At 36.0% G+C, this 144,179-nt stretch overlaps 1 protein-coding gene across 1 annotated transcript; it reads left to right on the top strand.

Annotated features, from left to right (window-relative positions):
• The first annotated feature begins 50,161 nt into the window (after positions 1–50,161).
• On the top strand, positions 50,162–136,680 carry SESTD1 (SEC14 and spectrin domain containing 1). Its single transcript, XM_063111103.1, has 17 exons — positions 50,162–50,216; positions 52,867–52,975; positions 71,739–71,829; positions 75,787–75,900; positions 98,026–98,139; positions 98,928–99,025; positions 101,270–101,325; positions 103,741–103,952; positions 116,411–116,533; positions 123,913–124,107; positions 124,626–124,740; positions 126,328–126,487; positions 129,718–129,799; positions 130,485–130,607; positions 131,337–131,528; positions 133,566–133,687; positions 136,267–136,680. The coding sequence occupies exons 1-17, from the start codon at positions 50,162–50,164 to the stop codon at positions 136,394–136,396; spliced, it is 2,091 nt and encodes a 696-aa protein (XP_062967173.1). The 3' UTR covers positions 136,397–136,680.
• Positions 136,681–144,179: the final 7,499 nt, after the last annotated feature.

The raw sequence follows: 144,179 nt of genomic DNA, 5'->3' as shown, positions 1-144,179 counted from the left end.
ATATATGTACAGCCAGTGCTACCTGTGGCTCTGCTCTTTGTAGTTTAACACAGACCAACTACAGATTTGTTGTTGGACAGAATGAACACAAGTCCAAGGGGAACTGATTTGAGAGGAGGGGCAATAAGAAAAATACTGACTTTTGGAGGTCTCTGTTTCTCGTCTTTGAAGTCTCCAGAAATGCAGCTCTTCCTTCAATGCTCTGAACTACCTCAATATTGTTCCAGAAAATCCATCATTGCTCCATCCCAATCCAGTTCAAATTGGCTTTGGCACTTTCAACCAAAGCGTTCTGCCTCAGGAACACCCATTTGAGCATATATTGTATTAACATTTAAGGGTACTTATTGGAAGAAAATTTACTGAAGAGAAGTATTGGCATAGCCAGCTTATTGTATTCTATTAGGTAATATATGATATATTGCCAAAAGCATTTAAAACAATTTGCCTGAACAATTTGCTTTTCACTTGGCCTCCTTTGTTAATCCCTATTACAAAGCTTATATTAAATAAAAGTGACAGTAAATTGGTCAGTGAAATTAGGAGCTTTTTCCCAGTCTGAAATTTTATTTCATTTTCTGTTATGCACAACATTTTTAAAGCACTTTTGGAGCTTAAGAGATAAACTTGTATTATTCCTAAATTTTGTACCACATCTATTTACACACATACAGATGATATCACAAATATTCAAATAACTACTTCTGCTTATATCAACTAGTAGTAAAGAGACATAGATTCTAATCTTTGATATTTTAACTAACTCTACAGTTGGGTACACTGCTACTTCTCTGGATCTGAAGAAAAAGAGGATGTTGGAATGGATAGGGTGTCTTCCAGCTTTAAAATTCTGCTTCCACATCTAGAAAAAGAAGTCAGTTTTGTCAGAAAATGGTTTTGCTGATTTTACGGAAAATTTAACCCTGCTTTTTACTATTTCCTTTGGCCTGTTTACCAAAAACATTTTAAAATGTAAAAGTATGATTAGGGGGAGAAAAACCCACCTGACACAAGTGAATGCAATCCACCTTGGCCTTGGAAAAAGCTCTATTGTCTGAAGGACTCCAATTACACTGGCTGAACTAACAGGAGGCCAGAGAAAAACACAAAAACCAAAAAAGTTAAAAATGTTATTTATATAATTTCAGAATCATGAAAGTATATTTTTAAAAAATACTTGGTCTTTTTAACTGCCTCAGTGAAAGAGAGAAATTTTGAGCTGGGAATTAAAATGTCAAATGTAAATACTGATAAATTGGGTTCTCAGGTAATTTCTTTAAAAAATTATTGAATATTTTTCTTAAAAATTCAATAAGGTATTAAACGTATTAGTGTATTTATTATAATAAATGATACATACCCTGTGTTAGTGCGTTTGTGTTCCTTAAAACAAAACACTTGGAACTGAGTAGTTTATAAAGAAAAGGAAGTTTATTGCTTACAGTTTCTGAGTCTGGGAAGTCCAAAGTCCATCTGGTGACAGTGACAGTGACCCAGGGGACTCACATTGCAAGAGAGTGGAAGCAGACAGAGCAGAGAGAGAACAAAAGAGACTCTCATGTGCTCTTCTTCTAAAGTCCTCAGAACTACGCCGCCGACCACCATTTTTAATCCATTCACTACTGGATGGTCCTACAATCCAATCACCTCTTCAAGACTTCACCTTTCAATTACCATAACAGGATTTCCCACCCTCTTAACAGTCACAGTGGAGACTAAGTTTCCAATGCATAAAACTTGGGGGACATAATTCAAGTTTAAGGGAGTTTTAGGGGGACATAATTCAATCCACCATATATCCTTATATTTTAAAATATAATACTTTGACAATTTTCAAATATTGATTTTGAAATGTTAAAGAAATAGCCCCAAATTTACATTTCTGTTTTTACCCTAAAGGCAAGAGTTAATGAGATAAAGAACACCAGCTTCAGTGCCATCTCATTGCTTTGTGACTTTGCTATGTTAGCAATTTTATTGCAAGATATAGAAACTAACTATGTTACCTCACAGAATAGGGTGTCAGAGTTTGTTTTTTGTTCATTGGTTTCTAAAGAATACTTATGGAAATTAGAAAAACTGGAATCCCAGCCATGATATCAAGCTTCCTGTGAACAACAGAAAAGTCGAACAACCAAGTCTCCTAGGAAGAAAGGAACACGGGTTGACTTGGGTTTCTTGGAACACAGAATTTGAAGAGTGTTAAAGGCATCAGTGGGAGTTTGTAGGCCTTTTCTTTAGAGCAGGGTTCTCATCTTAGCGGTACATCCCAAATACAAATCTGCAAAGGGTCTGGTCTAATACACCTGGGGAAGTGCCTGGATCACTTTGTTTTTACGAGGCGCCCAGCTAGACTTTGAATGCCCTGCTCTATGTGTTGCCTGTTTTTGCTGTTTCCTTGGTGACTCCTCCCTGATGACCCCTCCCACCACCATGGAATGGGCATCCTCAGCTTCTACACTGTGCAGCTTTTCTTTCCCACAGGCTCACTTCAGGCCTTAGCTAAAATGTCACTTCCTCAGTGAGGCCTTACCAGGACTGGCCAGTTAGCTCAGTTGATTAGAGCACAGTGCTATAACACCAAGGTCAAGGGTTTGGGTCTTTGTACTGGTCAGCTGTCAAAAAAAAAATAACCCCAAAAAGCCTCAGTGAGGCCTTCCCTATTCATGTTACACAAAATGTATGCTGCATTATTTTTATCCAACACTTACCACTTGCTAATATGCTATTTTATTTACTTATTGTGTTTATTGCCTGTAACATACACCAGAATGCAATGTTCTGGAGGCAGAACTGAAGCACCTAAAACAGTGGAGGTGCTTAATAAATACTTGTTCTTTTTTAATGTGACTGGTAAGGGGATCGCAACCCTTGGCTTGGTGTCGCCTGCACCGTGCTCAGCCAGTGAGCACACCGGGATCCAAACCCGTGGCGGGAGCGCCACTGCGCTCCCAACGCCGCACTCTCCCGAGTGAGCCACAGGGCCGGCCCTTAATAAATACTTGTTGAATGAGAAGTGAATGAAAGTGTGAATGGATGTTTTCTGCATCCACTACTGCTCAGTGGTGACCAGTCACTGCACCTTCCCCTGCCCTGCCACCAGCAGGTCACCTGTGCCTCCTTTTGGATTCAGCTTCCGCAGTTGATTACCTGACTGAACTTTTTTTTCCCTGGTCACTTTTTGAATGGGTAATGGGTATGACTTGGCTGTTTATAGGTCAGTGCTCACCCAGGGACAATCAACAGTGATTCATGGATTACACAGATAGCACAGAAAGTACTGCCTGGGACTACCCTTTCAGCATGAGCTGTAGATTGGACAGTTTCTCCAAGTATTGGTGCAGGGTGAATGTTCAGTAAAATGGCAGTCACAATACCAGTTTGTCTTACCTCAGCAAATTCTTCAGAGGTTCACACGATCAATGTATGGAATATACTCATAAAAGGTGTTTTCAATATAAACATATTAAAGAAATAAAACAAGATAAGTGTGAGAAATTACATAACTTTAGATGACATTTAAATATAGCTTTAACAAAAGCTTAAGAGAAGTTGTAGGGGAGAAATTCAGAGCTTAGAAACTTGTTGTTAAAGTGACTTTTAGATTCTTTTTCCCAGCCCTTGAATGTCTTTTAGATGTTATTATCATTTCACATTGATTTCCAGTTGGCAGGGTCTCCTGGTACATAACTTCCAAAGTGATATTTAAGAGGACTAAATGCAAAGATCTGCACTCCATTTCTAAACACAAATTGCAAAATACAGATTGGAGGAGATATAGTTTTATAGCTATATATATGTTAAAGACTTAAAAAGGATTGGGGGATTTTTTTTTGTTTTTAGTTGACAATAACATATTTATGAACAGTATGGGATGACAGAAAAATAATATGATATCAAGCGAAATTTTGAAATACCTTCGCTAGAATGCAGAAAATTGTATTCCTCTACTCCTCTCTTTATTCTTGAAGTATTGGATTCGGTTCTAGTTACCACATTTTAAGAGGCACTAGAGTATGTTAGATGAGAGCTTATGTGGGAATGAATGGAGCATGAATAAGGGGTGGGTGTGAGAAGGCACTTACCAGGGACTTTAAAAAAGTTCATGGAAAATACATATTATGAAAAAACTATACATGGATTGCAATTTTTTTTTTTTTTGCACCCAAATAAACTTGTACTAACTTGTTGTAACACATCTGAACATAATCTAGTTTGAGGCACTAAGGGTAGGATGTCAGTGTGAAAAAAGCCCCTGTCAGAGCAACATGAATTCCACTGAAACTGAAGCAAGAACAAACAGATTTATGGTGAAGCTTGGGTGGAAAAATGGTGAAAGCATTAATGCTTTACAGTAAGTTTACGGGGACAATGCTCTCCCCAAATCAGCAGTTTACAAATGGATAACTCACTTTAAGAAGGGATGAGACAATACTGAAGATGAAGCTCACAGGGGCAGACCATCCACTTTAATTGCCGAGGAATAAAGTAATCGTGTTCAAGCCGTAATTGAAGAGGACTGACAATTAATGCAGAAACAATAGCCAACACCATAGACGTTTCAATTGGTTCACATTCCACAATTCTGACTGAAAAATTACAACTGAGCCAATTTTCCACACCATGGGTGCTAAAACTATTACACCCAGATTGGCTCCAGACAAGAGCAGAGATTTCAATGGAAATTTTTTACCAGTGAGATCAAGATCCTGAAACATGTTTTTGAAAAACTGTAACAGAAGATGAAACTTGCCTTTACAAATGTGATCCTGAAGACAAAGCACAATCAAAGCAATGGCTACCAAGAGACAGAAGTGGTCCAGTCAAAGCAAATGGCAAACAGTTTTTTAGGATACTCCCGGCATTTTGCTTGTTGACTTTCTGGAGGACCAAAGAATGATAACATCTGCTTATTATTATTATCATGAGAGTGTTTTGAGAAAGTTAGCCAAAGCATTAGCAGAAAAACACCTAGGAAAGCTTTACTGTGGAGTCTTTCTCCATCACAATGATCCTAGTAATTCTCATCAAACAAGGGCAATTTTACAAGAGTTGCAGTGCGAGATTATTAGACATCCACCTTATGTACTGATTTGGCTCCTTCTGATTTCTTTTTTTTCCCTAATCTTTAAAAGGCTCCCATTTTTCTTTAGCCAATAGTGTAAAAAACACTGCACTGACATAGTTAAATTTCCAGGACTCTCACTTCTTTAGCAAAGGACTACATGACTGGTGGCATTGATTACAAAAGTGTCTTGAATTTGATGGAGGTTATGTTGAGAAATAAAGTTCATATTTTTTGTTTTTCTTTTCATTCCATTTTTGCACAACCTTTTTGGAGTCCCCTTGTACTATGACTGTTGACTTCAAATATTTACAAGACTACGTATGGAAGAAGAATCAGCCGTTCTGTACTCAACAAATGTTACTACTAGATTCAAATGTTACTACTAGATAAACATTTACAATAATGATTTAAGGTGCTATTATTATTATTTTCCACTTTTAGAGTTGAACAAACTCATACTTGGAGTGGTTTTGTGCTTGTCCAAGGTCACACAGCTTGGAAGTTATAAAAGTAGAATTTAATCATGCCACTTTAAAGTTTAAATCCAGTGGTGTTTCTACCAATACCATAGCTACCTACGAAATTTATAGGGAGACACATTTCAGTTGAACATATAGACTATCAGGACTGCTCAAGGATGAATACTGTTGTGAGGTAGTGAGTGGTTTCCTATCACTCAGAGTTCAAGCATATGCTGGACAGCTACTTTGCAAGGATGTGGTACTCACCTCATTCTATATGTATGACTAGGGTATGTAAATATGGGGAAGCGGCCATTATCACAGAGCCCCAGTTGTGGATTAATCTTGGACCATTCACTGGAAAGATCATCAAAGCAAAACAAATACTCTACATGCAACCTTTCCTCACTGCAACCTTCCCCTCCAGCTGCCTTCCTTTATGTATATAAAGGATATTCTTACCTTAGTAACAAAATACTAAAAACAAGTGCTAATAATAGAGCTGAAGGAACTCCAGCAGTGAGGCCTAGTGAATATGAGTGATTGAGCTGAGTTCATGTAGTAGTTATTGGAAAATACAACACCCAAACTCCATTCTCTGAATTTATGATCTAATGGTTTTTCTGTTATGGTAGTTAGTCCTCTTCTAATAACTGGGTAATACAATGTGCTACTAAAGGGTATGGAGATAGGAAAGGGCAGGAATGTTTTGTGAATTACTATAATGGATTGTTTGATACATGCTTGTTTTATTAGGATAAGCAAAGAATGTGAGTGGTAGTTGGAGAGGGTTTAAAATGATAAACAGAATGCCACATAGTAGAGAAAGGAACAATACTGTGGAAGGTTAAGAAAGGCAAGTGCTGTGGATTTCATTGCATTTCCTTCTTGCTGAGTACATGCTCAACACCTATTTGTTGGAATGGATAATGATTTCAACACTTCAACAAACATTAAAGAGAACCTTCTTTGTGCTGAACAGTGTGCTATGTTCTAGGGAGCTGAAATGAACTAGACAAAAATCCCTGTCCTTTTAAGGAACACACAGTCTAGAAAGAAAAGACCACCAAGTAAATCCGTGGGGAAAAAGAGAGTGCTAAGAATTCTCACAGAGAATAGATAAAAGTTTCTATGAAAGCAGAGAGGAAAGAGTGCTTAATTCATTGTGCATGGGGTGAAGATGTGGGTGTGGTGAAAGGAAGGGAAGTCAGGGAAGATTCCGAAGAGGAAGTGATGAGTTATCTTCATTATCTTGAAGGATAGTAGCAGTTCACCTGGTTTAATGAGCGATAAATTTCAGATCGAGGAAACTACAAAGGCACAGACACAGAGCCTGTTGAATCCTGGTGTGATATGTGCATAAGGCAGGAGTTGGAGCTGGAGCTGAAGAGATCAAGGGATCAGATTATGAATCTGTAATGAGCTTGAATGTGATTCTACCAGGTGGAGAGCCTCAGAAGGAATTTAAGGAGAGAAGTGCTGTGCTCTTCTGCTCTTTTTGGAGCATTTTCTGGCAGTTATATAAAACTGAAGCAGAAGTGCATTAGAAAGACGACCTGAAGAGCGGCAAAGAGGTTGAAGTAGTGGAGACAGGTTATGGGTCACAGAAGTCATGCATAGGATTTTAGATCAGAGAACTTTAGCAGAGAGAACTTTGGCTGTCTGGTTATTGGAATGGCAAGACTTTATCAATGGAATAGGAAATACTCAACTTAGTGGCAGCGTGAGTAATAAGGAAGGCCTGGGATTGGAACCACATGGCTGCTGCGATCTCGTGTGGATTAGCTGATGACTCTTTTGAACTGAATTCAGGAAATGACATAAAAGTGATTTGCGCAGTAAAATGAAAAGAAGAAGGACTCCGAAGTCAGTACATTTAGAGGAAAATGACTAGGGTTGGTAAAGATGGGGAAGTAGCCATTATTATCACAGAGCCCCATTTGTGGATTAATTTTGGACTGTCCAATGGAAAGATCCTCAAAGCAAATGTCCTGAATGCACCCTTTCCTCACCGCAACCTTCCCCTCCGGCTGCCTTCAACCCACAGCCACACCACAGACTCCCCTCCTGGCGATGGGTACCTGGAAGCACAGGAATCCTCAACAAACAGGATGAGAACGTTAGAATTTTGATCTTGGAGAACCTAGTTCAGGATGAGGCCAGAGGAAACAACTTGCCAAGGTGTCAAGCAGCGGCCCTGCCTTACGCCCAGACCTCCCGACTCCAGGTCCCGGGCTCCTCCCACCGCCTCACGCTGCCCACCGGCCCGGGAGCGGGGAGCTTCGCGAGGGGCGGGGACGGCAGGGTCGACCGAGGGCGTCGTTGTCCCCTTCCTCGCCCAGCCCTCACCGCCTCCTGGGACTTTCCACTCCGCCTCCTTCCCGCGTAGGGCAGGGTCGCTGTGCCGCCGCCACCTGGGCGCGCGCGGGGTCGCGAGGACGCGGGTCGGACCGCGGGTGCCAGGAGGTCGCCGGGCCACCCGCACCACCGCCCCCCGCCTGACGCACGGCGGGGCCGGGACGCGATTCGCCGCGAGTGACTGGAGCCTCCGCCGCCCGTCCCGCTCCGCCCCCATTCCGCCTTCCTCCCGCCTCGCCCTCCGCCTCCGCCTGCGCCTCGCTCGCGTCCCCGTGTCCTCCCGACGCCCCGGAGCCGCCGGCCTCCAGCGCCAGCGCCAGCCAGGTGAGTGTGGCCGCCGCGCGGCCCGGGCGGGAGGAGCGCATAGGCCCCGCGGCCGGCGAGCGCGGGCCGGTGCAGGCGGAGGCTGCGGGCCGGGCTTTCTTCCCCGGCGCGGGCCGTGGGCTGCGGGGCCTCGGGCTGCGGGGCCGCGCGGTGAGGGAGGAAGGGCGTCCCCTCACCGCAGCCGCCCCGCCACCCGCGCCACCCCCGCCCCCGCCGTCCCCGCAGACAAAGCGCCAGAGGTGGGAGCTCCGGGGGCCGCCCCTGCCTCCGCGCCGCCTGCCGGGTGCGGCCGCGGCCCGCAGAGTCCGGGCCGCACGCTTCTCCCCTCCTGAGCGCCCTTGTTCATTTCTGGGTGAAAGGGACCCAAATCGTGCAACAGGTTTGGGCGTTAATGCTTGTTTTCCGGCGGGTCTCGTACTCCCAGCGTGCAGGGGACCAGATGTGGCGCCCTGCTTCGGAGGGAGTCCCATGTTCATCGCCCGCGGCCGGCTCCTTTGTGTGACCGGTGACCAGCCCTGCCCGGTGTTTAGGGGATACGGACTAGAGACCCCCGGGATGCGCCTAGGCTTCGGGACGCCTTCCTGAAGGCGGGGGGCTCGGCTTTCCTCGGGCCTGCAGCAGGTTAACATCTCTCCAGCCTTTGATGGGGTCACAAAGGGGACCGAGCGAGCGGGTTGGCCAGCGGCCGTGGTTCTGTATTTATTTTTTATGTTTTAGGTAGACTCACATTAGAAAAGAGCCGCAGTCTGACCAGCGCTTGAGGGTACGGGTGGGATTTCGCCCTAAGATGCACGGTTTAGACTTGGTGCTGCTGTGACAGCCCCGTGGTTCTTTTGGTGCGCTGACATCTTTCTGACATACACAGACATCACCGAGAAGTTGGGAGCGCTGTGGAGGGAGTAACTAGGGAGAAATAGAGAGCATTGCCTTGACAGGTCATCATTTTCTTCATGTTTTGTCAGGGACAAGCAGAGCCACCATGCACCCCAGCGTAGCTTGGCAAGCCCTCAAATTAAAATTGCCCCTCAGAATACCCCCATGTTGAAAAATCTTAATCCATATGGCTTTTTTTGGCTTGGTAAATTTTATTTTCTCTGTGTGAGAAATTTCCCCCCCACAAGGAAGAATACAAAATAAAGAACAATTTACCTTTATTTACTTACCTTTGGCCGTGCCAGATACCTAGCTGGTTTCATTGGTGTACTATTTCAGTATAACAATACTAAATAGAAGGAAGATATCTTCCTTTTGCTTTGAGCAATAAAATACTTCTTTGTTCTAGAACCAGGAAGCCTTTATACATAATACTTTTCGTAGACAAAAGTTGATGACTGTCTTTACCCCATGACCAAAATACATGAAAAAATTCCCAAAGGACCTAGAAAGTGTTACACAACTGTATAGATTGTTTTTATATCTCAAATTCCAGGAAATCATGTTGTTGAGTATTTATTCAAACATTCTAGACTAAATGTAACCTTAGAAATTGGGCCTACTCTGTTTCCCAACATTAGAAAAATGAATTGATTGCATCAAAGAGTTTACCAAGCATTTTAACCCCTGTGAGTAATAATTGGAAGGCATAATTGATGGAAGAGATTAGGACTAGTGATGGACAGAAATCTGACAGCAGAGTGCAGAACATAGAACATGGTAAATAGAAGTTGCAGGGTTGCATCTACTTGGGTTAGTTGATTGATGGGCATTTAATGACATTTTAGACAGGTAATCTTACAACTAAATGTCCACTAATTAAAAAAACAAACAAACAGAAAATATTACATTTTGACCTTTTTTAAAAAAAGGTGTTTTTAAAGAAATGTCCACTTCCAAAATGTAGAAGTTTCTCTGGCATTGTAATTTTACTTTACTAAAAATACTATTTATCTGTGTAACAACTAACTTAAAGAGCTTTTATACATGTCACAAGCAGCAGGAGCAACCTCTGAAGAAAAGCAGGATATTTACTAATAAACATCAGTAGAACTTAAATTTCTATAATAGTTTTCATTGAGATAAGATTCCAATGCCATAGAATTCACCCTTTTGAAATGTACAATTCAGTGGTTTTAGTATATTCACAAGATTGTGCAAATATCACCACGAATTCAACAACATTTTTATCACCCCCAAGAGAAACTCCATACTCAGTAGCTGTCACTGCCTTTCTTCCCTCCCCCATAGTTGGCAACCACTAATCTGCTTTCTGTCTTGATAGATTTGCCTATTCTGGACATTTCATATAAATGGAATCATAAAATATATTGCCCTTTGTGTCTTTCAGTTAGCATGATGTTTTCAGGGTTTATTCATTATTATATCATGTATCAGTACTTCATTCCTCTTTGTGGCAGAATAATATTTTCTTGTATGGATGTGCCACATTTTGTTGATGCAATCATCAGTTGCTAGGCATTTGTGTTGATTCTGCTTTTTGGCTATTATGAATAACACTGCTGTGGACATTCATTTACAAGTTTTTGTGTGGACATATGTTTTCAGTTCTCTTGAGTATAACCTAGGTGTGGAAATGCTGGGTCATGTGGTAACTGTTTAACTTTTGAGGAACTGCTAAACTGTTTTTCATAGCTGCTGCACCATTTACATTTCCATTTTCTCCACATCCTTGCTGATACTTGTTCATGTTTGTCTTTTTGATGACAGACATCCTATGGCTTGTGAAGTGGTATCACCTGGGTTATTATTTGCATTTCCTCTTTTCATGTTCTTATTGGCCTTTTGTATATCTTCTTTGGAGAAATGTGTATTTAATTTTTAATAGTTTCAAAGTTTATGTATTACACATGTATTTTCTCATTTAATCTTTTAAATAATCCTGTAAGGTAGGTTTTTCCCTGTTTCACTGCTAGGAAACTAAGGTGAAAAGAGGTTCAGTAATTGGCTTGTTTTTTAATCTTACAGTTAGTAGGAGGCAGGGTCTGTATGTAAACTCAGGCTTTCTGATTTTATTTCCTGCATTCTTTCCACTTGATGAGGCATACAAAAGTTAAATTGTAAATTTGCTTAGCTAATAGGTGACGAAGTAGGGGGAAAAGAAATAAAAAATGAGACTAAACAACAACAAACAAGCAGGTGCCATGACCACACTGCCTTGAATTCACCAGATTTTGTTATGCTTTTTCAAATAAGTTCTTTGTTTTTTCCTATCCTAATAAGGTAGGTATGATTTCTAGTGGGGATACAGAATCAGAGTGATTAAGCCCTACCTAGTAACAGCTTCTTAGTGGCATTGCTGATCCCAGAACCCACTGTTCACCCAGATGCTTGTATTTTCTGTCCCTCTCCAACTTCCATGTGCTCTCTTTTCCCATTAGTTTATTCCCTGTGATGGTGAAAGAATTGAACAGTTTTACATTTTATATACACGTTAAGATTTTTGTGGGTTAAACCGAACTTAACTTTTATTTTTGAAGAAGGCACTTTGCCAGTTTCACTTGAAAGTACAGTATTACTAAGGTAACTTACTTTAGTTTTTATGTACTATTCTGTATGAGACATAGCATATATGCAGAATTCTCAATTCCTTAGTGTCTAGGTAGGGACCATATGTTATTTATTTATCTTTGCAGGTCCATTGTCCAGCATAGGGCCTGACACATAGCAAGTACTCTAACATTTGTTGAATGAATGAATACAAATGTATTTTTTTAATTAAAAAACAAAAAATTATCTGCTACTCCTTTTTAGAATAAAAGCAGTACAAATTTCAGAAAAAGAAAACATTTCTTATTTCTGACATGACCTGAAAAACAATAAATAATAAAAATTAGAATTTGCCTTAAAACTCAACACTATGTCTTCTGGAAGGAAGTAACTGTTGTAATAGGCTCTGACTACCTAGTGACTGGTACATGTTTGTTTTCCAAGTCCTTAGCTCAGTGTCCACACATAGGAGTTGTATCCTGAGTGTTTGTTAAACAAACGAATGACCAATGAATGAATAAAAGAATTAGTTTTGGCTGTAACAAATAGAGGAGATACAGGAAATGAATATTTAGGCCCTGCTTTTCATTTATTTATTTTAATTATCAAACATGATACATGTTAATTATAAAAATTCAAATGATACATGGTTATGTAAAGTAAAAGTTGAAAATCCTCCTGTGTTTCTTGTCTCCTTCCCTGTCTTCACCTCTAAGACCATTTATATCTCAGATAACCACTGTTAACAGTTTGAGGTTTATATTTCCAAACCTACATCTTTGTATTTATGTGTGTGTGTTTATGTACAAATATACATTTGCATATTCTACCATACATACATAGGTGTATATTCACAATGGTTTTTCTTTTACAAATGGGATCATATTACATATATTCCTTTCTTTTTTACTTAAATATATTAAGACAGATTTTAGCATCTGTATTCACAAAGGAAAAACATAATGTTTATGTTTCTTTTTAAATTTGTTATCCTTGCCTGGTTTTGGTGTCGAGATTAAGCCAGCCTCCAAGGATGAATGGGAAAGTTTCACCTTTTTCTATGCTCTGGAACAGTTTAAAATGTCCCGTAAACGTTAATTGGATATCACCTGACAGCTGTTGGGTAGGGAAGAGATGAGATGACCTTTCTAACTTTCCTGTTTTCATTGTTCTATGAAGTTTCGGCACTTGTTTTCTATTACATTTTATTCGTAAGTCGAAGGTAAATGATTAAATGAATCAGTGTGTGCAGGAGTGTATGGGCTTTTCTCTTAGACCCAGGGTAAAGTGCTAGACTTCTGTGTACTAGTTGTATAACCTTGGGGCAGGTTACATACCCTCTTCAAAGTTCCATTTTTCATCTGTAAAATGGCAATAATTCCTACAGGAGTTTTGAAACTATTAAAAGAAATGTGAACTAATATATGAAAAAGCTCAGTAGTTGTATCTAATAAAAATGAGAAAAATTATAATAATAAACTGTAATGTGCTATACAAACGTAAATTTGTTTCTGTAATTATTATAATTTATGTTTTAGCCTAATAGGAATAGATTTCAGGAGACAGGATGGTAGAGCCTAGGGATGGTTTCCACTAATAAACTTGAGAAGGTCTATAAAAAATTTCCGGGCTAAGGGCCGGCCTGTGGCTCACTTGGGAGAGTGGGAGAGTGTGGTGCTGATAACACCAAGGTCGCGGGTTCGGATCTCTATATAGGGATGGCCGGTTAGCTCACTTGGGAGAACGTGGTGCTGACAACACCAAGTCAAGGGTTAAAATCCCCTTACCAGTCATCTTTAAGGAAAAAAAATTTTTTTTTCCAGGCTGTTTAGAATTTAATTTTGGTAGACAATTATTTCTAAATATCTGTACTCTTTTGAGGCAGGATAGTAGGGGCAGATACTGCAGTAAACAGACCTGGATTAATCTTGCATTATCATGTGTTAGCCTTGTGATTTAAAACAAGTTAATTTCTCTCAGGAACATGGGATAACAGCACCTACTTTATAGGGTAGTTATGAGGAAAGAGATCAGTATAGTGCCTGGCATGTAATGGGTGTTCAAATAGTGAATTTTTTTTTCTTTGCATGTAATGAGTGACCAACAGAGACAAACATGAGATGTTGTTGGACTCATTTTAAAGCTGCTTGGTGTAGTGAAAAGAACATTAGGCCCTAAGTCAGTTTTAGTTTGTGCTACACTTATTAGCCATTAGCCTTGGATGAGTCACCTAACTGCTTGGATCCTGTTTAAAAAAAGAGCAAGAGAACTAACACTATTTTATATGCATTTACTAGGCATTTTACAAACCTTATCTCATTTAATCTTTTCAATAATCCTATCAGCTAGAGAAGATTGTCAGTAATTGGATTTTCCAAGGTTCACTTGATGGAACAACCTCTCCCAAACCCCTCCAGCTCTGGCCATGTTCTTTCACTCATTACAACTGTCCCCTCCTGGGGATGATAGGGCATGCCCTTACTCTGTACAGTGAATACCAAATGAGTAGCATACTGTAAACTGAAATACTAAGTGTATAAATAAACTAAACCAGTGTAGGATGAGACTACTTATTTATTAATGATTTCCATTAATGAAGTAAAAATAGAGGATTAAATGTGTCTTAATGCCTATGCTTAAGATTAGTAATTGAAGTTTTTTAATACTCTGTGTTGCTTGTACTCACTTTACCTAAATAATTTATTTCTTGGTCCTCATTGCATTTCCACTTTGACCAGGTAAAGGAGAGGGGATAGATAGTGGTCATAAAGGGAAATATAAGCTTGTTTGATAGTGGGAGGTGTGTGTGTGTGTGTGAGAGAGAGAGAGAGAGAGATCTGGGAAGTACAGTTCTCTGACAGTTTGGCATTTGCAGAAACTGCAGATTCTTGGAAAGATGTAGAGAAAATCTGCATTATAATTCATTGTCTTCTAGTGGACTTGCAGAGTCATTTAGAAAATGTACCTGCCTTTGTCAGCTGGTTGTGTAAAGAGCTATTGATTATATTCCTAAAAGATAGTGATATTGTCTTTCCTTTAATAGGAGTTGCCAGAGCTTTTGCTTGTTAGCTTCATTTTATTTGATCAGTTTCAGTGATATTGATTTGCTATTTTTGCAAGCTTTGTGATAGGGATATGCAAAACAAAAAGTGCCGTTGGGACATCAAAATTAAATTGCGATTCAGTAACAATATGGAAGGCTTTTAGAATTCTATCCATTGAGGCTTCAGTTAGTATATTTATTTAGTAAGGGTGGGAATTTGTATGTTTATGTTACAGATTTTTTTTTTACCAGAATAGGCTTGAATTGCACTCTAAATTCTCACTGACATCGAATACTTCTTTTCTGCAGAATACAAAGCACCTTGGAGCTATACGTAAGAATTAGAAGACATGGTTCTTGTCTTTGAAGAGTTTATAACGTAGTTAGGGAGGCAATAAAGTAGGAAACCAAGTAACAGGACTGAGGGCTATTAAAGCTTGTGCCTGCTCTTTGAAAAATCAATTTTGCTGAATAGGGCTTTGATATGGTACCATAAGGCTCTCCTAAGGGACCCTATCAGAAACAACCGAGCCCTTTGAAGATTGGTGATCATTCTATAGGGTTCTCTTTGCTTTACAAAAATTACTGTTTGGATCTAAGTACCATGAATAGTTCCCTTTCTGAGTATTTTTCTGTTCATCTTCTGGACTATGGACTTGGTTTTCCTTTTTGTGATGGTTACTAGAAAGCCAGAGCTATGTTTGTGGCCTACTCTAGAGCAGGCAACTAGGTTTTATGCTGTACAATTTTCAGCCTTTTTCTTGGCATAATTTTTGGCTCTTTTCTTTATACTCTGCATTTATCTTTATTAATTTTTTATAGTTCATTCATTCTTATAAGTGTCTTTAATCCTTTTCAGAACAAAATGGGGTATATATAAGTAAATATATGTGAAATCCATAGAAAAACGTATCAATCAAACAGATTAATATTGTAGGGATTAGATATAGCAAATAGGTTTTATTTCGTGGGCCAGCTTGGATTGATAATGGTGATTACCTGGAGCACTGCATGGAACAGGAGTTGGAGTTAACATCTGGATTTAGTGGGAAAGGGTACTATGATTATTGAGCAATGTTTATTGTCATAGGTAGAAGTAGGGAGGCATGAGTGCCTGTATTTGCTGTCCCTGATATAGATAAAATATACAAGATGCTAAATAACATAATAGGCAGGTGGCATAGGTTTAGAGATAGGTTTTGCATGGAGAGATGTGGATTTGAGGAATAAGTGGTGACTTGTTGGGACTGGCAGTCAGATTGGTTCAGCTAGAATAGAATATCTGTAGTGCATTGAGTAGAAAAGAGGTTGGTGGAAAAATTGAGGAAGGGGTTGTAGGAAGCCTTAATGGATAGATGGAGGAGATTAGATTATTTTTTAATTTCCTAAAATGTTTTCTAATTAATCCCTTACATTATTTCCACAATCTTTGTCTTAGTTCAGGTCCTTCTCATACTTTTTATTTAAAAAGTTAGTTATTTTTTGAATAGGTAATGCATTCATATGTTTCAAAATTTAAAAGGTACAGAGGATACATTAAAAGGTCTTCCTTTTTCATACCAGCCAGCCTCCAGAAAAAAAAAGACCAAAAACAATTCTGTTCCTTAACTGCTGAGTTCTCTTCTCTGCAGTCAACCAGTGTCATCAGATTCTTATGTTTTCTTCCAGAAATATTTTATATATACATGTGTGCTTTCCCATCCTTTTTACACAAATAATGCTTCAATACCTATGCACATAATGTTTTTGTCCATACCATATCCACTATTCTGCACCTTTTTTTGTTTGTTTGTTTACTTCTTAGAGGGTTCCCCCCCCGCACATTAATACATAAAGAGCTTTCTTCTTCTTCTAATTTTTTTTTTTATTATTAAATTTGTTTTGGAATAACTTTAGGATTACAGAGAAGTTGCAAAAATAAAAAATACCTCACCCAGTTTCAGTTTCCCTTCCCCTAACGTGACTTACTGTGGTACATTGTCAAAACTAAGAAAACAACATTGGTATGTTACTGTTAACTAAACTCCAGGCTTTATTCGGATATTACCAGTTTTTCCATTAATATCCTTTTTATGTTCCAGGATTCCATCCAGAATACCAGATTGCATTTAGCTGTCCTGTCTCCTTAGACTCCTCTGATCTCTTCTGATAGTTTCTCAGTCTTGTTTTTTTATGACCTTGACAGTTTTGAGGAGTACTGGTCAGATATTTTATAGAGTCTCTCTCAATCTGAGTTTGTCTGAAGTTTTCCTGATGATTTTAATGGGGTTTTGGAGGTTTGAAAGCAACACCACAAAATTGACTTGTCCTTATCATCATATCACATGAGGGAGTGCCTGGTAATTTATATGACATCGCTGATGATGTTAACTGTGATCACTTGATTAAGGTTGTGTTTGCTAGACTTCTTCACTGTATAGTTATTATTTTTTCCTTTCCATTCTCTATTTTTGGAAGTAAGTCACTAACTTCAGTCCACTCAAAGTGGGAGGGGAAATTAGAGTTTCCTTTAAAAAATATTAATATTCCTTTAGATAGATGTACCATATATTTTGTGTAGCTATCCCCCTATTGATATATATTTAGGTGGTTTAGTATATTGTTGTAGTTAAGAGAACAGGCTTTGGAGCTGGACTATCTGGGTTCAAATGCTGGCTCCATACTAACAATGTGACCTTGGGTTACTTTTACTTGACCTCTTAGTTTCTCCATCAGTGCGGACAATGAGGATGTTAATAGCACCAACCTCAGAAGATTACTGGGAAGATTAAATGAGAAAATGTGTAATGTGCTTAAAATGGCACTATACTAACTGCTAGATAAGTATTTGCTATTATTACATTTTTATTATTGAATTTTTTGTCTTTATAATAATACTGCAATCAATAACTTTATATGTTATTTCATACACAATGGTGGAGGTGAGTGGGTATATTTATAAGATAAATTCTTAGAAATGGGATTTCTAGATCAAAGGTACTTGCGTTTGTGATTTTGACAGATATTGCCAAATTTCCTTCCATAGAGGTTGTACCATTTTGCACATCTACCAGAAATATATGAAAAGATCTGTGTTCCTGTATCCAAGGAGTTACTAAATTATTTGATCGTTGCCAATCTATAGGTGCATTTCTTTGATTATAAATTAATTTGAGCATCTTTTCATTGAGCCATTTAAGAGTTTATATTTTGATGCTGCTTGTTGTGAACCCAGTTGTGTTTCTTAGGCTGGGAAGTGATAAAAAAAACATTACTGTGGAAAAATTATTATAGTAACTAGGTAAGGAATAGTTTGGACCTAGAAAAGACTAGAAGTTCTGTAGTTGCAGGAAGGATATCATGAGAAGCGGGATACCAAATTGCTGACCTCTTCTCTAGTGTGACAGCATGGTGTCTTGGAAATGTTTTTTAAAAAGTTTTAAGAGGAATCACTGTTCTACATTTGCAGCCAACAATGAATGAAGCTGCAGGGGTGGGGGTTGGAAGGAAAGGCTGCAGTTCATCAAAGTAAAGCTCAAAATTAGTCTGACATCTTTTATGATATGAATGTTTATTATTTTGCATAGTAATTAGGCATGAAGTAAAAGCAGTTTGCATATATAATTGTAATTAACTTTGATATCCAATTTCAGAAGTTTTTCTTTCTCATTATGTTCTCCAGGATGTCTAATCATTGCCAGTCAGTAGTTTTTTTCTATCATGTCCTGTTTAATGGTGGTCATTAAACTACCTTCCCCATAAACCACTTTCCCTGTCCCACCACTCTATACTATAAAGAACTAAAGTGCTGAATTTTACTTTTTATCAGTTGTATGTGGGTGGTAGTGGTGGTAGTCCTTTGCTTTTTTTCTTGAGTTTGGGTTTCATGTTTTTGGGAGTCTGTGAGGTCACCCCAGCCAGCCATGTGTTATATGCCTACCTTCTCCCCAGACATTTGTAGTTCATTTACCCCTCATGGGATGGAGGCTACAAGAACTCTGGGGCATGAGAACAGAATATTGGGGGACTGGGGGAGGGGAGTACAAAAATGGTCACCATGCTGAAAGAAGGAAAAGGATGTCAAACAGGAGAATGAAGTAGACACTATGAAAATGGAATCTGGATCCTTGGAATTTGAGAATCTTGGGTTCCAAATAAGTAAGGTTAAAAGAGTGATGAGAGCAAAGGAGATCTCAAGTAACCTATTAACTTTTCAGACTGAGTTCTCTTAGGCATGGTATCAGTACTAAAGCAATTTCAGCATTATAAACTCAGCAAAATAAAGACAAACAAATAAAGCCCCTACTCCCTTAATTAAACCAAGTCAAACCAAAAGGGAAAAATTTCTGCCAGGTACCTTAACATATAAAATAAGTTTGTTAAAAGACAGTTCAGTCCTTGTTTAAGTCTTTTTCTGTTGTGATAGGGGAAGCTGAAAGACAGTGATCTCCTGGGCAGGAGGTATGAAGGGTGCCATAGAGATCTTAAAAGACAAGAAAAAGGGGGAGCTTAAAGGCAGCTCAGAAGACAAACATGGATTTTTGTCAATTTCTTAGATCTTTGATCATCTCTACAGACAAATAAAAGCTGTATTCCAAGTATTTCCTCTGTATAGGACAGGCAGCTAACCAGACATACATCTTGACTTGTGGTGAGGTGGAAGATACTACTACTTTGTAATTTGGGATTTGTATCCCACTTACTTCCAAAATACCTAAGAACTCCAAGATTAGAAACAGGGTGATGGATGCTTTGAGGCATCTGAGTTAAGCAGACAATAATACTTGGACTACACTTTAATTCGGTCTTAAACATACAATTTCTGTTAAAATGCTAGTTGAGTTAAACTGCTTTTATACCTTGTGAGAATATTCAAGCCTATCAGTTACTCATAACTTAGTGTGAATCGTTTAAGCAGATAATTATTGCTTTTCTCCTTAATACTTTGCTGACATCAGATACTGTGGAAATAAGAATGTTGATAGAGATAATTTTATAATTTATATCTGGTCTTAATCAGATGTCAGACCAGCCTGCTATAACAGAGTACCCTATTCTAGGAAGCTTATAAACAACAAAAATTTATTTCTCACAGTTCTGGAGGTTGGAAGTCCAAGATTAAGACACTGGCAGATTTGGTGTCTAGTGAGGGCCAGCTTTGCTGCTTCATAGATGACTGTCTTCTTGCTGTGACCTCACATGGCAGAGGGGGTGAGAGAGCTCTCCGGGATCTCTTTTATAAGGATACTAATCTCATTCATGAGGTCTCTGCCCTCACAACTTAATCACCTACCAAAGGCCTAATACCCTCAAATTATAGGTTAGGATTTTTATCATGTGAATTTTGGGGGAACACAAACATTCAGTCTGTAACACATCTCTTGTGCAGGATCATGCTGGATCCACTGCACTTGTTGCTTTGGTGACATTTGAGCATTGAGCACAGCCTGGTGAAAGGAAGCACTGGTGTTGGAGCCAGGATACATCTGGCTTAGTATAGAACCTGGCCATCATTTCATATATGTTAACTTATATCTCTCCCTACTTGTCCTTTGATGGCATGGGTGGGTGTAGGAATGCAGTGTTTTGTGTGGTGTTTGGCTAGAACAGTGCTATTTTTGTCTAAAAATTTTGTCTTGCTAGACTGCCCTTTCCTACTCTTTTGGCTAAAGGCTTTTGTTGGGGCCTTTTTTTGGTCTTCTCCTGTTGATGTTTTCAGGTTGCCAGCTTTTCAGCTGCACGTCTGATATATAATGAGGCAAAAAGAAAACCCAGGGAATTCACTGTGGAGTTGTTTGTTCCTCAGGTCCTGAGGTCCCCTGCCAGTCTGCCTTCCTCTCTCCACTTTTTACAGATTTCTTATTTTGTTTCATGTATAATGTCTAGGGCTTTTAGTTGTACTTGGGGAGAGGAATAGGAAAATTACATCTACTCCATTTTCCTGGAAGTGCAATACTGAGTCACTCCTTTTTAAAAAACCTCCAATGACTCTTCATTGCCTGTAGACTAATACCTAAGTTTCTTAGTCTGTCATTCAGAGAACTTCTTAATCTATGCACAGCCTTCACTTTTCTTTCCATTTCCAACTACTACTCTTTGTCTCCATTATACTGTCATACTGAACTTTCTCCTACTGTCTGTAAACCATGGCCTTGATCAATTTGTTCTTCTGCCTACAATGACTCAATCCTTCATCTCAAGGCTGTATATATCCCATCACCTTGTAACTTGCAAATGGTTAGGTGTTTGACTGAATCATGAATTGTTTTGGAGGAGTTGAAGCTGGAATTATTGTAAAATGTCAAAATAATAAGTTCTGCACTATAATAGTTTCATATTCCTTTTAAAGGAAGGTAATCGTAATTTTGATTGTTAAAATATCTGTATCACCAGCAAATGATTATGGAGGACCTACTCTTTATTGAGTATTGGACTTAACATTGGAATACTAGATAATTAAAAATTTTGCATTTAGTTGAATGACATTTGATAGAGTTGGGATGTGTTGTACCCCCAAAACTCATTTGGAAATTTGATCCACAGTGTTGCAGTGGTGGAAGCTGAGTCACAGGGGCAGATCCCACATGAATGGATTAATACTCTAGTGAGTGAGTTCTCACTCTGTTAGTTCCCGCAAGAGCTGGTTACTTAAAAGACCCTGGCACCTCCTCTCTCTCTCCCCTCTCTCTCTCACTCTCTCACCTCTCTTTATCTCGCTTCCTCTTGCCATGTGATCTGCTTGTACCCACTGGCTGCCTGCTGCTTTCCACCATGAGTAGAAGCAGCCTGAGGCCCGTGCCAGATGCAGCTGTCCCAGAATTGTAAGCCAAATAAACCTCTGTTCTTTATAAATTACCTAGTTTCAGGTATTCTGTTATAGCAACACAAAACAGACTAATACAACATTTCTTTAAGAATAAATTGTTATTAGTGCTAAATGATACCTTAATATTTTAGCCTGTGTTAATAATTATAAAGAGCTGACCAATGCTTTTGAATCCTAGCTGCACACTATGGTCAGCTGGGGAGCTTTGAAATAATTTCTGTGCCCCTGTCCAAATCTAAAGATTCTAATTCTGTTTGTTTGGAGTGGGGCCCTAGCATTTATATTTTTTAAAAGCTCTACAAGTGATTCTAATAGTAGCTGGATTAAAATCTAAGGGAACACCAATGGTTTCAGTCACTTTTAAAGTTCTGTCCTGGAATGCCTCCAGCTGTGCAGCTTTGAACTTTGCACTTCAAAGTTTTTACCTTAGCAGATTTTTAAAAACCCTATTATGCATCCTGCAAATGACTCACCCATGTAATTGTAGTATAAAGCATTATATGAAATATGACCTGGTTTGCAAAGGGAAGACAACATTTTGTGAAAATAATTAGATTTCGGGCCGAGCCCGTGGCACACTCGGTAGAGTGCCGCGCTGGGAGCGCAGCGACGCTCTGATCCTATATAGGAATGACCGGTGCACTCACTGGCTGAGTGCCGGTCACGAAAAAACGACAAAAAAAAAAAAAGAAAAGAAAATAATTAGATTTCTTTAGACAACTTAAAATGACAAAATGCAAGACTATTCTTTTGAAGGTTTGTTTTCTCTATTATTTTTTTCAAAAGGTGGCTGTAGGAACAGTGTGGAGAATATAGCATTCTATACAGTCCATTTAAACTAGAATTTTTTGTTGAATAGTCTTAATCTGACAGTATTTTTTCTGTCAAACACTAAGATACATAGTAAAAATGTGGGTATTTCAACTAGTTGTAAATAAGGAATTTACTGCTAGAGCAGAGCAATCAGAGATTAGTAGTAATTAGTAAGTGTGTTGCACTCTTGAATATCATGATAAAATTGGTGTAGACATTGGCATGTAGGTAGATAGTAGTTTAACTTAAGAGTCTGACAGGACTTTTAGTTTCTAATAATAGCAGTTAGGGACAAAGAAAAAAGGGCAAGTCAGAGGAAGAAAATAAAAAGGATAAAGGAGGTTAGTTAATAGAGAACATAGAGAAAAAATAGGGTCAAATATAAGGATTCAATTAACTTTTGTGACAATAAAGCCTTTCCTCTGAGGAAGAAGAAATTAGGTGCTCTAGTTCATTATTTTAAGGACACTTATTTGGTTTGGTTCATTATATATGACCTCTATAAGCAAAATACAGAAGGAATTATAAAATGACACTAACTTTTTCCCTACAACTAGTTATTTATTAAGTAATAAATTTCCACTTTCTTAAAGAAACTGGCATGACTGAGGAGACTACTTCAAAGGATCTGATGTTTTACATTAACTTAATCTTCAAGAATGATAGCAAGGAAGTTATTGGGTTATTGTCAAATTACTTGTCAAATTTTTCATTTTTCCAAATGTAGTGTGCTGTGAGTATAGTGTTTTACTTAATATATATTTTTCTGGAATCTAAGGATTTTGAAGGAATTTAATTGATGATAATAGGAAATCTAAGGGAAGATCTTGATAAGGCATCAGTTTTCATTATGCCAACGGTTTTGTGGGGCTTAATGAGTGGTATGCTTGTACTTAATGCTTGCAGAATCATATCAAAATTTGTATGCCTTGGTTGGATCTCTATCTTTTTGGCAGGAGATAATGATATCAACTCCCATGGACTTTTGTCTCTGGGGAGCAGGGACAGGGAAAGTCTCTGTCCTCTCAAACATTAGGGGAGATTTTGAAGTTACCCTTTATGCTACTGAAAGTAGGCCTCTTGTGATATTTGGCACACATGTCTAATTACCAGTGTTTATTCTGGAAAATAAATCACTTCTCTTATTCCAAAAAAAAAAAGAAATTCTTTTTTTTAATTAAAAAATTAATTTTTTTAATTAAAAAATTAATTTTTTTTATTAAAAAATTAGCCCTTAAAATATATCTCCAAACTAACTTAGCCATTTGTCCTATATTCCTATGTCCATTGACACTGTACTTGGGACTTCTGGGAAGGGGCAGACACACAATAATAAATAGTAATAATAATAATGATAAAGAATAAATAAAATTGGCTCAGTTCCTCACCTCCTGGAGCATATACTTTTAATAGATGCTTCATTTTATGCTTGGAAATGGAGACTGTGATAGAAACATGTAAGAAGGGCCAGGTAAGTGAAGATCAAATCATACCAGGTCCCCAAAAAAGCCTAAGGCAAAGTGATCATCAGAAAGCCATCAGAAAAACCAGGAGTGTGAGGGTATCAAAGACAACAACAACAGTGCTAATTTCTGTAGTTATGATTTTGCATATTTTTATGTCATGGCAATTTTTTAGTAGAAGCTTTCTCATGAATTATTATGTCAGTAATTTAAGGATCTCTGTTTTAGGATTAGAAAGTAATTTTATTTATCCCTGTAATGTATGTATAGTATTGGAAAGGAGGGCAAGAGTAACTATTTGTAATATTTTCTTTGAAACTTCCTGATAGATTGTATAATCGAGTTAGTTTTAGATCAGTAAAATAAGATTAATAACTGATAAGATTTTTTTTAGAATTGAGTTTAAATCAGAAATTACTGCTTTTAAAGCACTTTGACAAAAAAGATGATCCTAGTACTTAAATATGATAAAGCAAAACTACTTTGGGATTTGTATTATTTTATTTACATAAATTTATTTGGCCCCAATTTATGATTTTAAAAGCTTGTGAACAACAAAGTGTTCTTTATCGTTAAACTATAGAAAATAAAAATTAAAAATCATCAGATTATTGGTTTTTCAAAAATTAGTACAAAAAATTAAGTCTAGGACTTGTTCTAACATGTTAAATAACGAGCAAGAACATGTGTCATCCCCCTTGTGAAAATGTTTATTAGATTTAAAATTATTTTTTCATTTTCTTGGCTTTTACTTGTCAACATATAGATTAAGACTTTCTTAACATTTTCTACCCTTTTCTAAGGGATTATATAGTGTGTATGTGTACATATGATTATTCATGGTAATAAACACTATTTGAGGACCTGTTGAATAACCTAAGTAATTCAACAAATAAAAAGGACATGATCCCTTCTGTTAGTGAGCTCATGTTAGAGGGGAGATAGGTAACAGTGAGTGGTGAGTGTAATGGAGAAATGGAAGGTAAAACAGCAGCACTAAGAAGGGAGAATGGTTACTTGTCCTCACATTGAGTGTTGTGTCAGCGAAGGTTTCACAGAGAACGTGAAGCTAAGATAAGGTTTAAAGTATGGGCGGGGGTGGGGGCAGCCCCATGGCTCACTCAGTAGAGTGCTGTGCTGGTAGCGCCGAGGCGCCGAGGCACTCACTGGCTGAGTGTGGTGCAGACAACACAATGCCAAGGGTTGTGATCCCCTTACTGGTCATAAAAAGCATGAGGGGGAATTTTTTTGTTTTTTGTTTTTCGGTTTTTTTGCAGCTGGCTGGTAGGGGGATCCGATCCCATGACTTTGGTGTTATGAGGCTGTGCTCTAACCAACCGGGCTAACTGGCGAGCCCCATGACGGGGAATTTCTTGGTCAGATAAAAGGATTGTAGATAAGAGTATTTCAGCAAAGATGACAGCATAGGCTAGGTAGGGCATGAACCCTGAAACAGCACTGCAAGTTCTGAGAGCTGCATTTGGTTTCTTTCTCGTGAGGAGGAGGTGAGGGAGAGAGAGGCAAGGTAGGGGCATGATCTGGAAAAGACTGAAGTCTTGTGAAAGAGCTGGCCATGGAGAGTCATTTGAGATTTTCAAGTAGAGTAGTGAGGTGGCTAATCTTGCACGTGTATGAAGGATGAATTGAATGGGGGAGGGTCTGGACTCAAGAATTCTTTCAGAGGTTATGCAGTAATTGAGGCAGTAGTGCTGTTGCAAAGGAGAGGGTAGAGCCAGTGGGGTATACCCTCTACATAGCCATCTGTGTGTAGAGGGTATAGAGGAAGGATAACTGGAGGGTTTCTCTTAGATTTTTGCCTCTGGTTTTTATAATAGGTGTCTGTGGGTGTGCACATGTGTTGGGGAATAATGTAGAAAATCTTATCAAACACTACTGTAATTTAAATTTGTTCATTTTGAAATAATTTCAGATTTACAGAAAATTAACAAAAATAATTCAAAGAATTTCTATAAAACCTTCATCCCACCTTCCCCTCATGTCAACTTTTTACCACATTAGCTTTTCATAAAGCAATAATAAATATTATTTCTTTTCTGAACCATTTGAGAGCAATTTGCAGATGTTATGTCCTTTACTCCTAAATACTTTGGTGTATGTTCCCCCCTAAAAGAACATTTCATTATATATACAGTACAATGATCAAAATAAGGAAATTAGCATTGATGTAATACTATATTTTTTATACTTTATTCAAATTTTGCTAAATTTCCTTTTGAGTAAAAGAGAAACTTTTTTTTAGTGTTTTTAAATCTAGAACACTTACTTGGTCTACCTTTGTGTTTCATGATAATGACATTTTTGAAGAATACAGGTCAGTTATTTTTTAGAAATATTCTACCACTTGGGTTTGTCTGATGTTTCCTCATGATTAGATTCTGATTATGCATTTTTGGCTGAAATACAACAGAAGTGGTGTCCTAAGTGTATCATATCAGGAGGCCCATGCTGTTGTTTTACACTGTTATCACTTGGTCATGGGGGTGTCAGCCAGGTTTCCCTACTGTAAAATTATTATTTTTCCCTTTGTAACCACTGTGTATCTTGTGGGGAGATAGTTTCTCATAAAAATTTTACCCACTAGTTTTAACATACAGTAATGATTCTTACATGAATCATTCTATGTCCTTTTGACGTGTGCCCATTAAGTCTTTAAGCATTTCCTTGTTTTGACAACAGATATTCCAGAGTCATCTTGTACTTTACGTATCTTGCCTTGGAATCTGCTATTGTTTTTCAAGGAACCCTAATTCTTTTTAGTGGGAACGGTTTTTAGAAATCAAGATCTGAGCACTTGTGCTCATTGCTACTGAGATATCATTGCTCTTAGGCCCTTACATTAGTTAGCATTTTTCAGAGATTTATTATAAGGAATTTGCTTACATGATTATGGAGGCTAACAAGTCTAATCTGTGGGGTGGGCCAGCAGGCTGTAGACCAAGGGAGAGCCAGTTTTCTAGTTTGAAGGCAAGCAGAGAGGAAGAACCAATGTTATAGATGAAGTCTGAAGGCAGCCTGATGGAGGAATGTCTCCTACCGGGGATTGGTCCTTTTGTTCTATTCATTCCTTCACCTGATTGGATGAGGCCCACCCACATTATGGAGGGCAATCTGATTTACTCTCCTGATTAAAATGTAAATGTAATCCAGAAATATCCTCACAGAAACAGAATAATGTTTAACTGAATATCTGGGCACTCTGTGGCCTAGTCAAGGTGACACATAAAAATAACCGTCAGAGCCCTCTTAGTGGGCAGAGCCAGGGTGTACACATGCATGCACACACACATCCCTGTATCTGTCTTTGTGTATTAAAAACTATGGGTACATATTAATTTTTCCTATTCCACCCATCATTACAGGCTTCTTTCTAGCCTTCCTCTTCCCTTTCCATGTTTGTAACTCCCTTCTTTGATAGTGAGAAGCCAGGCTCCTGTTATTCAGAATCCACTATTTATTTGCTCAATCCTAGAATACACAAAGTAATTCAGAATGACTAATCCTTAACACTAAAAAAAACCCATTTATTAGAATTTCGTGTTTACAGTTCTCTTCTGTTTGCAGCCTGAGAATATGTGGTGAAAATACTGTGTTTAAAAGTTATTTGGGTTAGTTCTCCCCTCCCCTCTTTAGTGTAGTTTTGTTAGTCTTTGTTTCTGTTTGATTTCCATTTAGAGGTTTTTCCCCCTTTCATCCTGGTTGATCCCCTTATTTTTCTACTAGTATGTGAAACATTAACGTGCCTCCAAAAGTCAGAACTATGCTGAAAGCTGTACAGTGGGCTATTTCTCCTGCAGCCCCTCCTGTCCACCTATTATTCTTCCTGACTCCCTAAGCAGTTACTCCAGTTAGTTTCTCATTTATCTAATTTTTTTGCTTCTCTGTGCACAAAATGAACAGATTAATGTATATCTTCTTTCCCACACAAAACATAGCACATTACAGATATTCTTTTTTACTTTGCTTTTTCCACTTAATATATACTGGATATCCATATTATTTTATAATGATATGAAAAGATTTGTATTCATTTTTAGAGCTACATAGCACTTCATTGTGTGGATGCACTGATACTCTACTCAATTATTTTCCTATCTGTGGACTTCAGGTTATTTCTAATTATGAATGATAATAATCTTGTGAATAATCTTGTGTCATATGTATTTTCATATTGCGGAAAGTGTATCTTTCCCCTTGTCAATTCTTATTTTGATATTTGTCCTTTCTCCTTTTGTTTTTTTCTGAATTAAACTTGTATTGTTTTAAATTCAGGATTTTGATTTATGAATTACATATAATGATTTTTTAAAATTCTCTATCTCACTGATTTCTTTTATCTTTATTATTTTTCAGCCTTCTGTTTGCCCTTGGTTTACTTTATTATTTTGAATTAGGAATTTACTTTCACTGTTGATATAGATGTTCAAGGCTACAGATTTTCCTCCATTCAGTGCATTAAATGTATCATTTTCATGTCATTATTTTTTAGAAAATCTGTAATTTTGATTTGTACTTTTCTGTTTCATTCAGGAGTTGTTTAATGGTAGAAAGTTTTAGGATTTTGAGGTAGGATGTCCTTTTTGTTTTTGATTTTGTTAGTAATATCTAGTTTTATTAGAATTGTGATCAGAGTGTTTTTATTATTTCTATTTCATGAAATATACTGTTGCATTTTAATGCCTTAATGTGTGATTACTCTTTTTGTTCAATATGTATGTCCACTTGAGAAGGAGGTATAGTTTATATTATCAGGTTATAAAGTTTGATATATATCTACAAGATCTACCTTATTTATGTTGTGCGAGTTTTTTATATTCTCAGTTAAGTTCATGTGTCTGTGTTCATATTATATATAAAGTTGTGTTTGTCTTTTTGCATCCTTTGTAGTTTTTGCTTTTTAAAGGTAGGCGCTGTGTTATTTGGTGATACACAGCTGTTATTTCTTCATTGTGAATTGTGGCTTTTAACATTAAACAGTGTTTTTCTTTGCTGTATTTGATGCTTTTTGACTTGAATTCTTTAGTATTGGCATCATACTCTTGCTTTATTATTTCTATTTGTTTTGTATACTTTTGTCTGTTCCTTACTTTTTAGCCTTTTGATTTACATTGCTTTTAGGTTATTTCTTGCATACAGCATTTAGTTAGGTCTTTTTTTAATGAGCCAAATGAAAAATTTTCTTTTAATAACTTATGTTTCATTTCAACTCAATCATATGTTTGTTATGAATACTATGTATATTGTTATATTTTTCTTTATTTCTTTGTGATGTGCTTTCTTTGTTCTTTCATTTTTAAAATTTCTTTGGCTACTTAGACTTTGTTGTTTTTTGTTATTGCTGTAGGAGCTGCTTGTGTATTTATGCCTTTTTAAAAGGCCCTCAGTTCCCTGTTTTCTTATTTAACTTTCTACTATCTGTTATGTTAGTTTTTAGTGTTGTCCTTTGATTTTAGTGCTGTTTCAACAATCAGCAAGTTTATTCTACATTTTTTTTCTTTTTTCCCCATTTATTTTCAGTTGCATTATATCTATTTTGTCCGTCATCCTTTACTGCAACTTCATTTTGCTCTTAGATCCGTTATTAAATCTTCACCATCAGTCTTTTTGCTGAAGTTTCCCAGTCGTAGTTCAATTGTTAGTGGGTTTCTTAAGAAGAGTTCATGGGCACAACTTCCCCTGAGTGCTTGCATATTTAAAATGGTTTTTCTATAAGCTTAATATTGGTAGTACAGATTGGCTGGAAGTAAATAATTGATTCACACTTTCTTTCCTTATTTACAGTATGGCCTTGCTTTGTATGTTTGTTTGAGAGATCTGATGTCAGCATTATAAGTTATTTGATCTTTATGCTTGGAATTCCTGGGGGTCCTCCCTTCCCAGTGTTTTTAAAATCTAATAGTTTTACTGGGATGTACCCTAGAGTTGATTGTAGCAGGTCAATTTTCCTTGCTACCTTGTGGGTTCTTTTAATATGTAGAATCAGGCCTTTTGTTTCTGAAGTTTTCTTGGATTACAGTTTTAAATGTTAGTTCTATTCCAATGTTTTACATTTCTTCTTCAGGGACTCCAGTTGCCCATAATTATATCTTTTGCCTATCTGCCACTTCAAGAACTTTTTCTCTAACTATTTTTACTTTATTATCCCATTTTCATTTTCTTAGTTCTTTTCCTATTTTCTTCTATGCCTTCTATTAAGTTTTTATTTGAACCTATTCCTAAGCAGAACTTTAATTTACAATTCTGATATGATTTTATCTTTTTCTTCTATTTCTTAGTAAGTTCAGTCACCTCTTCTCTCATTTCTTTTTGCTTTCATTCATTCTGTTTTTAGGTTTAAATGTCTGGTCCAAAGTGTTTTTCATGTTCCCAAATGCTTATCGTTTAAAGAGATATAATTCAGTTTGGAATATTTATTAAAGTGTAATTGTTCTGGTTTCATTTTTCAATAGTAGTTTTATATACAGATGAAGATTGTTTGTGACTCTGTGTCTGTGAAGAGGGTTGTTGTTTTAGGGGGTCTTGTGAGATTACTAATTCAAGAATGCCTACCTCTTTCAGTGTAGCAAAGTCTGGTTTGTTTGTTGGATGGTTTTTCCGCCCTTTTTGGGGGAGAGAATGTGTATCTCTGAAATACATACACACACAAATATATATGTGTCTGTATATATATATTTGAGTAGATATATGTTCTTACAAAATCCTAAATTTCCTTAATGTATGTGTATACACACACATATATATGTTGTTCTTACAGAATTTTAAATTTCCTTTTTAGCTTCTTTTTCCATCACTATCTAATTTCCAAAGAATATACTTCCTTTTCTTTTTACTCTGTTCTGCCTTCATGTAAGTCAGGGTTCTCCAGAGAAACAGGACCAATAGAAAGGAGAGTTACATATCTATGTCTATATCTATGTGTCTATCTCTAGAATGAGATTTATTATAAGCAATTGGCTCACATGATTCTGGAGGCTGAGAAGTCCCATAATCTGCTATCTGTAAGCTGGAGACCCAGGATAGCCTGTGGTGTAAGTTCTAGTCAGAGACTGTAGGCCTGAGAACAAGAAGCAATGTTGGTGTTAAGTTTCAGTCTAAGGACAGGAGAAGACCTATGTTTCAGCTCAGGCTACGAAGAGAATTCAATCTTTCTCTCCCTTTTTTCTGTTTGGGCACTCAACAAGTCGGGGGAAGCTCACCCACACTGGGGAGGTAATCTGATTTACTTATTTCAGCAATTCAAATGCTAATCTTTTCCAGGAACAGCAAGTAATAGACACACCAGAAATAATGTGTAACCAGGTATCTGGGCATCCCGTGGCCCAGTCAAATTGACACGTGAAATTTGCCGTCATACCTATGAAGCATTCATTGCCTTTTCAAGACTGCCTCCTTGAGGCATGTACACTTTTAAGTCCCTTCCTTGTAGTTTTCTCTCAGTTACCAGTGCTCGTACTCAGGATTTTCTACTTACGGTGGCTTCCTCTTTCTGTGGGTGATTTTAGTTCAATTTCAGGCCTTCTGCTCCCCTCTTCTTTCTTCTGTGCAAGTTTTCTTCCCTTAGAGCTACCTGTGCTCTCTGTAATGGGTTAGAGGAAGAGCTTGAGAAATATCACCACTGGAACGGGGTTTTTAGTTTTTACTTTAGGTAATTTGAAGATAGTAGTTTGTTTCATAGTTGTGTTGAAGGTGTGGGATTAGTATGGTTTTATTTGTTCCTGTTAGTCTGTTTAGTTTTTGAAGGATATATTGGGGGATTTGGATTTACATGGCCACCAATATCTTGATTAACCCATGAGTTATGAAACTTCATTTCAGTTGGTGTTTTTCCCCTTACTGAGACCAAAGTAGGCAACTTAGTCCATGATACTTCAGTGTATACTACCAGTGGACTGAGTTAGCATTCAGGGTGAAGCCTGTGTGCTTTCCTGATGTAGAATGAGTACGTAGGACTGCAGTTGTTTCCTTCTTTCAGTAAGGACTGCCCTGAATATCATACCTCTTACCTCCATTTTACATTTTGGAGGGTTATATGTCCTTTTTAACAAAGATATCCATGTGTGTAATGGGAGTTACAACATCTTTCTTTCCTGCTGTTGTATTTACAGACCCTAAAACAACTTCTCCCAACTCCCATTATACACATGGATATCTTTGTTAAAAAGGACATATAACCCTCCAAAATGTAAAATGGAGGTTAGAGGTATGATATTCAGGCCAGCGATAGGGTTGAAGCACTTCCTCATCTATGACACACACACATGTACTCACACACAGTGTGTTTGATGTCTGTCATGTCACAGAGGCTACCTGGTAACACAGGAAATGGCACTATACTTCTATAAATAGATTGCTGCCTCACTGGTTGATAGATGGTAGATTCCTGGTAGGGGAGACATCAGAAGGAGGTGGTTCAGAAAGGATGATTGTCATAGTTCTAGTCCCTTTCATTTTAAGCATTGAAGCCTATATTAGTGAGTTTAAGCTAAGAAGGGGATTTAGTGGAAGAACTCTAGCATATGACTTACACTGAATGGCATCCAGGTCCTCTTAAGACACTAAAACCAGGGAGAGAGGTAAAGCAGCTTGCATAAGGTCACATAACTAGTCAGGGGCAGAGTTAGGATTTCATCAAGGTTAGTCTGGCTCTGGTCTTAATCATGACACCCTGCTGCCTCTGCTCATTTTCAAGAGAACAGAAAGTAACATTAAGTACTCCACAGGCAGTGCAGAGGTCGTTAGAAATAGGAAGTGCTGGGCCATGGGCAGAATGTAGTGGATTGAATTATGCCCCCCCCCAAACTCATTGAAGCTTGAATTGTGTCCCCTGAGTTTTATGTATTAGAAACTTAGACCCTACTGTGACTGTTAAGAGGGTGTAGAACCCTAATATGGTAATTGAAAGGTGGAGCCTTGAAGAGGTGATTGGATTGTAGGACTGTGCAGTAGTGAATGGATTAAAAATGGTGGTCAGGGGCATGGTTCTGAGGGCTTTAAAAGAAGAGGAGAGTCTGTCCTGCTCTCTCTGCTTCCACCGTCTTGCAATGTGAGACCCCTGGGTCACTATCACCACTACCAGATGGACTTTGGACTTCCCAGCTTCAGAAACTGTAAGCAATAAATTTCGTTTTCTTTATAAGTTACCCAGTCTCAGATATTGTCACAACAGCAGAATATGGACTGAAACAGCCTCCTACCTAAGATTTATCCTAGAAGCAGTGACTACGTTAAGAAAGCCCTTTTAACTTTAAATCACTTTTTGTAAACTAAACAATTGCCACAATTTCTCATTTTAAAAAACTGGATTTTGTATGCTGTGTATTCTTACAAAAAATAGTGTTTGTTCTAATAGCTGTTGCTGTAGTCTCACTAATAGAGTTATAGTAGTAGTTGTTAGCAAAAATAAGTATTATTGCCTCAATTATTAGAAATACTTGCTAGCGAAACTTTTATTTTTGACTATCCAAAGGAGTCACAAAGTTTCCTCTGTAGTTTTTTTGTGGATTCTACAGATCAGATAATCTGCCAAGTGAGAGGTGGTGGCAATGTCAGGAGCCATCTAAATATTGCAAGAAAATATTAGGAGCTGAAAAGTATTTATAGATATTAAAGTGGGAAAGTGAGGTGGAGGAGGAGATGATGGTGAATATTATAAGAGTTGTGTAATTCCATAAAATGAAAAACTGTGCGTGTTAAATAATGACTTTTTCCAAATGTTGAAATACAGAAAATGAAAACTCACTTAGGCTATAAAGGTACTAAAGTCAAACAAGCCATTCCAAGAGCCAAAATTTATAGTTGGCTCAGCATAAAGAAGGCTTTATAAAGTGCCTCTCTCCATTCATGATCCTAATGGGCCGGGTCCCAAGATATTTCATTAAATGTCCCTGAACTATGTAATTTAATATGCTGTTCAAAGTAAATGGTCTATTCATAGTGCCTTGACAAGTTTAAAATTATCTAAGCTTGTTTTTCCCATACTTTTTCTCCTGCTTCTTAATTATTCTGCTAAGTGACACCTAAATAAGAAAGCTGGCAGGATCATAAAAAGAGAGTTTATTCAACAAATATTTTGTGCATCAGCCACATGCCAGGTATTGTCCTAGGCAAACGAATAGTCTCATTCAAATGACTGACATATTCAAATGACTGAGCCAACCCCTACTTTAGATTTAATAAATAACTTTTTGGGGGGTTTTATTGACTATATAGGTAAAATAGTTTGTTATTAAATTTGGAATGTATTCAAGGTTTAATAGGTATTACACTCAAAATCTTTGGAGTCTGTTTCTTTTGTGGATCAAACAATAGAGCATTTATTGATTCTTCACCTAGGAAATCTGCCTGCTCTTTTGACTAGCCACTACTCCTCATGTATCACAGTGAATGCATATTGTGGACATACATTTTTGCTTTTCTCAGTAATCTGATCACTTAACAAAAAGCATAAGATGGTGTTAGTGAAAGAGTGAGAGGGAGACTGCTGAGAAAATGACTACAGCCACAATATGAGAAAAGGCCAAATAAAAGTCTCTAGTGCAAACAAAGTGGCAGAAGCTGGGCTCTGCCTGCCTACCCACTGCTCTTTATCTTCTGGCTGTTAAATTGAGCAGAATTGGTCTCCTCCCTTCTCAGCGGGCTTAAATGGGGTCCAAATACTCAGATCTTTCTCCACAAAGAGCTTTAGAATATGATGCTGAATATGAGAATATTTTAAGAGTACATGTAATCCGTTTTCTGTCTTCTCTTGAGATTTTTTGTTTGTTTGTTTTTTGTTTTTGTGACCGGTAAGGGGATCATAACCCTTGGTTTGGTGTCGCCAGCACAGCGCTCAGCCAGTGAGCGCACCAGCCATCCCTATATAGGATCCGAACCTGCGGTCTCGGCGCTCCCAGCACCACTGCGCTCCCAGCGCCGCACTCTCCTGAGTGAGCCATGGGTTCGGCCCTTCTCTTGAGATTTTGAAATAAAGAAAATATTTCTAAATGAAAAAAAATTAAGGATTGTAGCTTTCTCTTATACAGTATTGATATGTTTAAAGATTTAGTCATCTCAAATTTTATCATGGACATTTTAAAACATACAAAAACATAGGGAAGGGTAAAAGGAACCCCTGTTTACCCATCATCCACTTTCCACAATTATCAAGTGGTCAATCCTATCCCATGTGTATCCTCCCCTTCCTATTACTGAAGCAAATCCCAGTGGTATGGTCTAAATATCCCCCAAAATTTATGTTTTGAAACTTAATCCCCATTGTGGTGGTATTAAGATGTGTGGTCTCTGGGAGGCATTTAAGTCATGAGGGTTCTGCCCTCATGAATGGGTTTAGCACCCTTATAAAAGGGCTGGAGGCTAAAGGGAGTGCTCTCTTGCTGTTCCACTCTTCTGCCATGTGAGAACATCTAGACAGCACCATTTATGAGGAATAGGCCTTTACCAGACACCAAACCTGCTGGTGCCTTGTTCTTGGACTTACCAGCCTCCAGAACTGTGAGAAATATTTTTTTATTATTTATGAATTACCTAGTCCCAAGTATTTTGTTATAGCAGCATGAATGGATTAAGACACCCAGCCATATTTCACTAAATTATATATAACACTAAAAGATAAAGGACTGTTTTTTAAAAACATAACCTTAATATTATCATGCATTAAAAAATGAACAATTCTATTTGAGGTATGTTAAAGATTTTTATTATTCATGTTACAATAATTACTAAATTAATTACCAAGAGTGTGAAAAGTAATATAACTTAGGGCCTAAGAGTAGGGCATTTGTAGGAGATACATGGAAAAAAGCAAAGTATTTTTCCTTCTGTTACACAGTCAACACAGAACATTTCACCTCTTGTCACCAAAATGTGCAGATATTTTTCCCCACCAGCAACTAGTCGATTCTCCAGTAGACACCAACTGGTCATCTTGCAATTTAACTCAATTCTGATACTATCTACCTGGAGATAGCATCAGATCCCACAGATTAGGCGTCAGTCCCACATGACTGCCCCCCACTTCACATTCCAATTGCAAACTGTAAGTTGTGACCTGTGCTTCTGACCACCCGGTTATAAGTTGAGGTTCCTACCACTCCCTCCTAGGTTTGATTAATTTGCTAGGATGTCTCAGAAATCAGGGAAATAATTATATTTCCCCATTTATTACAAAGAATATTACAAAGAATATAGATGAACAACCAGACGGAGGAGATACACAGGGCAAGGGGTACAGAGCTTCTATGATGTGTACAGGTGTGCCAGTGCCACCCACCCAGGAACCTCTATGAGCTTAGCAATCTAGAAGTTCTCCAGCCCATTCCTTTGGGGTTTTTATGGAGGCTTCATTAAGTAAGCATGATTGATTACATCATTGGCCATTGGTGATCAACTCAACCTTCAAGCCCTCTTCCTTATCTGGAGAGGGGGGACCCAAGGATTGGGGGAAGAGGGACTGCAAGTTCCAACCCCCTAATCACATGGTTGATTCCTCTGGCAATCAGCCCTCATCCTGAGGCTGTCTAGGGGCCATCAGTCATCTCATCAGCCTACAAAGACACTCAGAGACCAAATATGTATTTCTTCTTATATCACAATATCACAGCCTTAGACAGCCTTAGGTTTAAATGCCAATTTTGCTACTTATGGGCTGATTGACCTTGGGCAAGTTAACCTCTTTCATTTCACTAAGCCACAGTTTCCCCAGCTGTTTAATGGTGACAATAATAATTCTAACTTCATATGTTTGTTGTGAGTTATAGATAAAACAATCCACAGAAAGTGATTAGGAGAGTGCTTTATACAAGAAAAAGTACTCAATAATGTTAGCATTATTATTGTTATTATTTTTATTTGGAGGTGTGAGGAAATACACATAATTAATTGGAAATCCCACCATTTAGTGTAGGCAGTGTTTCAAAGTCTTTTGTGTTCAGTGATGCTCTTAGCCTTTGATTTTTTAGGGAATACTGGACAATCTTGGTATTGTTTTAATTCAAAGGCACATTTTGTATTTTTTTCAAAAGCAAACTTGATTTGTTTTAAAGCATGTAATATTGAAAGGAATAAACATTTAACTCTTAGTCAAATCTTGGCTGTCTTTAGTGTGCTGGCGTGAAGACTTTGAGATATCCTAAGAGATAAGACTTTTATTTATAATTCTCCCTTGAGGTTAAAAATAAAAAGCAAATCTAAGTTCTTTTTGTAGTACCAGTTTAGAGTAATAAAGAGTTTGTGTAATCTATGAAAATAAAAATGGTAACAACACTGTTGCTTAACACTTCTTTCCTCCCTTCATTTAATCCGTTTAATCTTTTTTTCCTCATTGTTTTACTCATCCAGAATGTACAGTGTTGAAAGAAACTTGTCTTTGCAGCTGAAATTTTTTCATAGCAGTGTGTTCTAATTATAGTGGAAGTCAGGGGAATAAATTGCTAAGCATGTGCAATTCATTTTACACATTTTCTGGAACACATTGCTTATATATTTTTAGTTTTTAATATTTTTTATTTTAAATATATTTATTAATATTATTATTATTATTTATATTCCAAGATGTTGCAGAGCAGTTGGGGGGGGGAAGGGGAAGGGGGAAAAAATAGGGTGGGAGGAGTAGGAAGGAGGGGGGGATTGGTCGAGGCCAGTGGCAACCCCCTCATTCCGGCAGGGGCGCCTGGGGCACTTTTTGCGGCAGCTGGGTGGTCATCACTGGGCTGTTTGTGGATGTGGTGGTGGGTAGGGGGTGTGCCTGAGGCACTTGTCCTCCCACTGTCCTGACTCAGGAGCCTGGGGTGCTTCCAGCCTGGTGATCCTCACTGGGCTGGGTGTGGACTTCAGGGGGGTGTGGCTGAGGCCCATGGCCCTCACCCCTACCTTGCTTGGGAGCCCAGGGGGCTTCCAGTCCTTCTAGGTTTTTTAGGTGTTCTTTGGTGGTGTTAGACATTTACTAGTTAATGTCAGATTTTGTCTCTGATCTGTTGGTATTTTGTCTTTTCTTTCAGTTCTGTGTTGGATTATTTGCTGTTCCTACCACTTAAATTCTGCACTGGAACTAATTTGTTGTCTTTTGCTTACTTCTAAAATGGGGGAATTTCTTGTGGGAACCAGCACTTGAGCCCTGTGGTTGAGTTAAATTGCTGCTTTGCTACTGATTCTCTGGGGAAGGCTTTTTGTGCAGCTCAGGTTTTAATTGCCGACGTTGTAAGCTCTTCCAGGTCTTGTAAGGTCCAGTACACCTGGGTTTTGTGGAAACTCTAGTCTGGGCCTGAGTCTTTTCAGCAAACTGAACCCCCAGCAGTTCTATATTCCTGACAAGTCTATACTGAGTGGTCCTGTGCTGATTGGGGGTCAGATCAGCTGTCCATGCTGTGCCCCAATGTTCCCCCAGTGTGCATTTCTCCCCCACTGCCCATGCTTCAAACACTTTCCCATGGGACAAGCCATGTGCCGGTCCCTTGTGATGAGTTACCAGCCTCTGAGTGGCTCCTTTTTTCAGTTGTTGTGGCCCCTCACTCCTGTGCAGGTCCACGGGAATGCTGTTAGTGGTCTTGCTGGCCTGAGGTCACCAAGGCCCTCTTCTCACTTGCCTCCTCCAAGCAACGTCATTTGAAAGGCACAGCTGCGGCTTTTGCCAGCTCCTGCTCCGTGCGCTCAGCAGCTCCAGCCTGGAAGCAGCCAGGGCTCAAAATGATCAGAGCAGTCCTTTCTTTCTCTCATCACGGCTTCTCCTGAGTTCATGCACTCTGTAGATCTCTTCTCCTCTTCCCCTGAGCTGTAGCAGCCCCAACTTGGTAGTCATTGCTTTTTTTCCAGTGATTTTCAAATATGAGTGAAGGCTATATCAGAACTACAGTAGTTAATTCTAGGTGTCTACTTGATTTGTTTAAGGAATACCCTATTTTTTAATATTTAAAATGTGCATCATTTTCATCCAGATTTTCCTGATTTAAGAAAGGGGTTATTCTGTTGTTTGTTTTTAAAATTATTTTTTGACAGCTTTATTGAAGTAAAATTTATATACCTTAAAATTCACCCATTTTGATTTTACAATTCAGTGATTTTTAGTTGATTTCAGAGTTGAGCAGCCATTACCACAAAGTTGAGCATTTCCATCACCCCAAAGAGAAACTTTGTGCCCATTACCAATCACTCCCCATACCCACCCCACCCCAGGCAACCAATAATCTACTTTCTGTCTCTTTTTGGATTTGTCTGTTCTGAATATTTTATATAAATGGAATCATACAGTATACGATTGTTAGTGTCATTTCTTTCACTTAGCATAATGTTTAACGTTTATCCATGTTATGCCATGTTTTAATATTTCATTTTTATTGCCTAATAGTATTCTATTATATGATTTTACCATATTTTGTTTAGTCATATAGAATTGATGGACATTTGGATTGTTTCTGTTTCTTGGCTGTTATGAATAATGATGCTGTGAACATTCATGTACAAGTTTTTGTGGGATATGTTATCTACTTTTTAAAATTAACATGTACCAAATAATGGTTCTCTGCTATTGTTCCTGTGTTTTTTAATTTTGATTTTATTAAATGACAATTAATATAGTGGAGAGAAGCACTGGACAGGGTTTTAGGAGCCTGGGTTTCACATTGTTACCACTTGTTATGCAGTCTTGGAATAGATGATATCTATGGCTCCAAGTCTATGATTAATAAATCTGTTAATTTCTGTTTGACCTTGAGCAAATTACTTCTCTGTGCCTCAGTTTTCTCATCAGAAAAAAAGGATGTTAATAGAATCATATATAGATAATAATAGAATCATGTGAAGGTGAAATAATATTCCTGAACCTAGGAAAGTGTCAGGATATATTGAGTTATTTGTAATAAGGTTGGGACTGTTTTATTCTGTTGGACTAGGAAGGCCTTAGTGGAAATGCTTTGATTGTGGTCTCAGTGGAGAGTCAGTGGTAATAAACTAGTAAATTAGTAAAGCAGTAATTAACAGAGGAAGGAAAACTTAGCTACTAGTAATAGATGCCATTGATTGAGTACTTACTGTCCTGGAATTATGCTAAACAATATATGTAAGAATTAGCCCACTTAATCCTCAATCCTATGAGTTAGATTCAGTGATTATTTCCATAAACAAAATGAAAGGAATTGCCAAAACCACCTAGCTAATAAGTGACTGGCTGGGAGTCACAGCCTGGCTCCAAGCTATGATTTCTACCACTGCACTAAACTGTATTTCAGGGAACAGCTCTTTGGAACAGAATCCCATGGTACAGAGATCTTCAGTGGGGGATCTCTTTGCTTGGGAAAGATAGCTAACATTGCTAACAATCCTTATGAAGGGTAAAAGAAGTGGTCATTCTCATAAGTACTTTATTTTTTTCCATATGTGTCTTATGCTAATTTGTTCCACATGATAGTGAAATGACATTTCAGTTATTGAATCAGTTAAAGCATTTGCAGTATGTTCAGTATTGTTTTGGTAATTTTACCGTAAAAGAATACATTACAATATACATTTTTTTTTTTAAGTGGGACTTTTAGTATGATGGAAAGTAACTCTTTCACATGTTCCACTGGCAGCTTTCTGCCTTGGTAACACTATAATAGTTTTTACTTTTTGAACAATTTTCTTTTAAGTTAACTTAAAGGGCTGTTTTTTTACCTTTTTAAAAAACTATTTTTACCATTTTTTCTAATGTGCTGGTACACACCACATATTTACATTATGCAAACAAAAAAACTTAGTGCCAAAATCTCAAATCATGTTATGGGTATATTATTTCATTTGAGCATAAGTACTCTTTTGTGTATTTGTGGTATCAAACATATATAAACAATTGGACACTAAAAATTAATTTGTATGCCAATTATTTGGAATTGGGCACCCTGTATTATTACATCTGAACCTCTGTTCAAATGTATTAGAATCTTATATGTGTGGAATATTGGATTTAGTCTGAGCTCAGCTCAACAGAAGGCATGTATGTCTTTGTGAGGATAGAGGAAGAATACTTCTTTCTAGGAGGAAAGTCAGAAGAGAAGAAGTTTGGTAATGACCCAAAGAAATTCTGAGTAGATGAAAAGGACAGGAGACTCCTCCAACAGGTGAAGAGGGGTTGGAATCTAGAAATTAGACAATGGAATTTGTAAAGTTATTGTGGCTGGACCCGCTTCCTCCTCTTGTGATGGAGAGAGACCTACTCAACCAGGTGAACTCAGTGGACACATGCAGGCCTTGGAAAAGGAAGTGGTCCAGGCTTCTGGAGCTCAACACAAGGCTCAGATGCAGAAGCCGATGCAGGTAGAGAGCTCATCTTGGGGAGCTCTGGCAGCAGGTAGTAAGGTTCTAGCCTTGGGGTACGCTATAGCTAGGGATGCCAGGAATATCTTTATCTGCCTGGAATTCCTCAAGTATGATTTGCTTCTCTAAAACAATGTTCCTTTTTCCTTTTGCTGCCCCAATTTTGGTGAAGAAGTAGCCAGACTTCCAGAGGATTTAGCAATAAATTAACACAGACAAGAAGTGTCAAAGATTTTTTTAAAAAAATACACAGTTAAGGAATTTTTGAATGTGGACTTACAAAAATAGAGATTTGCAGCTGCTAAGGGTTTGGTTGAATTGATAGAGGGGTGGAGAAGCGCTTAAGGATGGACTTCCCTCTGCTCCTGACTTTGTAGATATCAGTTTCTGTGGTTCCTGTGGAGAAGGGGCAGGGCAAGGAGGGTGGTCTCAGGGTAGTTGCTTTTATTGTAGTTTTTGAAAAGGGTTTTTAAGTGGTGGGCTGTCGTTACCATTAACAGTATGCTTTTGAATTTTGAAGTTTAACTACAATGTAGGACTTTTAATGTCCCACTGGATTCTTTTTTTTTTTTTTTGACTGGTAAGGGGATCGTAACCCTTGGCTCGGTGTCGTCCTCACCACGCTCAGCCAGTGAGCGCACCGGCCATCCCTATCAGGATCTGAACCCACGGCCTCGGTGCTACCAGCGCTGCACTCTCCTCAGTGAGCCACGGGGCCAGCCCCCACTGGATTCTTTAATGTAGAATTCTTGTCTCTCAAGGTAGATTATTGATATTTTCATAGAAAATTCAAAATCTCGAAGTCTCTTTCTTTTCCTTTCTTCCTCTCTCCTTCCCTTACTGAATGAATAAACTAGGTCCGGATCCATGTGGTAAAAACGGTATTATAATATAATTCACACACACACACACACACACACACACACACACACACAAAAAAAAAAAAAAACCGGGGGCGGGGAGAGAAGATATAACAACCACAATTACTTGAAGTTGATACGACAAGCAAACAGAAAGGACATTGTTGGGGGGGAGGGAGGGAGGTTTTGGTGATGGGGTAACAATAATCAACCACAATGTATATCGACAAAATAAAATAAATAAATAAATAAATAAATAAATAAATAAATAAATAAATAAATAAAAACGGTATTATACAGCGATACCTTAGCTTTCACATTTATTTAGAGGAGTTACACTTTTGGATAGATCTGTATTGTGGTGAAAGTTAGCCATTGTTTTATCATTTTCATTTTAAATATATCCAAAGGATTTTTTTTATAGTTTAGAACTGTCAATATTGTTGTAAAACCAGATAAATAATCATACACTGCACCTATAATAAAAATTACACAAATTTTCTACTGTTGATTTGCTTCACTGATGCGTTACCTTGAAGTTGAGTAATGTTTGTTTATTTTTGCATAATTTTATGTATGAGTATGTGGAGTGATGTACCCAGCCAACTAGGTAGTACTGAGTACCTGTATGTGTGCTCCTTTGTGAATATGTTTTAATCTCTAAGATTACTTTTACTTTGTAACAACAGTTGAAGGCATTTCTAATCCAACTTAAGGATCACTATAGCTATAGTATTTTTTCTGGAAATTCAAGGTTAGGAGCTTGCGTTTGGATTTTGTCCATTGCCATAATGTGTCTACATGATGTAGACTTATCAGAGATAGTTTAGATATCCTTAGTCTATCCTAATGGGTTTTTACTAGTTTTTAAAAAATGCTCTTCAAAGAACCAAACTGAATTTTCCAAATAAATTGTTTGAGTTATACTTACTTAGAGAGGAGTTTCAGTGCCCCCACTCATATCATCATTTACAATCTCTTATAAAGCGATTTGCCCAGTCTTGGTTAAAAGGCCTGCAATTCTCTTTTCTGTGGCTCATCACATCCTCTGCTGCCCTCTAATGGCTGCTCATCGATGGCGCCCACTGAAGTCCATCTTAACCACCATCAGGAGTCTGCCTTTGTTCAGCACCCAGCAACTTAGGTAGCTGCTGGATGTGCAGGAGGCTATCCCAGTAGAAAAACAGCTGGGGAGGAGCTGCTGTGGAGGAAAAGCATGCACATGTGAATCCTATGATTGCCCGTCAAGGTGTTAGCATTCAGGTAGTTGTGGTAAACTTTACTTTTTGCTTCATATGTTTGTTCATTTTATTGTTCATTTACCTATCCATTAATTCATCAGATATTTTTGAATGCCAGATATGTCCAGCACCTCGCCTTGCTTCAATCTAGTAAGTTCTTAATATAGATTTATTGAATGAGTGAATAAATATAAAGATTAACAAAACTTGGTCTCTGCTTTTGGAGAGTCAAGATACCAAGTTAACTACTTGGTTGCACTTATTTTCCTCTTTTAACTCTCTATGATCTGCGGAAAGATGATCAAACTAGAAGATGGGTACATATGTCAGTAGAAACCTAGCCTTCCTATATTTCTAGTTCTCAGAATTCCTGATCCCTAACTGTAGGGCTGTGTTTTAGGTGGGGTTTATTTTACACCCAGGAGGGATACTAATTTATTTTCTTGCTTCTTGCTTTTGTTCGATGATAACATGAAGTCATGGTTGCATTTTCCTTTATATTTACCAGTTCCCAAGACGTTGTGGCTTTCTGCCTCTTTATATTTAATAAACTGTGACTTAAAATAGGTTCTGTTTTAGATGACCATATGTGAAATATGACAGCAATGTGTGTATTTCCTTTTGTTTTTCTTTGTTAAGCGTGTTTTGAATTCCTTAATTCTTCAATTTCTTAGCCTGCTTTACTTGGCAAGTTCTTTTTAAAAAATGCATTTTCCTTACCACTTATCGGTATTTCATATCAGGTAACTGTCCATAATTGGCTTCATTCCTTGTTTGAGAGTGTGATCCACTTAGGTATATTTAGGTTGAGTAAGCCTTTTCTTGTAAAAATAATTATCTGTATCTATCCCACTGGAGAAGAACATGAATTGGTACCTTTGTATTACTCAACATTTTATTGGGGAGATGGTGGTGATTGATTGCAAGCTTTTTCCTTTATTTTGTGTGTTTTGTACATTATCTATTCTAACTATGTGATATTACAAAAATACATATTTGGTCTTCATCCCTGTCTCCTGACATATAATTCCTAAAATGCTTAGACTCTCCAAAGTGATGAGTCTCTTCATATGCTAATATTGGCTGGCAGCCCTTAGGTAGCTTCTGGATGGGGGCTGGTCACAGGAAAGACTAAGGCAGGACTTTCAGTCCCACCCACCCCCTACCTCCAGGGAGGGAAGAGGGGTTGAAAGTTAAATTGACCATCAGTGGCCAGTGATTTAATCAATCATGCCTATGTAATGAAGCCTCCATAAAAACCCCAGAGGCCTCAGATTGGAGAGCTTCCTGATAGCTGAACACGTGGAGGTTCCTGGAGGGTTGTGTACCCCTCCCCCCGTACCTCGCCCTGTGCATCTATTTGTCTGTATCCTTTGTACTACCCTTTACAATAAACTGGTAAATGTAAGTATGTCTTTCCCTGAGTTCTGTGAGCTGCTCAAGCAAACTAATAGAACCCAAGGTGGGGGTTGTGGGAACTCTGATTTATATCTGGTTGGTCAGAAGTTCCAGCACCCTGGACTTACAGCTGGCATCTGAAGTGGGGGGCATTCTTGGGGACTGAGCCCTCGATCTGTGCAATCTGATGCTGTCTCCAGGTAGATAGTTTGAAGTTGAATGGAGGACACCCAGTTGGTGTCAGCTAGAGATTGCTGGCTTGGTTGCCAGTAGGGAGAAATCCCCACACATTTGGTCACAGACATCAGTCTTCTGTGTTGATGACTGTTGCTGAATAAGAGACTGTAGAAAAAACAATTTGTGTTTTGTTTTACCCTTACAACTATTGTACAAGATATTAAAATAACTACAGAGAGGCAAATTTATTTATGTTTTGTTTTTTATGTGCTGAAGACTTGAAAATCTAAAACAAATAACTTGGAAAAACCAAATTTAATTTGAACTAGTGGTACAGTAATCATTATTTTTCATTACCCATCTCTTTTGTGGTAACTATGAGAGAGATGGATGGAAAGGAGACTCAGAAGGGAGGAAGACATAGAATAAACATTGTTTTTGTCTCCTGACTGCTTCACATTTTATGCATCAGTTCATTTGATCTTGGCTCACACACCCACAAACCTATATTTTTCATTAAACTCCTTTTTTAAAAAGAAATCACTTTCAAGATGTTCTTAAAAACAACAACATAGAAGGCGTTGGATTAAAAAAGACAAGTTAGTATTTTACCACACTGAGGTGGTTGTGTAAAGGAAAGGCTGGAGAAAGCACTTGTCTCTGAGGAGACAGTGATAAAATGGGAGATTGTTTCTGGATATCATAGTTTGCCGAAGTAAATTTGACCGAGAGACCAAAACCCTTTCCCTTTTTCCCTTTAAGTAGGCACAGAACACAGTAGTGAAAAATTAAAATTTGGCGCTTGTTGGTATAAAATCAATAACCTTACTAGCAAAGCTTCGATAACGTACATTTTACTCCGATGGATACCTGCAGCTGTCTTTTCTTATGCCTTGTAGGATATCAGGGATTCCAGATGTTATCTCTTGGGTGCTGTTTAATTGAGTTTTACTGTGGCAAGGGTTACAACTGCAGTGTATTGATGGGCATTTTCATTCAAAATAAATGGCAACAGATTTTTTAAAATGAAGCCTGAAATGATCAGAGACACAGTCTACTAAACTCTGAATTGTAGTTTTGCTTTCTGTACCTTTCAGATTTCTCTATTGACTAAAAGAGAAGCCTACTCTAGCTAACTTAGCCAGAAAAGGGATTTATTGGAAGGTTGTTGTATAGTATACAGAATTGATGAGGGTAGAGAAATCAGCTTTAAAAGCAGGAAGGAACTAAAAGCAGTTAAGATTTTGTCTGTGCTTATACCCTAGGAAAAGTCTGGTTAGGAAGCCAGCTCTGTTTCTATGACTAAGTTGTCACTGTATCTGCATTATTTTCACAAGGTTCAAATTCCTTTGTGGGAGCATCCTGTTGATAGCCTAAATCAGCAGTTCTCTTGTTTCTAGCTTTCAGAGGCTCTATGAGATCAAAACTATTTTTTTCCTAATAACTTAGGTATTATTTGTCCTTTTCACTGTGTTGACATTTACATTGATGGTGTGAAAGCATTGGTGGGCGAAAGTGCTAGTGCCTTAGCATGAATCACAGCAGTGACATATCTATATCTATATATAGATATACGTAGCTCTTCTACTGACAGTACTTATGACCCCAGTGTATAGGTTTTTTCCTCAAACCAACCAATTCTCCAACCCTCCAGACGCCAACTGTTTGTCCTACAATTCAGTTCTATTTGGGCAGTAAGTATTTGGAGTGAGTGAAAACTCAAGGTTTAAGGGCTCAATCCCACAGGACTGCCCTCACTTAAGTTGCTAGTTACAAGTATTGGGTCCCCAGGTTATCCATACTTCTGTCTAATTTGGCTACAAGTAAGAGGTTCTCACAACCCCTCGTCCCCTCTGCCAGGTCTGATAATTCCTTAGAACGGATCACAGACCTCAGGATAACAGTTTACTTATGATTCCTTGTTTATTATAAAGGATAAAACATAGTAACAGCCAAATAGAAGAGATGCATATGGCAAGGTATTGGTAGGCGGGGGGCGCATGGATCTTCATGCCCTATCCAGGCATGCCACACTCCCAGCACCTCCATGTATCACCCACCTGGAACTTTCTGAGAGCCGTCTTGTTTAGGGTTTTTATGGCAGTCTTATTACATAGGCATGGTTGATTAAACCATTGGTCACGGTGATTGACTCACTCTCCAGCCCCTCTCCTCTTCCCAGACTTTGGAGGAGTGGGGCTGAAAGTTCCAAGCTTCTAATCAAAGTTTGGTCTTTCTGGCAACCAGCCTCACTCATCCGGAGGTTATATAGAGGCTCCACCCTAAGCCACCTTGTTAGCATAAACTCAGGTGTGATTGGAAGAGACTCATTATGAATAACAAAAGACAGTCCTATTACTCTGGAAATTCCAAGGATGTTATAGGCTCTGTACCAGGAACCAGGGACAAAGACCAAATGTATATTTCTTAGTATGCCACAAGTGTATTGTAGATATTTTACTTTATAAAAATAAAATAAAACTTAATCTTGTTTAGTTGGTCAGGTGTCACTGGATATTTTCAGAGCAATTTTATTGGTAAGTTGATAGTGTGATGTGAAAGCATCATTGCTGGAACCAGATTGCTTGGGTATGAATCCTAACTTTCCCACTTACTAGCTGTGTGATGTTGAGGCACCATTTAATTTCTCTGAGCCCCAGTTAACTCTTCTGTAAGATGGGGATACTACTACTACTTACCTCACAGAAATGTTGTGAAGATTAAATAAGTTAATACATGTTTAGAACAGTGTGTGGTTTGTAGTAAACACTTAGTAAATTAATTATCATAATCATTGTCATCATCATCATCAAACTTTCTAATCAGGTCTCTGACAAGCTACTCAAAGGAGAAGGGATCCGTGCTCGCTTCGGCAGCACATATACAAAGGAGAAGGGATCCAAGATGTGGATCCAAGATGTGAATCCAAGCTGTCTCAGTTCTTGTATAGCTGGATAACAACTCATCAGGTCATAATGTTGATCTGGGAACATGAAGTACTACTGGTTTAGGTTAAAGATGTAAAATGTGAGCTTTTTCCTCCTGCTTCCTACTACTTGTCTGTTTGGTGGGCTAATGCAGAGCAAACATGAATGCACAAATTACAAATATTCAAGGACTAAAACATGAATAGATCATTTAGTTTGATAGCTTGTTTTCTTTGTAGATAAGTGCAAATAGTAATGGTATCTTTAAATTGTATACACAAAGGCTATAAAATAAAATAGTGGTTTAGTTAGCCATTTTCTGACCAATGTTAAGACTACAACTTTTTTCCCCTTAATATCTAGGATTTTTTTTTTTTAAGACTACTTTTGCAGGGTGGGGCTGTGATTTGAGTTTTTAGGTTCAACTGGTAGCACAGTGCCTGAAATGGGATAGGTTCATAACAGGTGCTTGTTGTATAAGTAATATACCTTCATATAAAGAGTCATATTTTTCTGTTCTGCTGGAAAATTGTTTTCAAGCGAGTAGTACACTTTCACTAAATATGATAAAATTTCACAGTTCACTCCAAGGAACTATGTTGTGATGGTGGGTGGACGTGTGATGGCACAGGGGAAGAAGCAATAAAATGTGATGAAGACTACTCTCTCAGACACGAAACTAACTATAGGAGGGTAATATCATCGAAACTTTGATTTTCTTGTTTTGTTTTAAAGGTCCTGCTCCCCTCAAAATCCTGTTTTGGTAGTATACTGGGCTGGCCAAGACTCTAAATGCCTGCCATAACAAAGCCCCCATTTTAGGGAAATTTTTTTGCCTTTGGCCCTTGCTGTAAGGGTAATTGTTACACTTCTCACTGTGTAACGGAGACACAAAGAAGATTACTCAAAGCAACATGATGCAATGAGAAGCCCAAAGGGACTGCACCTCAGCAACTCCTCTGTTAGAAGGAAAAACTGGGTACAGCAGCAATTCAAAGTTACCTTCTCTTTTTATTGTAAAGACAAGGAAGTTTCATGAGAAAAATCATTTGAGTCAGTCATTTCAGAAGGACACAAAGACATGGGCAACGTGACAAAAGTTATCTACAGCCAAGTATAGCTTAAACAATAGAAACTAGTAACATCATTTAAATTAAACAATGTGACATTCCAAAGTACAATTTGTGGAAAGCTAAGTTGGTCAAACTGTGATCATTATCTAATCCAAAATATAACCTCTCCTTAAATAATTTAAGCAAAAGTTAAATTCTTATGATTAAATCTAAGTGTAACTGTCTCTAAAGTTTTCACCAAACAGCTTGCCCCCTTAGCCAGTGTTTTTTCACATTTTTCCTTACAGCAATTCTTTCAATGTCTTTTAACAACAATCAGTATGTTAAATAATCAAAGTACATAATCCCATCCCTAAACAGTGATTAGGGTTGATATGGGCAGTTGCCCGCTAGCTGTAGGCTTTTGCCTCCTAGCTGAGGACTTTTGTCCCATACATGTTTCCTAAAAACCCTATCCAAAAATCAGCCAAGAATCAACATATACTTGATTAGAATTGATTAGATCAGCTTTTGCCCCCGTAGCTGTGGGCTCTTGCCCCCTAGCTGAGGACTTTTGTCCCATAAGTTTTTTAGCTAAAGAGCCCTGTCTAAAAATCAAATGAGAATCAAGATTTTTAACCCTCTGCAGGTCTTCCCTTTCTGTATTTAGCCATAACCACTGGCTGTGGTTGAGCAGATCCTTGAAAACTGAAACAAGAACAGTGAATTGTGACCTGGTACAAAAAGATGAACTGGCTTAATCAGATTTTTCCCTGGAGAATTTAGAACTGTGAAATGTGGCCAAATGGAGACAGTTGACAGTGGCAGCAAAAATTGAAACAGTGTATTAGGAAATACCTTGAGGTAAACATGGTACTAATATGTTACCATGTGTTCTGGGGTACAAAAATATGAGAAATTAGAGAAAGCTATTTAATAGTAGAATGAAAAGAATCAGATATTTGAAATGAAGCTGTGTTATTAATGAGGAAAGCAATAGAAGATTGACTGAGTAATTGATTCCTTTATTCAACAAATCATTTATTGAGTTGCTGCTATGTACAGGCAGTGTTCAAGCCCAAGGGTATTGCTCTGAAAAACGCTTATGCCAGTGATTCTCAACGAGATGTGATTTTGCCTACCAGAAGACATTTGGCAACGTCTAAAGACATTTTGGTTGTCACAACTGGAAAGGGGAGGTGCTGTTGTTATTTAGTAGGTAGAGCCCAGGAATGCTGCTAACTATTCTTCAGTGCACAGGATAACACCCTACAAAAAAGAATTATGTGACTCAAAATGTCAGTAGTTCTGATGCTGAGAAACCCTGAGAAAAATCATCATAAGTACATATTTCGTAGAATAATTGTAACCTTGTGGTTGACATTTAACTTTCTGTGTTTTCAGAAGTGAGGAAGTTTACTGGAGTAACATGGAGGCCTCAGTAATATTACCCATTCTGAAGAAAAAACTAGCTTTCCTTTCAGGTATGTGTTCTCCTTAAAATCAGAATTAGAAGTGTTTGTATATCAACTTATTTAAACTAATTTTCTTTGATTAGTTTGACAGAAATACATTTTATTTTTCCATGAAGGTTTTGTTTAAAAGGTGTTTTTGAGATGTTTTTAATCAGAATGGATAGCCGTGTGAACTAACGCTGTCACTGCTGGTTCTTGGCAGGCAATTTCCGATTTCCAATTTCCAATTTTTACTCTGTTCTGTAATTTGATTAAAATGACCTCTACAAGGTAGTTGTCATGATGTCTCACTTCTTATATAAAAATGTAATAATTAATAATTGACTAACTGGCAGCTAAAAGCTCCAGAAATATAGAGTAATTGGTTATCCTATCGCCTAGTTTTTGTTTTCCATCTTCCTATGAGAAAGTTTCAATACACTGGAGGAATTATGGAATATCAGTTGTATTGTTTTCACTTTTTACTCTTTGAAATTAAGTTTACCTTCAGTTGTTAACCCAAAGTCTACATCAGCTAAGAGGAGTTGAGGAGAAGCAGTGAGATATCTTACTGGTGAGAAAGCACTGGATGTCATGATTTTTTTTGGAATTTGGGTCATTGAGTAAATCTGTACATACTTTGGAATAGATCCTGTGGCCCTGCCAATTTAGGGTTATTTGGACTGTATTGTCTTGCTTTTTCTTTTTATTCCCTTTGTGTCTTGTTATAATTGTCTTGGTAGTACTAATGTCCTTTTTTTCGAAGTGTATTTTGTCTCTCTGTAAATTGGAATGTTTTCCTAGAATGGATTATAAAGAACAAAATAAGAAATTGATTTCCACTCATGTTGTTTCCTTATTTAATATGTATTTTCTTTTTTTAAAAACTTCTTCCCTTTTTGGTTGACACATGTTTTCTGATATGAATGGTAGTGTAAACATTCTTATTCATAGATTTCTGTATTTTGTACAAGTTCAGCAGTATAAATTCTTATAAACAGAAGTGTTAAGAGAATGTGCATTTAAATTTTGTGTAAGGTTTTGTCAGATTGCCCTCCAAGAAGATTGTTTCAACAGTGTATGAAAATACCTGTTTTCCCACACCGTTGCCAAATAGTGGATGTTATTATTGTCTCTTTATTAGTAACATTTTGCATCCTGTGACACTTGTCTCTGTGCAACATTTAACTCTGTTGACAAGTCATATCTATCTTGAAAGTCTTTTTCCTCTTGGCTTCTGCCCCTCTTGTGCTTTTACATGTGATTATTTTACTGTCCCTTTGTGAAAGCTGAGGATATGGAGTTAAATGTAGTTCTGAATGTTAAACTCGTCCACTAAAGACAGTTCTACAGTGGGTCAGAGTGCCACAGTCCAGGTGGGAACTGTTTTGGAGGTTTGGTTTAATGCATAGATAAAGCTTAGTGATTTAAGGAGCAATTGGAAGATCTCTTAGCCCACCCTCCTTAACTTCCTTTCTTAAGGATTGATTATGTAAGCCAGTAATTTTCAAACTTTTTTAATAATAGAGAAAATCTTTTCAAATCAACAAAATCATTCAGTGGATACAGTTTGAAAACCACTTACTTGTGTCATCCATTTAAAAAAAGAACAAAAACTAAAACCTATATTCTAAATAAAAAACTCAATTTGAAGTTATTAAGTTGAACCATCTGAAATTGCCATGTGTTGATGTTAAAAAAAGTGATTGAATATTAGCAATTTGTATGGTTAACCTAACGAAGGAGAGAAGATCATTTATGATTTGCATGTCATGAATTGCATTCATGTCATTGATAGGAGTCTTTTTAAGCTTCTAAAATTGCAATAAGTGTCAGTTGGGTCAGAAGATGGGCTTCAGTGTGAAAGTCAAGCATATGGGGAATTTTCAAAGAAGTTATATGTGTATCAAGTGTTTAAAAGGTACATTTTAATGCATATGGCAAGCTGAAGGGAACTTGAACGTACATGAAATGTGTGTTCTACTACTTGACTTTCAGGCTTCAATATCCAGGTCCCATGCACTCTTCCCAGCTGGGCAGGACTTTCTCTTTATTGCCTTGTGAACAATATATGCCTGTTGGACCTTTGTGAATTAACTCAGGTCATTCCGCGTTACAGAGTTCTCTTTTGACTTGGTTTACAAGTTCTACCCATTTTTCTTAAGTCTTAACTTTTCAATGAAACTTTTCACATTTATTGCAACTCTTATTTTCTGAATCCCTTTTTATGATATTTTATAGTATATTTTATACAATACAACTTAGAAAATAAACTGTCATGTTTCTTCCTACTGTTTTTTATGACTTAAAACTTTTTTTCCTAGATCGATTAGAAATTTATTTTACTTACAAATGCTTATTGTACTAGGCACACAATAGGTGTTTGATGAATTGATTACGTTAAGAAACAGACTAAAATGGAAGAAAATTAAATGGTAATTTCTATGTTTGCGTGAAGATTTCATGGGTGAATTTTTTTCCTTTAATTTTTTCTAAAGTTTTAAAAATTTTGCTATACCACTATAAATAAACATTTACAATCTATGAATAGCTATTAGGTATATTTTAATTATGTCTTAAGGTTGTAAGTGTTTTGGTGACATAGGATTCAACTATATATTATTCATACGATGCCTTAACAGCCGTTATGTGTTAAATTGATTTTTTTTTCCTTTAATAGGAGGAAAGGACAGACGAAGTGGCCTCATTCTGACTATTCCATTATGCCTCGAACAGACAAATATGGATGAGCTGAGTGTTACCTTAGACTACCTACTCAGCATTCCAAGGTGACTTTAAAGGTGTCTTTTCTTAAATCTCAATATATTTTCATTCACTTACTAATGATTCCTGCTATCATTGAAGTATACTTTGCAATCTAAGCTGCTTTTATTAACAGTGAAATTATAATTAAAAATACTAGAATCAACTTATGACACCACAGCAAAAAAAATATTTTGTGCTCTTGATGCACTTAATGATACTGTCAACTTTTTAGGAACACAATGATTAAGCATCTGTATGGAAATTTTAAAAAATTAGAGAAGTTAGTTCAGTAGAAAGCATCTTTTATTTAGGTAGCTGATTCACTATGTTGGTATAAATACTTTTATATATATTGAGTAAGGGCTATTAGGAGTTTAAATATATTCTTAGTTTTATTTTATTTTATTTTTTTATTTTTAAAAGATGACCAGTAAGGGGATCTTAACCCTTGGCTTGGTGTTGTCAGCACCATGCTCTCCCAAGTGAGCTAACCGGCCATCCCTATATAGGATCCGAACCTGTGGCCTTGGTGTTATCAGCATCGCACTCTTCCAAGTGAGCCACAGGCCAGCCCTTATATTCTTAGTTTTAAAAATGCAAAACGTTTTATCTATATTTTAATCCAAAGGCCCTAGAATTTTTAGTTTTTATATTTCTTGAGTGAAGACAAAACTTAAACCTTCATATTTGCTTGAGAGTCTACCCATCATTTCAACAACAAAAACAGAAAAGACTCCTCCCCAACTTTCTCTCCCATAATTGATATTATTTGGAGACTGAAGCGTGACTGCATGTTAGAATCACCTGGAGATGTTTTTCAAAATTCTGTTGTCTGGGGATTCATTTCCAGAGATTCTAATTCAATTGTTTTGGGGATGGGTATTCAGCAGATTTTTTTTTTTTAATCCTTTAAGCTTCCCATGTAATTTTAACGTGCAGCCAGGTTTGCAAACCATTGCAAGAAAGCATACGAATGAGGGCAGGTGTGTGTGTGTGTGTGTGTGTGTGTGTGTGTGTGTGTGTGTGTGTGTGTGTGTGTGTGTGTGTGTGTGTGTGTGTGTGTAAAATGTAGAGGTGGAAAAAAATCATATAATGCTCTTAAACTCTAGACAGTGGATTTTAAGCATTTTAGTCAGAGTAAGCAATTCTTTGTATCCTTTTCCTATATTTGCATTTTATTTAACATAATAGCTTATTTCATTTTAAACCACCTTGCAGAGCATGGGGTTAAAACTATATTGCAGAACAACTGATTTTGATCACACGTACTTCAATATTAGTTTGTAATTTAATGATTCCGTTGCTGATTATTTTTTTAATATTGGGGAAATAGAGGTCTTCAGGTGAAAATTTTAACTTTTTTCCCTTTCTGGAGAGGAAAATTATCAGACCCCACTGTCAATATGTTAGTATTTAATAACCTTGCTAATCATCTGAGCTACTGATCGCTAATTTATGTTATTTGCCGTTAGATAACAAACTGCTTTTAGATCATAGAGACGACCCAGACTCACAGCTTACAAATTATGAAAAAAGTATTCATAGATGGATTGGTGTGTCCCAGCTTCAGCAGACAGAATGGATAGAGCAATTCATATTTTCCTCAGATTTTGTTCTCTCTGAGCCCTCACAGATTGGATGGTGCCTGCCTATATTAAGGGTGGATCTTTCCCATCCAGTCCACTCAGGTTTACATGCTAATCTGTTCTGGAAACACCCTTATAGACTCACTCAAAAGTAATTCTTTACCAGGTTTCTAGATATTCCTTAATTTAGTCAAGTTGACACCTAAAATTAACAAACACAATCAAAAGTAGACCATGTCTTCTGGAACTCAGCCTCTGCACATGTTCCAATGTTTTAGATGCAATCCTAAAGCTGATTTTTCTCCTTCAGAATGTCTTCCATTCAGAACTGCTTTTAAAATATAATTTCCTCAATTATTTGAAAAACAAAAAAATAAAGGTTTGCCTTTAACAAATTCAGTATTTTCATAAATATGTGCTATAAATGCATAAAAGAAAGCTGTACCCTCTCATGCTTCTTTAAAAGGGTCAATATTTAAAGTGAAATCCTGGACAATTGCTTGAGCTTCCAAAGATAGAAAATTGACCTCACACATGTCAATGTGAAAGCAACTGAATTTCAAATATTTTGAAAATAAAGTTGGTTGATCTTGTAAAAAAAAACTTGTAATTTTCTCCCTAACATTTATTATTAAAAATTTTATATATACAAAAATGTTGAAAGGATCATACAGTAAGTACCCATGCCTACCACTTAGAAGGTCTATAAGTAACATTGTACTTTGTTTTAACACATATATAAGGATCTTAAAAAAATTCATGGAAAGATTCATATTATCTTTTAATTCTGTTTTTCCATGAACTTTTTGAAGTTACCCTCATATATTCATTTTCCACCTCTCTTTCTGTCCCAGAACTGTTTTTAAGTTTACCCTATGAGATCAGGATCAGCATCTGTCTAGAAAGGTTTTTTCATTTCTTGTATATATTAGTCCATTTCTGGGTGATTTATTAGAAAACAAAATTTATTGCTTCCAGTTTCAGAGGCTGGGAAGTTCACAGTGCAGAGAACACATCTGGTGAAGGTCTTGGTGGTGGCAACAGTGACCCAGGGGTCTCACATGGCAGAAAATGACAGAGCAGGGAGAGACTAACCTGTCATGTGCTCTTCTTTTAAAGCCTTCAGAACCACTCCCCTGACAAACATTTTTAATCCATTCACTAGGCATGGTCCTCAGAATCTAATCACCTCTTCAAGGCCCCACCTTTCAATCACCACAATAGGATTTCCCACCCTCAATAGTTACAGTGGGAATTAAGCTTCCAATATATGGACTTTGGGGGACACAATTCAGTCACTCCACAGCATAGTATGTCTGTGGTTTTTTGTGACTTGCTGTATTTCCCAATCCCCTGCTGTTAATGTTTAACTTCTCCCAATTGTGAGCACCTGCAGATTGCTCTAGCAGTGTGGCTAGCTGATGTGGCCTCTCTCTTGCCTATAGTTGTCCAAAAGTGGTTTCTTTTTTGCAATGAACAACTTATCATTTTGAATAATAGTTTTTTTTAAGTTATGCAAAAATAAAAAGAAACTATTCTGTTTCTTACCTATATTTTATGCCTGTTTTTATTGACCCAGGGGAAAGATATGATATACATACTTATTTTATTTTTATTTTTTTATTTTTATTTTTTTTTATTTATTTTATTTTATTTATTTTTTTTTTAATTTTATTTTGTCGATATACATTGTAGCTGATTATTGCTTCCCATCACCAAAACCTCCCTCCCTTCTCCCTCCCCCCCTCCCCCCCGACAATGTCCTTTCTGTTTGCTTGTTGTATCAACCTCAAATAATTGTGGTTGTTATATCTTCTTCCCCCCCCCGGTTTGTGTGTGTGTGTGTATGTGTGTGTGTGAATTTATATATTAATTTTTAGCTCCCTCCAATAAGTGAGAACATGTGGTATTTCTCTTTCTGTGCCTGACTTGTTTCACTTAATATAATTCTCTCAAGGTCCATCCATGTTGTTGCAAATGGCAGTATTTCATTCGTTTTTATAGCTGAGTAGTATTCCATTGTGTAGATGTACCACATTTTCCGTATCCACTCATCTGATGATGGGCATTTGGGCTGGTTCCAACTCTTGGCTATTGTAAAGAGTGCTGCGATGAACATTGGGGAACAGGTATACCTTCGACTTGATGATTTCCATTCCTCTGGGTATATTCCCAACAGTGGGATGGCTGGGTCGTATGGTAGATCTATTTGCAATTGTTTAAGGAACCTCCATACCATTCTCCATAGAGGCTGAACCATTTTGCAGTCCCACCAACAATGTATGAGAGTTCCTTTTTCTCCGCAGCCTCGCCAGCATTTATCGTTCAGAGTCTTTTGGATTTTAGCCATCCTAACTGGGGTTAGATGGTATCTCAATGTGGTTTTGATTTGCATTTCCCGGATGCTGAGTGATGTTGAGCATTTTTTCATATGTCTGTTGGCCATTTGGATATCTTCCTTAGAGAAATGCCTACTTAGCTCTTTTGCCCATTTTTTAATTGGGTTGCTTGTTTTCTTCTTGTAAAGTTGTTTGAGTTCCTTATATATTCTGGATATTAATCCTTTGTCAGATGTATATTTTGCAAATATTTTCTCCCACTCTGTTGGTTGTCTTTTAACTCTTTTAATTGTTTCTTTTGCTGTGCAGAAGCTTTTTAGTTTGATATAATCCCATTTGTTTATTTTTCCTTTGGTTGCCCGTGCTTTTGGGGTCGTATTCATGAAGTCTGTGCCCAGTCCTATTTCCTGAAGTGTTTCTCCTATGTTTTCTTTAAGAAGTTTTATTGTCTCAGGGTGTATATTTAAATCCTTAATCCATTTTGAGTTGATTTTAGTATACGGTGAGATGTATGGATCTAGTTTCATTCTCCTGCATATCGATATCCAGTTATCCCAGCACCACTTGCTGAAGAGGCAGTCCCTTCGCCACTGAATAGGCTTGGTGCCTTTGTCAAAGATCAGATGGCAGTAAGTGTGTGGGTTGATTTCTGGATTCTCTATTCTATTCCATTGGTCAGTGTGTCTGTTTTTATGCCAGTACCATGCTGTTTTGGTTATTATAGCTTTGTAGTATAGCTTAAAGTCAGGTAGTGTTATGCCTCCAGCTTTATTTTTTTTGCTGAGCATTGCTTTGGCTATTCGTGGTCTTTTATTGTTCCATATAAATGTCTGAATAGTTTTTTCCATTTCTGAGAAAAATGTCTTTGGAATTTTGATGGGGATTGCATTGAATTTGTATATCACTTTGGGTAGTATGGACATTTTCACTATGTTGATTCTTCCAATCCAAGAGCATGGAATATCTTTCCATCTTCTTGTATCCTCTCTAATTTCTCTCAGCAGTGGTTTGTAGTTCTCATTATAGAGATTTTTCACCTCCTTGGTTAACTCAATTCCTAAGTATTTTATTTTTTTGGTGGCTATTGTAAATGGGCAGGCTTTCTTGATTTCTCCTTCTGCATGTTCACTATTGGAGAAAAGAAATGCTACTGATTTTTGTGTGTTGATTTTGTATCCTGCTACTGTGCTGAAATCATTTATCAATTCCAACAGTTTTTTTGTAGAGGTTTTAGGCTGTCCGATATATAGGATCATGTCATCTGCAAACAGGGACAGTTTGACTTCATCTTTTCCAATCTGGATGCCCTTTATTTCCTTCTCTTCTCTGATTGCTCTGGCTAGTACTTCCAACACTATGTTGAATAGAAGTGGTGAGAGTGGGCATCCTTGTCTAGTGCCTGTTCTTAAAGGAAAAGCTTTCAGCTTTTCCCTATTCAGGATGATATTGGCAGTGGGTTTGGCATATATGGCTTTAATTATGTTGAGATACTTTCCCTCTATACCTAACTTATAGAGGGTCTTTGTCATGAATGAGTGCTGAACTTTATCAAATGCTTTTTCAGCATCTATAGAGATGATCATATGGTCCTTGTGTTTGAGTTTATTAATATGGTGTATCACATTTATTGATTTGCGTATGTTGAACCAACCTTGCATCCCTGGGATGAATCCCACTTGATCGTGATGAATAATTTTTCGTATGTGTTGCTGTATTCTGTTTGCTAGTATTTTAGTGAGGATTTTTGCATCTATATTCATCAAGGATATCGGCCTGTAGTTTTCTTTTTTGGTTATATCTTTACCTGGTTTTGGTATCAGGATGATGTTTGCTTCATAGAATGAGTTTGGGAGATTTGCGTCCGTTTCAATCTTTTGGAATAGTTTGTAAAGAATCGGTGTCAATTCCTCTTTGAATGTTTGGTAAAATTCTGCTGTGAATCCATCTGGTCCTGGGCTTTTCTTTGTTGGGAGCCTTCTGATAACAGCTTCAATCTCCTTTATTGTTATTGGTCTGTTCAAATTTTCTACGTCTTCACGGTTCAGTTTTGGGAGCTTGTGTGTGTCCAGAAATTTATCCATTTCCTCCAGATTTTCAAATTTGTTGGCGTATAGTTGTTTATAGTAGTCTCGAATGATTCCTTGTATTTCAGATGAATCAGTTGTAATATCGCCTTTTTCATTTCTAATTTTTGTTATTTGAGTCTTCTCTCTTCTTTTTTTTGTTAGCCATGCTAATGGTTTGTCAATTTTATTTATCTTTTCAAAAAACCAACTTTTTGATTCGTTGATCTTTTGAATTGTTTTTTGGTTTTCAATTTCATTCAGTTCTGCTCTGATCTTAATGATTTCTTTCCGTCTGCTAACTTTAGGATTGGATTGTTCTTGTTTTTCTAGTTCTTTAAGGTGAAGTGTTAGGTTGTTCACTTGCCATCTTTCCATTCTTCTGAAGTGAGCATTTAATGCAATAAATTTTCCCCTCAATACTGCTTTTGCAGTATCCCACAGGTTTTGGTATGATGTATCATTGTTTTCATTAGTTTCAATAAACTTTTTGATTTCCTGCTTGATTTCTTCTCGGACCCATATGTCATTAAGTAGAATGCTGTTTAATTTCCATGTGTTTGTATAATTTCCAGAGTTTTGTTTGTTATTAATTTCTAGTTTTAATCCATTGTGGTCTGAGAAGATACATGGGATAATTCCAATTTTTTTGAATTTATTGAGACTTGATTTGTGACCTAATATGTGATCTATCCTGGAGAATGATCCATGTGCTGATGAGAAGAATGAATATTCTGAGGTTGTTGGGTGGAATGTTCTGTAGATATCTGCCAATTCCAATTGGTCTAGAGTCTTGTTTAGATCTTGTGTTTCTCTACTGATTCTTTGCCTAGATGATCTGTCTAATATTGACAGTGGAGTGTTCAGGTCCCCTGCTATTATGGTATTAGTGTCTATTACCTTCTTTAGGTCTAATAGAGTTTGTTTTATAAATCTGGCTGCTCCAACATTGGGTGCGTACATATTTATGATTGTTATGTCTTCTTGATGGATCAGTCCTTTTATCATTAAGTAGTGTCCCTCATTGTCTCTTTTTATGGTTTTTAGTTTAAAGTCTATTTTGTCAGATATAAGAATAGCCACTCCAGCTCGTTTTTCTTTTCTGTTTGCATGGTAAATCTTTTTCCATCCTTTCACTCTTAGTCTGTGTGAATCTTTATGGGTGAGGTGGGTCTCTTGTAGGCAGCATATAGTTGGGTCCTGCTTTTTGATCCAGTCAGCCAGTCTGTGTCTTTTAATTGGGGAATTTAAGCCTTTAACATTAAGAGTTGTTATTGAAAGGTGTTGATTTATTCCTAGCATTTTATTGGTTGTTTGGTTGTCTTAGGTGTCTTTTGTTCCTTGCTTTCTGATTTACTGTTTGGTTTCTTTGTTTGTTGGTTCCTTAGGTTGTAGATAGTGTTTTTGTTAGCTTGTTTTCTCTTCATGAATGCCATTTTTATTGTACTAGCGGGTTTAGATTTTTCTTAGGTTTTTATGGCAGTGGTAGTTATTTTTCAGGAACCAAACCCAGTACTCCCTTGAGGATTTCTTGTAAGGGTGGTCTTGTGGTAGTGAACTCCCGCAGTTTTTGTTTGTCTGAGAAATATACTATTTGCCCCTCATTTCGGAAGGATAGCCTTGCAGGGTAGAGTATTCTTGGCTGGCAATCTTTGTCTTTTAGTATTTTGAAAATATCATCCCATTCCTTTCTAGCTTTTAGGGTTTGTGATGAAAAGTCTGATGTTAACCTGATTGGGGCTCCCTTATAGGTGATTTGACGCTTCTCTCTTGCAGCTTTTAAGATTCTCTCTTTGTCTCTGAGTTTTGCCAATTTGACTATGACATGTCTTGGAGAAGGCCTTTTTGGGTTGAATACATTTGGAGATCGTTGAGCTTCCTGGATCTGAAGATCTGTGATTTTTCCTATACCTGGGAAGTTTTCTGCCACTATTTTGTTGAATATGTTTTCAATGGAATCTCCATTTTCCTCCCCTTCTGGAATACCCATGACTCGGATATTTGAGCGCTTGAGGTTGTCTGATATCTCTCTCAGATTTTCTTCCATGTCCTTGATTCTTTTTTCTTTCTTTTTGTCTGCTTGTGTTATTTCAAACAGCCCATCTTCAAGTTCAGAGGTTCTCTCTTCAACTTCGACAAGCCTGCTGGTTAAACTCTCCGTTGTGTTTTTTATTTCGCTGAATAACTTCTTCAGTTCAGCAAGTTCTGCTACATTTTTTTTCAGGACATTGATTTCCTTGTATATTTCCTCTTTCAGATCCTGTATACTTTTCCTCATTTCATCATGATGTCTAGCTGAGTTTTCTTGTATCTCATTCAGTTTCCTTAGAATTATCACTCGAAATTCCTTGTCAGTTATTTCAAGGGCTTCTTGTTCTATAGGATCTAGAGTATGAGATTTATTAACTTTTGGTGGTGTACTTTCTTGATTTTTTGTATTTCTGGTGTCTTTTTTTTGGTGTTTATTCATTGTGGCAGGGGGTTTCACAGTCCACCGGTTTGAGACTAATGACTAACTAGGATGTTGCTGTGGTTGCCAATTTGGTATGGCTCCCGCCGTGACTGCTCAGTTGGCCTCTAGTGTCTTGTGTGTGTGGTTGCCTCGGGTCTTGGGCTTCTCCGGGGATCCACCTTTCTGGTCAGCTTGTACTCTGCTGGGCTGGTGGATCACGCACCACAGGGTGTGTGATCTCTGTTGAGCTTTCACTTTCTGTACAGGACTTCTCCCCGTTCCGTGTGCTCTGGCCCAGGCTGTTAGATCGTGCAGTGGCGACCCCACCGGATGTGTGGTTTCTGTCAAGTCTCCGCCTCCCTGGCCGCACGTCTCCCCCCTCTGTGCACACTGTGCTGGGCTGGGGTGTGTCTTCTGCACCCCTCGTCTATCAGCTGGGCCTTCAAGACCCTGCTCAGCACCGCCTCGCCCAGGAAGTCTACCAGGTTTCTGCTAGGCACAGACGACCGGTCTCTCTGGGTGCCTTTGTAGCACTGTGTAGATCTTTCTTGGGTCTTGTTCACCTTTGTATCCCCCCAGTATAAACCGAGTCTAGTGCCCGCCTGCAGCCTGCTCTCCGGCAGGTTCTAGCGGACCTGGGAACTCTCCTACCACACTATTCCCAACCAGAAATTCATTAGGCTTTTTTCCAAACTGGTGGTCGCAGAGATGGTATCTGCCTCCCAGTAACAGGAAGTTTACCGGCCGGAGTCCAGGGTGTGGTGGAGTGACAGTCGGCCCGCCCGTATTTCCTAGCCCTCCCAACACTGGTCGGGACGCCCCACACCCCCAGCCCTGCCAGAGAACCGCGGAGGGAGTGGGAGAGGAGGCCGGCCGCAGGGTCCGGAAAGCCCCGCGCCAGGCCAAGCAAATGGGCTCAGTGATGGCCGATCAGGGCGGAGCTGCCCGCACCTGGGAAAATGGAGGCAGCACTGGGGCAGTGAGTGGCCTGGTGGTGCAGGCGGGAGCCGGGTGGGCAGGGATCACTCACAGAGCTGTGCCAGGGATCACTCACAGTGCTGTGCCAGGTCGGGCGCTCGCTCTGTCTCTGGTTTGTTGCCTTCCGTGTTCTCGGCGCTGCCGCCTCGGGCTGTTCAGTCGCGGCGCCGCTCGGGCGCTCCCAGGAATCTTCTTTAATGCCGGCCTGAAACCTCGAATCCTGAATAGGGCAGCTGGCCGCCTTCAGTGCGGCCCCAGCCTCCGGGATCCTGGCTGCATCCACAGCAGCCCTGGCGCCGTGTTCCCTGTTTCAAGACTCGCTTTTGCAGCTAAGAATCAGTTCTTTTCCTGCTCCACACTTCAAAGCTGTTGCCTGTAAATGAGGCAGCCTCTCCTGCCGGGGGCAAAGTGGCGTTGAGCCCCCACGACCGGCCAGCAGCAGCAGTCCTCCCTTAAGAGATGGCCAGAGGAAGGTCCACAAGTTTCTCGGCTGCCTGAGGCCCAGTGGCCGCCTTTTCCACCTCAGCTACTCCGCGCCAGCCGCCGCAGCCGCCGCCATCTTGAAAACCGGTACTCTACATACTTATTTTAAATGGGTAACCCAGCACAGTTGAGAATTGGGGAGTTTCTTGACACAGGTTGTATTAGTCAGTTTCTGTTGCTTATAACAAAATACCCGAAACTGGGTAATTTATAAAGAAATAGAATTTATTTCTTACAGTTCAGAGTCTGGGAATTGCACAGTCCAGGGAACATGTGGTGAGGGCTTTGTTGGTGGGTGATGGCTCTGTAGCGACACAGGGTATCACATGGCAAAATGGCTGTGTGTGTGTGTGAGAGAGAGAGAGAGAGAGAGAGTAAGAGTGCTCTAAGCTTTTGAGTTGCTCCCCTTATAAAGGCATCAGAACCATGCCCATTGCTCTGTGAATGGATCAATCTGTTCACAGGATTACAGTCCTCACAATCAAATCACTTCTTAAAGGCCCCACCTTTCAATTACCATAATAGGATTTCCCACCCTCCTAACACTGTCACAGTGGGGTTTAAGTTTCTAATACATGAAACTTTGGGGGACACATTCAACCCATATCCCAGGTTGACTCTAAATTTGTTTTTGTTTCATACTCTGAGTAAAAGGACCATGAAGAAAGGAGGCAGTCAGGTTAACTGTAGCCTGACCTGGATACTGAGTTTATGTTCAGGTAACTCCTTATATCTGGTTCTGTGTGGAGTCCAAGACCAGCCATTATGGCCCCACTTTTTATAAAGATTCAGTCATGGGTTTTAATAAAGAATAATAAAGACTAACAAATTTGGGCCAACTTGAATATGAAATTTTAGGAGAGATACATAAATTTTTTCTTTTATTTCCCTGTTATTGCTGTACATTTTAGACATAAACAACAAGATCATAAATTAAGAATTTATGATTCAGAAAGTGGAATAAAATTCACTAAGTATAAAAGGTTCATTAAGATTCACTTATGAAGGTAAAGACAAGAATATAAATTAGTCTACAAATTTTTTCATTAAAAAAGTAACTACTTAGTAACTATTTAACAAAATCTCACAAGTGGGTATTTATCTTCTATCATTTTATTACATGTTTCAAAATTTTAAATCAGAAGCATGTCCATATTTAATGTACAATGAGATTTGTTTTAATGTTATTACATGAAGTATGATTATAAGGTATTAAGACCTACTTTTTAAAAGCAAAAGTGGTGAAATGTGTACACCATTGTTTCTCACCTTTTTGTTTATTATCACCCTAATCGCTTTTGCTTGGTGTCATGTAGTTTACATTTGAATCAGTCTCTTATTAGGTTGTGAGGCACTCGAGTTCAGAGCCATGTCTTATTTATCTCTGTATCCACAATGCCAATAAAAATGAGATTTTAAGTGTTCAGCACATGCATATTGAAGGAACAAACCAGACTTAGCAACAAAGTCATAGAAATGACCTAGACTCTATTGTGAAAGGAAACATGATAGCCATGTAGATCTGTAATTTTTTAAAATGGTAAAATGATCATTTGAATCCCATACAGATAGTTTTATAAGTACCAGTACTGTATAGGGCCTATATTCTGTGTGTTCAGGACTTTTAAATATCTGTGGACATCTTTGTTCAAAGGAACAAAGCCACAGAAGCCAAAACAGATAGAAGCAGCCCACAGCTGGGTCACTGCAGAGCCCGGTCCTCCAGTTATAAGGAGCCTCCTTGGAGTTTAGAGGACTATGCAGAACAATGAGAAGATCATCTGAATATGAATATAACACCTTTAATCGATCATTTTGTCTTGGAGACTTCAGAAGTCAGTATAGTCAGTGAGAGTATAACTGGGATGGATGGCTTCACTCTATTTTTGTTTTTTTAAGGGACAAGCTTCCCAGAAAATTTGAACCAATGCCTTCCTTTCTCCTGCTCAATAAATGTACTTATGGCAAATGGAGATATAATTGCTTTGACCTTAGTGTTACTTCAAAGCAATGTAGTTAAGTGCTCTGAACATAGTTTAAGATGTTGATGAGTGACTTTTTTAATATTCATTTTATTCATCCCACAAATATGTATGGAAAATCTATAATGTGCCATTTGAAAATGTGACAGCTGAGCTAGTGTTTCCTGTCTTTTACATTTTAAAAAAAAAAAATTTCTGTCATCTCTGTCCCCTTTTCATATACTTAAGTTCATGCATAGGGATGGCCAGGTTGTCAAGCAGTAGCCAAGCTAGTTTCTCTGTCCCCATTCTCTGTTTTGCACACAAGTACATGATTAATTTCCCCAAAACAACAGTTTCATCATCCTTTTCAGTTTCCTTTGACCTCCTCTGCTTCTTTCTACACAATGAATTCAGTTCAGTAGCCATCTGTTTTGCTGATACCAAGTACAGACCCTGGACGTCATGTGCTGTGAAGACAAGAAAGGTTAGGCCTTTGCTTTCAAGGACATTCTTTCAGCCTTCTTAGCTGTTATGCCAAGACCTTCTGTGATTTGAGTCATCTTTTTCAGTTAGTGTATTTGAGCACTTGTCATATCAGACACTTAGTTTTAAGTACTTATATTAACTCAGTCTTCAAAATAACTTGATAAGACAGATATTGTTATCCCCATTTCATGGATGAAAAAGTCAAGGCAGAGAAGTTAAGAAACTTTCCCCAAATTAAATGGTACCTTTGCTCATATTTTTCCTGCTCTGTATCTGTCCTTTACAAATAAGCTTCATTAGCTCCTTTATTTAGGCACTTCCCAGATTCCTCCAAACTTACAGCACTTGCTGTTTCTGACTCATGAGGTGTTTAATCATGATGTGCTTAATGATAATTCTTGAATTTTTACATTTATTATTTAAGTCTTCTTTAAATATTTCAAAGATTTATTTTGTTTTCCTAATAACATTAAATAAAATAATGTCTGTGAATAAAAAGTAAACACTAGTTAAAATACTTTTCTTCTTACCTTTCCACCTTCCAAAAAGATCCTCAGCTCCTTGAGGGGAGAAACTGTTTTATAATTTGTATTTTTTACAGCCCTATGTAGTACTTCGTACTTTGTCAGTGATCAATAGTTAATGGATATGAGTTTCTGCCCTTTATTTTATTTTACTGCGTTAGTTCTTCAGATCTCTGCATACTCACATATGAGTTTATTGGACGTGGTTACTGACCATTCTCGGAGCATCTCACATTTTTTTGGAATATCAAATAAAGAGGCACAAGTTGTCAGCTCAGTAGAAGTTGTTTTGATGGGTAAGAAGTTTGTCTGGGCTGGTCTTACCTTCCTTTTAGAACTTTAAATTCTAGATGAACCTTAGAATTTACTTATGGATGATGATTAGGAAACAGATATGAAAAGAATGTCCCATATTTAAGGAAATAATAGATGACATTATGTCATTTAATTCTCAACAGCCCTATGAGATTAATACTATCATCCCCATGCCGATCTTTCATATGAAGGAACTGAGACATAGAAAGGGTGGGCAGTTTAAGTATCTTGACCAAGAGCCTGTGGCAAACTAGGGCTAGAGAGGGGATCAGAACCTGGTGGTCTGGCTTCAATCCTGTGCTTCTAAACATCGTGCTGTAGACTCCTCTGTTACAATCATGGTACCACGTCTATTGGTAACTTCTAGTAAATTCATGTAAAACCTAGATCTATCACAACTGACAACTGACATATGAAAATCACTCTGGTGATAAAACAAATCTTAAATATTTTTTGTTTGTTTTAACGTTTGTTTGTTAGTTTGTTTGTTTTAACGTTTTTAACAGTATATGAGGGTACTTCAAAAATTTTATGGAAAGATTCATATTACCTTTTAATTCTTTTTTTCCATGAACTTTTTGAAATACCCTTGTATTCAGCATATACTTAAAAACATGGTATTTTCTAGTTCAAAGGGAACTGATTGATCTTCCAGTTATAGAATCATGGAATGTCCAGGTTGGAAAGTACCTTAACAACCATCTAGTCAAACCACCCTACCAATTCTTAAATCCTCTTTCTTTGTAGAAATGCTGCAAAATTCTTGCGCAGATTTTTCTTGATTAGAAATTTAACATCTGTTGAAGCTGTCTTTTCATTTCTCTCGTTTTGTTTTTTAAATTTTTTTAATTCAAGCTTTGATTTTAAGTCAGTCTTTTCTAATTGTAGAAAAACTTGTTTATGATATAAAAGAAACATCAGAAGGAAGAGGTTTAATGACTTGCTAAAAATCACAGACATTAAGGTCATAAATCTTCAGTCACTCAGTAAATAAGTGAGAGCCTACAATGAGGTCCTCATTGTTCTAGATGCTGAGCAAATGGGTGAACAAAACAGATCCAGTACCTGCCCTTATGAACCTTACATACTAATGGTCAGACAAATATTCCAAATAAGTACACAGTATGTGGGATATTCACAAGTACTATGAAAACAAAGCATGAAGAGTCAGGAGATTGATGGAGTGGGAAGGGGATGTATGGTGATATTTTACAAAATGATAAGGTAACATTTTACCAGAGATGATTGGAGTGAGGGGCAGGCCCTGTAGATAATCTGGTGAAAGAGTATTGAAGACAGGGGCACAGCAGTAGGTGCAAAGGCCCTGAGGCAGGAGCAGGTTTAGCAGGTGAGAACAGCAGGGAGGCTAGTGTGACTGGAGCAGTTTGAGTGAGGAGCAGAATGCTGGCAGAGTGGTCAGATCACAGAGGACCATGTAGGCCATGATAAAGACTTCAATTTTGAATGGGAAGGAAAAGCCATTGTTGTGTTTGCATCATCTAACATTTTTAAAGGCTCTATGTATTTAAAGCACTGTGGTAGAAGCTGCCAAGATTTTAATAAGATAATATTCTCACATTTTGGGAACATGCTATCTCATGAAGATGAATTGTAAATAAGTAATTATAAATAAAAGCCCAAGTGAAATTAGTGCTGTTATGTAAGTGTAAGCAGAACTCTATGAGTGGAAGAGAAAGTGCCCTTAGTTGTAATCAAAGAAATTAGTGAAGAGCTACAGGATACTGACCCTAGGAAATCTGTGACAATCCCTTTCTAGGTCAAAAGTGAATGAGCTTGTTAAGGAGCCTTGCCTATTTCACATTATCTCAGCCAGGGCACCCTTGAAAGGCTCTAATGGAGTAGGAACAAGGAGGCAGGGCCTTAGATATTTTTTTGTTACTGTTCTTAGAATATAATTCAGTTGTGTCACTTAACGACAGGGATACATTCTGAGAAATGCATAAGGTGATTTCATCCTGTGAACGTCATAGAGTGCACTTACACAAGCCTGAATGGCATAGCCTATTACACCTAGGTTATAAACCTGTACAGCTACAGCATGTTACTATACTGAATGCTGTTTGTAACACAATCGTAAATATTTGTTTATCTAAACGTATCTAAACATAGAAAAGATACAGTAAAAAATATGGTATAAAAGATAAAAAATGGTACTCCTATATAGGGCACTTACCATGGGGACCTTGCAGGACTGGAAGTTGCTCTGAGTGAGTCAGTGAGTGAGTGGTGAGTAATGTGAAGGTCTAGGACATGACTGTACACTACTGTAGACTTTATAAACACTGTACACTTAGGCTATACTAAATTTATAAAAAAAAATTGCACTAGGACATCACTAGGCAATAGGAAATATATTTATATCAGCTCCATTATAATTTTATGGGACCACCGTAGTATATGTGGTTCATCATTGACTGAAACGTCATTATGTGGCACATGACTTTATAAACATGTTAACAGCAGTATAAGAATTTATTAATAATAGCAGTTAAGGTCCTCCAACATGCCCTTTATAAAGGCATGATTCTAACTAAGTATGTTGTTAAAAGCAGTTTAAACTATCACTACACTTGTAGGAATGAAGTTTAAAAAAATTTTTCAAGTACAAATGGTCCCCGACTTAGGATGGTTCGAATTATGATTTTTCGAGTTTATGGTGGTGCGAAAAGAGGTACGCATTCTGAGAAATGATACTTTGCATTTTGAATTTTGATCTTTTCCTGGGCTAGTGATATGCAGTATGATACTTTCATGTGATGCTGGGCAGCTCCCAGTCAGCCATGCAGTCACGAGGGGTAAACAACTGATACTACACTCTACAGTATATTCAATAAATTATGAGATATTAAACACTTTATTACAAAATTGGCTTTGTGTTAGGTGATTTTGCCCAACCGTAGGCTAATGTAAGTGTTCTGAGCATATGTAAGGTAGGCTAGGCTAAGCTATGATATTCGGTAGATTAGGTGTATTTTTTTTTTTTTTTTTCGTGACCGGTACTCAGCCAGCGAGTGCACCAGCCATTCCTATATAGGATCCGAACCCGCGGTGGGAGCGTCGCTGCGCTCCCAGCGCCGCACTATCCCAAGTGCGCCACGGGCTCGGCCCAAGGTGTATTAAATGCATTTTTGACATGTGATTTTTTCAAATTACAGTGGGTTTATTGGGCCTAACCCCATCATATGTTGAGGAGCATCTGTACTTGAAAGACCACTTGATCTTGTAATTTTAGAATAATATGCTTAGATTGTGTATATTTTCATTGTGTAAGTAAACTGTGAGAAAATTATTACTAAGGATGTTTTTTAGTACTCTGAAAGATAATTTAAAGTATTTTATTCCTTTAAGATCACTAGATGGTATTTGCAATCTTCATTACTTTCTTAGTCTTAATGTACAGATTAATTTATAGTGTGCTTTGAAATATAAATGTTTTGTTTGTGTAAAACTTAATAAAATGGTTGTATAACCTGTATCTCAGAGATATAGATGTTGATGACAAGAATGTACCAAATTATGGGAATGTCACCCTTGTCTTGGTGGGAAGGCTTCCATTCGATAGCTCTATGTCTTAGTTCCCCTGCCTGAAGACTTCTGTAATGCATTGGTAGAGCCCAGAAGTTACCGATGCTTCTCTGAAGACCACTCAATAGCCAGCTATCCTGCCCAGGTTGATCTCTCCTGGCTGTATCCTCTCTAACTCACAGCGGTCTTTCTAGATGTCTTATTGATGGGAAACACCAGGAATTCCCTCTTACTTGAGCCCACAAATAGTAATGAGGTGTCAGATTTGCTTCCCTCCACAAGTCTTTTCATGCTGTTGCTAACCCAGAAATGCTCACTGTATAGCCTCATCTTTTTTTTCAAAGAATACTTAATGAATATTTTATTTTGTAGTGCAAATCCAAAAAGAGAGTACTTAAACTTTTTTATTGATATATAATTCACATATTACAAAAATCACCCTTTTAAAGTATACAGTTCAGTAGTTTTTAGTATATTCACAGGGTTGTACAACTGTCACACCACCCAATTTCAATGCATTTTCATCAGCCCAAGAGAAACCCTGGACCTATTAGCAGTCACTTTCCATTCTCCCCTCCCACCTGTCCCTGACAACCACTAATCTGCTTTCTGTCTCTGTGGGTTTGCCTATTCTGAACATTTTATATAAATGGAATCATACAATATGTGGTCTTTTGTGTCTGGCTTCTTTTGCTTAGCATAATGTTTTCAAGGTTTATCTATGTTGTAGCATGAATCAGTACTTCCTTCTTTTTTATGGCTGAATAATATTTCATTCTGTGGCTGTGCCACATTTTGTTTTTCCATTTATCAGTTGATGGACATTTGGATTGTTTCTACTCTTTGCCTATTATGAATTATGCTGCTGTAAACACTTATGTGACCTTTCTATTTACTTTGGAAGGTCAGTTTCTGTCACTGCCTACAGAGGAGCCTGTTCCCCCTCCAGATTTAGCAATATCATCCTCATTCTTGTGGTCTTACTGTTTCTCAATAGAACTGGACATGACTTCTCCAAAAACCTTCTTGGGACTAACGTGAATGCTTGGAGGGAGTAGGGGAGGACTAATAAAGTTCCCTGGACTGTTGGGTTTAATCCCTGGAAAAGGTCTGCTGTTTACCTTTTCTACAATGTATATAATTGGGAGAACTTTGAGTGGGGAAAGCTTTCACTACCAAGTACTTACTCTGCTAAGAAAAGCTGCAATTCCTTTCACTGTATTGGAGGTAGGGCAATTGAAACCCTTGCATTAAGTCAATAAGTAAAGCAATAATGCTAATAATGATAGCTATATAGTTTTGGTCTTTAAAATGGCGATTTCCCATACAGAAGCTGCATTTTACTAGGGTAGACTTCTGGGAAGTGTTTAGTAAGTACTTGAATAATTGCATATAATATAGCAATAACAGTTTTCCAGCACTGAAGATATCATTTTTCCAGTTAAGTGACTGAGAATGTGAAAGTGAGAGCAGAGGTAGGTTGGACATGGTGTATTCAAGCTTTGGATCATTATGTACAGCAAGTTCTACTTCACCTCATTAAATTTCCCCAAAAGAACACCAAAAAGCCCATTTCCAATGGTTTAATAATAGCTTGCTTTATTTATAAGTGATAGTTTGCTTAAAACTATCACTTGACAAATCTTATACCTCTGGCAGGACCAAAAGACAAGAAGTACATAATGCACGTGGCAATCATTACCTACTTCACTGTGATCCCATTTTACAGATGAAGAAATTGAGAGGCTAGTGGGAGTGCTTGAGTGTTGCTTCGATTTCTTCCTTTTTTAAGACATTAACTTTCCATGCGTTTAGAGTAATTTTCTTGCCAAATTAGCTTGTAAATTGTTAAAATTTCCTGAGATAAGAAAAATAAATTGCTTGAGAAAACTGAAAAAATACTCTGAATTTTATTTATTCACAAAGTAAACCAAACCAAAAGATTAATTCTACTCCATATACAATTAAGCTTTAAGCCTTCTTTATTTAGAATTATGTAGAATAAAATTTGGAGTTTGTTTTAATACTTTGTAATTTTGTTTTGTTTCAGTGAAAAGTGTAAGGCTAGAGGATTTACCGTGATTGTGGATGGCAGAAAATCACAGTGGAATGTGGTGAAAACAGTAGTCTTAATGCTACAGGTAATTATGTTTTTGTCTATCAGGAAATGTTTTTTATTTTACAACAACAGATCATGGTGAAAATGGCAAACGCATTTCATTTTTGCACTGTGGCCAGGCTCTTAGCAATGAGTTAGTACTGAAAATGCATATATCACTACCGGATTCTTTAAATTCAATTTATGTAGGTTCAAATTTAAGTAGTAAAATAAATCTCAACTCTACTCTAAAGGTTTATAAAATAATTGAAAATAATATGTCATGTTTAAGTAATTTAAGCAAGACCGGTGATTCGAAAAGTGTGAGGGTAGACATTATCGGACCCACAGGAGCTTCTGCCTGCTGTGATGCCTGTGTCGTCCTCCCCACGCTCTGTTCTGGTATATAGGTAGGGAGTAGGACTGGGTAAGTTTAGTCTGAAAAAGCTTCCCAGGCCATTCTGGTATGTCTGTCCCTTCTAGTCCTCTCTTTCCTTCAAGAAGTATCAGGATTCATGATGATGTTACTATTTATTTATAGCCCAGAAGAAATTTACGTAACATCTGTGTCCTTGGGACTTAAGCACCTCACAAATTAGCATTCAGTAAACTCCTACAATTACCAGGTCTTTGGGATCTGATAGCAGTCTAGTGCTTTATATTTCCTTGTGCTCCTCATGGAATGCTTCTGTGATCCCGGACGTGAAGTACATACCCAGTAAACAAGGTTATTGAAGAGATTATCATTCAAAATGGAAAAAGAAAGTATTTGAGTGAATGAAAGGGGAAGATTGCTTTCATGTACCTGGCTTTCCTTAGAAAGGCTTCTAGAGAAGGTGAAATTTGAGTTAAATAAAAAAGAATATCTAATTTAAGTGAAAGAAAGTGAAAAGGCATTTCTGGCAGGGACTCTGACTTAGTTATAACTAAAAAATGAAGCAAATATGATGAAAGCTGGGGCAAATACGATTTGGCAGTTAACACGGAATAGTGAGCATTCATTTAGGTGAATGTCAGTGATATTGAAAGTAAGATCAAGACTTTTTAATGAATTTGAGAAATAATTGGTAGCTGCTTTAGAGTTCTGTGGAAAGGAATATAATTTCAAAATTTAATAAAATGATTATGTTTTATTATTTATTTAAGATAATTGGGAAAAAGAGATTTGAGGAGTGGGAACAAAGTAGTAATTTTAGGTTTTAGTTAGTGCATAAAATTGTTCAGGTGCTGTGCTAAACTTACAATATAAGTTATGTCATTTAATTTTGGCCTTGCCAATACAACCTTGCAAAGTAGATTCTATTATCCCTAAAGGTCAGCTGAAGCTCAAGAATTTTAAATACTTAAAATTGGAACTTGGCACAGTCTAAGCCCCGGGCTTTGGCTGTATCCATTATAAATAATGTATTTACCAGTGGCACATATGAGGTAGTCCACAAATCATCTACCCATTGCCTCATTCTTTTTAAATGATTGATCTAAACTTTCCATCATTAGAATCACTCTTTTGGGTTAGAAGGGAGAAAGCCTCTTGAGGATCAATTTTTAAGGGAACATTGACTGGTAATACATAATAACTTTTTCTGTCAATTATGTTTCCAGCACTTTTATGTTCCAAACCTTGAAGATTAACTCCTTCTTTAAAAGTTGTTAAAATAACTATTAGGTGAGAAATCCATTCATTATGACCTGTGCTCTTCCTTTCATCCTGTCATTCAACTGTGTCACAGATGAGCTGTTTGGGACTTGCTGTTTGAACTGGACTTTGATCAGGGGCAGTTTTGAAGAACAGTCAATGGATGATTTAATCCCTTTTTGCAATTTCTTTTCTGATAGGTATTTTAACAACTTTTGGATTTATTGATAGTTAACATTTTCAGAAGTTGCAATGGCCTGTTTTCTCCTAGTCAAACAGTTTCTACATACAAAGTCACTCGTTGCTTTTATCTCAAAAGGTACCTGTTGTTTGGTAGCCCAGACCCTAGTGCTGGCTCTGCCTATAACTAGTGTTCTGTATAATGAGGGGCTTGGTTTCGCTGTTTCTCACAGTTTTCATATTCAATGATTTTTAAATAATCTTCCACAAGTCAATATATGAATGAATCTCAAATCTACCCTAAATTTTCCAGCCCCTTGGATAAAAGTTTTGACACCACTGAATTTATTTTACTTAATTAGTCACAACCCATGTATCTCAGGGGGTCTTGGATTTCTGATATGCCCAAAGACATACTTACATCGAAAGTTTTTCTATTTTACCCTAAAAATAATGGTAATAACAATGACAATTATTATTATTTTGTGCCACCATTTATGGTCTAGAACAGAGTTTGGGCCCTTGAGTTTATAAATAGAGTTTTATTGGAACTCACCCATGCCTATCTATTTACATGTTGCCTATTGCTACTTTCACACTACTTTGACAGAATTAAGTCATGCAACTGAGACTGTATGGCCTGCAATGCCTAAAATATTTATTGTCTGGACCTTTTAGAAAGAATTTACTCACCTCTGGTCTAGAACTATGAAATGATGTGGTAGAACTTCAGAATCAGGCAGACCTGTTTTCTATTCTAGCTCTAGTTCTATGTTTCTTTTTTTTTTTTTTTTTTTCTTTAGCTCCATGATTTTTTAACTCTGTTATCTTAGGCAAGTTACTTTAGTTCTCTGAAGTTTGAATTACTCTTCTCTAAAATTGGGAGAATGAGATCTGCTAGTTAATGAGGATTCATTTATTTAACAAAATATTTATAGAGTATGTTCTATATGTCAGACACTGTCATGGGCACTGGAAATACAGGGATGACATGACAGTTAAGATACCTGCCGTTATGAAGCTTATGTTCTACTTGAATCAGACAGTAAGCAATTAAGCACATTAATAAATGTCATATCAGGTGGTGATAAATGCTATGAAGAAAAATACAGCAGTAAAAAGAGGCTGAGTCAGATGGTATCACTTTAGATAGGGTGGACAGGGAAGGCCTCTCTGAAGAGGGGATACTTGAATAGAATCTTAAATAAACTGAGGGAGCACTCCTAGGTATAAGACAAAGAACATTCCAGACAGAGGAAGCGGTATGGGCAAAGTCCTGAGGTGGAAGCAGGCTTGTTATATTCCAGAGCCCAAGAAGGTGGCTGTAGGAGAGGAGTGAGCTAGGAAGGGAGAGGTATGAGATGAGGTCTGAGAGGTCTTCAGGGGCCTGAGCGTGCATGGAGGGCCTTATAGGCCTTGGTAAGAGGTTTAAATTTTCTCCTGAGCACAAGAGAATGTCAAGCAGGAGGCCTGTTATGAGGATATTCCAGAAAGCTGGCTACTTTAGTGATGTTAGCAACGCAAGTGGTAGAAATGGCTAGATTTAGGATATATTTTGAAGTTAGACTCTATGGGACATGCCGATAAAATATACATGAAATATTTACTAACTCAAATGTTAATTTTCATTCTTCTTTAGGTATTATAAATAACCATATCTAGTAAATGTGAAATTGTATTTGTCAAGATTAGCTCTTTGTCCTCCTCTTCAAGTTAATGATTATGCAGAATCTTGGACTCTTTGTATATTGGCTGATGACAAACTTATTTTGTGAGAAAATTGATTTTACATCTTTTGAAGAAATTCTCCAAGATGATTGTGTTAGAAAAATTATTTTCATATCATAGAAAAACCAAATTTAATAATTTCTAAACTAAAAATTAAGATTTACAGTTTAATCTAAACATATTCCTGGTAGAGAGATTCATTAAACAAAAACTAATTCACATGTACTATCTATATTACATTGTTTATCTGAAATCTTTTCTGAATCAGCTTGTCTTTCAAGTATTTCTTTATTGCCATGTATGTTTTAAAATTTGGAGAATTCTTCTAATTTATTTTTTAGATTATTACCCAGAGTTCTCCTACTTAGCCTAATCATGACTATACAGTAATTTATAAATTTAGTAAATTATTTATTTTACATGTATAATTTGTAATTCTTTTTCTGTATTTTATAGAATGTTGTTCCAGCCGAGGTATCCCTTGTTTGTGTAGTGAAGCCAGATGAATTCTGGGATAAGAAAGTAACACATTTTTGTTTTTGGAAAGAAAAGGATAGACTTGGCTTTGAGGTAAATATAATCTATAAAAAAACAAAAAAAGTGTGTTATATCTTTAAAAATAGTATTTTGCTGGTATTATTTTGCTTGTTCAGCATTGGTTGCTAAGCAACACTTTAGCTATAATTAGTGCCTAAAGAATAATTAGTATGTAGTCTGCATTCAGATACATTTTTTTATTTAAAATTTTTTTAAATTTTATTTTTAATTGACAAATAATAGTTGGATATAAAAACTGCATTTCAATTTAACAGTATTTGAAGTAAAGATTTGTTGAAGTTTCAAGTTATTTCTTTTTCTTTATAAATTGGTTCTGATATGTTTGAAATTATAACAAGCAGGTTTTATTAAAAATGGTTAATATAATCAGTATCAAAAATCAGTTGTAGTTCTATTAACGAGCAATGAACAAAATTGAAAATGAAATTGAGAAAACAATTCCATTTACAGTAGCATCAAAAAGAATAAAATATTTAGGAATAAATTTAACATTAATACAAGCCTTATACATTGAAAACTACAAAATAGTATTGAAAGAAATTAAAGACCTAAGTAAATGGAAAGACATCCTTTGTTCATGGATTGGAAGATTTAATATTGTTCCGCCTCCCGCTGCTGGTATTTCATTTCATTTTATTTTGTTTTATTTTTTAATTGAAACATAATTGGTTATACATATTTTTAGGGTACCATGTTGACTATCAGTATTTGTGTACAATATGTGATGATCAAATCAATATTATTAGCATGTTCATTTTAACACATCATAATTATTTTTTGTGTCTCTTACCCAATTTCTCCCTAACCCCTTCTGACTCCTACTTTGCTACTCTAGTAACCATAGGTCTGTTCTTTCTTTCTAAAAGTTCACAATAATATGATGGTCTTTGTTTCTTGCTTGCTTGCTTTCTTGCCTTCTTTCTTTCTGTTTTCCATAATAGCTGTATTAAGTCACAGTCCTACCAATGGTATGAAAGAGTTCTCTTTCTCCACGTCCTCACCAGCATTTGTTGTTCTCAGTCTTTTTGATAATAGCAAGTCTAACTGGGGTGAGATGATATCTCAGTGAGGTTTTGATTTTCATTTCCTTGATGATTACTGATGTTGAGCATTTTTTCATGTGTCTGTTGACCATTTGTATGTCTTCCTTTGAAAAATGTCTATTCAGCTCCTTTACCCATTTTTTAATTGTATTCTTTGTTTTTTTTACTGTGAAGTTGTTTGAGTTCCTTATATATTCTGGATATTAATCCCTTGTTGGATATATAGTTTACCAATATTTTCTCCCATTCTGTAGGTTGTCTTTTCATTCTGTTGATTGTTTCCTTTGCTGTGCAGAAGCTTTTTAATTTGTTTATTTTTTTTGTTGTTCCTTGTGCTTTTGGGGTCTTATTGATAAAGTCTTTGCCCAGCTCTACTTCCTAAAGTGTTTCACCTAAGTTTTCTTTTAGTTGTTTTATAGTTTCAGGTCTTATCCTTAAGTCTTTAATCCATTTTGAGTTGATTTTGGTATATGGCAAGAGGTACGGGTCTAGTTTCATTCCTTTGCATATGGATGTCCAGTTTTCCCAGCACCATTCATTGAAGAAGGAGTCTTCACCAAAGTATGTTTTTGTTGCCTTTGTCAAAGGTCAGTTGAGTGTAAGTTTGTGAGTTGATTTCTGGATTCTCTGTTCTGTTCTATTGATCTGAGTGTTTTGATTCCAGTCCCATGCTATTTTGGTTGCTGTAGCTTTGTAGTATAATTTGAAGTCAGATAGTGTTATGCTTCAGGCTTTATTTTTCTTGCTCCAGATTGCTTTGGCTATTAGTGGCCTTTTTTGGTTCCATATAAATGTTAGGATTGTTTTTTTCTGTTTCTGTGAAGAACATCATTGGTATTTTGATAGGGATTGCATTAAATCTGTAGATCACTTTGGGTAGTATGGACATTTTCCCAATGTTAATTCTTCGAGTCCAAAAGCATGGAATGTCTTTCCACCTTTTTGTGGCCTATTTAATTTCTTTCAGCAGTGATTTGTGCTAATTCTGGTTGTAGGGATCTTTCACCTCATTGGTTAAGTTGATTCCTAGGTGTTTTATTTTTTTTGGTGACTATTGCAAATGCACTTGCTTTCTTGATTTCTTTTTCTGATGGTTTATTATTGGAGAATAAAAATGCTACTGATTTGGGGATGTTGATTTTGTATGCTGAAACATGACTGAAATTGTTTATAAGCTCTAAGAGTTTTTTGTAGACTCTTGGTTTTTCTATATACAAGATCATGTCATCTGCAACCAGGAACAGTTTGACTCCATCTTTTCCAGTCTGGATGCCCTTTATTTCTTTCTCTTGCCTGATTGCTCTGGCTAGTACTTCTAATACTATGTTAAATAGGAGTGGTGAGAGAGGGCATCCTTATCTTGATCCTCTTCATTCAGGATGATATCAGTGGTAGGTTTGTAGTATATGGCTTTCATTGTGATGAGATATTTCCTTTTGTGCCTAATTTGCTGAGAGCCTTTATCATGAAGAGATGTTGAATTTTCTTAAAAGCTTTTTCTACATCTATTAAAATAATCATATGGTTTTTGTCCTTGATTTTGTTAATGTGATATTGTACATTTATTGACTTGTGTATGTTGAACCATCATTGCATCCCTGGGATGAATTCCACTTAATCATGTATTGCCGTATTCTGATTGCTAATATTTTGTTGAGGATTTTTGTATCTATGTAAATCAGAGATATTGGCCTATAGTTTTCTTTTTTTGTTGTATCTTTGTCTGGTTTTGGTATCAGGGTGTTGCTGACCTCCTAGAATGAGTTTCTGAGAGTGGTCTCTATTTCAGTTTTTTTTGGAATACTTTGATGACAATTAGTATTAATTCATCTGTAAAGGTTTGGTAATTCAGCTATAAAGTCATCTGGTCCTGGGCTTTTCTTTGTTGGGAGACTGCTGATTACTGCTTCAATTTCATTACTTGTTATTGGTCATTTCTGGTTTTCTGTTTCTCTTGGTTCAGTCTTGGTAGTTTGTATGTATCCAGAAATTTATCCATTTCCTCCAGGTTTTCAAATTTGTTGGCATAGAGTTGTTTATAATAGTCTATAATGATTCTTTATATTTCTGTGGTATCAGTTGTCATGTTTCTTTTTTGTTTCTGATTTTTTTCTTATTTGGATCTTCTCTCTTCTTTTTTTTGTTAACCTAGCTGATGGTTTTGTTTATCTTCTCAAAAAACCAACTTTTTGTTTCATTAATCTTTTGTATTGTTTTTTGGGTCTCTTTCATTGTCTGCTCTGATCTTAATTATTTCTTTCTTCTTTTGGGATTGGACTGTTCTTGTTTTTATAGTTCTTTGAGGTGTAGCATTAGGTTGTTTATTTGAAGTCTTGTCTTTCTATTCTTTTGATATAAGCATTTATTGCAATAAATTTCCCTCTCAGTACTGCTTTTGCAGTATCCCACAGGTTTTGGTATAATGTGTCTTTATTTTCATTAGTTTAAAAAATTTTTTTGTTTTCCTGCTTAATTTCTTCATGCATAGGTTATTCAGGAGGCTGCTTTTTAATTTTCATGTATTTGTATAGTTTTCAGAGTTTCACTTGTTATTAATTTCCAGTTTTAATCTGTTATGGTCTGAGAAGATATTTGAAATGATTTTGATTTTTTAAAATTTTTTGAAACTTAGTATGTGACCTAATATATGGTTGATCCTGGAGAATATTCCATGTGTTTATAAAAAGAATGCATATTATGTAGTTGTTGGATGAAATGTTCTATAGACATCTGCCAGGTTCAGTTGGTTAGGGTGTAGTTTAAATCCTGTGTTTCTCTGTTGATTTGTTGCCTAGATTATATGTCTATTGCTGAGAGAGGGGTGTTAGGTCCCCCACTATTATTGTATTGGGGTTTATCTCTTTCTATAGGTTTAATTGTACTTGTCTTATGTATCTTGGTGCTCCAGTATTCGGTACATACATATTTGTGATTGTTATGTTTTCTTTCTGGATACATCCCTTTATCTTTATATAGTGGCCTTCTCTGTTTTTATGATTTTTGGTTTAAGTCTGTTTTATCTGATAAAGATAAGAATAGCTACTCCTGCTCCTTTTTGTTTTCCATTTTTGTGTGTCTGGTATATCTTTTTCCATCCTTTCACTGTTAGTCTGTGTATGTCTTTATAGGTGAGGTGAGTCTCTTATAGACAACATATAATTGGGTCTAGTTTTTTAATCCAATTAGTCAGTCTGTTTCTTTTATGTCAGGAGTTTAATCTGCTTACATGTAGGGTTGTTATTAAAAGGTATTTTCTTCTGGCATTTTATCACTTTTTTGTTTAAATATTTTAAATATCTTTTGTTCCTTTCTTCCCCTTGTATTATTCATCTTCAGTGTGTGTTGGTTTTTCGAGGTGTTAGATTTAGTTTCTTTTTCTTTCTCATTTGCATTTTTGTTTTACCAGTGGGTTTTGTTCTTTATTGTGTATTTGTGCAATTATCCCTTTTCGGGTTCTATGTGCAGGACTCCCTTGAGAATTTATTGCAGGGCTGGTTGTGTTTTAGTGAACTCCCGAGGTTTTAGTTTGTCTGGGAAATACCCTATTTCTTCCTCATTTCTGAAGAATAGCCTTGCTAGGTATAGTATTCTTGGCTGGCACTTTTTTCTTTTAGTATTTTGAATTTATCATCCCATTTTCTTCTGGCCTGTGGAGTTTCAGTTGAGAAGTCTGCTATTAGCCTGATGGGGGCTCCCTATAGTGATATGACCCTTTTCTCTTGCTGCATTTAGAATTCTCTCTTTGTCTTTGAGCTTTGCCAGTTTGACTATAATGTGTTTTGGTAAGGATTTTTTTGGATTAAATATCTTTGGGGATCTTTGAGCCACCTGGATCTGAAGGTCCGTGTATCTCCATATACCTGGGAACTTTTCCGTTGTTGTTTCATTGAATAGGTTTCAATGCCTTTTCCTTTCTACTCCCCTTCTGGAACATCCGTGATTCGTATGTTTGTATGCTTAAGTTTGTCTGCTAGCTCTCTTAGATTTTCTTCATTTTTTAAAATTCTTTTTTCTTTTTTTTTGTTCACCTCAGTTATTTCGAAGAGACCATGTTTGAGATCTGAAATTCTTTCTTCTGCTTGCTGTAACCTGCTGCTTAAACTCTTGGTTGTGTTTTTTATTTCACTGAATGAATTCTTCAGTTCCAGGAGTTTGGCTACATTCTTTTTTAAGATATTAATCTCTTTTAAATTTCCTCATTAATATATCACTCTTTGTTAATTCCTTTGAATAAGTAGAACTTTTTGTACTTAAAAAATTTTTGTCACATTATCAAGAGGAAATTTAATGAATACTAGTTAATCCTACACATTTTTGAATTAAAGTTTGAGTCTGTTTTCTATGGTATGTTATAATTATTTTTTAATGCCTGATTTGGTTTTGGTACATGAATCAGTTATCTTTCTTTTCCTAATAACATATCTCTCTGTTCCTTTCTCTCTCTCTTTCTCTTCCACTCTTTTTGTGTGAAAGTATGTCTTATTGTAGGGTAGAATGAAGCCCTAAAATGGAATATAAATCTAAACAATTTTGTCACAGTTTCCCTTCTACAACAAGTGATTCCAGTTTCCCAGTAGGAGAGTTGATACATACCATACTTTATATTGTTTAAATAAAGTGTGGAAACTTTGAAGGGTACACAGCCTCACCCCAATTCTGTAGAATATAGACCTTTAGAGTGCTTATGGAGAATCAGACCATAACGATTTATTTTGGACCTTGCCACACTATATATATTGTAGTCATTTTTATTTTCACTGGCAGCAGTGTCAATGTATTTTCGGTGTGGAGGAAAGGTTGCCAGTGTATATTAGATAAAAAAAACTTTAAGGAAGCCTAGTTTGTTCTTAAATGCGGTAGCTTGAAGTGTGTTAAAAATGTACAACGTTTTTCTTTACTTTAAAAAATTAGGCTGTAATTTACATGTAGTGAAATCCATCCATTTTAGTGTATAGTTCTGAGAATTCTGACAAAAAGAGTTAGGAAACTGCTATCACAATCAAAAAATCAGGAGACAGCCTATCACCCTCTGATTTCCCCCATGCTCTTCCATAATCTACTCCTTCTCCATCTCCAGCCCCTGACAACCACTATCTGCCTTACATCCATACTGTTTTGTCACTTTGAAAATATCATATAAGTATGAGGCATTTTAAATCTGGCTTCTTTCACATATTCATTTGAGATTCATCCAGGTTACTGCATGTATTGGTAGTTCTTTTGTATTTATTGGTGAGAAGTATTATATAGATGTATCAGTTTGTTTGTCTGTTCCCCAGTTGAGGAACATTGTGAGTTGTTTTCAGTTTTTGTGATTACAAATAAAACCACTATAAACATTCATTCAGTTTTTCTGTGATCATTAGTTTTTATTTTGAGAGGTAAAATACCTAAGAGTAGGATTGTTGAGTCATGTGATAAGTATATGTTTAACTTTATATATTGTTGTTCAGTCCCACCAGTAGGCTATGAAAGGTCCAGTTACATCCTTGTCAGCACTCGGTATTGTCAGGTTTTTATTTTTTGAGTTTTTAAAATATACCTAGTCCAGTGGGTGTGTAGAGGTTTTTCATTGTAGTTTTTATTTGCATTTTTCTAATGATTAATGATATGTCTTTTCAAGGGCTTATTTGCCATACATGTACCTTCTTTGGTGGAAAAGGAAACCTGTTTGACAATCTCTGTCTTTTCATTGCAGGATAAGACCATTTAAATTTAAAGTAATTATTTATATGATTGTATTAAAATCTACCGTCTTGCTAGATTTTATGTATTTTTTTAGTTTTATTTCTGCCTTTTGGATTGAGTATTTTTCGTGATTGCATCTTATTGCCATTATTGGCTTATAATTTATATCTGTTGATTTTTTTTAACGGCCTAGGGTTTACAGTATACCTCCTTAATTAGTAAGAGTCTTACTTTCAAATAATATACTACTTCACATGTAGTAGAAGAAGGAACATAAAACAATGTATCTTCAAAACTTCCCTCCCATTCTTGTCATACATTTTACTTTTATTGTGCTGTAAACACATAATACTATTTTTGGTATAGGCAGTCTGTTGTCCTTTACAGCAATTAAAATTTTAAAAATGAATTTTATATTTACCTTTATTTAAGCAATTTCTGTTGTTCTTCATTTCTTTTTGAAGATTCAGCATTTTGTCTGGTATCACATATTTCTTCTGCCTTAAATACTACTTTTACTGTATCTTACAGTGCAGGTCTATTGGCACTGAATTTTCTCAGCTTTTGTTTGCCTGGAAAAAATATTTCTATTTCAGTTTTGAAGACTATTTTCTTTATTTAAAGTAATAATTTTTTTTTCTGTTTTTGAAAATTATTTTCAATGGGTATAGAATTTTGTTTCATAAGCTTTTCTTTTAGCACTTTAAATTTATTTAAAAGTGCTTTCTAATTTTCATAGTTTCTGACAAGAAATGTGCTGTTGTTTGTATCTTTGGTCCTCTGTGTGTTATATGTCACTTTTTTCCCTTTGGCTCCCTTCAAGATTTTCACTTTGTTTTTGGTTTTCAGCAGTTATATTTTGTTGTCTAGATGTGTTTTATTTGGTATTTATTCTATTTGGTGTTCTCTGTATATCTTGTGTCTATGGTTTGATGTCTGCCATCAATTTTGGAAAATTCTTAGACATTTTCTTTGCAAATATTTTCTTACCCCCATTCTCTTTTTCTGTTCCTTCTGGAATTCCAATTATATGTATGTTAGATCATTTGAAAATTTCTTTCCATTCTTGGTTGCTCTTTTGTTTTTGTTTTGGTTTTCCCCCATGGTCTTTTTGTGTGTGTGTTTCAGTTTGGGTATTTTCTACTGATCCATGTTCAAGTTCACTGTTTGTTTCTTGGTTGTGTTGAGTTTGTTGATGGGGCCATTGAAAAGTTTCTTCATCTCTATTATCATGTTTTTGAGTTGTAGCATTTCCATTTGGTTCTTCCTTATAGTTTCCATCTCTTTGCTGAAATGTCCCATCTGTTCTTGCATGTTATCTTGCAGTCTCTATATCATAGTCATATTAAATTCCCTACCTGATAGTCCTAATATCTGAGTACATCTTTCTCTGGTTATGTTGTTTTCTCTGTTTCCTGACAGTGGGTTGTTTTCTTTCTTGCTTTATTATTATTATTGTTGTTGTTGTTGTTGTTGTTGATGTGCTTTGTTATTTTTTAACTGAATGTTTGACATCTTGTTTAGGAAAGTAAAGGCTGAGGTAAGCAATATTTGTTTCTGCATATGGGGCCATCTTGTCTTTTGTTAGACTTTTAGTAGTATAGGGGAAAGGTTGAGTTATTCTAGACAGAAGCTGAGTTGGCTTTAGGTTTTGTTGTTACTGTCATTTTCCTCTGTGCACACACAGGCTTCAGATCCTCTAGAGTTATTTTGTGTTGAAGGTAGGGGCTGGTTTGCCAGAGAGTTTTATTTTCGTTGTTTGTCCCATCGTTAGCTGTAGGTCTTTCCTTTGTGCCACTGCCTCAGAAAAGGTCTCTTTCTGCACTACTGGCCCTCCCTCAGCAAAAGACTTCTGTTACTTTTTACTCAGTATATGCAGAGAGGCATCCTCCATTGTTCTGATTCAGCCTCAATCTTAGGCAGGCTCTGTTTCCCTGGGTCTAGGGGCAAGGGCCCTCTTGTTGATCTTGACTCTCTGCCCCAGCTTTACGAGATTTATGACAGTTTGTGCTCATAATATATTCCTGCCCCACTTCCTCTCCTGGGCTAGAGGGTTTTTCTTTTCCTGTCCCCCAGCTGCAGCAGGCCTGAGTGTGCCCTAAGATCAGCAGGTTTTTTACCCTCCCCTCAGCTCCTTAAGGTTTTTTTCTGAGGGAAGATAGAATTGAAGAATCTGGGCTGTGCTTCATGCCTCTGCAGTAGTGACTGCTATTCCCCTCACCCAGGCATGCACTCTGAGAGAGGCTTTTTTTGAATTTCTTACCTACCTACCCCCAATATTTTTCATGAGTCTCCAGGAGGCCTGTGGAGAAGAGCCTCCAAGTGAGTCTGAATTCTTCTTGTGTCTGTGCTTTCCAGGGGTTGTATATTTTTACACTATCTCATTTTTGGCCTTTAGCTATTCTTTAGAAATTTTAGCTGAATTCTTCTAACCTGGCTTGTATCACATCTGGCATTTTCCCCACGTGAGCAAGTAAGTGCTCCAGTTCCATCTCTCCTTGAAGGTGCAGGTCTTTCCTTACATTTCATGGTAATTGGTTTTCTTGTGAACATAGCTCTCTGACAGGTTCAGAAAAGTTGTGATTTTTTCATATTATCTTGCATAATTTTTTGTGGTTGTAAGGGTTAGAGCAATGTTCTTTCCTAAGTAGAAGCCAAAGTAGAAGCCAGGGTTTGAGGGTTTTTTTGGTTGGTTTTTTTTTTCTCCTCCACTTTTATCTTGCAGCTTTTGTCATTGGTAGACTTGATTATTATGTACACTTAATGGAAGGGTGTGTGTCAGTAGTGTAAGGCAAGACAGACTAGGCTACTGAATTATATTAGGAAGGGTATTATCTTGATGGTCAAGTGGAAAACTGCATCCCAAGGAAGAGAGACAAAAGTGTAATTTGGGAACAAAGTAAAAGCTGAAGCTGGGGGGCCCAAATGTTCTCTCAAGAATCAGTACCATGGTGAGTGAGGACTTCAGTCAAGAAGTGAGGTCTGCAGCTGCTGGCCAGGGGCGTGCAGGAAATGTTGCTCTGAGAGAATGCAAAGGGCCAGTAGTTCGAAACGAAAGCTGCAAACACAGAGTAAGGAGAAGATCCCTTTAATGAGGAGCTTGTCCTCCGGCTTAAGCATAGAGATCTGCTCAGAGATGCTATGCCTAGCTGGTTGTTAATGCTATGTGAGTTAACAGTGATACCTTGCGCCCTGTAGGATAAAATAGAATAACGAGAATTCCTGTCTGCCTTGGTCTGATGTCATAGATTGCTATTTTAAAATGGAAGTTTTAAAGCTTATTGTATCAGTATATTTTCTCTTAGACAGTGAAGAGATTCAGCTTCAGTATTTTTCCAAGTAAATAAGCACTAAACACTTATTAAAAGCCTAATGTCTTAATGAAATGAGAGTAATTTCAAATGCTGGTTAATTTGCCACCAAACATATTTGACTTGAAGGGGTGGTTCATTACCAGCCATTAAATGATACTTAGAGCTATGTATAACTAAATTCAACATAGATGTTTCTTTAATTAAAAGTTATTTTCCTTGGTGCTATTTTGGATAATTTGGGCTGTTGTAATTAAGCTTGTGTTTTTTGTATATACAATATTGTAAATGTTTTAAAGTGTAACTCTGTTTTGAGTACTGGTGTTCCCATAAGCATGAATATATGTTTTACCTTATAGAAGTATTTGTAACAAATATTTATTACCAGCTGTCCACAGTGTTCATCAAAGAAACCCATAGTTGTCATTTCAGTCAAACCCTGTTCCCATAGGAATTCACATTTTTTTGCCCATCATCTGTTCTAATTTTTTTCTTCTAGGTGACCTTCATCAGCCATTGGATATTCATCTTTCACTGCTAGCCTTAGTATTTCCCCATATAGCCTTCCTGTCTCTGAAATAGGTACCTACCTATTCAGTTTTCTTCTTAGCAACTCAGACATATTCAAGTACTTTCTGTCCTTTAGCACCATCGTACCTGGTGACTTTGATAGATTTTGCTGGTTAGATGATAGAATCTGTAGTCTATCTAATGACAAGATAAAATTGAAATAGTACTGGCATTAATCTTGTCCCCAAATTGAGAGATACTAATAATCAAAAGGATCTCCACCCTCCTATTCTTTATGGTCACTCATGACAGTAAAAGTGTTATTTATTGGTAATGGTAACCAGCCACCCTTCTAAATTGCTTTCTTTTCTTATCTCTTCTTATGACTGTATCTGATCCTGTTCTTTTTTGAGGCCATGCTAATAGGTAGAATCCAGGACCACAGACTTTCTTCATGTTCCTCTGTCAAGAACACCTCAGGCTCTATCTGTTCTGATTTCTTTCCAGTTTATGCAGAAACTTATTTTCCCTTAGTGAGAAAAATACTCTTTGACAATTACAAACAGAGATACACACTGAAGTAGTATGTGTATGAACACATGTACATGCATGAATTTTTACTAAGTGCACAAATACATACAAAGACACATTTTTATTCTGGATCTTCTACACACATTCTTAGAAAAGTAAAATAAAAAATAAAACATCTGAGTGCCTGCAGAGTGTAAGGTGCAATGTTCTGTTCTTTGGGAATGTCATATTAGAAAAAGATAAGTGTTCTAGTTATACTTAGTTCTAGTTACACATAAGTGTTCTTCATTACCTAGTCTGAGAGTAAAGGAGAAACAAGTTTTGAGTATTTCTATAAGTTAGATTCCAGACTATAGAATACCTTCACAAGTGTTTTGATTAAAGACCATATTGTAAATATCTTTCTCCTCAAACTTATTGAATCATAGAATGTGCTAGTTGATACAATATTGTGGTTTATTCATTTAATTTGTCTCGTCTTGACCTCTCTAACATATATAAAATAAAGGAAAAAGTAATATTTATGTAGGACTTTACTGTTAAAAAATTTTCATGCTTTTTATTTACTTCGAAAGGACTTGGCAGAAGTCTGAAATAATTGTATATGGTTGTGATCTTTTCTTTTTTCCCCTAACATTCTGCAGTCCTACTGTTTTTTTCTGGTTACCTTTGTAATAGTCACTAGCTTTCAGATTTCATTAGGGGTGGGGAGACAGATTTGAAATTTAGATTTCTGCTTAGTAAAATGATAGCTACCAATAGGCTTTTTCTTCATAAATTTAATGGTACCCATACATATTAGAATATTCAGGGAGATAGATATTTGAAAATAGTTAATAATTATTTAGCAGAAGTCAGATGAAAATTAGAATATGATCCCCACCACACTCCTAAATTAATAAAGCTTGTATTAAGGTATAATTTTACTTAAGGTAAAATCATGATTCTCACGCAAGTATAAAAATGAGCATAATTTGAGTATATTATCTCATCGACTAATGAGGTTACCAGTAATTTGTAAGGTGTGGTTCAATGAGCACTTGAGAAATTTAGGGTTTTTATAGACATAAGATTTCCAGGTTAGTTACAAAACTAGTTATTGTTCTACAGATCCATAAATTTTAAACTTTGAGGTTATCTCTTGTTCCACTGGACAAATTTATCGATTCCACTCTACAGAAATTATTTACATTTCTTCTGGACACAATCTACAAGTTAACTTCCACCCCTACAGAGGTTGGTACCTATTGATTATTCTATAGAAAGTCAACCAAAGGTACAAGCCCCAACACTGCATGAAAGAACACCCAGTAATATCTTTTGCCTGTTTCCAAGGTTTAGGTGGTTTTTCTGACAGGTGAATTATATTTGGAGGATATTTTGTAAAATTTGAATTTGGACATTAGTAACATACTGAGCTTTATATCACTACAGAATAATAGAAACTATTTTCTGAAGTTTGATAGTTTAGTTTTTATATCAGTCTGTCTTTAAACTTTGTATTCAAAGCCAAGAACATTATTTAGTGTTTTCCTAAATCATTTTCCAAATTTTTACAGAGGACTTATATCCTTAAAGGAGAAATCATCTTTTTTAATATTACCTTTTAAAATATGTAAGCAGTATTTTTCATTTAAAATATATTACCTTGAAAACTTTTTAATACTTCTCAGTTGATTAGTTAGTGAGAGATCTGTCAGTCACTCAGATTTATCACTCAGCTAGAAATCATAACCAATATAGTGGCTTTATATATTACACATTTTCAAATGCACCATTGATCAATAATAACAAACCATAAGATTAACTGATATTTGATATATAACAACTTAATCAGGAACATAAAGGTGACAATAATAGTACAAATTTGCCTGAAAACAATTATTCCCAGATATATAAATTGTACTCATTTCATTAAAATTATTATATAGCATATCATGGTGTCTTTAGTACTTTAAAAACAATAATAAAAAAGATAATGCGTGACATAAGTCAAATTTTGTTCCTTATTTATGAAGAATAAAAGACATATTGTATATTCAGAGTTACCTACAAGGTCAGGTTCTCATATGTAATTGTTTAAAAAGAAATATAAAAATTACAAAAATAAGCCATCTGATTTTAAGTTTTCAAAATTTTGAGTATCAGGACATGAAAATAGACCCCCCTATTTTTGATGGCATAACACCATTTTTTATTGTAATCTTTATGTAGTATTAAAATCTGATACTAAAGTAGCTAATTTGATAAATGATAAATCATTCTCTGTTTTACATAACTTTTAAAATTAACTAAAGATCATTAATGTCATTTTTTAAGTGGGAAAAATCAAAATTGGTATTTTTATTTTGGTATAATATGTTATTTAAGATGGTATTATGAAGTTCACTTTAATTTAGTAGTTTAAAATATTAATCATTCAGTACCTCCTTTTTTAAAAAAACTTAAACTTACCATATACAAACTACTTTATTATGTTCTTTGAAAACTACTGTAAAATGATAAGGAGAATGTTCATGAAATTTTCATAACTGGGAAATACTGCTTTAGGGAGTCACAATGGATGAGTCTAAAGAAATGTTGGATACTTTTGGAAAATTTACTCTTTTAAATCTTTTCTGAGAAATGAAAATGTTGATTTTGTGGTTCCATCTTCTCCACAGGTAAGGAATTGTTTGATTTTTAAGAAGGTTTGCCTCTAAGCTGGACTATGGTATTTCTATTAATTAATCACTTAATTAAAATAGGTGACCTGTTAATAAATATTTGAAAAATATTTATTATTACAGAAGATAATTAAGAACTGACTACATATTGTTTAAATTAATACTATTAATATACATTTGTGGCTTTTTGTAATTTTTAATATTTTAGCTCTAATTCACAATGTTATTTTTTTATTTAATTTTTTAGTTGACATGTAATAATTGTATAATTAATGGAATACAGAGTAATACTCCAATACATGTATACTCTTTCTTATTAGTCACTAAAGATTTTGAGGGCTTTTTCTATAGCTTTGGAAAATATTTCTTTAGAATTTTCAGCCATTATGTCATTAATTCTCTGTTTGCCTATTTAGAATCATAGGATGTAAATGGATTGTACATGTGACCTAAATATGATTTTGGGGAGGGCCCTTATTTAGTAATTTTGGTTTTAATTAGATTGATGATTGATCTTTGAAGCTGGGCTTTTTTTTTTTATCTTAATTTTTTTTGTTTTTGCCAGGTACATTCCCCATAAAATAAAAATGACGCTCTGATTTGCATTGCTTTATGTTTAAACTTTTATACAGGTTTGGGATATTAATGGTCTCTTTAAGGACGGAAAGGAATATAAGAGGTCTTGCCAGTATTTTGTAACTTAAGAAACTGTTATGAAATAGAGAATTCCTAATCTTGTTTTGCCACATTGACTCTGCAATGTGTCAGTTTTTTCTGTTTTCTTCATGTTGAATGTTTGCTTTCTATTTGTTTCTGTGCTTCTCTAATTTCCAGAAATCTCCTTCTTACACAGTTTCCTTTTTTGGCATTCCAATTTTACTTCACGCCTAACCCACCAAATGGTTTCTTATTTTTGTTTGTGCATTTGAATTTGCTCTTTGTGTGAAACCACACCTTTCTGTGGTGTTGACCATCACTGCAGTGGCCTTGAATTGTCTGTTCATTCAAACTTGGTTTGTCCTCTTGGAAGCAGTTGTCTGTAATGTATATGTTGCATTCTGGCAAGTGGTGTCATTTTCCAAAGGCAAGTGGATGGTTAATCACCTTGATAAGCAGAGTGTACTTTTGCCATGCTCTGCAAGGGGGGATTCTCTTTTCCTGTTACGGATGCCACTCCTGACTTACTTTATAAAGGTGATTCTTAGGTGTATAACATTTGCACAGAGTAAGATTCTTTACTACTACTGCGAACTCTTAAATGTTCTTCCTCCCTTCATTCTTTCTCTAAAATAATGTTTCTAATAAAATTGAAAAAGTTGTTACTGTTTTGCCAGCCAACTCTGCCCTTTCTCCTCACTCTCACTCTCACCTTCTTAAGCAAAGATGAGATTATTGCCATGGAAACTGATATGTTTCTTCACAGTAGATAGTTCTCTAAATTGTTAACTTTAAATGACCGTGATTTTGAGTCTCCTGCTTGTTCAAACTATTGCTTTTTTTCCACATACATTATTTAACTATGAGACATCTTTTGGTGTTGATACAGCTCTGTATATCTACATGGTAGGCCTACTGTTTTCACTTTGAGTTGTAATCAGTGAATGTTTGAAGAATGTGGCTTCTATAAAATATTTTATAATGATGGAGAAAATGAGTTTTACATCTGTTTTGCATAAGTAAAAATATCACAACACCAGTCATCTAAGTCAACTTTTTTCTTTAAAAATAGTTTTTATTGAGGGTTACATATATATTATGTCATGAAAGAAAGTGAATCGTACAATTTACATTTAAGTTGATTTTAGGAAAAAGTTTGTAAGATAAATATTCAGATGAAAATAAACCTTTATCACATGTAACTTTTAGCTGCAAATTTTCCCTTTGGCTCATCAAATTTGAAACCTGCTTATCAATGATTTTAATGTATATAGGAACTGAAAAATATGGAAAATATATACACACACATAAACATATGGTGAGATTAACCAGAGTGGGTGGAAAAATGACAAGTGCTCTTCATTGGGCAAGACTGGTAATATATTAGAGAAAATGGCCCAAATTAAATGGATAGGATGACAGCTCATTAGAATTATGTCCTCTTGGAGTTTAAAGAGACATCGTAGGTAATTTAATACAGCTCCCTTCTTTTGTCAGACTGGGGAAATAAGCCTGCAGTGGTGCATTCCTGTAGGTTGTCTTCTACTGTACTAGGTTAGTGAATTTGTGGCAGAGCTAGAACACAGACATAGAGCGATTGGCTTTTTGTTCAGTATCTTTCCAATTGTAAAATCATGGTGTTTTTCCTAGGAAGCAGGTTTGGAAATCATTTGGCTTATTCTAGTAAAGCCTTTGGCCCTCTGTGTTGTTATGACCAAAGGGGCAACAGCATTCATGGTCTTTTCAACAAAGTTTTTAGAAACAAACCATAAAACTTTAATCTGCTTTTTGTGAAAGCATTACATAATTGTATAATATTACAGAGAGATATTGCAGAAAAATTGAATGAAAAGCTTATTTTCTTGGTAGAATCATACAAGAGCACTTCAAAAGGTTCATGGATAGTTTCATAGTATCTTTTAATTCTGTTTTTCCACAAACACCTTGAAGCACTCTCATGTCTTATTTGTCCTTGTATTCTCAGCACTGAAACACACAGCTTCTAATAAATAATGGTTCTAATGAATACATTTAGCTTCCATCAAATAATAATTGTTGAACAAATGAATAACACATCATTAAAAGTTGTTGTAATACAAGGTATATGAAGAAGACTTTTAAAAGACATTTTTTTTAGTATTTAAATAGAATATTGTGCTAAATAAGGTACGATAGAAGAGCAGAAATACCGTTCATTATATTTTACATTTTCTATTTAGTTGTCTTTTCAAGAGAGAGTGCTATGGGGGGATATTATCTTTTCAGATGTGAATTGATGCTCAATTTAGCAAGTGATTTATTTCCTCATAAAATAAATACATATTTCTTGGTTTCATTGTTAGTATATATCTAGCTAATAGATTGCTAGATATTTTTAGAGAAAGGAAAAGCTCCTTCCTGGGATTTGATTGTGTTTAATCTTCCTAGCGTGAAAGTCTCTGTGGATTCCAAAAAAGAGTGGGTGGCGGATTAAATGGTTTGTATCGCCTAACTCCACTTACTGTTTAATGTTTAACATCATGCCTGTCTCTGAGAACTAGTTGAAAGAAGTTGCATTGGAGCAAGAAGATAAAATAAAGCTCTCTGTGACAAGTGTTTCTCTAAGTGCAAACCATTTTCTGTGTTCTTTTTATTCTAAGATGTTTATTTTAAATGAGCTCCCATTATTACCTAAACAGGAAAACAGTGGAATTGAGATATGCCAAACTCCTCACACTAGAGGTAACACTGCCATTTAAAATAGGCAATTTAATACAGTTTGTTGCTATTAAGTTAGCCAAAACGTAATGTGATGTTCTATATCTTATTTTTTAAGTTTTTTAAATGAAAAAAAGAAACACATGAACTCCTTTGCTCTCCCTCTGACCTTGCTTGCTGCTTCAGAAGAGTCGCCCTTTATTCACCTCGAGGTTGAGATCTCATTGTGCTCCTGTCCATCATTCCCATTCCCCTCTTCTCTTGATTCTTTTCTGTTTTCAGTTTTTCAATATAGTGTTTGTCAGCACCACACTCTCCCAAGTGAGCTTTTATGTATGTCACCTGATAAATATGTGTACGATTTTCTTTGTTTGCAGAATATTCAGGGATAAGGTTAGAGAAATGTTCAAATTTTCAAGATAATGCCAAGTTGTTTTCCAAACAGGCATTCTCATTTATATATCCACTTGCAGCGTATAATAATTCCCTTCCACAGCCTTGCTAACACTTTGGCAGACTTCTTAAATTTTGCAGCTTATTATGGTCTTTTCTTTTCTCAAATTCTTGGTTATTAATGTTATTCTAGAATGTCTCATAAAATGAGTTGGGAGTGCTCCTGACACTTCTGTTCTTTGGAAGCCTTTGTTTAAGATTGAAATGATCTGTTCTTTGTTTTTTAAAACTCCCTTATAAACTGTCTGGGCCTGGCATTTTCTTTTTGGGAAGTTTTTTTGAAAAGAGAGATTTACATTTTTTTTTTTCATGTTTTTTTTTTTTTTTTAATGAGGAATTTTGAACACAAAAAAAGTAAACAGTACTATATTTAACTCCATGTATCCTTATACCCAGTTCCAACAGCCATCAACCCCTGGTCAATCCTACTCCATCTTTAACCCTTATCTATTTTCTCCAGTCCATAATATAATGAAGGAAATTGCAGATATATCAATTTATCTGTAGATATTTTAGTATGAGTCTCTAAAACATAAAGATTCTTTTTAAAAAAAATAACCCCATACCATTATATTGTAGTAGAAACAATTCTGTAATATCAAAGAGCAAGTTAGTTTCAAATTTCTAATTATTTGAAAAATATTATAAAATGATTTTAGTTACAAACATAAATATTATATGTAATTAATATATTTTCAGTTTTATTCATAAGCTTATATGTAATTATACACACTCATATACGTTGATTGACTGATTTGTATTAAGATCCAAATAATATTCACACATTGTGATTGGTTGAGAAGCCTTTCTTTCTTTCTTTTTTTTTGCGGGGAGGGCAGCTGGCCTGTATGAAGATCGAACCCTGATCTTGGTGAGAGACCTTTTGTATGGATATGGTTTTAAAATCTTTTTAATGATTTCTGACTGGATTGATTATTGATTTCTAGCTTAATTTTATTTTGATGATATAATGTTAGTTCCTTTGAAATTTCCGGTGGCTTTCTTTATGGATTAATATGGTCAAATTTTTAAATATTTCATGTTTGCTTGAAAAGAATATGTAATTCTCTTATTATTGGTTGTGGGATTCTGTATTCGTCCATTAAATGAACCTTTTGAATCTTTAGTTTCTCTTTCCCTTTTCTTAACCCATTTTTTTCCTCGAAGAGACGAGGTTGTTTGTCCTGTAGAGTTTCCCGTAGTCTGCATATTTCAGCAAGCATCTCTGTGATATAGTTTAACATGTCCTTCTCCCTTCTCAAAGCTCTGTATATCCATAAACTGATAGTTGGATTTAGACAGTGGTTAGATTCAGATTTGGCTTTCTTTTTCCAAGGCTATTCATTGGTGGTGACGTGTTCCTTGATCATGAGACTCCTAACAGTTGATTGTCTTCTTTTTTGTGATGTTAGGCAGCCATTGATGTTCAGTGTCTAGATCCCTTAGTCCATTAAAAATTGTAAAATAATGATCTAATTCTGTTATTCTTCATTTACTGGCTGGGATGCTTTTATAATGAGAAACTTATCCTCATTTATTATTTGTCTATCCAGTGGTACGGTTTGCATATGAAAGATGAGATAAAAGCTTATTTCTCATTATTTGCTGGTTTTCAATATAGTAAGTTTGTTCCCTAGCTGAGTCCAGTGGTGATCATTTTTTTGTATCAGTGTGAGCACATTGATTTATATATATTTAATGTTTCTATCCATGGCATTTATTATTATTATTGATGTGCAATTTGTTTTATCTTTGGCCAGTGGAAGTCATTTCAGGTCCTTTTGGCCCAACCATTGGTAGTCTTTGATAGTTTTTTTGATATCTGGATGAGAATATGTTCCAAGCTCATCATGCGTATTTCTCCAAGAAGCCCTGATTCCTTTTAATGAGAAATGGTATTTGGAGTCACATTCTGGCTGCTAGGGGTGTATATTTTTACAGGATTGGTCATTATTTCTGAACTTTTCATTGGAAAGAACTAGAAAATATACATACATGTGAGTGTGTGTGCATTCTTATTTAAGATGAAATATATAATGGAGTTTAAACTGATAAGGACCATAAGGGTAACTTTTTCTCTCCCACATCTTCCTTCCTCCCTTGCCAAAAATCCCATTTTCTTAAGGATGCTGGGGATGACAGAATTAGAATATTTCATATCACTGATTTGTTTTCCTTATCAAGTGATCTCAGAATAGCAATACTAAAACCATCACTAATGGTATGGTTACTGGAAATGAAAAGAATCTAATGACTCACTTTACTTCATTGATTTTAAGTATTTTTTTTCTCATGTCATTCTTGACAGTTCTTTATGGGAATATGTCTACTTCTAAATTTGCATAGTTATTGGCACAAAATTGTCCTGTATCCTTATTATCTTTTAAACCACTGCTGTCAATGTAGTTGTGTTTATTTTTTTTTTCATTCTTACCATTATTTATTTTTGTCTTTCTTTCTTGCTTGCTTTATATTATCAGAAGTTGGTTGATTTCATTAGACTTTTCAAGGAACAACTTTTGGCTTTTTTGAGCTGCTGTAATACCTTTATTTTATATTTCATCAATTTCTTATTTCCCACCTCCTTCCATCTATTTTCCTTGGATTTATTCCATCTTCTTCCTTCCCTGCCTTAGGTGGGTCACTTAACTCATTCACCAGCCTTTCTTTCCTAGTATAAATATTTAAGGCTATTAATTTCCATTTCATGTATTGTTATCAATAGCAGTTTGCTGTAATCTCTAGTTTGATACGGTCCATTTTCTCTGATAGATTTATGAATTTTTGATATAGTTTTGGTATCTTTCTGAGGATGACTTTTCCCCTTTTAGCAAAGCAGTCTTGGTAATTTCCTTTCATTTATTGTTTATAACTTCATATATAGTATGGATATAACTAGTTTTGCATATTGGGTATGTTTCTGAATATTTCTTTTTATCTTTCTTTTTCTGGTAGTTCCTCCACAAGCCCTCATTAATTATTTTTCTTTTCTTTTTTTTAAAGTGAGTTTTGTGGTTTTGTTTGTTTATTTATTTTAAACTGGAAAAATTTTTATTTTATTTCATTTTATTTTATTTTATTAATATTATTTTTTTACATTCTATGATGTCGTTGCAGAGCAGTTGGGAGGGAAAGGGAGAGGGGAAAGGGGAAGGAAATGGGATGGAAGAAAGGAGAGATTGAGGCCAGTGGCACCCCCCACATTCCCACAGGGGAGACCAGGAGGCTTTTGGCAGTGGCTTGGCCATTGCTAGGCTGGATGCAGATGTCAGGGGAGTGTGGCAAAAGCCCTCGCCTCCCACCACCTCAGCTTGGGAATGTGGGGCCTTACTTACTGCGGCTTGGTGGTCATTGCTGGGCTGGTTTCTTGTGTTGGGGGGGTGCGACTGAGGCCCTTGGCCCCCCACCACCCTGGCTGGGGAGAGCCTGGGGTGCTTCCTGTGGTGGCTCGGTGGTTGTTGCTGGGTTAGAACTTTATTTTTGAGTACACCCTCTGCTTCTTGTGGCATGGGGGAACAACTACCATATCAAGAAAGCCTTATAAAGTCAGTTTATTGAGGTATAATTTACCTAAAGTAAAATTCATACCTTAGCATACAGTTTTAAAAGATTTGACAAGCAAATGGTAGTCATATAATCTTCACCACAATCAAGATACAGAAGAGTTCCATCATCCCCCAAAAGCTGCTCATGTGCTCTGTAGACACCCCTTCCACCATTTTCTCTATGGTGCCTGTCTTTTCTTCAGCTTCAGACTCATTGGTTTTCCTGTGACATCAGCTCTCTGAAGAGTTCTAAAAGAATTATATTTTTGTAGATTACCTGGCTTTTGTTATTGTTAGGGTAGGAATGATGTTCTTTCCATCTGGACACATCAAATTTTCATGTATCATTTTGCATTAACATTACTATCTGAATATCTTTCCCCCACAGGTGTGCTTTTTTTTTTTTATGTTCATGTGTATCTTCATTGAAATTTTATTCAGTTCTACAGTGGTTTCTTGGTACTTATATAGGTATTCATAAGTTTATGAATTCTTTGACTTTTTCTCCAATTTTTAGTTCTAATTTTCAAATTAAATATTTGCATATGTTACCCTGAGTTTTACTGTACTACTAAAGGACTTGATTTCTTCAGAAACCTAAGGAACATTAGAGAAACTTTAAAAGTGTAATTTTTTGGTTGCCAGATGTGTTATTAATTTGTGCTTATCATTTTAGTGTATCTAGCTAATTTTAAGGTAATATGGAAATTCTTTGCTTGATTACATCATTGTATTGAGGAATTGATTTTTATTACTAAGAAATTATTAATATTGACGACATATTTTTTGAAAATACTTCTATTGAGCTGCTAGTATTTCTTGTTTTGTTTTTTGTTTTTGAATATGGTATTCAAATCGTTTTTGATAGATTATTTTTTAGCAAATATTCACAATTTATTGAATTTATTTTAAATGTTCTATTAACTAAATAAATGATAATGTGTCATTATTTTGGGAAAATATTGCACACCTTAACCTAATTCATGGACTTTAATAGTGGTTTACTAAAATGTTTCTTTTCTTTTTCCCTTTATAGGTTATTTTAGTGTCTGCCAATAAATTGACTCGTTATATAGAACCATGCCAGTTAACAGAGGATTTTGGTGGGAGTCTCACCTATGATCACATGGACTGGTTAAATAAGAGGCTGGTTGGTATATTATGAGATAAAATATTATTGCATATCGATAAGACATATTTTAATAACGTTATCTCTTTAATGAACTGAAAATGGAGATTGTTTTCCTTTTTATAAAAATGGAGAAATACAGTACATGCCACATTATATTATAGCACAATGTTTAAGGACAAATATTCTGGGCCAGACTTACTTGATTAGAATCCTGATGCTAGTTGCTAGGTATATGACTTTCAGCAATGTATTTAATTTCTCCTTACCTTGCTTTCCACATCTCTAATATGATAACAATAATAGTACCTACCTTGTGGCATTGTGGGTAAGGTGAATTGAATGTACATACAAAGCACCTGACATAATAGCAGTATACAAGTGTTAGCTATTACTATTGTCATTAGTAGAATTAGTGAAAGTTGTAATATGGATTGGTGATAGAATAACATAAATGTTCTATAACTTGAATTAGAGGCTTAGAACTAGTGTAAACATTTATGCAGTTACAGCACATATTTTTCAAAGAAACATAGGAATAAAAATAAACTTGTCTGAATGGAGAATGAAAATAATTTCTTAATGTATTTAAATTTTTTAAATTTCTTATACATTGAAACCGTTCATTATTTTAGGAAACAGTTTTGTCTTCTCGTGTACTTTGTGCTCTCGTGGTTGAATTGCACTAAGTGACTTCCAGGGAAGAAAAGGGAATCCTTGCTGGCTAATTCTATTGCTCATTGAAAATCCTTATAACATATTAATTTTTAAGATTATTCTTAGTATGTTAATAAAATCTTATATTGTAGGTTTTTGAAAAGTTTACAAAGGAATCTACATCATTATTAGATGAACTTGCCTTGATTAACAATGGAAGTGATAAAGGAAATCAGCAAGAGAATGAAAGGTAGGTGGCTAGTGGCATACAATTATATCCTTGCAAAGCTATGATTAATCTGATACCTCTGTGGTTAATGCAAGCTAAAAGAACCACAGTAAACAAATCTCCATTCAATCAAAATTGACTTATAGTATTCATGAGAATTTGCTTTACATATAAAATGTATTGATTTGAATCAAAGTTTCTTTACAAAAGCCTTTTTTTAAATGAATAGTAATGTATTTACCTTTTTCTGACACTGTAAAGTGTTCGATTCCAAGAACATATTTTCAGAATGAAACAATTTTCCACCTTTTTAGAATTTTACTCTTTACTGGTAAAGAATATGAAAAAGGTTCCAGCTTGAAATATAAATGATTATAATCTTATTTAAATTCATTAGCACTTAAATGCCTAGCTTGTAGAACTTCCTCTACAAGCTGTCATTGTAAAATATGTGATATTTGTGAATTCAACTTGGGAAATTTAGTGTTTTATGACACTGGATGAAGTAATAGTTGAGTTGTATTATGTATATATAACTACCTAGATTTATCATTTTAACAAATTTCTTTTGAACTTTTTAACCTTGTCAATTTTCATTTTTCTGTTGGTAGTTCAAGTCCTTCTCCCCAGGTAAAAAGCACTTTAGGAAGCCCATTAATTCTTGATTATTACTGGTCACCAGAACAGTAATTTTTCATTAGGAAATTTGAAACAATCAGCAGTGATTCTTACCTATCTCCTTTGAATCTGACCTTGAAAATACAGTAGGATCTTGAAAAAATGTGTCTTGTTATTCCATGAATTCAAATATATTCACCTATCAATTAACTGAGATAAAGAGACATGTAAAATCATAGTTTTAAACCATATTTTGATTTAAAAAAAATCAAAATCTGAAAATAAATGGTTTGAATGTAAATCTAGTTAAAGTTACCATAAACAGTAAGGAGCATTATTACACTATAGATGCCATATAAAAATGTAAAATTTGGGGGCTGGCTGGTTAGCTGACTTGGGAGAACAAGGTGCTGATAAAAATGTAAAATTTTTAAGTTGCACATATATATATAAATATGTGATTGTGTGCGTGTGTAGATAGCAACACCACACGTATGCTGTTGTTTAGGAATTGAAAATATCATGCGAGTTACTTGATAAAAATTACCCAAACCTTTTTGCTTTCTGATTAGTCCACCAGAGTAAGTTTGACGTTCCTTGGTTATACTCCTCAGGAAAGTCATCCTAAGAGGATGCCTGTACAGAAAGAGTCCATGGTCAAAGAGTTTAAAGCTTAAAGAGTATGTCCCTCTCTGAGAATGACTTTGAACATTACAGGTTCTGAAGAAGCACTGCAGCAAAGAAACCTGTTTAATTGCTTCCTTAGAACTTCCCATACTTATATGGCAATGGGACCCCTTTTTCTTCACCTAACAATATCTTGTTCAGTGTTTATGGAAACATTTTGGAAAATGCTGATTTGCATAACTACGAGAAGTATCAAATAAAATCTTGTATTCTTCCTCAAAGAACTAAGTTGAGTTTAGTTTCTTTTAAACCCAAGATAATAAAGTCCCTCCTCTTGCATATCTTCATCAACTTTTTTTATGTCAATCCTCAGGAGGCATCTAGGCTACACAAGAGGTAAGGGCCTAGATCAGTTGACAAGAAGTATTTAGCACAAGATCGTGTTCCTTGGCTTTGATTTGCCATATCCCCTATCTTTCCTTCATCTTCTCTTTCCCATATGAATTTAAGAAAATAAAAGCAGAAATCCAACAGCAGAAGAAACAACCACTAGGACACACATACACGTACACACAAACAAACCTGGAATATCAGAGAGAATATTTGCAGTTCTCAAAGGTAGCTGTAGGTAAATAAACTTTTGATTAAAGGATGGCTACATGGATTTGTAATGTTACATTTCTGGGTTACTATATAGTTTCAAATTTTATTTTGAAACAAATATTCAGTGGATAAATACTAAAATGGAATCCTTCAATATATTCAAAATAGTACTGTAATAAGTAACAATAAACTATTTTTCTAAGTAATATGTTTTATGATTTATCACATTGGTAATTCTCTGGCTACTAGTATTTAATTTTCTGTAATGGGCTTCCTTATGCTTAAGATAAATCAGCATGATGGATATTGTGCTTTTGATTTTCATACTTGGGTGCCCTTGTTTTGATATGTATATATAGAGGAGGTTGTATGGATAAAAATATAGCTTTTAAAAATTATTCTTTTGGTGCTTGCCAGGTCTGTGGATTTAAAATTTCTTCCATCTGTTGATCCTGAAACAGTTCTTCAGACAGGTAATATGAAAAAACATGTTTATTAGTGATAATAATCCATTAAACCAATTGGATTAATTGGTTTATTAAATAAACATTGATTCAGCATTAATGTGGTACTTGTGGTAGGAACTCAAAGGGAAATTTTCAAACTGCTTTTTGGTTTAACTGAACAGTGTATTAATATACTTTATACTATTTTTAAAATTTTAATAATGATAGATTATTTCTCCCTTGAAATACTTGGGTTTATTTCCTTATCTGTAAAATGAAGGTAAAAATTTCTGTTTAGTTGAGTTGTTATGAGAATTATTGAATACTCATTATGTGCCAGGCATTGTATTTTTATGTATTTTCATATTTCATTCTTCTAACAACCCTTTGAGATATTTAGTATTATTTTCTCTATTTTGTACTGGAGGAAGCCAAGGCTTAGAGATATAAAATAAATAGTTATTTGACCAAATAACCATTATGCAGTATCACTATAGCTCATAACAGGTCTAAATGCAAAGCCACTAGCTATACCGTTTTATAGTAGTAATCTATGTAAAAACCCTTAGCACCTTGCATTGGCCTCACACATAGACTCAGTGCTGCCTGATATGTATCTTGCAGCCCAGATTCACAAATTCTAGGAGAACAAATTGGAATTTTTTTTAGTGGAAATACCTTAATTTTGTTTCTAATAATTTTTTTTCTAGTAACAGCTCATAATTCTAATTCTACTGTTTTACACACACTTTTCTAAGTACTTTCTGTATTAACTAATTTCTTCTTCACCATAATCCTGTGAAACAGGTACCATTATCATCCCAATTTTAAGATAGGGAAAGTGAAGCATAAAAAGGTTAAGTAACTTATACAGGTTATATAGCTAGTAAATGCTAGAGTTGGGAGTTAAACCAGGCTGTTTGGTTTCCAAGTATGTTCTTTGAAATCATTATGTTGTTCTTCTTCTCTAATGAAAATGGTATCCACGAGGAAAACATTAAGGGTGACAATTGTCAAAGTAGAAAAAGTAATATATTCTGATATTAATAGCTTTTATGAATAAAAAAAGTTGCACAAATCTTTAAAACAGGTGTTTTGTTTTTATTTTGTTTTTCCAGTTAGAAAATATAATGAAGAATAAAGAAAGAAATTCTGAATATTTTTGTTGTATTGATTCAGGTGTCCTAAGTTTTTCTAGTATGATATACATCTTATTTCCATTGAGAACAAAGGAATACTTCTAATCTCTAAATTATGTATTTAGAAGGTATAGTAGACTGTCAGTAAAAATACTGCTCTAGATTTAAAATTTAATTCCATGTATATATTTAACATTTTGAAAGCTTCTTATTTTTAAGCGTTGAATTAAGAAGCTTTTAAAATTTGTATTTTAAAATGTATGTCAGCCACTAAGTCCTATTTTATATGCTATTAACTCTTAAAGTAGGGATTGAAAGAGAGTATAAAATGGAGAGGTTTAGAACAATCTTGGATATTTTTTAAAAATTGGAAATACCTTCAAACCATAATAAAAGTTCTGTTTCTATATACAGAAAGCTATTGTAAGTTAAGATATTTTTAAATATGTGTATATTGTTTAAATATGTGTATATTGTTTTAGCATCTAAATCATAATTAAAGTAGCTTTATCTTGAAAAAATAATTTTTAATTTATTTACTCTTAAAACTGTTATATACCTATAGCATTAGATGTTGCACGTTCTACAATTTTAATTTCTCATGTATGATTGGACTTTATATGCATTTGCTGTAATTGAATCACATTCAATGTAGTTTTTACACTTGTATAGCCCTTCATGATTCATAGTTATGTTGCTGAGATTCCTGTAAATAAAGATTATTTAAATATCATTTTATACTAGTAATAAAAACTTTCCCCTTTAATCATGTTTGTTACACTGTCAACTATTCCTTTAAGTGCTATGATTGAGAATATGGATTAATACTGAAATCCTATAACATATTGCTTGAATTAGTACCATCCGACAGAAATCCCAGAGTCTAATTTTTCTCTACATAGAAAGCAGATTGATTTGCTGAGTAATGATTTCACCAATAACATAGATAGATAGACAGATAGATAGAAAATATATATACACCATATATATAATATATTTACTATGTAGTATAGCTTATATATGGTATGTATATTTCTGATATATGATACATTTATGATATATGATATGGCATTTTAATGTACTATCTAGTACATGTAGTGTATATATAGTATATATGTGCATGTATGTATATATGCAGTATTTCTATTTATTGTGATATGTAAACTTTTAAATTGCATTTCAGTGCTTATGAGCTGGTAGGTAGGTAAGGTAGGTAGACAGGTTTTAAAAACAAGGGACTAGGATTGAGAAGTAAAATCGTTTCTTTATGGATATTAATTACAAGTATCTTTCATTTGTAAAGGGCATGAATTGTTATCCGAATTACAGCAGCGTCGATTTAATGGCTCAGATGGAGGGGTCTCATGGTCACCTATGGATGATGAACTGCTTGCACAGCCACAGGTTATGAAATTATTAGATTCTCTCCGAGAACAATATACCCGTTACCAGGAAGTTTGTAGGCAACGTAGTAAGCGCACACAGTTAGAAGAGATTCAGCAGAAGGTAATGCAGGTAGGTGTCTGATTTGAGTATATTTTACCTTTTTAAAATTCTGAATGTTTTTTTCCTGATAATTTCTACTGCATGACTGACTTTTTACTAACTCTTATCTGTACTGTTTAGAGAGCCTTAGGCAAACTATTTTTAATCATGTACCTTTTTACAACTAGTATTTGCATTAAAATTGTATTATTTCTACAGTGATGACATCGAGCCTTCAGCTCACTCTAACAGAATGAACTTTAAAAATACCTAGTTGTTGGAAACTTTATCAGTTGTCTCAATGTATTCTTGCAATAAATAACATTGGATTGTTGATATTTGATTTATACTTAATTTCCAATAACTCTTTAGTTATTTCGTTAATTTGGGCATTATCAGAAGAGTTTTTCTATCCTAGCAAAATAATATATGTGATACAAGTAATTCTGATATTAAATTTATTATTTTACAATACTGATAGAAAATATTACATATATTTAATTCTTATGAATTTTTGGTTTTTTAAAAATGGATTTCTGTCAATTTTCTAAATCAAATTTATAAAAATACTAAAAGAAGACATTTCTATTATTTAGATTACACTCTGGTTTTTTATCTCGTGAATAATTAAGAAAATAAATCTTTAAATATTTTATTTAAAAAATACAATTTAGAAATATCCCAACATTTTTATCTAGATTTATTTATTCAATAGATGAATATTTATTAAATGTTTATAATGTGGAAGGCATTGTGCTAGGTTTTTTATAGCATTTAAAGGTCGATTTGGTTTTTGCTATCAATAAGTTTAAGGGGAGAAAGCATTAAGTGTCACGAGGACATAACTGAAGTGCTATGGGCATTTATAAGAAGGATGATGTGGGTTATATGGGAAGACTTAGTGGGGGAAATAGCATTTGAGCTTGTCCTCCAAGAATGTGTAAGATTTCACAAAGCAGTGACAGGTTTTAAAGGAGAACTGGCATTTTGTGGAGGATAAAGAATAGCTTGCATAAACAGTGGCAGCATGAAATCCCAAGCTGTGTTGAAGGAAAGGGGAAGAAGTAGGCACAGTGGGACGTTTATGACATTTTTGAGTCATAGAGCAGCATCATCAAAGAGCAGGTCTTGATCCCACTTCCTCCACTGCTGTGTGATCTTCGTCACATTTACTTCACATCCCTGAGCCTTGCTTGTTCTGTCTTCTTTCTTTCTTTTTCTTGTTCTTTTTCTTTCTTTCTTTCTTTCTTTCTTTCTTTCTTTCTTTCTTTCTTTCTTTCTTTCTTTCTTTCTTTCTTTCTTTCTTTCTTTCTTTCTTCTTTCTTTCTTTTCTTTCTTTCTTTCTTTTCTTTCTTTCTTTCTTTCTTTTCTTTCTTTTCTTTCTTTCTTTCTTTCTTTCTTTCTTTCTTTCTTTCTCTATCTTCCTTCTTTTGTTAATTGAATCAAGGATAACAATACTTCTTTTGAAAGGCTTTTTTTTTTTAAATACTTTTTTTGAAAGTTTGGAAAAAACCTAGCACTCAATTAATGGTAGCTATTATATTTATTTCTATTGAACTACTCTACTCTAGGGATCTAGTTCAGTTGCCGGTAAACTTTGTGTGAAAAGCCAAGTATTTAGGTTTGTGGACCATACAGTCTTTATTGCAACTATGGCTACTTAACTCTGCCTTTGAAGTGCAAGAGCAGACCATTGTTGATTTTGACATTATGAAAACAAATGTGTGTGAAGTTCTCCAATAAAACTTTATTTATACAAACAGGTTGTAGACTAGAATTGGCCTGCAGAATTGGTCTAGTTCATGACCCTTGATGTCATGGTAAAAAAGACTTGAAGGGAAGGAAGGAGTTGGCTCATGGAAGATACTGAATCCCATGCAAAAGGATTTAGGCTTTATTCCATGATAACCAATATCAACTAGAGATTTCTGAGCATACACTAATTATACGTGACTTTTTCTTTGTACTCTATTTGTAAGTTAAAATAGTTTGTATTAACAAAGCTAGATAAGCTTTAGCCAATTAGCTTGATATTATCTTTGAAAAACACAAAGATGGAATATTATAGTAGTATGAAACTCAGATTCTGAACTCACATAATCTGGGTCCCCCCTCTTCTACCACTTCCAAGCCCCTTGACCTTGGGAAGAAAGTCCTAGTTCCTTTCCATGTCCTAGTTTTCTCCTCAGTAAAGAGAGGATAATAATAACAACAACAACAATTATAATAATACCTACTTAATAAGATTGTTACAAGGATTAAAGAAGATTTTTTTTTTTTTTGACCGGTAAGGGGATTGCAACCCTTGGCATGGTGTGGTCTGCACCACGCTCAGCCAGTGAGCACACTGGACATCCCTATATAGGATCCAAACCCACGGCCTCAGCGCTACCAGCGCCACACTCTCCCACGGGGCCTGCCCTAAAGAAGATAATTTTTATAAAATGTTTAGTTCCTGGCACATAATGAGTTCCCTGTTAATAATGTCTAATTGTTGTTCACTCATTCAAAAACCAAATGTCTTCAATAGTGTGACATTATGCTAGGCTCAGGAATATAATGGTGAGAAAATAGACAGTTCCCAGCTTCATGGTGCATAATTACATGATCACACAAATAGCTATAAAATTGCAACTGGGCCAAGAAGGAGAGTGACAGGAGTAGGGGTTAAGATAAGTAAGAAGGTATTAGGTATGAATCATGGTTCTGTCTTGTACAATTTGGTGTCTTGGGTTGCAAGATGATGGTGTTATCCACGTGGGGAATGCTGGATGAGATTTGGGTCTGAGTATGGATAGAAAAGGATCTGGAGAATCATCAGTTTGGTTTCAGACATGTTAAATTTGAGGTCACTTTGTGACATCTAAAAGAAGATGTAGAAGGGCTGTCCAGAAATCAGGGACATCTGGGCTTGAGACATATTTGTTTGTCATCTGGGTGTGAATGATAATTAACAGCATTGATGTTGGTGAGAATTGCCCAAAGAAAAGGTTGAGAATAGGTAAGAAGAGGGCTTTTTAACTGAGCTTAAGAAACTCCCAACATTTAATGACAAGGTAGAGGAGCATACACCTGAAAAGAAAGCAGGGAAGGACTAGTCAGAAATAAGGGGAAAAAGTCTCAAGAGTTCCGTGTCACCGAAACCAAGGGAAGAAAGCATGTCAGGGAAGGAGTTGGGACCTCTGTCAAATGCTGCTGAAAGATTGAATGAAAGGACTTAAATTGGCCATTAGAACACAGAAGATGAAAGTATGGAGTGGCAGGGCCAGGAGCCACATTGGTGTGAATTCAGGCATGAGAGGGAGGTGTGTATAGACAACAGGTGGAGTATTTTGTCTCTGAAGGAAAGACAAGAAACAGAATAATGGCTGTAAGTGGTGGAAAGGAATTGTATTAGATTGCTAGGGCTGCTATAACAAACAGATCAGATGCTTAGCAATAAAAATTTATTTTATTTTCTCACAGTTCTGTAGGCTAAAAATCTGACATCAGGGTGTCAGCAGGATTGTTCCTTCTGAGGGCTGCGAGGGAAGCTGTGTTCCAGGCCTCCCTCCCTGACTTGCCAATAGCTATCTTACCCCTGACTTCACATTGGCTTCCCTCTGTACTGTCTGTGTCTGAATTTCCTCTCCTTATAAGGACACCAGTCACGTGGTATTAGGGCCCACCCTAATGACCTCATTTTAATTTAATTACCTCTTTTTAAAGACCTTATCTCTAAATAAATATGGTTACATTCTGAAGTACTGGGGGTGGACTTCAACATGTGCATTTAGGAGAAGGGGACACAATTCATCCCATACAGGGGATAAGTATAGTTGTTTTGTTTTATTTTGTTTTTCTGCAATATGAGAAACTGAGGAGGTTTAAAGGCTAATGGGAAGTATCTGTTTGGAGGGACTGGTTGAAGATAGGAGAGAGAAGGAATAATTAATGCTATCAGGTTCCTGACAAGGTGGAAGTAAATGGAATCCAAAGCACAATCAAAGGAATTAGTTTTAGAATGGAAGGGAGGTAACTCCTCCATTGTAACAGGAGGAAGCATGCTAGAATGAATACGGAGATGCCTTCGTTTGTAAATTGGGCATCAGGAAGATGAAGGAGTTCCTGTGTGATGTGTTTTTCTGTAAAGTGAGAGAAAAAGGCCATCTGCTTGGTGGTTGAAGAGGATACATGGGTTTGAAAGGAGGTGATTCAAAATTTTCTTTCTGGGAAATGTAGTTGTATTTTTCAGTCTTAAATTTATGGTGGAATCTTTCTGGCCTTTTGTGAGACCCTGACAATTAGTGGCTGGTTGTTGAGGTACAGGCACAGAGAACATGGGTTGTGCTTTGCTAAATGGGGTAAATGGGTATGAAAAAAGACAGAGGGGTAAAGGAGTTAATGTATTGGCAAATGTGTTTTAAAATGATGGACCAGTTCAATGGGATAAGGAAGAAACTGGAGAAGGGAGATGATGATGATGATTTTTATAATGATGATGGCAACAAAATCATTGCTAAAAACAGGTAAACTTCATTACAATTCAATTTTCTTTATGAGAGTTATTTCCAAGTGAATTGGTTATAACATTAATATTACCCATATCATGTTTCCTGCAACTGTTTTTCACAGGTCACATTTTAAGGAAAGATCTATTCTCTTGCCAAAATGATTAATTAAATTTAACTGTGTAGTAACATGGATCATATGTTGATTGCACAAAGCTTGAACTATACTGTCTCCAATTTTGCAAATTTGAAGAAAATGTCACTTTTTTTGTTGTTTATGTAAAGATAATCACAAAGTTAAATATCTCTGCTTGTGTTAAATCAGTGAAAATTGAATTGTTCCAGATTTCTTTTTCTACTGACTCAACCCTGAAAACATAATGCAAGAGGAATCAATAGCTCTGATAGATAATCTATATGATAAGTTATAACCATGATAGCTATCAGTCACTTATTCCCCACAGTTTAAGTTGGTAGCACCAGACTTCATGTGGTGTACAAAGGTTCCCATGCTGCTGCTGCCGTAACAGTTAAAAATTAGATTTCACTTGCTTCTGGGTAGGAGACACTGCCACTTCACTGAATATATGCTATTGTTATTCTCATTATTTATTGTGGCGGTAATTACTGCCAACACTGCAAATGTTATTTCTAAAATCACCTGTGTGCTTTTCTTCTCTTGTAGAGAGGAACCTTAGACGCTAGGTACGATACACTCTGAGTTGCATAAGTATACAGCTGGAGGCTATGTTCTCAGTTCCTCATGCTCTCTACAGGTCAGATGCTTGTCCTTCTGCCTGATTTGACCTTGCATACTTCCAGATATTCTCTCATGCAGTCTTTAGAAATCAGACTGGCCATGAAAGAAGGGTGTGGATAGTCACAAGCATTTTGGGCCTGTGCAAATATTTGTCATGGTAGATTTTAAAAAGAGCACATCTCCAAGTTTATGCTTTGCATATAAATATAACCTTTTGAGGAGTCATGTTGATATGGATTGGGCATAGAACTATTTTTGTAATAAGTTAATATTCATATTGACTGAGCAAGATGTCCTGATTGAAATTAAGTTTTATAACCTAGTTTGGCAAACTGCCATCATCAGTGCATTTTAATAGATTTGTTTACTGGGGCATCAAGATCAATTTGCATCATTTTTATTAGAAGTAGTCATACATTTACTGTGTCTCCATTACTGATGTTGCATACTAAGGGAAATTACCTTCAGCATACATTAGAGCTATATGTGTACTAGACTATGTAACTTTTTTTGTGGCAAAGAGATGTCTTTGCTTTGTTTAAAATTTATTTTCAAATTTATGGCTCTTTGAAAGTTCCATGCTAATGAATTGTTTTCCCCCACTTAGTCATGATTTATATTAACCTGCTTCTTTTGTTTCTAGAATATTCTAAAATCAAAGTCTAAATGTTTGAATGGTGGTGTCTTAAGTTTCTAAAAACAATATAAATAACATATAATTAGTCAAAAGTTTTTTGAGATGCTTTTATTCCACTCTAAAAATTAGAATTTAGATATTTCTAGTGAAATCATTTATTACATTAATTATTTAAAATACTTTAAAGTCATTTTATGTCAGTGTTTCTATATCCATATAACACATAATAATAAATGAGAAGCAGTCGATTCCCAAAAAGGAAATAAAAAATGGTTTTAGAATGTTTACCTAAGTTTTCTTAAAAATTATTCTTTTTATTTCCATTTTTTTAAATTGCTGGATACAACAGTTAATTCAGGGACTTCCTTAGGAAACACGGGGATCTTATCATAAAACTCAGATGTGAGACAAACATAAAGAGTGTGTGGACAGAATGGAGCTAGGCTACAGAAAAAATATGAAAAGCAAAGATGCTAACCATTGTAAGTATCATTTACTGTGTTGAGTGTCTCACATACAGTGACGAGTATAATCCCGACCACAGCCCTGTATGGGAGGTGTCATTAACACCATTTTAAAGATGAGGAACTAAAAAGTCTTTCAACTAGTAGTAGCAGAGTCAGAATTCAGACCCACTAGTAGGAGCAGAACCAGAATTAGGAATCCAGACTCATGCTTATTGCTTTCTCTAGACCAAACTGCTTGTCTGTCTCTTTGTGAAAGGGCAGTACATTTTGCAGGCTATCCGGGATAAACAAGATCCTAGTACCCCACCCCCTCCAAAGATAGCTCATAGAAAATATATATATATTTTTTTAATAGTCATTTCGAACTTTTTTTTTATTGTGGTAAAAACATAACATAAAATTTACCATCTTCAGCATTTAAGTGTACAGTGCAGTATCTGCGTGCATATTGTTGTGCAACAGATCTTTACAACTTTTTCATCTGGCTAAACTGAAACTCTGTACCCATTGAGTAATACCTCCCTCCCCCATACCCTACCCCTGGCAACCACTATTCTATTTTATGTTTTTAAGAGTTTGACTTTAGATACTTCATGTAAGTAGAATCACACCATACACTATCTTTTTGTGATTGATTTATTTCACTTAGTGTAATGTCCTCAAAGTTCATCCATATTGTAGCATATGACAGTATATTCTTTTTAAGGCTGAATAATATTCCCATCGCTTGTTGTATTAGTCAGGGTTCTCCAGAGAGACAGGACCAATAGGATGGATATATTAGATTAGATAGATGAGAGGGGATTTACTAGGGAAATTGGCTCATACAGTTAGAGTCTAAGAAGTCCTACGACAGGCTGTCTGCAAACTGGAGACCCTGGGATGCCAGTAGCGTGGCTCAGTCCAAGTGCAAAAGCCTCAGAACCAGGGAAGCTGATGGTATAACTCTCAGTCTGATGCCAAAGGTCTGAGGACCTGCGGATGGCTGGAGTAAGTACTTGAGTCCAAAGGCAAGAATGCTTGAGTTCTCATGTCCAAGGTCAGGAGAAGGAGAGTGTCCCAGCTCCAGGAGAGAGAGAGAGGGAGACCACAGGAGAGAGAGAGAGGGAGACCACAGGAGAGAATCACCTTCCCGTTGCCCTTTTTGTTCTTTTAGAGCCCCTAGCCAATTGGATGGCGCCCACCCACATTGAGGGCAGATCTTCACCCCTCAGTCCACCGACACATATGCCAATCTCCTCTGGAAACACCCTCACAGACACACCCAGAAGAAATGCTTTGTCATTTGTCTAAGTATTCCCTAATCCAGTTAAATTGACACCTAAAATTAACTATCCCATATGTATATACCACATTTTCTTTATTCATTCATCTGTTGAAAGACATTAGGTTGTTCCCACCTCTTGGCTATTGTGTATAATGCTGCAGTGAGCATGAGTGTGTAAATATCTCTTAGAAATCATGTTTTCAGTTCTTTTGGAAATATCCCCAGAAGTGAGATTACTGATCACTTGTTTGAAGAACTTCTGTACTGTTTTCCTCAGTAGCAGCACCATTTACATTCCTGACAGCAGTGCACAAAGGTTCCAGTTTCTCCACATCCTTGCCAGCACTTATCTTTTGGGTTTTTTTGATTTTTTGGTGTTTTTTGTTTTGATAGTAGCTATCCTAACCAGTATGAAGTGATATCTCATTGTGGTTTCCATTTGCATTTCCCTGATGGTTAGTGATGTTGTGCATCTTCTCATGTGCTTATCAGCCATTTGTACACTTCTTTGGAGAAATGTCTATTCAAGTCCTTTGCCCATTTTTTAAAACCAAATTATTTTCTTTTGTTGTTGTTGAGTTGTAGGAGTTCTTTATATATTCTAGATATTAACCTCTTATCCAGATGCATGGCTTATAGCTGTTTTCTCCCTGAATCTGTAAGTTGTCTTTTCACTCTGTTGGTTGTTTTCCTGCTGCACAGAAGTGTATAAATTTGATGTAGTCCCATTTGTCTATTGTTGCCTATGTATTGTTGCTATTAGGAATCTTTTAAAATATTTTTGCCTCTTTTTCATAGTTCTTTCTAAAGGTCTGTTAAATTTATAGCCATGTTTTTTCATCTTCATATATGCTAACTACACCTTTTGTTAGTTTCTTTCTCCAGTATCATTTCTTGTATTTTAAATTTTCTTCCTTCATGGATTTATTTTTCTTTCTCTGAGCACTCTCTGAGTCACTTTCCTCCCAGAAAAGGTTTGTGTGTACTAAACTTCATTCCTTTCATATCTGAAAGTATCTTCATTTTGCTGTCATCCTTGAATGATAATTTGGCTTGGGTAGAATCTTCAGTATTTCTGAAATTCCACTCATTCATTTATCAAATGCCCTTTAGGAAGGAACCTGTAAAAGAGGTGTTGATAATAAACCAGCCCAGAACAGTTTGGGAAAGCCTGGACAGGAGAGCTTTGAAAACAGGAGAGATCATGTGTTTCTCATATAAAAGACTAAAGCAGAAAAAGTGGAGATGTTGAGGAACAACCCATTGCATTCTAAAGAGCGCCTGACAATAGAGTTTTCCAGATGAACTTAGCACTCTGAAGACAGAGCTTAGCCAGAAGAAAGTTACAGCACTTAGGGCTATTCTAGTGATTCAACAATAATACTTTGACTTGTTTTTGAGTTTTGCTCTCTAGCATTAAACCTTATAAAGAGAAGATAGAAGTTAATATATTAATATTTAAGACAATAGAACATAAGTTGACAAAGAGCATGAAGAGATAAATTACAAAAGAAGATCATACACCTTTAATAAACAAACATTTGCAGTGTATTCAATCTCACTAATATTTAAAAAAATACATGGAGAGATTTCTGGTTTTTTGATTAGCAGAAGTATTTTTTAAACAATCAGTTGTGTATATGTTGCAGAGGTTATTGTACAGTTAAAACTCTTATTACTAGAGTATTTCAGACAGAAACAAGTGTTTTAGAGACAAATTTTATAATGTATAATAACAGCTATATTAGCATTGCATCATCATTGGATCTAAGAAGATTTCTATCGGAAACTTTTCCTAGGAAGATAACACAAAATTAACAGAAAATGCTATATATAACTGCTGGGTATGCTCATCACAAAATTACTTGGAATTGATGGAAATTGGAAACATTCTACATGCCCAACAATAGAAAATCAGAATCTTAATTGCAAGTATAATAGTTATTTGAGGTGTAGTACATTACTTAGCTCTTAATAATAGTGTGTGGGTTGGTTGGTCGATTGGCTAGACAGATGGATGAGAGAGAGGCAGGCAGGAGGGTTGGTCTTAAAAAAGAGGTTTGCAAAACCATTGAAAATTAAAATTGTAATAACTATAGCCACATCAGATTATTTTCTTTTGTTGTTGTTGAGTTGTAGGAGTTCTTTATATATTCTAGATATTAGCCTTGTACCCAGATGTAATAGTAGTATTATAGTTTAATGTTAAGTGAAAACCACAGGATATAAACTACTTTTATTTATGAGAATTTGCTGTAGCACCTAAATCTGGAGTAGTATCTGAAAACTTTTATGCATGTGACAAATTAATGGAAGGAAATAGACATGATTTTTCCTTATGGGATGGTACTTTTCTAGAGTTATAATAGATAAGGATATGTGAGCTATTCGATTTAAAATGAATAATAATGTGGCAATAGCAAGCACACTGTGTGTAGAACTAGGGCTGGGTCTGGAGCTCACAGACCCCTCAAGCCTGTTGTCCAGACTGGGTAACAAACCCTTCACACACAGGTCTGCGAGCTAGGTAACCAGAAAAAAGGTCCTTAGAGACGTAGGTAAAGAAAGAGTAGTCTTTATTCAGCACACATGCGCACACACACATACACACATACACACACATGTCTGAGAACTAGGCAGTCCAAAGAGAAGCTTAACTGCTACCGGCAAAGTACAAAGAAAAACTGAGCAGCTGCCTGCAAAGTAAACATGCTTTATTTTTAGATGTGAGCTCTCTGCCAACCAGCAGTTCAGGGCCACTACTCCACACAACTCTCGAACACACCAGAATAGCAAGAAAACTAAAAAGATACATTGGTGTGCATGCACACTAACTCCACCCATACACACAATTTGTTTACAAAGAATGTGCTGCACCACACCCAACTGGACCTGAGGTGAGGGGACGTGATTAAACTATTCTATTTTCCCAGCACTGTGCATCTGCACTGCTCTGTTATAAAGTTCTAAGGTAAGTCTGTCCATTGGCTCTAAAATATTATGCCGACAGATACCCTCACTCATTCCTTGGGAGCTATCTTAAGTTTAGATTTAGGGTATACATCTATTCTTGAATTCTTTATTCTAATTTAGTAACAGATAAAGCTTGGTAATATTATCTTTTTCTGTTAAAAATTACTTTACAGTATCTATGTAGTTTCAGAGTATATGTGGCTGTGGGTGAAGAGTTAACAAAATTCTCTCTCTCTCCCTCTGCATGAAAATTTGATCTTTTTTTAACTATCTGGTTCTGTTCCCTTGAAAACCTGATGAAAATTGGAATTTCAAATATGTTACTAGTTAATATTATTACCAAACCAAGAGAGGTCTGTCATCTGCTGCCCAAATGACCAAGAAGTCTCTCACATCAAAGTTTGCAGTATTAAAGATTAGCATTTATTTAGATGGCCATTCAGAGGAGCACAATGGCAGCCAAAGAGGCTTAAAGACCTTGTGCTCCTTGACCACTTAAAATCACAAGCATTCATAGAGCAAAATCATAAGTAGGGGTGCCAGGAGTTGTGTGAAAATCTGATTGGTCAGTGCTGAGGTCCATGTAATTATTTCTGGCATTCTGTCTAAGGTCCTCCTTGGCTCCTTTGAGTCTGGAGGTATACAGACTTCAAAGCGAGCTTGCAGTGGTTTGTTATCTGCAAAGACAACTAAAGGAGAGGGGCTACAGATGTTATCTTAAGCCATAAGGCATTCATTTAAAGAATAAACATCCTGACCTTCAGATCAAATCTTGGCCTCAGGAAGTATATGTTTAATCAACTTTTATCTTATTATTAATCAAATTTTATTGCTACTTCTCGGAATCCCCCCAGTCCTGCTTGTTCAAGCAGATTTCTTTTGCTGATTCCTCCTTCCCCCAGATGAGTGCCTATGCTGACTGGGGTTAGGGGAACAGCTAGAGAAAATTGGGGTCTGTTCCCTGGTTTCAATATTGCTTATTGTAAAAATTATTCTAGATCTGGACTGGGAGAATTATTAATGTTTGATGGAAGGTCTAACTTTAGGTGTGCTTGAGTTCAGTAACTCTTACAATGGGCATGGCCTTGTGGGGTGTGAGGTTTTGATGTTAGAATGTCTCCCGTATCTGCCCCATAACAATCTCATCTCCTTACACCTGCTTTCCGGACTCAGCAGAAGAGGGACACCCCATACTTACGTCCTGGCAAGCTGTATAGTCCCCACCCTACATCCTTCTGAGCAGACTGGTGCCAGTGGGACCTCTCGTGGGTCCGAATGTTTAGCTGATCTTAAGAAGACCCCTAGAGGGCATTACTGTAGTATAATTCTACAATTAGTTTTTAATTTTCAAAGTGAGAAAGTATTTTAACTTTATATTAGTTCATTCATTCATTCAGTTTTATTGGGAGGAATATTAGACTATAAGTCAGGACACATGGCTTTTAGTTCTAGTTTTGCAATAATAAATTATGTTACCTTGGGCAAGTCACTTAATCTCTCTGAAACTCAATTTTCTTAATTGTTAGATAAGAACTTTGACCGATGTCATTTCTGATGTCCTTTCCAACTCTAAATCCTATAGTTCTCTGATCCTCTTATCATCATAATTTAATTTTAAATCCTCTTTTATAGAAGCACTTTCAGATTTCTTTTAGCCTGGCAGATGATCAGATAGCTGAAAGCCTAAGGTGCAAGAGTGTACATTCTTCCAAATTTAGGTTTTAGAAATGTCACATTATGGCTGTGTAGTTCCAAAAGAAACATTTACTGCCTGTTAAGTTAAAGAACTTAAATTAAAAATAATTGAGGAACTATGGGAGGGGAAAACCAATTAGAATGAAAGTTTGAAAAGCTTTTGAGTATTTTAAATTTTCATCTCAACTTTTGTTTATAGGTTGTGAACTGGCTTGAAGGGCCTGGATCAGAACAACTAAGAGCCCAGTGGGGGATTGGCGACTCCATTAGGGCTTCCCAGGCCCTACAGCAGAAGCACGAAGAGATCGAGAGCCAGCACAGTGTGAGAGGCTTTTTCCTCTGCAAGTTACATCATTAATGTGCATATTTAGTAGCGTGGGGGTACTAAGTGATAAGTTACTATAAACTTTAGTATAGGGGCATAAAGTACAGTATATTTAATGCTTAGATATCATAAAGGACATTTTGAGCACTTCGTACATGTTCATTAGAAGGTTGGTTTTGGTTTCATCTCCAGTACAGTTTAATTATATTTTCATAGAAACACAATTTGTATGAAATTTTAAAAGCTACGGGTACAGAAAAAAGTGATAGTACAAAAATAGAGCCTTCATCTGTAGTTCCTGGGACAGAAACTTCTGTTCTTAGTCCTCAGAGGGGGGTCCTTCCCTGCTATATTGGTAGTATAGAGTACAGTTAACAATCTGAGAGTGATACCAGAAATTGCGGCATTAAACGCAGCTGACAGAGAGTGAGTGCAAAGGGTGCAGAATGTTTTTCCATTCTCTGTGCATTTAGGGGTTCATTTTGTAATTGTGAAGGGGATAGTCAGACAAATCGCAGGTATGAAATCAGGAAATAAATTGATCTTTAGGCAAATTATAGATAGTAATTGTTCAGGAATTTAAAATTTAACAACTTGTTATGTGGAAGAAACTGATATTTATTAAGCTTCTGCTATGTTATAGTTAGTTCTTCATCACTGCTATGTTATAGTTAATTTTTCGTTATTGGGAAAGTGATCATCCGTTTTGTGCATCAGGTGGTTAACCTCTTTTCTCTCTCAGGTCATATTACTTCTTATGGGAATTTTATACAAAATTGGAAAAATAAAATTTGAATCCATCAATTTCCATCTCCTTAGATTATCTGTCTTAAAAAATTGGTCAATGATAATATTAAACTCTGAACTCAGATGAGATTTAAGGTTTATCCGAACATTATATTTCTGCAGTGTTTTTTTTGTTGTTGTTGGCACCATGACTTGGATGCAGTGTTTTTCTTTTCCTATCAACTTCCCCAGTTGAAGTGGTAATTAAAAGTTGGATAGTATTAGGAAATGTATGTTTTAACTAAATAAGATTTAAAAATAAACAATATGCTTTGCTTGGGAGTACATTTGAATGAGTAAATCTCATCTTTACTAGAGATGTATTTTAATTCCCTTTTTAATATATACCAATTCTGTTTAGTTTACTCATATTGCTGTCTTTATAATATTCCGCAAGTCAGGTTTAACAATCAGCGGTATTGGCAATAATCTACATACTAAAGGAGTTCTAATCTAGTTGAGGGGATAATATGTAAGAAAGAGGTGTCACAAGATTTGGTGTCATCTGAAGATAGTACGTTTTCTTCAGATAGTCTTTGCAATTTTCCTAATTGTAATAGACTTAAAAATGAAATCCCATAATTGAAAATTTTATATATTTTATGCGTTTCACAGGTGCCAACATAATGGATTTTTCCTTTTATGCTAAAATATTTATAATTTACATTTAACTTATAAACCTTTTTCCTTTTATGCTAAAAAGTTATATTAATAATTTATATTTAACTTGTAAACCTTTTTCTGAGGTTATAATCTTTAATTTTCTTGTTACTTTTAAAATAATTTAATGCTGTTGATTTTTTTGACATGGACTGTGATTTATCTGAACTCATGGATTGTTATGTAGCATGTTATATAGTATAGTTAGATTCTAAATTTGTTCCCCTATTTAGTTCTTGAAAACAGTGTTTGCTATAGCACGTTCTAGACTTCATCTATGAGGATTTAGTTATGAAAGTATCCCGAAAGTCCTTTTAATAAGGATATATGGCACATGAGGATCCTAAAGACAGGATTTATCTATACTTTATTTTTAAAGGAAGCCAGAAGAAGTGATTGTAGTTATAAATTTGATTATATGCATGATGTCTATATAAGTTCATAAAAGGAATTGAAAAGTACATTTTATACTGCATATTGTACGGATGAAATTACAAATGATATACATAGAGATTCCTGTGTTTGATATGTTTGTTTTTGTATTTTTATTATATTTATAAGGTTTTTAAAATCAGCTTAAAGAAACAAATTACTTATGGGTGGCCATTTCCAAATGTTTAAACTTACTTATAATGTGGAATCAATATACAGAACTTATGAATTAGAAAGGACCTTAGAGATTATTCCAATACCACTACCTTATTTTATAGATGAATAAACTGGGAAGTTAAATTTTTTGATCAGTGACTAGCTGGACTAGGGTAAAAACATATATCTTGATACCAAGTTGGTATTTTCTCTCTCTCTCTCTCTCTCTCTTAGAGAAAGCTACTAAATTTCATGGGTATGCTTAAGATACAGCATTTTTTTTTTCATTCATATACTCTTAATACTTGAGGACACATACAAAAAAAAGAAACATTGATGGTTTATCATGTATTTCATTTCTTTAAATCGTGTGTGATATTTGGGATTTGTTTCAAAATTGGGAGGTGGAGACAGATTGAATGGGAGTATAAATGAAACAGAATCAGCCATGAATTGATGATTATTGAGGCTGCATGGTACATGGAGTATCATTATACTATTCTTTTTACTTTTGAATAGGTTAGAAATTTTCAATTCTAAAAAGTTTTAAAAAGAGGATTATTTTAACCAATAGGTGGCACTGCATTGTCGCCTTGAGAATAGGTTGGTTGATGCTGGATGGATGTATTGGCCTGTGATGTTGAAGATGTTCTAATAGTTTATTAAAAGCTTACTTTTCTCTTTGTAAATAGAAGTGAACAGTTTAAAGTATTTATTATTAAAGTATTATTTATTTATTTACATGTCTTAAGAAATTATAATTACAAATTTCTAGTATTGATAGCTAACAAGGGTAGAATTTGGGAAAAGTTTTGACATACCATTTTGCATTAAAGCACAGTGTCAAGTATTAAATTTTACATTATGCATAAGAGCATACTGCAGAAATAAAGCTAAAAACCCAAATTTGTTAAGATTATATATATATATATAAATGAAAATCCTATTAATATGTTGTTCTTTGTTAAGGATTGTGAATTAGAGGTTCATTTGATTTTTTAATACAACACAGCAGAAAAAATAAAAAGATACGTGGAAATGATTGTATGAGTACTAGCTGACTATAAATTTAAGGGTATTTTAGTTCCATAATAAATCTGGTTGTATCTTTTGGGTGGAGTAAGTGTGTGGTAGGAAAGCACATGATGGGAACGTGCAGGAGCCGATCCAGAGTTCTGGCAGTGTCCTACCGTCCCACAGTGCTGCTTCTGCTCTCCAAAGAGAACCCAGGCTGGCGTGTAGTGCCTGATAAGCAGCAGAAAAGGTCTTCATTACAAATTAGGACCCATTTCTCCCTAACATTTATTCTAAGTAAATTCACCTTTTTAGTCTAAGTGAGTTGCCCATGCTTCTTTCCTCCTAGATTGGCATCCTATTTCATGGTGTAAAGTATAAATACCCATCATTTACCACCTGTGCATTGCCACCAGTTCACACATAACTACAGTGTCAATTCTGACTCTTTCCATCCTAAATATGAGCATTTGAGCTCATTTCTTACTGACCATCTTAATCCAAATCCCAAATTTTGGTGTTGATTCTTTATTTTGCTATAAAGTAATCTTTTCTATACAGCCATAAATGAACCAAATGCAGCCTGTGCACCTAAGGTTCTGTACATTCTATTTTCTAGGAAAAACATTTTTATTAATTTTAAATGTATCCATATACATAAGCCAAATCCCCCCCTGCCACCAACCCCCAAGGCCTAGAGAATCTGATTATTTCTTTATGACAACCTCAGTCAGAAATATCAGTGTCTCTAATTTCAGGCGTTAATTTTTTGAGACATGTTAGTCATTATGTTGTATTCACATCACTGGTCAGGTTGCTAGAGCCTATATTTTACAAATTCAAATGAGGAAAAAATCAGCTCCACAATAGTGGTTCTTAAACTTAGCGGCATAAGAGTCATGGGAGGTGTTTGTTAATATTCCAGGGCCCACCCCTACAGCCTCTGATTTAGTAGGTCAGGGATGGATCTTAGATATTTTTAATAAGCACCCCAGGAGATCTGATGCAGGTAGTTCTCACTGAGAAATGCTATCCTGTGCCTCTCAATCTTTAGTTTACTACTTTTCTCAGAATCATTGCTATTACTTCTTCAAAGAATTATTACTGTTTATTTAGAGTATTAACTAAGTTTGTAAGTACTATAAATATGACAATGAAATCCTTTTCTGTTTTAGAACATGACAATGATGATTGTCTCAGGTAATATTTTCTACTTTAAAACAGTCGGTCTCCATTAACCATTTTAATGACTGTGTAGTTTAAAAAGTATCTTACCTGTATTATCTAATTAAGTCCAAACAGTAACAAATCAAGTAGGTGAGACAGATTTTATCATCACCATTGGATAGAGCAGGGTTTCTCAACTTTGGCACTATTGGCACTTTGGGCCAGATAAATCTTTGTTGTAGGGGCTGTTCTGTGCATTGTAGGGTATTTAGCAGCATCACTGGCCTCTACTTATTAGTGCAGTAGTATCCCTTCCTCTCAGTTTTGATAACCAAAACTGTCTCCAGACATTGTCAAATGTTCCCGGGAGGGGCAAAATCACCTGTTACCTACTTAATTTAATGTCAACAAATCTATAATATCTAATATGTTTTAAACATTCATTCAATACATGTTAATTGAGCACATAATGTAAGTCACATGTTGTTCTAGGCTCGTGAGATATAGCAGAGCCTTATCATATGGAATTTACATTCTAGTTGTAGAGATAGGGAATGGAGAACATTATAGATATGACTTTTAGGAATGGCCTCTCTGACGAGATGACAGATGACGTTTAGTCAGAAACTTTGAAATGATGTGAAGGAGTAATTTAAGCAAAGGGCAATTCAGTTAAAGGACATAGCAGTCGAAACACCCTAAGGCAGGAGCATGATTGAGACTGTTGGTGCTGCTGGAGTACAAGGAACAAGGTAGAGAGTCACAGAAAATAAAATTTTGAGAGGGTGTCAGGGGCTAAAACATGTAATGTCTTTTTAGCCCATGGAAAGGAACTTGAAGCTTATTTTAAATGTTATATGAAGTCATTGGAGAGGTTTTTGAGCAGAGAACTGATTTTTGTGTTAAGAAGATGACTGGCTATTGTGTGATGAATAAGGAGTAGGAACAAACAGTGGTGGAGGACAGGAGGCACTAGGACGGAGGCAGTAGAAGCAGCAAGAAGGTGTCGGGTTCACAAGGTTGAGCCAGCAAGGCTTGCGGAGGGAAGAATCAGGCTTTTGGCCTAAGCAACTGGGGAAGATGGGGAAGACTGGGAGAGAAGCAAGTTGAGGCGGGGGAGGGGGTGGGGTGGAGAATCAGTATCTTTGGAGACAGGTTAAATTTTAGACATTTGATAGTCATCCAAGGGAAGATAGCCAGTAGGCAGTTGGGTATCAGTATCTGGGGCTCAGGGGAGGGGTCAAGGTTGAGGACATTAAGTTGGTGATTATAGCCTACAGATGTTATTTAAAGTCATGGGAAGCATCCATGAAGTCATCCATGCCCAGTAAGCTTTGATTTAGAAGAAAAGAGAGCCTCAGAGAAGCTGAACCCTGGGTCATCCTAAATTTAAAGGTCAAGAAAAAAGAGAGCTAGCAAAGGAGGCCAACAGGGGCTCTTGTGTCTCAGAAAACAAGAGTCTTATCTAAGGCATTTCAAGGAGGAGGAAGTGGTCATCTATGCCAAATGCAGCTGAGAGGTCCTGAAAGACAAAGACTTGGAATTGACCATTGGATTCAGCAAGGTGGAAGTTTTTGGTTGAACTTGACAAGATTGGTTTCAGAAGAGTGGGAAGGGCAAGTCCTGATTAGAGTGGATTAAAAAGAGAATGGGAAATGGGAAAAGAGTGAGTATAGAGAACATCTTCAAGGGAATTTTTTTTTTTTTTAAACTGAGGTTAATTTATGCATAATAAAATGCACAGATCTTAAGTGTATATTTTGTTGTTTAATATAAGATATTACAGATTCCGATGCTGATGGAGATAATCCAATTGAGAAAGAATTGATGGGAGGGAGAAAAGATAATTGCAAGAGCAAAGCTTTGTGTTGGCAGCAGAAGATAGATAACACACAGAGAAGTGGTTGGCCTTAGAAGCAGGCACAGACCATTGGTTATTAGAGCAGCGAGGGCAGTTTAGCACTACAGAAGAAGGGAAGGTCATAGATTTGTGGTGGGAAGATGAGAGTTATCTACTGATTGCTTCCCAGGGAATTAAGATCTTTAGCTGAGAGTGAACAGGAAAGGGGATTTAAGGAGTGAAAACAACATAAATAATCATGAGAATGGGAAAGTGACTGGAGAAACATAAAAGGATTGCTGAAGGCCCATTTGAGGTATTCAGTGGTAACTTTAAAAAGTGACTTATGCACGTAGTTGTTTTTATCTAGCCATCTTCAGCTACTCGGGTACAGGCACACAGTAGGTAGAGAAACTGGGTTTGAGGTTTTTACAGGTAAGTCTGGTGGAAGAAAGGAGAGCAGGACATGGCATGGGTTGTATGCTGGGAGGTGGTTGTAAGCTTTGATCAAGGCTGGAATTGAGACAGGAGGCTCCTAAGTGCTGGGCAATAAAACATGCTGAGGTTGCTAGATTGGCAGATCCATTGGGGATGTAGGCGTGAGCATACTAAAAGAGGTGGATTGGAGAGTCAGTACCCGTTAGTCAGAGAATGGGATTCATGAAACTGAGATTTTTGGAGCTATATGGTAACATATGATGACAGGTTTTTTATCACCAGTGGAGTAGGTAGCTTGGGTGGGATGAGGACAAGATAGCTGGAAATGAGGGAGGGTGTCCAGGAACTGAGAGTCCAGGGTATTGGTGAATGTCTACATGGTAGAAGTCACTAAGATGGCTGGTGCTGAGACCTTTGTTAAACCCCTTTAGATGAGGGGATGCAACAAGGAAAGCTGGAAGGACATAATTCAACAGCATGCACTTCAAAGGAGATGTGGCTTTGAGAGAAGAGGGAGAAGAATTGGTCTGGAGGCAGCAATGAGGAATGAGGCAGCAGGTGTGGAAACAAAAACAGTAATTGAGATGGCTGCAGGGATAACTGTTTTCTCTGAGGGTGGACAGGTTTCATTTAGAGTAAGAAAGAGAAGGGAACACTTAGAGGCCAGGAAGAGGATGTAGGAGATTTTGCTATAGGCAGGCAGTGAGAGTTCCAGGGATGTCACTGGAATGATTTGGGGTTTGGGGACTTTTCATCCTCAAAATAATTTTGCCTTGAAAAATTTTCATGTATAGTACTTAGTTTATCTAGAGAAACTGTAAACTGTGATGTCCCCCAGGAACTAATTTGATCCTTAATTTACTTTCCAATGTCTCAATTATAGGAATGGTTTGCAGTATATGTGGAGCTTAATCAGCAAATTGCAGCACTCTTGAATGCTGGGGATGAGGAAGATCTTGTGGAACTGAAGTCGCTGCAGCAACAACTCAGTGATGTTTGTTATCGACAAGCCAGTCAGCTAGAATTCAGGCAAAATCTCTTACAAGCAGCTCTTGAATTTCATGGTGTTGCCCAAGATGTAAGTGTCTACTCTGATTGCTTTTCTTTTCTTCAAATTATCTGGACGCTTATCTACACATAATTTTTGCAGGTTTGCATGCCTCATAATTATTTTTCTGGAACAATAAAATAATTTACTGGTGGGGGTCATGAGATAAATTCTTTGTGGGTTTTTAAAAAATCATTATGCATGCAATTAAACCTTTTATTGTCTAACTGGAGTGCTCCAAACTCATAGATATATTTCATTTTGACTGCTTCTCAATGTTTATGCTTCATAACATAGATGAAAATGGAATTGTCAATAATGTTTTGCATTCTGCTGACCTGGATGTAATTTTTTGTCTTCCTGGTGCATGCATCTGTGTGTTTTGTCTTCCAGATAACATTATTCTAATTATTTGTCCTTGTGTTTTAACAGTGTAGTTTGTTCAAGTGTAATTGTGATAACCTCATTAGATATAATCCTCATCAATCATTAAACACTTTAGATGCTGATTACATCAGGGTTATCTCTTTGGTGTCCCTCTGCTTTAGTTGTCTCAGCAGTTGGATGGCTTATTAGGGATGTTGTGCGTAGATGTAGCACCAGCTGATGGAGCATCGATTCAGCAAACTTTAAAACTGCTTGAAGAGAAGCTGAAAAGTGTTGGTAAGCAGATTTTAAAAATGCTGAAACATAAGGGTCCTTTTTTTAAAAATATCATTACTGTGGTTAGACGATTGAGTCAACTTACACTGAACTAATTATAATTATTTGCAGGGAACACAGGAAAAATAGTATGAAAAATGTTTTACTACCTTGAGGCGGTGTAACTTATGCTAAAAATTTTATTTTTCATCATTGGTTAGTCACTCCTTTTCACTGGGCCTTTCGCCTTTCTTGTTTACCCAGCCATATCTACAGGTGCTATGTCTTGCATACCCAGTACTATGAAAAGTTATTTGTAGTGCATGCATAAACTGTAATTAGCTGTGAAGTGTCCTGTGGTAAACCCTGTATGCCCCAAACTGTGTTTTATGCAATGATTTTTGTTGTTGCTATATCCTAACCTTGTGAAAAAATAGTTGGTTTGGTTCTGTGCATTTGTTTCTCCAAACTGGGAATATTGACAAGGTTGCATATTCTTCAAGAGGAGAGTAGTCCAGTTTCATCACGCCAGTTCTGTCACTCAACGTCAAGGCCTTTTAAATTTTCTACAGTAGGAAATTTAGTGAACTTCCCCTAGATCAGGGTGTAAAAGTGGGAAGGGGAGTGTCATATTGAGGGGAACAGGTGGGGACAGGGAAGTGGAGGAGAGGAAGCAAGAACTTAAGGCATGGACTTTGTAGAAAGTTGTTACACATGATTGAACCAAATTAATTAATTATTGAAAACAACTTGAGGAGGGCCGAGCCCGTGGCGCACTCGGGAGAGTGCGGTGCTGGGAGCGCAGCGATGCTCCCGCCAAACCATGGCCGGTGCACTCACTGGCTGAGTACCAGTCACGAAAAAGGCAAAAAAAAAAAAGAAAACAACTTGAGGGAATTAGTTTGAAAAATCATGTTTGTATCTACATTTTATTTGCTTGCTGCCTTTGCTGTTATAACAAATGATAGGCATAATACATATTTATTATTTAATATGGCAAATTAAATTAACTTTAGAATGTCAGAACTTTTCTTGAGCCATGCTTTTCCTTAAAAAAGAGAGAAGAATTTTGATACACCTATCTAATTTGGAGTATTATAAACATATCCTAAATGCTGTTTCCCCCAGTGTGCAAGCTGGACTGAACCTTTACTCACAGTGTTCAGCACCCTTTTATACTGATAATATATTGCTGGAGTGTTCTAAAATCTTGCAAATCTTATTCATTTCCTTACAATATTTGCCTTGTTTTCCTAAAAGTTGAACATAAAAGCAGAAAGATAAAAAAAGAAAAATCTTATTTATAGAAATAGAAATTCTCATATTTTCTTCCTGCTTTCAATTTTTAAAAGTAATTGTTACCTATGGAAATTCATGTTTTGAAAATTCCCTTAAGGGAGCATTGGACAGGAGAGAGTGCTCCAGTTCTAGCCACACTTAAAGGAGTTTTATTGCTTGAAATGTTCAGAGGACTCCATACCAATATGGTTTAATGTACAAAGCTGTTACACTTGGAAGCCAAATACAATATCTGCCAAGCGGATTTACTTGAGGGAAGGAAAGCACCTCAGTTGTTTAAGAGATTAAATCTAGTAACTTTTGTTTTAGATGTAGGATTGCAAGGTTTGCGTGAAAAAGGTCAAGGTCTCCTGGATCAGATCTCCAATCAGGCATCCTGGGCCTATGGAAAGGATGTAACCATTGAAAATAAAGAAAATGTGGACCACATACAAGGAGTGATGGAAGATATGCAGCTTAGGAAACAAAGGCAAAGTTTGAATGTTAATGTTATTTATTACCAAGATAATATTAATTAAAATGAAAAGTTATATAATTTATGTTTTACATACAAACTAAAAGTTCTGTAGTAGACTGATGATAGGTTTGTGGTGAATATAATTATTGTATATAATTGTACTAACAAATAATGACAATTCATTCAATTAGTAGGCACCTTTTCCCTTTTTACTTGGTAGCAAAAATTTTAGTTATACCCAAGTACTTCACATTCTATACCCCCAATGTAGCCTGTGGCCTTTTCTGCTTGAACAAAACCTTTTTGGAGAATTTTGCTTTTTCATTTTCATTTAGTTTAGAATTACAATTAAATCTGTCATCTACATTGATCTGTTTCTTCATCTAAACTTTTTATAAAATGTCACACATCCCTTGTTTTTATATTTGCTATAGAAGGATTAGACAATGGACTAATGACAGTGTTTAGTTTCATTTGATATAGAACTAGGAATTTAAAGGATTCTTTGAAAACTCAATTGGCAATAACAACTGCAAAATATTGTAATGTAAAGGATGAAAATTATCTCTGCAAGTATTCACAATCTAGCATGGCTGTATGAAATTTTGCACACTTATAGAAACTGTAAACTCAGCAACAAAACCTCACAGAAACTCTCCCCATACATCTCACAGAAAGTAGTCATGGGGCAGAAATTCTTTCTATATCCTACCCTCATATCTGTAGACTTATCCATTTCATTATCTATTTTCATCACAGAGGATGATAGAGCTCTCCTCTTATCAAAGCTGATCCTTTTCCATATTGGCTCTGATTCTGACCACCCTCTGTCTTCTTACTCTGTCAGCTCCCATTCTCTACTCTGATTCCTGCCACTCATTTAAATGCTTAAATCTCTCCTATTAAAAAACAACACTTACACACATGTGTATATCTTCCTTTTCAGTCCTTTGTCTTCTAGCATTCGAACTCACCTTCCTCACAGCTAAGTCATTTGAAGGTCTAATCTGTATTCACACTGCTTGCTTCCTCACCACCTGCATTTACTTGCCAACCGTTCTCCTCTGTATGACTTCTACGCTTCACCATTTCATTCAATTTGCTCTTACTGGTGTTATCAATAATTTTGTAATTGCCATTGTAATAAATGCTTAATCTTGCTCAAAATCCAGGGAATACTTTGAGACCTGACTTGCTTGACTCTGAATAGTGTTGGACACAGCTGACTTTTTCTTGAAACTTTCTGGGCAACATTGTCTTCCTTGAAAACACCCTCATGCTCCTCCTCCTGGCACTCTGTTTCTTCTTGGTTTTCTTCACTGATTTCTTATGCCCTAGCTAAATTTGCTGCTCCCAGGGTTTGTTCTGGGGCCAAGTTCTCTTTATGTGTTCTCTCTGGACAGTCTCACTACTTTAATACAACCATGGGTTACTAGTATGGCTCTCACCAAGACCCCTCTCCTGTGCTCTAGACCCCTCCTCTGTGTTCTAGACCCAAAATTCCAGTTGCCTACTTAGTATCTCCCGCTGGATGTCCCATGTAGTCTTCAAACCTACTTTGTCCAGATTAGAATCACTTTCCCGCAAAACTTGCTCTTTTATTTTAATTTACTATCTGGATTGAAGTTACCATCCACTACCAAACTCGGAATTTATCCTAAAATCTTTTATCTTTCTCATCCCTTTATAGCCTGATCAAATATCCCAGTTCTGCTGTCTCTAAATCCCAAACATTTCTTTGTTCAAAATCTTCTCTCTTATCTGCCTCCAGCATTGCTCCTCTCAAGCCTGTTGTACACAAGAGTAATCTTTGTAACGTGCAAAGATTGTGTAAAACCTCCTTCAGTGACTTCCTGGTTTTTCACATGAGGTTCAGTCTCCTTGGAATAGTGTAGAAAATCTTTCATAATCCAGTCTTGCATAGTCTTATCTTTTATAGCTTTCCCACTAGCTTTCCCACCGAATCACACAATTGTTTTTATCTCTTGAATGCATCATGCTGTTTCATGCATCCATGACTAAGAATGCTTCTTTACTCATTTTCTGCCTAGTGATTTCTACTTATACTTCAAGACTCAGGTATACTTATACTTAAGAAGCTTTTTTGGATTTCTAAGGCAAGTTAGCCACTTGCTCCTCCCTATTCCCGTAAAACTTTTTATGTAGCTCCATAATTGCACTTATTACATTGTCTGTTTAAAAGTTCATCTCCCCAAATGGGCGCATCTTATAGAGATCATGTCTTATTTTTTTCCCAGTACATTATCCAATAGCTGAAACATAATGTATTGAGTATGATAGCATCTTTATCGTTAAAGTCTCACATTGTTTTTTAGTTTCAGTTTTAAAAATAGCTATCATCACTTTTCTTCAGGCCCTTGTAGATTTTCTTAAACCAAGTCGCATTTTAACATTATGTTGTGACTTCTATTGAGAGCATCTTTATTAAAAAATAGTCTTGTGATAAGTACTTCTGTATTGTTATTAAGCTTTCTCTAATAACATTGACTATAGTTGAGCCCAGTGCCTCTTGGATAACTCATTATTGGCACTTGGGATTGTAATGCGAGCCTCCCTTCCCACATACAGTACATGGAATTCCGTGGGAATGAAGGAAATTTACTAGAACTGAGTTAGATCAAATCATCTTAAAAGTTTAGTCTGTATATTAGTCAGACACCACAGTGAGATTAAAAAATACTCTGAATTGTGTTTCTATCCACCCAGAGATCAATGGAGGGTTTTTTCCCCCCTTAAGAACATAGATAGAGGTTGTTTGTTTTGTTTTGTTTTTTTAATTCAGAATTAAATATTATTCCAGGTAATATAATATAATGAAAAGTGTTCATTTAAAAAAATTTTATTGGAACATAGTCTTCTACACTAGTATTTGAGAAATTTAACATTTTTATCTTTGAAGTGTGTTTAATGTTAATTGGCAATGGAGATTTCTTTGGGTTTTAGCGTACTATTATGTTTATGCTTCGCTTTAGTATTTTGCAGAATCCATGCTATCCTCAAGAGAGTTTGTCATTCAGTATCATTCAGGTATTTTGAGGTTTCGATGTAACATAGATATAGATATTCTTAAAATTTTTACGAATCAAAACAAAATAGTTGCCGTCTCCATAGTGTAGGACTAAGTATTTTAGTTTGCTATAAAACATGTACCAGATGATGATGTTATGATAGTAACCAACACAACTGAAAGGATGAACTAAATTTATGTTTGGCTTCATTAGGTGTGAAGACATGGTAGATGTGCGAAGGTTAAAGATGCTTCAGATGGTGCAGTTGTTTAAATGTGAAGAAGATGCTGCCCAGGTAAGGACCCGTTGGCCACATTATGTAGTTAATGTTAAACAGAAGTGCAGTTTTCATGGTCCTAAGAAAGTAAATTAATTAAGTCAGATTCTAGTTTATCATGCTGAAGAATAAAGTTTGGTTTCTCAGCTGGCTTACTCATCTCATTTGACATATCTTCTCATTGAAATCCCCTATTGAGCTAGAGATTGGGATTATTTATTATTCATTATTGTTAACTAGATTGTCAGTTACATCCCAGGATAAAGGCTACTGTAGCACATTGCTTTTTAACCCAGAAGAAAATTTTCAATGCCAGGTAAATAATTTGATAATCTTTGCGTAGTTAAGCATCAGAGGACATTTCAGCTTGATGTAAAAGAAATTTATAATTATAAATGTAACACAAATCTGTAATGAGATCTCAATAGATCTATATTATAGGAAAGCATAATCTTCTATATGATATAAATTTTAAAAGAGTGCTTCTCTTTAGTAGGTCTTGCCTTTAGATTTAAAAATTTTTGAGGAGTAGGAGAGGTCATTAATTCATGTAGCTTGGCATTGAAAGAAATAAGCTATTAAGAACTTAGGTTGTAATTAATGTAGTAATTAATCACATGATAGTAATCTTTAAAATATGACGTTTTGATATAATAAGTAAAGAGCTATGAATCCATCTTCACTGTTATGTATTTTCATTTAGGCAGTAGAATGGCTAAGTGAACTTCTGGATGCTCTGCTTAAGACCCACATCAGATTGGGCGACGATGCTCAGGAAACGAAAGTTTTACTGGAAAAGCATAGAAAATTTGTTGATGTTGCACAGGTGCAGAACTGGTTATCTTCCTTTTCTACAAGCTCAGTTTTTGAATAGCTTTCTGCATGATTATAATTTAACTTAGCCCTCCAAGTCCAAGAAGGTTAGTTTTGTTATTCCAGAAATATCACAGAATTAAGAAAATGTCAGCTGGTGCATCAAAACTAGCCTGCATAAACTTGAGAGGGTTTATGTTTCCCCAAATACAGGTTCTGTATGCTCCCTCTGATTTATGTTATATATTATGGCAAATATATGTTTATGTCAGTAAATCAGAAATCCCACTTTCTGCATGTCACTAATGTTAGCTTAATAATAGAGAATTATTTTTGTGGCAAAAAATTTCTTAATTTATTTTCCCTTATTATCGAGTTCACATTGTAACAGTTGTAGTTTCCTATATGGAATATTAAGTGCCTAATTTCTCCCATTTGTTCTGATTAATTAGTGAGCAAACCTTCTTTTGGCCAGTGGAATTTAGCCGCCTGAGTTGGTTAAAACAGAATAAGAGAGAGAGAAGCCTAACAAGAAAGAAACTGATTATAACCTAACTAAAAATATTGCTTCCCCTTCATTATTTATGCATGAAGGTAATTTGTAGTAATAAGTGCCACTGGATTCATTCAGTATTGATTGTTAGTAGTGTCACTTAATTGCAACCACAGTCCTGCATGCCTTCCCTGTCCTTCTCTTCAGAATTTTTTTATTACAATTTCATTTTTACCTTTTCTTTCTTAGAGCACTTATGACTATGGTAGACAGTTGCTACAGGCCACAGTAGTGCTGTGCCAGTCGTTGCGATGCACTTCTCGGTCATCTGGGGATACACTTCCTCGACTGAACAGAGTGTGGAAGCAATTTACAATAGCGTCTGAAGAGAGAGTACATAGGTTGGAAATGGCTATTGCATTTCACTCAAATGCTGAAAAGGTTCGCTTTTTTTTTAAAATGTAGTCTCAATGGTATTTATTGTATGTTTAAAATATGTTATCATGTAATTATATGATTAATCTACATTCTAAAATTTATATTAGTTCCATTGTTAAAGTTTGTTTAGATATATTGTCTTAGAGAGTTCAAATTAAGTGTTCATAGTCCGTACCACTGCTGGAGTACTGTGGTTGGAGAAAAGCAGACCATCTGGGAGTCCTCTTTTTATACTGTTTTCTCTGCTCACCAAGCCCAGTGTACAGAATGTGCTCTCTATATTTTGAGAGTTTCATGACTGCTATCTCTTTCATTATGCCAGGAAAGGAAACTTTGCTTTGGCAGCTACTACTAATTGTCACAAAGTTTTAAAAAGGCACTTTGTGATTTTATAATTTAGAGACTGTTCAACTAAAATAATGAGAATAAGGATGAAAGTAAAACCTGTTTTTCATGTGTTATCTTTAAAGATTCATTCTAGAATTTATTATTCAATGAATTCAAGTCATTAATCACGGAAACCAAAAATAAAATATGTGGCATTATTTGGGCAAATTTTCAACAGAACCTTTTTCTTAACTCTTTATAGTAAAAATTTATAGCACCTAAGCCTTACATTTCCATTCCAAAGAGGAGCTTTACTATGCAGTTAACTTTCTGTTGATTTCTAACAATAAAAGTTTATATGTAGGGGATGTGCACTATACTTTAAGATATGGCATACCTAAGTTGCAAGTATTGTTAACTTGGCCTGTAGAACAGATGTTGCAAGGAACCTAACATAATAAAGTGTACAGACCATAAGTATTGGCACATTTCACAAACCGAATATGCCTATGTAATCAGTGCACTGTTCAAACAGCAGAATATTACCAGCACTTCAGAAGCTTCCCCCACTCTCTTTTAGTCACATTCCTGCCCCCTCCCACCCTTAGAGGGTGACCATTGGCCCGATTTCTAACACCACTTATTACTTTATAGGATACTACTTTTAAATGGTATGTGCAAGGACATTTTAAAGTCTAGAGGTCATTTAAGAATGAATATAATTGAGAAATTTTTAATAGAAAAATAATGTTTTTATTTTTTCTGCTATCTGGCCTTTATCTTGCTTACAGTAAACTTAATTTAAGGTTATTTTACTGTGCAAACCTATGTAAAGCCCTTTGATATCAGATATTATTTTCCTCTTGACTGTTTATATTTTATACCAGTAAGGATAAATATAACCACAACTATAAGCAGATTATATAGTATAATAATTGGGAAAATATCTAAATTTAATCTTGAATTTCTAAATTTAAAAATTTCCATTTATAAGTAATGCTGAAATAAACATGATTGGATTAAATAAAGCATGATGCAAAAAAAGTTGCCAAAATAAATACTTTTTTTCTTTCTCTCTCCCCCAAATTTTGCAACTTTTCTTGTAATTAAATTTAAATGGTAATAGTCAAGGGAAAAAAAAGAATAGTATCTCATAAAGAACTATAGAGCTTAAATTATAAACTGATCAATTTATATTGGTTAACTCAAGTTAGTAGATCTGTTGTTAAGTATAAAGAGTTCAGCTAGGTCTTCACATCAGGTATGTGTTTGTACTCCAAGTATATGTTGTTTTTTATTTATGTTTTTTCCATATCTGAAGTTTGTAAACCCCTTGAGGACAGAGTCTATATCTCATTCACATACCATGCTAAATAACCATATAGTAATGTGTTCAATAAATGGTGCTTAATGAATGAGAGAATCCTTCTTAAGCACAGGTTGAACTTATTTTTCAAATAGTAGTCGTGTTATTTTTTTCTTGGAAATTACCATAGACCTTTTTGTACTCTAATTATATATTGTTAGTAGGGATTATGTATCTCATTTTGTTGTTTGGATTTCTTGAGCCAACTTTGCCAATAATAGATCAGTCTTGTACAGCGGTATGCATGGTATGCTAAGAACAAAACAAAAAATACCTTCAATGTACCAACTTTGCATGAGCTTGATTCCCTTTCTGTCTCTTGATTGATGTTACCCTTTTATTTGTAGATTTTGCAAGACTGTCCAGAAGAGCCTGAAGCTATCAATGACGAGGAGCAATTTGATGAAATTGAAGCAGTTGGGAAATCACTTTTGGATAGATTAACTGTTCCTGTAGTTTATCCTGATGGGTATGGTGCATGTTCTTACAATTTTATCTTTTTATCTGTGAAGTCTTAAAGTGAAATCATTAAGAGAGGAAATCTGTTCTTTAAAAAGCCAAGTAAATTAGCTTTGGTTTGTGTCTTCAATTCCCACAATAAATTGGCTTAAAATGGAAAGAAATCCAAACTCAGCTGTTAGCAACAGTAACAGTTGGTACTTGCTGACATCAAATGTGTTTCTTCTTGACAACCTGTTACAGAAGAATGATCATTGACTACATTGAGGCACTGGGTTCTAGCCTTTGCTCTGACGGTAAGGAGTAGTGTGACTTGGGGCTTCATTCAGAAAAGGAAACAACAGGAAGGGAGGGGACTACTTGTGTAGTGAGGTCATAATATATGTCAAACATGGAGTTAAACACTTCACCTTCATTACTTTTGACCAAACAGTGCCAGGCCAGTATGATTATTCCTGATTTATAAATGAAGAAACTGAGACATAGAAAGATTAAGAAAGGTGGTCAGGATTTCACAGCTTCTAAGTGTTGGAGTCAGGATACAGTCTCAGGTCTGTCTGGCTGCAAACCCATTCTGTTTTCACTGTGCTGTATGGCATCCTGATTTCTTCATGTGTAAAATGATAGGGTCCTGATTCCGTTGTTTCTTTTCATTTCAAATAGCCACTAATAAAAATATAAAATAACCAAATGCAAAACAAATGGGCCGGTAAAAGAATCAGAAGGAGCTTCATCCCTCATGATCTGGACCTTCTCAGTAAAAATAATGTAGAGCTAACCCAGCGGATATTTAATTCAAACCATAGAGAAACCAAAACATTGAATAAAAAAAAATAAGTATCCTAACTTTGTGGTATAGTGTGATAGACCAGAGTGTGGACTCAGCCAGACCGCTCAGCTCCACCACTTAACTAGCTGTGACACCTTGGGCAAGCCGCTTAACCTCTCTGAGCCTCAATTCCCTCCTCTAAAAACAGGGATGTGATCGTCATACCTGCTTAGGTTACAGGTGCAGGGGAGTTACCTGAGCTATAAATGTATGTAAAGTACTTAAAACACATCTGACACACAATAAACACCACTACGACTGTGTCATGAACTTCCAATAATTATTTGGGATTGATATTAAAAAGATATTATATTCCCTTGAAACAACATCATTCTTAATCCATATTCAGGTAATCTCTAGTCATGCCTAAATTTGAACAGAGGTAGCTTAAAGTCGTATTATATATCTGTAATAAAAGAGAATAAAATTCAGCTAATAATAATATTATAGGGGTGATTCTGGTTGTTCCATTCCGGACAGCCCCCCTTGCCCCATTCCCATGTCATTTCACAGCCAATTATCACACAGTCAGTCTCCCATTCTACTCAGCTCAGCCTAGGAGCATCTGTCCCTGGAATTTTTGCTTGGGCTTCTCTTCCTGTGTTCCACAGATGGTACATGTGTCTGTCATTTCCTCATCCTTTTAAGATAGAGTAACTTAGTACTGTGTACTTAAATTTTAAAGCCACCCACCTTTGATATTTGGAATTGTTATTTTATTCCATCTCATATTTGTATTAAAATTTATGTATATCTATTTTAGGTATTTTGCTGAATTAAATATTTCTCAAATGTGTGTATAATGCTTTTCATAATTATTACTAGAATGAAAACCTGTTTATGCTATATAAAATTTGTGTGACAGGTTATTCAGATTTATCTTTTACACATTTTCCTGGTAAAATGAAAGAAATTGCTTGTCTCTCTGTATTCACAGCTTGAAGACCCAGGTTCAAGTCCTGTTTTTCCCCCTCTGTGACCTTAGTCAAGTCATTTAACTTTCTAGGCCTTAGTTTTCTGATCTCAAAAATAAAGAGGTTAGCTGTATAATTTCCAGGAACTCTTTCAGCTCTAAAAGGTACTATGACTCTGAATACAGTATCTTTACAAGTAGAATAAAATTAAATGATTTTTATCTATTAATGTACTGAATAATGTCTTAAATTAAAAAGAATATTTTACTTGCCAACTATGTTAGACAGTTAGTGTGCATAGCACTTAACACTCAAATTCATGTACATATTTAATGTTTGTGTATGCTATGGATCCAAAACTGAAAAGCAGAATATCTCCAATGTTGCGTTGTTTTGTTTATTGAGATGATCATAAGTACATATTGATGTGACAGTTATACCATTAATGTTTTTCACATCATGCCTTAAAATATTTTATGCCATTAAAAAAAATTTTTGTTTTCTACTGAATTACTACTCAAAGATAACAGTATGGGGCCAGCCCCGTGGCTCACTCGGGAGAGTGCGGCACTGGGAGCGTGGAAGCTGCGGGTTTGGATCCTGTATAGGGATGGCCGGTGCGTTCACTGGCTGAGCGTGGTGCGGACCACACCACGCTGAGGGTTGCGATCCCCTTACTGGTCAGAAAAAAAAAAAAAAAGATAACAGTACGGTCTGCAAATGACTAATCTCTACACATAGGTCATATTGCATCAAAACTTTTCATGGTAGTTTTTGCTTCCTTTTTCATTTGCTGCAGTTAATGAATTTGTATTAATCTGGGTTTTTTCTGTGTTTTTATTTTAGAACCGAACAATATTTTGGAAGTCCAAGTGACATGGCTTCTACTGCAGAACACATCAGAGACAGGATGAAACTAGTTAGTCTCAAAAGGCAGCAGCTAAGACATCCCGAAATGGTGACCACAGAGAGCTAATAGCTACCAGCTTCCCACAGATCTGCAGTTCCTAATCCTGCCTGCCATCACCATACGACAGCATTAGCCACTATATGTTAAGATGCATTTCACAACCAGGTTAAGCCTCATTTTTTTCCATGACACATTTCTCTCTACATGTTAACACTTTGCAACTACCAAGGCATAATTATTGAACGTGCTTTGAGACAATAGACTCCAAGTATCTTAAAAGAAGGAACTATAAACATTGCACTGAAAACTTGCTTTAAAGCTTTACCTGACCTGTCAGTTTGTAGATGAACAACTGATAACAAGCTTTGAATGGTGCTAATAAAAATTTAGCAATTCTCTCTATAAAAAAAAAAAAAAGGTTGCCCTTCCTCCCCAAGTGACGTAGTAAATTTAGACTGCAGTTACACTGTTATTAGTAGACAATGGTGTCCTCAAAATTTTACTTTGTGATTCTTCTTCAAAATTGATTATTTTTATTGTGACAATATAGAGAAAACCCTTCAGATCTTTGATATATCATATTCATTAAAAGACATTTTCCTATTTGTATTGATAATGTATTGAAAGTTGTTTGTGCTTAATAAAAGGCTTCCTTAAATATCTTATTTAATTTGATAGTTATATCTCATTTTCAAACATGAGTGCCTTATTTTAAAAGGGCATTCTTAGGATTTCAAGGATGGTTTAATATTTGTTTTGTCATGGTGGTTGCATGTATTTTAGCCAAGAAATTTGTATGTAAGCATGTGTATATAACAAATAAGCATGTTTTATCATGAAAAATTATTGTGAAGAACAATTTACATCTTTAAGAATTTATTAATAATAGAATACTATTTCTAATTTTTCTCTTCTTCAACTTGAAAAATATTATCAAATTATTAACTACCCTGAAGATATTTTGTCTTTGGGGGAGGAGGGCTGAGGAAGAAGACATACATAATTACTTCAGTGTAATCTTTTATATCAGAGTAATCTTTTTGGAGCTAAAATAGCGATTGATAATAAAATTTAATTTCTCATTATAGACTAGAAGCAAAATAAATTCTGAAGTAGCCTAAGTAAAAAAGCTGTACAACTCTTTAGAAATAAAATATATCATAAAATGCTAGTGCTTTTACATTTTATTAAGTTTAAATGGTAAAATGCCTCTAATTTAATTTTTGTGTTAATTTTTATTTCAGAAAATGGTTTTTTTTTTAAGATTAAAAGTAATTTTTTAAGCTTGTGATCAAGACAAAATTATGCAAAGAATTGTATGCTAGTTCTTTTTCGTGGTCTACAAACATGCTCATGTATCTTCCAATGCAAAAAATCTCCCTCTGAACCTGCTGGTTTCTCCAGCCTTCTTCACTGCCAGACTTCTTGGAGAAATCTATATTCATTGACTCTACATCCCCATCACCGAATGCACAGCACCTTGCAATCTGGTTTTACACAGCGCTCTAATGAAACTGTTCTTTGGAAAATGAGCAGTGGGTTCCCAGTTACCGAATTGAATGGTTTTTTCTCAGAATGCATCACTTACCCTTCTCTTTGCCTGCAACATTTACACCATTGAGCAACCCTTCCTAGACAGTGTCTTGTTCCTTGAAGATACTGTCCTCTGCCATAACTGTGAGTACAGTTGCACACTTTAATTAAAATATGTCTACTAAACATGTGCTCTTTCAGATTCTGTCCTCAGAATGCTTCTGGCTCTTCTGTAGGTGTCTCTTCCTTAGGGTTTCTATTTCATCCCAATCCTGCATTGCACATATGCTCCAAAATTCCAGACCTGTACTTTCAACTGCCTGCTTGACATTTCCACCTTCATGAAGGATTTATTATATGTATTATATTTTCAACTTTCTCCTCCTGGTGTAATTTGGGTTAATGGTGCAGCCTTTTTATCCTAGGCAAACATGCCAGAAAATCTGGGGCAAAGTTTAATTGCTCCCTTTTGTCTTAAGCTGCCACTGTTTCTGAGAACAGCAAGAAGTTCTTCCTATACTTGATAATTCTCTGTCTTTTAGGGCTTTACTCCTACGAGTATGAATTTCTGTGGTTCTTCATTTCAGCCTTCATGATGGTGCTAACCACATTGTATAGTTGTTTATTTCTGTGCCTGCTAATACTGTAAGCTCTTCTGAGAGAAGGAATCTTGTCCTACTTCTCCTGTTCCCAGTCCTTTGCTCATAGTAATAGATGATCAGTTCTCCTATATGTGAATGGTTTATTGTAGCACTAGTAATATTCCCACTTATATTGCAGTCTAAAGTGTGTTTAAACGTATTTATTTCCTAAAGTTAGGACTGATTTATGAATATCTACTCATAAGGAAGTCATTTAATATTTTAGATACTTAGATACTTGGTACTTTAGGTCTTTAGTTATTATATACAATATCTATTTATTCTACTGAATTTCAGAGTAGTTAGAATGTTTCCATTAAGACTTTATTAGAAAGGAACTGGTTCGTTAGTAACTCTGTTGTCAACTCATGGACTTATAATTGCCAGATGAGTTAGTTTTTATATACCTTAAGCTATCCTGCCTACTAAAAGAGTAAAATAAGGCAGATTTGGAAATGTTATTTGTAATTTGAGTATTTCACATTCAACTGATTATGCTTTTGACATAATACATATTGTCATTCCTCATTCGTAAATTTGCTGCCATTTTTTATATGTGTATCTGTATATACACATGGAGTTATGATTGAAAACCCAATAAAGCCCTAATGTGACTTTTTTTCATAGGGTCACAGTTCACTTACAGTACCTGTGAAGGACGTGACTGCAGTCTGTTTGAAATCACAAGCTATTTGTAGGTCATCAGTTAACATTATGTAAGAGAGAAAGAACCACTCCTTTCTAATTGGCATGTGCCACAACCTTCCACATTACTTTAGCCCATCTCAGGGAATTATTGAAATGTTGGTTGGGCTAGTTTTGTTTTGGTGTGGTTTTTTCAGTTTGAAGGATTTAATATTTTCTTTTGCCTTCTTATTTTTTGTTTGCTCCTGTATAAGCTCAGTGTATAATGGCAGTTCTGTCATCTGTTCTTCACATGTCTGGCCCAGCAGAGTTATGATGCAGAGATGATAACTTCATTTCAGATCAGATTTGCTTTGTTCCCAGTACACATTGCTGGTGACCTTATTCTGCTAGGGTGACTCACTGGTGATGTTGATGACACTGCTCAGCCTGCCAGCTGGGATGTTGATGGCAGGTCTAGGCTTTATAGCTGGATAAGAAGATTGGATACTTCTCTCACTTCACAGAGATTTAAATTTGCTGTTGCTCCCAAGTGTTCAAGAGTTACCTAGTCTTAATGTGTTTATTTGTTTCATTACCTTGTCAGGTGACATATGGTATGCTATTTAGTTTATTTTAATATTAGTAGTAGTGTCACACTACTTAATATGAACGTGACAATTAAGTTACTTTTCTGAAACTGCTGAGCAAGCCACGGTCTGATCTAAACCCATTGCGACCAGTGGTGTGATTGTGAAGCTAGCTGAATCTCACTCGCTATGCAGTCTGCATTTGAAAAAAGAATTCAGAGTTCTCTGCTACATTGTAAGTTACTTGCCAATAGAGATAGGATATTATTGTGTACTCCCATCCTCACGTTCTAACCCAAAGTACACAAGGCCATGGTAAAATACTATGCGTGGTAAGAATTAAACATATGGCTGCTAAAGTCCTCCACATCTTGAGTCTATAGAGAATGGCACAGGCAGAAAAAACACCTATAAATATATCATGATGGGGCTGGCCAGTTAGCCCTGTTGGTCAGAGCATGGTGTTATAACACCAAGGTCAAGGGTTCAGGTCTGCATACCAGCCAGCTGTAAAATATATATATATATATATATATATATATATATATATATATATATATATATGTATATATAACATATATATAAAATATATAAATATATATACACACATATATAAAATCAATGACAAAGGAAAAGTTCTCTAATATTAAAAAGATGGGCTGAAACATAGCTGAATAGTTAGCCTAATCAATAAACTTAACTGTTAATTTTCTGTCCTAAAAATGAAAAGCTTTAGTTGGGAGTAGAAAATACTCTGTGGATAGGTAAGGCAACAAATACCTTGAGGAGGCAAAAATGAAGTACAGATTTAACATTTGACATTATTTGACTTCAGTATGTGCTACAGAAAAGTTTAGCTAAGAAGCATGAATAATGGCGAGAATTGTAGAGGAAAATCATAAAAGCAAAAATAAGAACTCTAGAGAATATAACAGAAAGAGTTTGGAGTTTGAATATTTGGCTCCAAAATCTGCCTTTGTCCATGGTACTGTGACCATGGTTTAAAAAAAAAAAAAATTAGTGAATTTTTCTGGGACTACAAAGAAATCATATAAAATAATTTCAAGAACAAAATATAATCATGTAAAAAAGAAAGTGTTGAAAAACAAAATGCTATCAAAATGGAAGGCATCATTGCTATAATTATCTTTTCAGAATATAAAATAGAGTATTCTTTAATCTCGCTCTTGCCTCAGGTGACAAGCATGGGATGGTGAGGGCAATGACAAGTTGTTTACATTCATCTCCCTTGGCTTCATCTCCCCTGCACTCTCATCCCCAGCTCACTAGTGTATAAGGAAAATTTACATTCGGGATTACATACCGAAAGGGTGGAGTTGGTGAGCTCATCAGTAAATAACAAGGCTTTGAAATCTGACAAATTATCAGTTTTACGGGCAGAGAATAGACCATCGTGATGGAAGTAAGTGATAAGTATCTATTTTGAGATTGACAGGGCATGACACAACTCCACTGATAAACACAAATAAAAGAAAGTCACACTCAGAATGAATATTAGTGAGTATAAATCTGTGAAGATATGTATAAAGTATCCCAATAATGAGGTAAAACCATGACCTGAGACCACCATTAGTCTGATTATGGTTAGAGAAAGCAATGTTGGTAAACTTAGGTGGTGAGGATAAACAGAACAAGACTGGTCCTGTAATAGAGACATAGAACTAAGGAGGCTCCGTGAGGTAGCATAAATACAGGGGAGTCTTTAAGACTGAAAAGTGTTCATGGATATGATACCGAATATGACAACATCACTGAAATATTTTAAAGCAAACTTGAAAGCTTGAGAATAGCCATTAATGTCCCTGTACTTCCAGAAAAAAAAAAAAACCTGTTCTAGCACATGAAGAACTTAAAGATCAAAAGAAAGCCAGAACTATGACTAAATATTTTGAAAGCAGTGAGTAAATCTTTTTAAAGAATCAAGATTATTTTTGTTAGAGAACTTTCTGAGGCAATATGTGTAATTCCTAAATGTAATGACATAAAAATTATTAGCATATAACTAAAAATAGTAGCCAACTGCTGGATATTGAGAGCAGTGTCATTAGGGATTCTAAGTCAGGCATGTGGAAAACTATTTATGACAAAAGAGGTACTGAACTCTGAAGCCAGTTCCTAATGAATCTCAAGGAGGCACCTTAGAAGTAGTCACAAGATGAAAGCCATGTCTTTAGGGTATGCAAGTGCGTCTCTCTTTGGAGAGACAGGAGGATGATTGAGGTGCCTGTCCAGTCAGAACATGGTGGCCTAGTCACTATATATTAGCAAACCTCACATCTTTTCAGTTACCCTGATTCTTTTTTAGTTTAGAAGTTAGGGTCAAAACCATTTCTATGCTTAATTTTTCTCTTAAGAATGTTACTTCATCTTAGCTCTTAGGTTTGTCTTCTCAGCTAATAAATTTGCTCAATATATCATCAAAATATACATACTGTATTTTTTAAAGGTATGAGAAGATCAACATATCACTTTGGCAATTTGAACCAGAGTAGATTTGAGAACTGATTACTCACCTCATGCTCAGGAATATCCTTTCACAAGCTCTTCAGAGAAACTTAACTTTCTAAATTGACACTTAGAAGAAATTGATGATTATATGATTATGAGATCAATAATGAAATTCTCAGCAGCATTATTTGGTAAATATTGCACCCTGAATTTTTTTTCTCAGCATTTTATTATAAAAATTTTCAAACATGTAAAAATGTTAAAATAATTTTATACTGTACTTACCACCCAGATGCTAATTAGCATTCACTATGCTTGCTTTATTACATATCTATCTGTACATCAATTCATGAATCCAGATTATTTTTAGGTATATTCTAAATTGCAGACATCTGTATAATTCCTACTGAATACCATATTAACCTGAGGTCAATATTTGCTTACATTTTTCTTTTGCTGTAAAATTAGCATACAATTAAATGCATAAAACTTAGTGTGCATTCGCTGAGTTTTTTCAAATGCATACAGTGCTATCGAGATATAAAACATTATTACCACCCTAGAAACTTCCCACAATGGCCCTTTCCAGTCAATTCCTTGACCCTTACAGGCAGCCACTGTTCTTTTTCTACCATAGTTAAGTTTTTTGTTCTAGAACTTTGTGTAAATAGAATCACACAGCGTGTAGTCTTTTCTACAAGGCATCTTCACCACCTTAATATTTTGGATTTATACATATAGTTCCATGTATTAGTAGTTCATTTCTTTTTATTGCTGAGTAGTATTCCATTGTATGACTTTACTGCAGTTTGTTTATCTCATTTCCTATTGATGGATACCTGGGCTGTTTGCAAGATTGGCAATTATAAATAAAGCAGCTATGATCATTCTTATATAAGTCTGTGCAAACATAGGTTTTCATTTCCCCTAGGTAAATACCTAGGATTAGAATTGCTGGGTTATAGGGTAGTTTTAAAAGAAACTGCTGTACCTTTTTCCAATGCAGTTGTACTGTGTTCTGGATTATATATATTGGATGTGTAGAAATGTGTAAACTATTTTTATGACCCATACTGAAATATTAGGAGAAGTAGGCTTGGGGTAGAAATGGCACTGTTCATGGTTGAGGGTGACAACTGGTGTTCTTTGAGGAAAGCAAAGACCTTTCTGCCCAAAACAGCTCCTCAAGGGGTTTCCTATGCCTGAAATTTTAGCATTGGTTTTACTCCTTGAAAGGTTAAAGCCCAAATATGGTGATATATTCACTAGAAGAAACAGCACTGGTTTGCTTATGTTACTATTACCACCCGTTTTCAGTAGGTAAAATAAGATTAGGATCATTGAATGGAAAAGATTACTTTGTAATGGGGGTGGAGGGGTAGTAAAAAATACGCATACTAGCCAGTCCCGGGTACATCAATGTGAGAGAGGGAAATCCCCCAAATGGTGGTCAAAAATGCAGAAAACGGGGTGGGAAGAATTCTACCTCACAATTTTGTTTAGGGGATAGCTATGCTTTTGCAGGACATTTTGCCTTTAAAAATCCTATTTCCAATGTTGTCTTTTTACTCAGTGCCACCCAGCTGTAGTTGTTTCACACTCTAGTGACTTTCTTACCAAACGTGTTTTACCCTTCCCGCTTGTTCTATTACATGTAGTATCACCTGTTTTAGCCTGTAAAATTAGAATCATGTATGTTTCCAATGCTCATGTTCAAAGATATTTATGTATGGCTCATCTGATCTTTCCTATTCAGTTTTTAAGGGCTGGGAAATTTGGGTTTTACTGTAAATCCTTATAATGTTCCACACATTGTAAATATGCAATAAAAATGTTAAAAACTATAATGGCAGCAGATTTTGATATGTATTTCTTTGATATGTTGTCACTTTGGACAATAAGTTTCATTTCTGTTAATAAAGATTGTTCATAAAATCCAGGGAGAACTGCATCATACTGGTCTCTGTAACATAACCTGATGAATTCTGCATC

The sequence above is a fragment of the Cynocephalus volans genome, chromosome 1, assembly GCF_027409185.1.
Source record: "Cynocephalus volans isolate mCynVol1 chromosome 1, mCynVol1.pri, whole genome shotgun sequence".
In the NCBI taxonomy this organism is placed as follows: Eukaryota; Metazoa; Chordata; class Mammalia; order Dermoptera; family Cynocephalidae; genus Cynocephalus; species Cynocephalus volans.
This window is presented reverse-complemented; position numbering and strand designations above follow the sequence as displayed.

Coding starts and splice junctions, on each gene's coding strand:
- SESTD1 (XM_063111103.1), top strand. CDS start 50,162: ATGGAGGCCTCAGTAATATTACCCATTCTGAAGAAAAAACTAGCTTTC. Junction 101,326..103,740: donor TGAAACAGTTCTTCAGACAG/GTAATATGAAAA, acceptor TCATTTGTAAAG/GGCATGAATTGTTATCCGAA. Junction 133,688..136,266: donor CCTGTAGTTTATCCTGATGG/GTATGGTGCATG, acceptor TTTTTATTTTAG/AACCGAACAATATTTTGGAA.